This window comes from Cervus canadensis, chromosome 18 (assembly GCF_019320065.1).
Source record: "Cervus canadensis isolate Bull #8, Minnesota chromosome 18, ASM1932006v1, whole genome shotgun sequence".
Taxonomy (NCBI): domain Eukaryota; kingdom Metazoa; phylum Chordata; class Mammalia; order Artiodactyla; family Cervidae; genus Cervus; species Cervus canadensis.
In genome coordinates, this window is record NC_057403.1 from 37884366 (window position 1) to 38006261 (window position 121896).

At 42.0% G+C, this 121896-nt stretch overlaps 4 protein-coding genes, 1 non-coding gene and 1 pseudogene across 12 annotated transcripts; 4 read left to right on the forward strand and 2 right to left on the reverse strand.

The window, feature by feature from the left end:
- Positions 1-594: 594 nt before the first annotated feature.
- LOC122421862 lies at positions 595-770 on the reverse strand (annotated as a pseudogene).
- Positions 771-17861: 17091 nt separating this feature from the next.
- Positions 17862-17968, forward strand: LOC122421875. Its single transcript, XR_006263676.1, has one exon. It is a non-coding gene; the product is annotated as a U6 spliceosomal RNA (small nuclear RNA).
- A 3448-nt stretch (positions 17969-21416) lies between these two features.
- CA7 (carbonic anhydrase 7) lies at positions 21417-30582 on the reverse strand. Its single transcript, XM_043436350.1, has 7 exons — positions 30430-30582; positions 27699-27896; positions 24597-24715; positions 23537-23632; positions 23371-23433; positions 22690-22845; positions 21417-22187 (listed from the first exon to the last, which is right to left on the reverse strand). Exons 1-7 carry the CDS (start codon positions 30467-30469, stop codon positions 22065-22067), a joined length of 795 nt encoding a protein of 264 aa, XP_043292285.1. The 5' UTR covers positions 30470-30582; the 3' UTR covers positions 21417-22064.
- Positions 30583-38895: 8313 nt separating this feature from the next.
- Positions 38896-60911, forward strand: NAE1 (NEDD8 activating enzyme E1 subunit 1). Its single transcript, XM_043436790.1, has 20 exons — positions 38896-39040; positions 42605-42708; positions 42797-42857; positions 44100-44130; positions 44923-44994; positions 45223-45302; positions 45871-45980; positions 47600-47709; positions 48902-48964; positions 49608-49671; positions 49982-50073; positions 51877-51936; positions 52027-52160; positions 53689-53764; positions 54005-54044; positions 55295-55381; positions 56085-56177; positions 58496-58610; positions 58699-58748; positions 60675-60911. The coding sequence occupies exons 1-20, from the start codon at positions 38988-38990 to the stop codon at positions 60782-60784; spliced, it is 1605 nt and encodes a 534-aa protein (XP_043292725.1). The 5' UTR covers positions 38896-38987; the 3' UTR covers positions 60785-60911.
- Positions 60912-61569: 658 nt separating this feature from the next.
- TERB1 (telomere repeat binding bouquet formation protein 1) lies at positions 61570-93342 on the forward strand. 8 transcript variants are annotated; one of them, XM_043437753.1, is made up of 20 exons: positions 61586-61662; positions 62152-62232; positions 63486-63558; positions 65635-65697; positions 70209-70319; positions 70525-70653; positions 72482-72613; positions 73706-73766; positions 73861-73976; positions 74079-74201; positions 78594-78746; positions 80130-80261; positions 81362-81487; positions 82588-82745; positions 83573-83922; positions 85176-85240; positions 85542-85637; positions 88675-88824; positions 89130-89195; positions 92864-93342. In XM_043437753.1, exons 4-20 carry the CDS (start codon positions 65655-65657, stop codon positions 93049-93051), a joined length of 2199 nt encoding a protein of 732 aa, XP_043293688.1. In that variant the 5' UTR covers positions 61586-61662; positions 62152-62232; positions 63486-63558; positions 65635-65654; the 3' UTR covers positions 93052-93342. The 8 variants fall into 8 exon arrangements, with proteins under 8 accessions (XP_043293687.1, XP_043293691.1, XP_043293692.1 ...); XM_043437755.1 differs by lacking the exon at positions 62152-62232 and having other exon boundaries at positions 61582-61749; XM_043437752.1 differs by lacking the exons at positions 62152-62232; positions 63486-63558 and having other exon boundaries at positions 61570-61662.
- A 4384-nt stretch (positions 93343-97726) lies between these two features.
- Positions 97727-120970, forward strand: DYNC1LI2 (dynein cytoplasmic 1 light intermediate chain 2). Its single transcript, XM_043436163.1, has 13 exons — positions 97727-97885; positions 98034-98107; positions 100063-100179; positions 103912-104142; positions 109301-109470; positions 110424-110517; positions 111491-111626; positions 113723-113834; positions 114318-114377; positions 115229-115270; positions 115674-115791; positions 116551-116667; positions 118016-120970. The coding sequence occupies exons 1-13, from the start codon at positions 97779-97781 to the stop codon at positions 118114-118116; spliced, it is 1479 nt and encodes a 492-aa protein (XP_043292098.1). The 5' UTR covers positions 97727-97778; the 3' UTR covers positions 118117-120970.
- Positions 120971-121896: the final 926 nt, after the last annotated feature.

The following is a 121896-nucleotide window of genomic DNA, read 5'->3' on the forward strand; positions in this document are numbered from 1 at the left end:
GGCTTAGGCAGGAGCGTTGTTTGTTTTACCTGAGGTTCTCACTCCGGTCCTCGGACCTTCCTTTGTTCTATTTTCGCGGGCTTTCCCTTCCAGGTCTTTTAGCCACCGCCCTTTTGGACTCCTTTTCCCTGTTCTAACTACCTAACACAAAGAATATTCAAAGTTGATTTCCTTTAGTATTGGCTGGTTTGATCTTCTTGCTATCCAAGGGACTCTCAAGAGTCTTCTCCAGCACCACAATTCTAAAGCATCAATTCTTCGGCTCTCAGTATTCTTTATAGTCCACCTCTCACATCCATACATGACTACTGGAAAAAGAAACAAAAAAACAGCCTTGACTCTGATAGCTTAGGGTGGATGGTGTCCGATTCATGATCTCCAAAGAAGATTTAGCTTTGGGACCAGGGACCAGGCTTCATCACTCAAGAGCTTTTGAGTAGCAGAGTTTTATTAAAGTATGAAAAGGCACAAAGAAAGTTTCTGATACAGACATCAGAAGGGGAATGGAGAGTGCCGCCCTAGTTTTAGCAAGGGAGCTATATACTTTTTCAGTTGGGTATTACAGTAAATCAAAAGAATGTCTCAAGGTTGTAAAGGTCTTACCAGACCCATTCCCACAATATACATTTTAAGATAACAGGATTAGTCAGAAGGTTCTCAAGAAGGAGAAACATGTCCTCAAGCAGGTTACATTTTTTTTTCTTTTCAATTAGCAATAATCGCGCCTCCGATAAACCTCATTGGCTACGATACTGCCACTGCGCAAAGCTAAGCAGGTTACATTTTTGTTATATAATCCTTAGTACAGAGTTTAAACTGAGTTGTTTTGTTGTGTAATCATCAGCTCTGGGCTTAAAGGGAAAAAACATTTTATGTGACTAAGACTAAATATGTAGAAAACAATCTTTGTTCTTTTCTCCTCCTTGAGAACTCCAGACCCCTATCTCCTCCTTGAGAGCCCTAGACCCCACTCTCCTTCTTGGGTGTCCCAGACTTCTTATCAATTCTTATCAACCTATGTAGAAATTTACTCTCAACTCTACAGACAGTTGTCGGCAAAACGATGTTTCTGTGTTGTAATACACCATTTAGGTTTGTCATAGCTTTCTTTCCAAGGAGCAAGAGTCTTTTAATTTTGTGGTTGCAGTCACCATCTGCAGTGATTTTGGAGCCCAAGAAAATAAATTCTGTCACTGTTTCCCCATCTATTTGCCATGAAGTGATGGGACCAGATGCCCTGATCTTAGTTTTTTGAATGTTGAGTTTTCAGCCAGTCTTTTTGTTAGGGGAAGCACACTGATTGAAACCGCCCACCTTGGCCAGGCACCATAGTAACCATTTGCATGAGTTGTTTTATGACAGGAGATCCTGATAAGGAATACGGAACTAATAAGCCACCACCAACCGGAAGAGTTCGGGAAAGGTCAAAAGGAAACACCGCGTGTCTATCCACTTCCCAGAATCCCTCTTGCTAGCATCCATCTTGGCTGAGCGATGCGTGCGCCACCAGGAAAGACTCTGAATTAGAATGATTGGCCAAAGACTACCCGGAAATGAATCCCATAACCATAAAACCCAAGACTGCGAGCCACGCGGCAGAGCAGTTCTCCTGGGTTCCCTTACCTACTGCTCTCCACCCGGGTGCCCTTTCCCAATAAAATCTCTTGCTTTGTCAGCATGTGTCTCCTCGGACAATTCATTTCCGAGTGTTAGACAAGAGCCCAGTTTCGGGTCCTGGAAGGGGTCCCCCTTCCTGAAACATTTTCACTCTCCTCTTTCATCCTCATCAAGGGGCTCTTTAGTTCCTCTTCACTTTCTGCCTTAGAGTGGTATCATTTGCATATCTAAGGGTATTGATATTTCTCCCATGAATCTTGATTTCAGCTTGTGATTCATCCAGCCCAGCATTTCTCATTATGTATAACTTCACATAGAAGTTAAATAATCAGGGTGACAATATATAGCCTTGTTATATTTCTTTCCCAATTTTGAACCAGTCTGTTTTTCCATGCCCTGTTCTAAACTGTTGCTTCTTATTCCGCATACAGGTTTCTCAGGAGGCAAGTAAGGTGGTCTGGTATTCCTATCTCTTTAAGAATTTTCCACAGTTTGTTGTGATCCACACAATAAAAGGCTTTACTGTAGTCAATGAAACAGAAGTAGATTTTTAAAAAGTGCCTTTGCTTTTTCTATGATCCAACAGATTTTAGCAATTTGATCTCTGGTTCCTCTGCCTTTTCTAAATCCAGCTTGTACATCTATAAGTTCTCGGTTCATATACTGCTGAAGCCTAGCTTGAAGGATTTTGAGCATTATCTTGCTAGCATGTGAAATAAGTGCAATTGTGCAGTAGTCTGAACATTCTTTGGCATTGCCCTTATTTAGGATTGGAATGAAAACTGACCTTTTCCAGTCCTGTAGCCACTGCTGAGCTTTCCAAATTTGCTGGCATATTGAGTGCAGCACTTTCATAGCATCATCTTTTAGGATTTGAAATAGGATCTGGAATTCCATCACCTCCGCTAGCTTTGTTCATAGTAATGCTTCCGAAGGCCCACTTGACTTCACACTTCAGGAGGTCTGGCTGTAGGTGAGTAACCACACCAAAATGGTTATCTGGGTCATTAAGACATTTTTTGTATAGTTCTGTGTATTCTTGCCATCTCTTCTTAATCTCTTCTGCTTCTGTTAAGTCCTTGTTTCTGTCCTTTATTGTGCCCATCTTTGTGTGAAATGTTCCCTTGGTATCTCTGATTTTCTTGAAGAGATCTCTAGTCTTTCCCATTCTGTTGTTTTCCTCTGTTTCTTTGCATTGTTCAGTTCAGTTCAGTTCAGTCGCTCAGTCATGTCAGACTCTTTGCCACCCCATGGACTGCACATGAGGCCTCCCTGTCCATCACCAACTCCCGGAGTTTACTCAAACTCATATCCATTGAGTCAATGATGCCATCCAACCGTCTCATCCTCTGTCGTTCCCTTCTCCTCCTGCCCTCAATCTTTCCCAGCATCAGGGTCTTTTCAAATGAGTCAGCTCTTCGCATCAGGTGGCCAAAGTATTGGAGTTTCAGCTTCAGCATCAGTCCTTCCAATGAATATTCAGGACTGATTTCCTTTAGGATGGACTGGTTGGATCTCCTTGCTGTCCAAGGGACTCTCAAGAGTCTTCTCCAACACCACAGTTGAAAAGCTTCAATTCTTCGATGCTCAGCTTTCTTTATAGTCCAACTCTCACATCCATACATGACTACTGGGAAGACAATAGCCTTGACTAGATGGACCTTCGTTGGCAAAGTAACGTCTCTGCTTTTTAATATGCTGCTTAGGTCGGTCATAACTTTTCTTCCAAGGAGTAAACACCTTTTTGTTTCATGGCTGCAATCACCATCTGCAGTGATTTTGGAGCCGAAAAAAATAAAGTCTGACACTGTTTCCACTGTTTCCCCATCTATTTGCCATGAAGTGATGGGACCAGATACCATGATCTTAGTTTTCTGAATGTTGAGCTTTAAGCCAACTTTTTCACTGTCCTCTTTCACTTTCATCAAGAGGCTCTTTAGTTCTTCTTCACTTTCTGCCATAAGGGTGGTGTCATCTGCATATCTGAGGTTATTGATATTTCTCCCGGCAATCTTGATTCCATCTTGAGCTTCATCCAGCCCAGTGTTTCTCATGATGTACTCTGCATGTAAGTTAAATAAGCTTATTGTTCACTTAAGAAGGCTTATTTTTTTAATCTCTCCCTACTATTCTTTGGTACTCTGCGTTCAGTTGGGTATATCTTTCTGTTTCTCCTTTGCCTTTTGCTTTTCTTCTTTTCTCAGCTATTTGTATGACCTCCTCAGACAGCCATTTTGCCCATTTGCATTTCTTTTTCTTGGGGGTGGTTTTAGTCACTGCTTCCTGTACAATGTTATGAACCTCCATCCATAGTTCTCTGTCTATCAGATCTAATCCCTTGAATCTATTAGTCACCTTCACTGTATAATCATAAGGGATTTGATTTAGGTTATACCTGAATGGTCTAGTGGTTTTTCCTACTTTCTTCAATTTAAGCCTGAATTTTGCAATAAGGAGCTGATGATCTGAGCCACAGTCAGCTCCAGGTCTTGTTTTTGCTGACTGTATAGAGCTTCTCCATCTTCAATTGCAAAGAATATAATCAATCTGATTTCACTATTGACCATTTGGTGATGTCCATGTGTAGAATTGTCTGTTGGGTTGTTGGAAGAGGGTGCTTGCTATGCCCAGTGAGTTCTCTTGGCAAAACTCTGTTAGCCTTTGCCCTGCTTCACATTATACTCCAAGGCCAAACTTGCCTGTTACTCCAGGTATTTCTTGACTTCCTAACTTTTGCATTACAATCCTCTATGATGAAAAGGACATCTTTTTTGGTGTTAGTTCTAAAAGGTCTTGTAGGTCTTAAAACCATTCAACTTCAGCTTCTTTGGCGTTAGTGTTTGGGGCATAGATTTGGATTATTGTGATATTGAGTGGTTTGCCTTGGAAATGAACTGAGATCACCCCGGCAGGTGATCCCTGACTGGGAAGGACCAGAGATGAAGCTGCACGTGGCCACCAGGGGGCGTAAACACACTACAGGAAGCACCTGAGCCTCCCACTTTGCCTAGTTGGTGGAGAGAGAATGTGTGTGTATATGCATGCATCCTTCCATAGCGCTTAGCACCAGAAACTGACAGTCAGTGGTGGAGAGGTTAAATGCCTTTTAAGGAACTTAGAGAGTGGTGCTTAGCTCTGGATGTTGGCCAATCCTAGTCCCAGCAATTCTTGCTGTGTGCCCTAGAGCAAGCGTCTTAATCAGTCTTATCCTCAGTATCTTATCTCCCAAATGAGAATAAGAATGGCCCCCACCTTGGACTTCCCTGGTGGTACAGATGCTAACACTCCAATGCTCCTAATGCAGGGGACCCAGATTCAATCCCTGGTCAGGGAACAGGTTCCTACATGCCACCCCCATGCCACAATTAAGACCTGGGGCAGCCAAATAAATATGAATATTTTTTAAAAAAGAAAGAATGGTGCCCATCTCAAAAGGTCTTGAGTTTAATTAAATGAGCCAGTTCATGGGTTGTGTTCACTGGTTGGGTCACACCACAGACACATGGAGCATGTTCTCAGGGGCAGCAAAGGAAGGTACTTTAAAACAACTCGTTACTTAGTGTTTTATTAAAATAAAAGCATAATAGGAAAAATCAGAACTTTAACTTCTTTGTTTTAGTATCAATTTAGTATCATATTGGTTTTATGTCTAATTACACAGGTGCACGTGCGCTTAGTCGCTCAGTAGTGTCCGACTCTTTGCAACCCATGGACCCATGCCCACCAGGCTCCTTTGTCCATGGGATTCTCCAAGCAAGAATACTGGAGTGGGTTGCCATTTCCTTCTCCAGGGGATCTTCCTGACCTGGGGACCAAACCTGGGTCTTCGGCATTGCAGGCAGATTCTTTACTGTCTGAGCTACCAGAGAAGCCCCAGTTACACAGGTGAGGGTCCTGTAATCCTTTTGATGTATAACTTATGTGGGTTTTTCAGCCCAGGAAGATCCCCAGAGGAGCTACTGATGATGGGGCCACCTATGTCTATTAGGGGGTTTCACTTTCTGTGAGGCCCAGAGCAACTGAGCAGACATGCATGCAGGGCTCAGGAAAGTAGGTAGTGGTAGCATCCTCTGAGGAAGGAGTGGAAATGGGTAGCAAGGTCCACATAGGTCCCCATCCCTCCATCCCCAGAGACCAGCCTCCTACCCCGGAGCTGGCCTTGGGGAGGCCCCACCTTAGGGACCCCATTGGTCCTCTCATCCATGCCCCCACCTCCTTCAGGTCATGCCCAACATTCTACCTTGTACTTCCCTTGCCCCCCCACCCCTCCCCCATGGTTCTCTGACCCCCAGATGACCTCCCCATTTGTCCCCTAGACTTGTGGTGCCACCTCAGAAAGCATTTGGAGAACCTGGGGGTAGTTGTCACATGGTTGAGGAGACCCTGGCTTCTGGGACAGTCAGGGTCCTAGGAGTCCTAGAGGACAATTCACGCCACAGAGGACGTCTGAGTCCTGCCCCACCTTCAAACATCTCACCTGGATATTCAATCAAGTGAAGAAACTTTATCTACATCAGAGCCTACAACCTTGTACCATTTTATTTGGAAGTGCAAAGTAAGGCTTGCACAGGTTTGATATGCAGCAAATTATCATACTTTTGTGCCATTTGTAATTTCACCAGGAGTTGTTCACCAAATAGGAAAATCTCCCCACGATGGCAACAATATCATGTTCCTCTGCTTGGAATGTGTGTGTGGCCGCCATGTTACAGGGCTTCTGAATATGGGCACAGACACATAGGAAGACTTCTTCACATCCTTGTCCCCCTGCATTTACATACTGACACACATAATATTTTTATTGAAAATTACATATTAGTATATATAAATATATCTTATTATGTATTATAAATGACTGTCCTTTATATCAGTGGTCCCTAAACTTTTTGACTCCAGGCACCGGTTTTGTGGAAGACAATTTTTCCATGGACTGGGCCGGGGGATGTTTTAAGATGATTCAAGTGAGCTTACATTTATTTCTATTAATATGACATCAGGTCCACCTCAGATCATCAGGCATTAGATCCCAGAGGTTGGGGACCCCTGATTTATCTACAACTAAAGTGTTATGCCAGAGAAGGCAATGGCACCCCCTCCAGTACTCTTGCCTGGAAAATCCCACGGACGGAGGAGCCTGGTAGGCTGCAGTCCATGGGGTCGCTAAGAGTCGGACACGACTGAACGACTTCACTTTCATTTTTCACTTTCATGCGTTGGAGAAGGAAATGGCAACCCACTCCAGTGTTCTTGCCTGGAGAATCCCAGGGATGGGGGAGCCTGGTGGGCTGCTGTCTATGGGGTCACACAGAGTCGGACATGACTGAAGTGACTTAGCAAAGTGTTATGCTGATTTTTTTAAAAATTACATGTAGATGTTACATTTTCTTCCATTTTCATTGAAGGCTCATAATGGTAAGTATGGCATTTATTATTTTAGAAAGTAGGTTCTGAGAATCTCACAAACATACTATAAGCAAAACATCCAGAAACCACAGATGTTTCTGAAATAAATGACTTTATTTATTTGGAGTCCAAAACCAGACAAATGCAGTTTATGCTATTAGAAGTCAGAATGGTGGTTACTTTGGGGAGATAGGAACTTGATGAGGACTTGTGTCAGGAGCTGCCGGGATGTGCCCAGTATGTGACAAGGTCACGGGACAAGAGAGGAACCTGCAAAGCAGCTCTTCCTCACACGGGGCTGCCCTGGGGGCCCAATATGTCCCCTCGGGAATCACCGGGACGTACCCAGGCCGTGACAAGGTCATGGGACAAGAGAAGAACCTGCAAGGGAGTTCTTCCTCTCGAGGTTGTCCCAGGGACAAGGTCACGGGACGAGAAAGGAATCTGCAAGGCAGCTCTTCCCCTCGAGGTTGTCCTGGGGGCCCGGTATGTCCCTTTCTTCTTTCTGTCTTACTGTTGTTGGGCTTTCTATTAATTTTTGGAAATATAATATATAGTAATAAGGCCTGCCTGGAAAAGTCCAAGCCTTTTTGGAAATGCTCATGATTGCTTTGGCTCAGGACACGACCATAAACATCAAGTCAAAAAAAAGAAAAAGGCCACAGATATAGTTTGGCTGCTTGCTTAAAAGATTATAATGTTCCAGAATAGAAAAGAGTAGAGGCATTTAGATTTAGAAGTAGATATACTGCTTCAGTTTACTTGCTCCTTGGTTGAGAGGGTTTTCATTATTGCTATTTCTTTGCTGCTATTTGTTCATTGTTTCCTTTTCTTTAAACAACATGGGATATTATGGGTATTTTTGTAGATTTAGAAAATGGAGTACATAGGATTTCAATAGATTTATATTAACCAGCTTCACTGCCATTATCTCACTATTAATAGAGGTGTTTTGCTGCTTTAGAGGTGTTTTGCCGCTTCATAGTTAATCATTGTAGACTTGGTAATTTCAGGTAAAGAAAAATATCAGGGTTTTCACATGGTATTATTGTCAGAAATGTCAAACATGTTTTTCATAACCCTTCCCATGTATTGTTTTATTACCCAAAGAATTCATACTATATCTGGAATCTATGGAACATTGTTTTTGTTAGAGTGACAATGTTAGACCATTGAGGCAAGAAGACTACGTACGGGACATTTAAGAAAAAGCCCTGTAATCGGAAACATTCTGGATGAATGCATAGGGGAAAAACATGGGGAAGAAAAATATTGACAGAAGCACGAAACCAACATCTGATGTAATATGTGGTGACTTAAGGGGGAGGTAACGTTCATTCTTTGAAAACTAAGCTGTCCTAAAAATAAAAGAAAGCTACCTCTTCTATGCAACCTTCTGTGTGTGTCTGTCTTCTTCTTCGCCGATGCCACTCATCCCTTGGGTATTCCTGGACCCGCTGGGGCTGGACCCCGGCAGACTTGGGGGTTTGCAGTGTTGGAAATGTATTTTTGTTGATCTGGGTGCTGTTTGCACACGTGTCTTCAGACTGTGAAAGTTCATTGGGTGTATGTACTTTTCTGTATATACCCTGCATGTATGTGTGTGTTGTTAGTCGCTCAGTCTTGTTAAACTCTTTGGGACTCCATGGGATGTAGCTCTCCAGGCTCCTCTGTCCATGGGATTCTCCAGGCAAGAATACCTGGAGTGGGTTGCCATGCCCTCCTCCAAGGGATCCTCTCAACCCAGGCCTCCGAAACCAGGTCTCCTGCGCTGCAGGCAGATGCTTTACTGTCTGAGCCAACAGGGAAGCCATATATACATTATGCTTCCATGAAAAAACAATAACAGAAAACAAAGTTAACATCACCAATAATGGGACAAGCTAGCAAAATCACCCTAGCAAAGCGATGCTCAAAATTCTCCAAGCCAGGCTTCAACAGTATGTGAACCGTGAACTTCCAGATATTCAAGCTGGATTTAGAAAAGGCAGAGGAACCAGAGATCAAATTGCCAACATCCGCTGGATCATCGAAAAAGCAAGTTCAGTTCAGTTCAGTCGCTCAGTCATGTCCGACTCCTTGAGACCCCATGAACTGCAGCACTCCAGGCCTCCCTGTCCATCACCAACTCCCAGAGTCCACCCAAACCCATGTCCGTTGAGTCGGTGATGCCATCCAACCATCTCATCCTCTGTCGTCCCCTTCTCCTCCTGCCCTCAATCTTTCCCAGCATCAGGGTCTTTTCCAATGAGTCAGCTCTTTGCATCAGGTGGCCAAAGTATTGGAGCTTCAGCTTCAACATCAGTCTTCCCAATGAAGGATGAAAAAGCAAGAGAGTTCTAGAAAAACATCTATTTCTGCTTTATTGACTACACCAAAGCCTTTGACTGTGTGGATCACAGCAAACTGTGGAAAATTCTTCAAAAGATGGGAATACCAGACCACTTGATCTGCCTCCTGAGAAATCTGAATGCAGGTCAAGAGGCAACAGTTAGAACTGGACATGGAACAACAGACTGGTTCCAAATCAGGAAAGGAGTAAGTCAAGTTGTATATTGTCATCCTGCTTATTTAACTTATATGCAGAGTACATCATGAGAAATGCTGGACTGGATGAAGCACAAGCTGGAATCAAGACTATTTTTGGGGGCTCCAAAATCACTGCAGATGGTGACTGCAGCCATGAAATTAAAAGACACTTGCTCCTTGAAAGAAATGTTATGACCAACATAGATAACATATTAAAAAGCAGAGACATTACTTTGTCAACAAAAGTCCATCTAGTCAAAGGTATGGTTTTTCCAGTAGTCATGTATGGATGTGAGAGTTGGACTATAAAGAAAGCTGAGCACTGAGGAACTGACACTTTCAACTATGGTGTTGGAGAAGACTCTTGAGAGTCCCTTGGACAGCAAGGAGATTCAACCAGTCCATCCTAAAGGAGATCAGTCCTGAATATTCATTGGAAGGACTAATGCTGAAGCTGAAACTCCAATACTTTGGCCACCTGATGCGAAGAGCTGACTCATTTGAAAAGACCCTGACACTGGGAAAGATTGAAGGCAGGAGGAGAAGGGGACGACAGAGGATGAGATGGTTGGATGACATCACTGACTCAATGGACTTGAGTTTTAGTAAACTCCAGGAGTTGGTGATGGACAGGGAGGCCTGGTGTGCTGCAGTCTATGGGGTTGCAAAGGATCAGACATGACTGAGTGACTGAACTGAACTGAACTGGATGGGACAAGTCAATATCATGTGCTGAAGACAATATGGGATTGATTTGTGATATTCTCATGAAAGGTATATAAGTCTCCATGAAGAAACACTTGACGAAACCTAACTGAAGGATACATCAGTATCCCTAGTAGATGTATTCCTACTACATCACTGGCCTGTGCTCTCCAACCATGGCAAGGTTGTGAAAGAAAAACATATGGGGGAACTGTCCAGAGAAAAGGAGACTTAAGGGACGGGACAACTGAATACAATGCATGGTCTGGGAATTTGGGGGGTTCACAAAGACATTATGGGGACAATGAGCAAAATTTGATTGAGGTACACTGATTAGATAACAGCAACATATCAATGTGAATTTCCTGATTTTGATTCTTATATAGTGGTTATGTAAGAGAATGTCCTTGTTTTTAGGAAAAACTGCTAAAGTACTGAGGAGTGAAAGAGTATCATCACCAAAACTTATTCTCAAAGAGTTTTTTAAAAATGTGCATATGAAGAAAGAGTGGGAGAGAGCAAATGTGACAAAACCGAGTCTGAGTGGCTAGTCTATGGGTATTCAATGTATTTTTTTCAACTTTTCCATAAATCTTAAGTTATGCTGAAGTAAAATGTTGGGGTTAAGGGGCTCCAGGTCTGATAGTAGAACCCTAAGCATTGACTCTTCCTTTCTCTATTCCTATGACCACCTTCTCTATTTCCTTGCATTCTCTATTCCCAGTTCTCATGGGTGTCAGTGTGAAGATGTTATAGCCACGCTTTCCGGGAAACAAACTCAGGACAATGCAGATAGTGGAATGCAGTTTATTACACCGGCGGGCCCAAGGCAGAGTCTCCTCTTAGCCAAGGACCCCGACCAGCATTTGTGAAAATCTTTTATACCCCATGTGTCCAAACCCACTACCCCAATTCCCTTGAGACTTACATAAACAAAGGAAGGGTAAATACAACTACAATAACCCCATCATTCACGTGTTATGTGTTCAAACAGTCAATAATCAATAAGCCCGCAGTTACATTCCAAATAGTTAATAACTGATAAGCCTGTGCTTACATTCTGATAGATAGTGTCCGAAGGCAGGGGTGATTAGTGTCTGTTTTCTCTTCTTCAAGATTCCCCTGCCCAGAGGGGGGTCTTATCCTTCCATTGTCATTCCCACAGGCGCTAAGCACAGAGTTCAGAGTCCACTGGAGAGGTGGCCGTGCACGATCAGCACAGACAGGCCTGAGATGGAGTCCAGGCCCTATGAATTCCTTCTTCAAAGAGAGGCAGAAAAAGAAAGAAAGTGAAGCCTGGCATTTCCTGACACGGAGGCCAGAGCTGTGTGCCATAGGTGCTGAAGGCCCATCTCTAAATGTCCTAACCTACAGCAAAGCTTAGTGAAGTTGGCTGGGATTGGCAGTTCTTGCCAGCTGCCTGCCACCTGACTTCCCTTCCTCAGCGTGACTTCTGACCTCAGGGGACACTAGGATCAAGGCAGGTGCCCCGAAGACTGTAGAGCTGGCTGCTGCGCCCTGACCCGTGCCCCCAGAGTTGCCAGAGTCGCCCCTGGCTCCAGCTAAAGCAGCCAGGTTGGCGCTCAGCACTCTGGACCCAGCCCAAGGTCAAAGGACGCATGTGAGCAACTCTGTACCTGGCAGACCTGAGCTGCAGGGGCTGAGGAGGCCCCCAGTCTCCTTTGCTGCCCCTAGAAACCACAGGCTGAGTGTGGGGGCCAAGGCTTCTAAGGCTTAGCTGCCCCCAGATATTTTTTCAGCTCACCTGCCCCTGCCTGAAATTATACCATTAGAGCTCTGTTCTCCTAGGAGAGACCATTTCCAAACACTGACTTCTCCTGAAGTACAGACCTCGTGTTATAGGAGGTAATAGTTCATGGACTTGGATAAACACATCAGATGCCTTTATTTTCCATAAATCAATTGAATCTACCTCTAAGCTCCCATTACATTGGGCTGGGGGGGATTTCAGCACAGGTATTCTCCTGGGTTGATGAGCGCTGATGAGAAAAGCCCTGGGGGTTTGGGGAGGCTCTTTTGATCATCTGTCCCTGCAGGTTTTGACCCAGCACTACGTCCACGTTCAGTGTAGGGAGTGCCTAGGGCGACCCACATCCTGAAATCCAGAGCTATCTGCCCCCCAGCTCAGACACAGACTAACTCTCCCCCTGGGGACTCTGTTTTCCCTCTTCTCTCAAGCTCTACCTTAGGCCTCTTGGGCCTTTCATTGACACATTTTACAGATGCAGAGACTGAGGCCAAGTGAAGGGGTTGCAGAGCAGGCTGAGAGGAGGTGGTAGTCATTAACCCATAAAGTGCTGCTGTGTGCCCCTTCCAGGGACACTTGCCTTTCCTTAGAGGACCTTTCTCAGCTATGAGCACTGTAGCTCAAACGGCAGGATTTCAGGCTCCACGACAGGTGTGCGTGTATCCTCAGTCAATTCAGTCATGACTGACTCTCTGCAACTCCATGGACTGCAGCCCGCCAGGCTCCTCTGTCCTTGGGGGTTCTCCAAGTAAGAATACTGAAGTGTGTTACCATGCCCTTCTCCAGGGGATCTTCCCGACCCAGGGATCGAACCCACGTCTCTTATTTCTCCTGCACTGGCAGGTGAATTCTTTACCACTGTGCCACCTGGTAAGCCCCCATGACAGGCAAGAAGGAATTATTTGGTATGGGGGAGATTTTTCTGCTAGTTTAGGCTCTCATGATGGGTGAAGAGCATAGCACTGGGTGTCATAAATTTTAGATCTCCCACCAACTCATTTGAACAGACGCTGTTCCCTCTCTGAGCCTCAGTTGTTCTATCTGTAGAGTGGGGTCAGACCAGGAATCCTCTTGACCTGGATGCCCTGAGATTCCCTGAGCAATTTGTTGATTACTGCCACGGCTTCCTCTGGCTTAAAAAGGCGTTCCCCTAAAACTCTACTCCTGAACACTCAGGAGAAGAAGCAACCACAGCAAAAATTCACACGCCCACTCCTGGTTCCCCTGGAGGCTGGATAGCTGGAGAGACAGGGCAGTGAGCCCTCTGGGGACACCTGTGTCCAGAGCAACAACTTGTCACTCAGAGCAGGTGCTGAGAGAAGGAGCTGGGGAGAGAGTCCCTTTCTGAAGATCCAAGGGATCTATGGGGGCCCAGCTGAGAGCAGGGCTCCTGTGTACCCATGCTGTCCCTGCAGGGCTTTTCCCTGGAGGGCAGCTTAGTGGGAAAGAGCCATCTGCTCACCCTCACATGCCACTAAAGACAGGTATTTGGGTTGCAGCTGGAGAGATTTAGATTAAACTCACAGACTGCCAAGCCAGGAACTGCCAGGGCATGGGCATGAGTCCATTTCCAGGAGCCAAGGAGAGGCAGCAGGAGGAGCTGATGAATCACACCTGCCAACATTTGCACTTGAGCCTGTGTTGGAAGGTGAATTCAGGCCAAGATGCCCAGTGCTTTCTGAACCTCAGAGAGTCCTCTTCCTCCAATCTGGGAGCCCTTTAGCCCCTGCTGTAGATCTCCCAGTAGCTCCTCTTGGCCCCTGGATGTAAGGGTAGACTCCTGCCTGGCATTTGTGCCCTCCAGAGCCTGGGGACCTCTGTGTCTGCAGCCACACATCTCCCCTATGTTGATCCATGCTGGGCAAGGGCCAGACCTCCCTTCTTTCTGTCTCGTAGGGCTCGCTGCTGCTGAGGCTTTTGAGCCTCCACTCGGATTCCGGATTCCGACAACTTTGCCCTGGCCCCCTCTTCCAGGAAGCCCTCCCGAATGAATCAAGTGTCCTCAACCAAGCCATGACCCTTCTCAGGGGCACTCCCACCTCCCCCCAGTCTCTTGCCATTTGTTCCTTCTTGAGGGTCTTGATCTTTTTCCCAGTGGAACAGCAAGGGTCTTGCATGGGGTGTCCTGGGACAGGGCCAGCCAGGCCAGACTGAGGAAGGGACTTAGGCAGTTTCCTAGAGGAGGGACGTCCTGACAGAGAGAGCCAAGTTGGCATTAAGTGTTCTGAGACTGCCCTTGTCGAGGATAGAGGCTTGGAGCAGGTCTGACTCATGCCTGACATTGCCTTGTCTGGCTCTGGGCCTGGCCAGAGGGCCTGCTTGGACACCTTGCTAGCAGATGGCCCTGTAAAGAGTGGCATCTGTGTCGGGCTGTGCTATCCAGTATGGTGGCCGCTGGCCACATGTGGTCTTGGGCACTTGAAATGTGGCCAGTCTGAGCCGAGATATGTAGAAAGATATGTAGAAAGTGTGAAATAAACACAGGTGTTCAAGAATTTAGCACCAAAAATAATGTGAACTATCTCATTAATTTTTTATATTGATGATACATTAAAATGATAAAGTATTTTGGATATAATTGAAATATATATATTTTATTATTTTATATATATGTAAATATACATATTTATATATACATAAAATTTATATATTTTATGTATATAATATATATTGAACTACATATCTTGAAATATATAGAAATATATATTTTATTATTTTATATATGTATATTTATATAAAAATTTATTTTTAAAATTTATATTAAAATTTCTATAATATAATATTAATATATTATAATTAATATAACATATAAATTTTATAAATATATTTATATATAATATAGTATATAATATATATTATATAAGCATACATACATATAAAATATATTATATATAACATATTTATAATATATAAATATATAAAATATAATATATAAATATAAATTATATATAAAGTTATAATATATAATATATATGACATATTGTATATAATATTATTTATAATATAAATATAATATTTATACATCAAATTTATATATTTTATATACTATATTATATATAATTTATATTTTATATGTATAATATATTGAAATATATACTGTTTTTTATATATATTTATATAAAATAGGTATATTACATTATATATATAACTAAAATATAGTATTCAAGTTAAATACATTTTTCTTTTATATAAAAATTTTATTCTTAAATTTTATTCATCTTCCAGCTTTATTGAGATATAGTTGACACACAGCACGACATCAATTTAAGGGATACAACATAATGATTTGACTTTATACATGAATTGATGGTCACAATAAGTTCAGGGAACATCCTTCATCTTGTGTAGATAAAAATGTAAAGAAATGGAAAAAACTTTTTTTCATTGTGACAAGAGCTCTATGGATTTACTTTCTTAACAACTTTCATATATGACCTACAGTAGTGTAATTATACTTATTGCATTGTACATTACATCCCTAATGATTATTTCATTATAACTGGAACTTTGTGCCTTTTGACTGTCTTCATCCGATTCCCTCTACCCCCACACCCTGCCTCTGGTAGCCACAAGCTTGATCTCTTTTTTTGTTTATTTGTTCTTGAAGTACAACTGACCTACAGCACTATGTTAGTTTCTGGTACCCAACATAGTGATTCCATATTTCTATACATTTCAAAATATTCACTACTATAAGTCTGGTTACAATCTGTCATCACACAAAGATATTACATAATCGTTGGCTGTTTCTCATATTGTACATCTCATACCTGTGACTTATTTATTTTGCAACTAGAAGTTTGTACCTCTTGATCTCCCTCACCGACTACTTTCTTCCCCCCACCCCCTTCCCCTCTGTCAACCATCTGTTCTCTGTATTTTATAATTCTGTTTTTGTTTCTTCATATTTGTTCACTTGCTTTGCTTTCTAGATTCTACATATATGTGAAATCATACAGTATTTGTCTTTCTTGGATTTATTTCACTTATTTCATTTATTTCACTTAATACCTCTCAGCCCATATCCACATCATCGCAAATCAAGACTTCATTCTTTTTTATGGCTGAGTAATATTCAATTAAATATAAATGAAATGGTTTCTTCCATATATTGGCAATTATAAATAATAACTAATGAACATAGGGGTACATAAATGTTTTCTCAGTAGTAATTTTATTTTCTTCAGATAAATACCCAGAAGTGGGATTGTTGCATCAAATGGCAATTCTAGTTTTGATATTTTGAAGAATCTCCATATGGTTTTCTGTAGTGGCTGCACCAACTGACATTTCTACCAACAGTGTAGTGAAGGTTCCCTTTTCTCCACACCCTCACCAACACTTTTTATTTGTTGTCTTTTGGTAATAGCCATTCTGACAAGTGGGAGGTAATACCTCATTGTGGTTCTGATTTGCATTTCCCTGGTGATGAGTGATGTTGAGCATCTTTTCAAATGTCTCTTGACCATCTGCCTGTCTTCTTTGGAAAAATGTCTGTTCAGATCCTCTGCCTATTTTTTATTTGGGTTATTTGGTTTTATTTTTTGTCTGTGCTGGGTCTTCTTCACTGTGCATGGGCTTTCTCTAGTTGCAGTGAGTGGGGGCCCTTCTCTAGTTGTGACCTGTGGGCTTAATTGCCCTATAACACATGGAATCTTCCCAAACCAGGGATTGAACCCATGTTCCCTGCATTGACAGGTAGATTCTTAACCACTGGGCCATCAGGGAGGTTCTATTTGTTGTTGTTGTTGTTTTTTTTTGATGTTGAGTTGTATGAGTTCTTTTTACATTTTGTATCTTAACCCCTTATTGGATATTTGTTTGTAAATATCTTCTCCCATTCAGTAGGTGGCCTTCTCATTTTGTTGATATTTTCCTTCACTGTACAAAAGCTTTTTAGTTTGATGTAATGCCATTTGTTTATTGTTGCTTTTGTTTCCCTTGACAGAGGAGACATATCCAAAAAATATACTAAGACCAATGTTAAAGCAAGTACTGCCTCTGTTTCCTTCTAGAAATTTTATGATTTCAGAACTTATTTTTTAAGTCTTTAACCCATTTTGAATTTATTTTTGTGCATGGTGTGAGGGTGTCATCCATTTCAGTTCTTTTTCATGTAACGATCCAGTTTTTTTAACACTATTTATTGAAGAGATTGTCTTTTCCCCACTGTATGTTCTTGCCTCTTTTGTCATAGATTAATTGCCATCTAAGTGTGGGTTCATTTCTGGGTTCTCTATTCTGTTCCATTGCTGTATAATCTGTTCCTGTGGCAGTATCATACTGTTCTGTATGGAGTATACTGTAGCTTTGTAGCGTAGGTTGAAGTCAGGGAGTGTGATGCTCCTAGCTTCTTTTTCTTTCTCAAGATTGTTTTGGCTATTTGGAAGTCTTTTGTGTTACCATACAAATCTTAGAATTATTCATTCTAGTTCTGTGAAAAATGCCACTGGTATTTTGATAAGAGTTGCATTAAATCTGTAGATTGCTTTGGGCAGTATGGTCACCTTAACAGTATTAATTCTTCCAACCCATGAGCATGGTTTATCTTTCCATCTGTTTGTGCCATCTTCAGTTTATTTCATCTGTGCCTTATAGTTTTCTGAGTACAGATCTTTTACTGCCTTAGGTTTATTCCTAGGGATTTTATTCTTTTTGATGTGATTATAAATAAGAGTGCTTTCTTAATTTCTTTTTCTGACAGTTCATTGTTAGTGTATAAAATGCAACTGATTTCTGTATATTAATTTTGTATCCTGCAGCCTTACTGAATTTACTGATGAGTTCTAGTAGTTTTTTGGTGATGTCTTTAGGATTTTCTAAGTCAAGTATCATGTCAGTGCTCGCTTCGGCAGCACATATACTAAAATTGGAACGATACAGAGAAGATTAGCATGGCCCCTGCGCAAGGATGACACGCAAATTTGTGAAGCGTTCCATATTTTTAAAGAAAAAAAAAAAAAGTATCATGTCATCTGCTATAGTGATAGGCTTATTTCTTCCTTTCCAGATTTGGATTCCTTTTATTTCTCGTTCTTTTCTGATTGCTGTACCTTGGACTTTTTTTACTTTTAAAAATAGAGCTACTAGAAAATTTTTACTTACATATGAAACTCACATTATATCATTTCCATTTTACAGAGGCGGACACAAGCATCAGAGGGCTTGAGTGACGTGTGATGCAAAGCCCAAGCGCGGAAGTCAGTGAATCTGCTTTAGAATTTGTGAGCAGAGAGGACTCCAAAAGGATGCATTCCCCAGGTCCTTTGGCTGTGGGACAAATACTAGAACCCTCCATGCTCAAACAGTCACGTTCCCCTCCTCCTGGGAATCTTAACCAACGAGTAGTATATTTTGCCTTTGAGGGTGGGCTTGGAGTTGAAGCTGTGACCCATGAACATGGGAGGCTCCCCAAGATGCCCAGCCTGAGCAGATACCATTAACTGACCTCCCTCCCCAGTTCCAACTGCAGCGGGCCGGCCTCTGCCCTGCCCCAGGCCCCATCAACTTGAACCTCAGTGTGGCCCCCTCCCAGACATCAACCCTATCAGCTACTCTATCAGGTTATCTTGCACCCTCTACCTCAGACCCCCCTCTGTCCCTGTTCCCAAACATTGCTCAGGCCGCAGACCACTTTCCTCACAGTTAAGCATCCTGGCTAGTTGTTGTTCCTGGCCAGTCCATAGCAGGACCCCTTCCCTGGCCCCTGAGGCAACAGATGTAGAGAATGACTTTGGGTTTGGGAGCAAATTCTTGGCAGTCTGGGTCTTCACAGCCACCCCCCCCCCCCGCCACCTCCTGAGATGGGGTGAGGCCAAGAGAAGGGAGATGCTCTGGAGCCCAGGAGGTGCTTCGGGGGGAAGATTGTGCCCCCTAGCCTGGGCACAGGTTTGGCATGCTGTGGCCACTTGCCTGGGCCCTGCAGTCCAAATCTCTTAGAGGGTCAACCTGGCTACCCTGGGAAGGGGTCTCTGGGGTCTTGGGAGTAAGCAGAGCCCATCTTGTCTTGGGTACCCTAAATGTGCCCAGCAGTGCCTCCAGGAGGCAATCTTGCCATGGATGAGGATTCAGGATCCAGTCCTGTGTCTCTTGAGGTCAGGTCTGCTGGAGGCATTTGGGATCCAGCTGGGGCATCCCATTTGGATGTTAATAGGGTCAAAGCTTGCACTGTAATTATAGCAGAAGGAGGCCACTTTTGGTTTTAAAATAGTTTTAAATTTAAAAAATGAATTAAGTGGAAGGATGAAAGGCGTGAGGAATCTTGGCAGCCTTGGGATAATTATTTTAAAACCAGCTCCCATTTCTCAAGTCCTCCGCAGCGCCAGGCCTGTGGTGCTGCCATCCCTGGGAGGGTGGCCAAGATCTCTGGCAGGGCCAGTGATTTCAGGCCTATTGTACCGCCTCCAGGTGGCCACCGCTCTGCTCACCCCTCCTTCCGTCGGGCCCAGCTGCACTGGCAAAGAGCAAGCTGGACAAATCCAGCTTCAAATTCTGCTCGGCCACATGCCTATTTAACCTCCCCCAGCCTCATCTTTCTTATCTGTAACATGGAGGTAATGATAGCTCTTGGGTCATAGGGAGAGAGTCAGACACCTGCCCCAGGCCCCTTACCTGCCTTCAGAGGCCCATCACTAGCGTCACTTCCCTCAAGCTGAGCAAACGCTGTCCTCCAGACACCATCCCTTACAGTTCAGTTCAGTTCAGTCCCTTCAACATCACCAATGTGGAGGGAGAAAACGGTCCTTAGATGAGGCCAGGAGCGCCTGCAGGAGTAAAACTGTCTGACCCTGCGCTGGAGCAGCCCTTGGCGAGGGACCCTGTGCCTCCCTATGCCCCAACCCACTGGGGAGAGGTATGCCCCAAGCATACCTCTCGGGTGGGTATGCTCAACATACCCACACGAAAGGGGGATTGTCAACAGAGCAAACCTCTCCCTCCCCTGCCTCCCTGGGCTTGCAGCTAGAGGTCTGAGGCCCAATTCCACCCTCTCCTCATGGCCTCAGCCAAAGCTCAGAAGTGTCCCATGACCTTGGAGTGCCCTCCTGGTATAGTGACCGTGACAAGCTGTGGCCAAAGTGAGTAGACACAGATGCACCCCCGGCCCCAGCAGTACCTGCAGGTTGGCCTCCTTTCCAAGGATGCTCAGGCACATCCTGAACAAGCCTCCTTCCCAGGCATGCCCTGGTCCATCTCTCCACAGCCCTTGACCCTGTGTCCCCTCAGCTCTCCCTTCACAACCTCATGCATACATTTGCTGCTCCAGCTTTACTGCCCCCCACTCCTCAGTGCCCCCACTGTCCACCATCCTCCCTGCTCTGGCTCATCTGGGGCGCAGTAATAGCTGGGTCTCCAACCCTTCTGGACCTGGGCTGGGACTACCGTGAGTCCAGCAAGGCACTTCAGGTGCACATTTAAGGAAACGGGCACCGTCAAAGTCATTCAGATGCAGAGTTGGTACCTGAGGGTGCATGCCTCTTTAAATTTTGCACCCTGAGAGATCACTTCTCTCACCCTAGCCCCGCCCTGCCTCGGACCCTGCAACCACCCCCCACACCTTTCCAAACACTCTCATTAGGTGTCTCAGACCTCACTCTGTGGCTTTCCCCCTCAGCAGCATCTCTCCAGGGTTGTGCACTGGTTCTGGGCTGGATCTCTTACTGAGTCCCCTCCCCCTCCTGCCCCTCGGCCTCTCCTACCACCTTGAATGAAGATGCTCCAAACCTCCCTCCACCCTCTACCTCTCTTCTTGGCTCAGACCCCAACACCCCACTCCTTCCTAGCACTCCTTTCCAGGGCCCCACAAATGCCGTGTGTCCCTCCTGGTCTCCTCTTGTCCAGGCTTTCCTGTCACCTTTCTCTACCCAGGGACATACTCTGCACTCCCCCCACCCCCTTCCCTCATAGATCGCTAAATGCTATCTAAATCTCTCTCATTCAGCCCCCTGCTCCGAGCCTCCACCACACTGTATTCTTTCTCCTGGCCACTGGCCAACATCTCCCCCTGCTGCCATTCCTGCCTGCCCCCCAACGCTCCCCAGGGATCCCCCCTTTGCACATCCGGCCTCCCCTTCCTTTACTCCAGATCCTTCCTGACTCCCACTAGCCTTGGAGAGAGTCCCAGGCCCTCCCCCAGGGCCCCAGCCCCACTGGTGCTTCTCCACTCTACAGACATCCTGGGCTCTCACCTGGGAGCTGGCACCCCTGCTCTTTCTGCTCAAACACACTGTTCCCATCTCTCTGCCTGGGAACACTGGTTGGAATGTAATTCCTTCACCAGATGAAGATATCACAGTCTGAGCTCAGTGCCCATGGCCCTGAGCTTGACTCATCACCATGGCCTCTCCGATGTCCAGAACGGTACTTGACAGAACACAGGCACTCAATGGGTATTTGCTGCATGAATGATTGAATTTATTAATCAGTGCATGGATGGATTGTCATGTAGGTGGCTTTGGTGGCTGGGTGGGGATGAAGGGAGATACTACATACGCTGTAGCCAGTGCCTGCCTACGGCAGCAGGTGGCTGGAAGGAGAAGGCCACGTCACCCGCAGCAGGCTGAGTCCGTTTTAATGGCCTGGCAGTGAGGTGCGTGCATGGCGGAGGCCCGCAGAAGAGGTAATGCTGAGAGGGCAGCTCTGCCCACTCTTCTAATTATTGCTTGAGTCTTTCCGGGAGTGCCAGCTGCCTGCCCCAGAGAGTTTGGTCTCATCTGTCACAGTGTGAGCTCGGGGTAGGGCTGCTACCACTGCCAGTGGGGAAGACAAGAGGAGGTTCCCAGGGGCCTTTGGGTCTTGGGGAGCAAAGGCAGCCTCAGGCTTGGGCCACACTCGGCTCAGGTCCCTTCCTGTCCCCAGGGTGGCTGAAAGGTGTCCCCTGACTTGAGGGTCCCATCAAGAAGCCTCCAGCGTGGCCAAGGAGCAAGCCAGCTGAAGGAGGGTCCACAGCAACCCCAGGCAGGGAGCCTCGGATGGTTTGGTGTCTGCTGACATGGAAGCCCTTGGGAAGATGGTGCCCCGGTGACTGGCTGGGCAGGTAGGCAGCTCAGGCCCGGAAGGAGGCCTTGACCACACGGCCCTTCAGTGGCTGTGGCGGCCGGAAGTTGTTCACCATGTGGATCCTCTCATCCTCCTCTGAGGTGAAAAGCAGGCTCCGGAATTTCTCCATCTTAAGGCAGGAGAGATACTCAGGGCAGAATGGGGGAGCTGTGGTCCCCTCTGACCCCAGACACATCATCTGACATACCCTGCCTAGCCAGCTCTGCCCTTCTCTCCTCCTGCCCTGAGGGCTTGTCCCTACTTCTCCCCACTCATTTCCTGTTGGGACCCCCGACCTCAGTGACTTATTCACTAAAGAGCCTCTGAACCCAGGTCCTGTTCTGTGTAGCTCCAGTTCCAATCTTCACTCTAGCTAAGAACCGTCCACAAATGCAGCATTCAGATTCTAGCACGCTAGGGGTGGTCCCAGTATCCAGGGATCCCTCCTTCTAGCCTGTGTCCAGGTCCTAATGACTAACAACCAAGCTCACCCCCACCCAAGAATCTGAACATTTATTAGCAAAAAATGGGAACCTTGACGGTGGGACCGCAGGCTGTGGGCTGCTATGGTCACGCTGCCCAGGTGTACCTGAGTGTCTCCTCCCTCCATCTGCTGCTCTGGGAGGACTCACCTGTCTCTCAGAGATACGGATGGGCTCCCGGAGCACAATCCAGGTGACGCTCTCGCTCAGCGGTGGTGTCGTCAGGGACCCGGGGTAGGTCCAGTAGTGCCGGCTGGCAGGCAGGAGGCACTTAGGGTTGAAGCAGCTGAACTGGGCCTTGGTGCCCTGGGGCAGGGTGGAAGACCCAGGAATCAGCACAGACCTCCCACCAGGATGAGAGCAGCATCCTCCCTGCCCATTTCTGTCAATAGGATTTAGGCTTATACGACCCACTGAGGCAAACTGTGGGCAAACGTCTGTGATCCCAGAGGCCATCTCCCAGCCTGGCCGGCCCTCTTTACCCATCCTTTTGCATTAGAAAGCTGTGGTTCCTAAGCCCTTGGGGCATCATGTTCTCTCCTTTGCCCTCGACAAACCTCAGTAATGCTGCCTGTTGGAGGACCATTAAAGTGATAAGCATCTTATGAATCCTATACCAAACCAGACTGCATGCTGGGCACACAGTGGAGCCATGGGCCCTGATGACAAGGAGTCAGTCGCAGCGCCCCACAGCTGCGGACCTGCACCCTTCACCTCTGCAAGGGTCTGCTGCCAGGATGGAGGAGTGGGAGGGCCCACTCCACGATCTAGCCTGGCCCTCCCTCCCCTTCCAGGCTGCTCTGGATCAAGGGCACCGACCCCTGGTCTCACCTTAAACCGAACCATGTAGAGCGCATCTGTCAGACGGTTCATGCTGGGGTGCTCGTCCCCCGTCTGTCAGAGAGAAGGCAGCGTGAGCCCAGAATTCACTGTGTTCTGTGACTCGGGGTGGCACCAGGCCTCCCATGGCCCTCTGGGTCCCCGGTAACCCTCTCACCTCCAGGAAGACACCGACCACAGCCAGGCCATCGGGCGCTGAGGCTGCCTCCCCAAAGGTGCTGTACTTCTTGGCGTTCCAGTGAACCAGGTGCAGCTACAGGGCAACAACAGGCCAGGCCAGTGCTTTAGTGCCTCCCAGGGTCCGCGAGAGTTCAGGGCTAGGCTTCCCTCACTCCCACAGGACTCCTGGCCCCCCTGCAGGAGGGGCTCCTCTGGGAGCCATGGGTCAAAGAGCATTTACCCTGTTCTAGGTCTGACCCTTTCCTGAGCCCCAAGGGACCAAAGAGCTCAGGCCCTGCCCTCCATGAACTATGAAATAGATAACGACCATCTAGTGTGACACCTCCCTGAGGAAGTGGATCCTGCAGCTGAGGCCAAAGAATCAGAAGAGGGTTGCCTGATGGAACTCTCGGGGCAAGGCATTTTAGGCAGAAAGAACAGCATAGGTAAATGCCTAGAGGTATGAAAGAGCCAAGCTTCGCAGGTGGCTCAGTGGTAAAGAATCCGCCTGCCAATGCAGGAGACACAGGAGATGGGGGTTTGATCCCTGGGTCTAGGAGATCGCCTGGAGAAGGAAATGGCAACCCACTCCAGTATTCTTGCCTGGAGAATCCCATAGACAGAGGAGCCTGGCGAATTATAGTCGATGCAGTTGCAAAAGAGTAGGACAAGACTCAGCCACTAAACAATAACAACGGCAACATGAAAGAGCCAGGTGCGGGCAGGGATTCATTACATGCAGGTCAGTATGAGAAGAGGTCAAGGTGAGATGAGGCCAGGCAAAGCCAGGTCACATAGGCCCTTGAAGGCCAGGCTTAATCCTTGAAGGGTTGTTGCAAGGCTGTGATGGGACTGGATTTGCCCTTCAGAAAATTCCTTCTGGACACACAGATCAGCACAACAGTGGGCCAACTTCAGGTGGAAGACCCTGTGCTGAGGGTGGGTGGAGGTCCCCTAGGGGACTTCACTCTCTCCAGTGCCCCACACTGGGCACCTAGCAAGCCCCTGATTCCCCAGTACTCCCACTCCTTCCCCCTTTAGGCAGAGGAGGGTCTTACCTCGCTGGGGAATGACTTGCCATCCACCGTGTGCTCCGAGCCCACACCATGCTTCTTGCCCCAGTGGAAATGGAACTGCTTAAGCCGGTAGGGCCCATCCAGGGGGCCCCCAGACACCACTGCGGGGAGAAGGGGGACCTGTAGCAATAGCCGCGAGAGACCCCACACTGCCTGAAGGTGGCAGTACTAGCATTGGGGCAGTGCCCAGGAGGGGGGTAAACTTTTCATTTGGAACATTCCTGGAGCTAAGTGGACTTGGATCAGTCCCCACGCAGTTCCCTTATGCCTTTGACTGGGCCAGGGCAGAAATCCTGGAGGCCTGTAGGTGGCAGAGGAGTCTGGTACTGACAGGGTACATCCTTCCATCAGGCTGTCCTCCCCACTCCTGCCCACTTTCCAGTGGAAGCTGGGACTTTGCCTCTCAGACCCTCTTCGCCACTAATGGTAGACGTCCCATGCCTGCAGCCCTGACTCAGAGCTGGGTCAGAAAGATTCTCTTCTTTAGTCTTCATGGTAACTCAGAAGGACAGAACCTATTATTATTCCTATTGTATAAAGGAGGAACCGAGAGACAGAGAGGGCAAGGTCTTTGTCCAAGGTCACACACAGCAAGGCACTGAGCTAAGATATAAGCCCACATCTACTTCATGTGAGTCCAGAGCCCAAGGCCCTAATCACCAGGCTGTGTTGCCTGCCCAGAACCTGGTGGCTCCCCAGGGCCTGATGTCCAGAGGCCAGCTCCTGAGGGTCCCCACTCCAAGGGTCAGGCCCCTGTCTTGATCAGAGTCCCGCCCTCATGGCCTCTTTGGCAGGGCCAGTTTATGCTGGTTTTGTGACTTTCCTACTCTGATATCCAGCGAGCAGAGGCCACACACAAGGCCTCCTGGGACTGATTGAATTTCTAGCTGAAATAGATCTAGCAGTGGAGGGAGCCCCCGCTAGGTCTGAATGTGAGCTCCTGGATCAGGTGACGGCCCTGGGCTCAGAGTTCCACTAGGCCCCTCCAGGATGGGTGACCGGGGCAGGGCCCTGACCCCCGTGGGCCCCTCAAGGAGGAGGATAATGGGACACCCCAGAGGCCCCGTCTCACTGTCCTGCCTCACCTGGGCAGCAGGTCTGGCCATGGCAATGCTGGGTGGTTAACTGAACCTGAAGGTTGTGGCTCTGGGTTGAGGCCCAATCAGGATGCCTCCATCCTGGGGAAGGCCTGTAGACTGAGCTTCTGATATGGATTGTGGAGGCTCACTCTTCCAAGCATGCCCCACCTGGGACTCCATAGTGTAACCTCTTAGAGAGTGACCTCCCTCCCTAACCCTTGAGCTTGGCTTCCTCAGCCTGCTCTCTGCATCCTGACCACAGAACACACTGCCATTCACGGTGTACTTACTATGTGTTCAGGCACTCTGCAGACATCAACCCCCACAGTGGCCTAGAGGGGGACACACTGTTACCCGCCCTGGCCAGATGTGGGACAGAGGCTCAGAGAGGTAGGTCTCTTGCCCAAGGTCTCACAGCTGGGAAGTGGCAGGGCCCCAACTCTCTCACTCCTCAGCCTACTTTCTTTCCACTGGGTCCCTAACCCCTCAGGCCTGGGCATTCTATTAAGGGAGGGAACCCCAGCCAGGCTAGAAAGTGAGCCCCTGGATCCATGGTCCAGAGGAATGCTCCCTTGGGCCTCCCCTACCAAGAGTGGCCTTCACTGAGCTCCTTATGTCTGAATTGACCCCTCAGTGTCCTCTGAAGGTTATTCAGAAGGTCCAGTCACTTGAAAACTACTCCTTCATAAACTGTGATCTTAGGTGCTTCCCTGGTGGCTTAGTGGTAAAGAATCTGCCAATGCAGGAGATGCAGATTTGATCCCTGGGTTGGGAAGACTCCCTGGAGAAAGAAATGGCAACCCACGGCAGTATTCTTGCCTGGGAAATCCCAAAGGACAGAGGAGCCTGGCGGGCTACATTCCACAGGGTCGCCAAGAGTTGGACACGACTTAGTGACTAAACAACAACAACAATGTCATCAAGAGCCCCATGTCCCTCCCCAAAGCTCTGGGTGAGAGCCTTTTACTTAGAATTCAGTACCAGGAATGCTGTGTCTCTCTTCAGAGGATCTGTTGGATTTCCTCCCTTCTGCAGCAAGAATTATAACTGATCCACTTTCCCTTTTTTCCTAACCTAACAGAGAACTCGGGACTAAGCAAATAAGATCATTCCTATCTGGCTTTCCTCCTCTTGTCTGCCTTTTGATTCTCTACTTGAAATCTGAGTTCCCCTGAGTACTTTCATTGCATGTATGGCGGGCAGGGGTAGGAGACAGAGGGGCAGAGTACCAGTCACTTCCTTATGTAAGAAACTTTAGCAGGTTCCCACCTTGTCCCACTCGACCCCCTCACAGGCCTGGTCATAAGGACAAAAATCCCTATGCTAAGGAACACTCCCAAGCCTTCTGTCTAGGAATTTATCATGGAAGAATCCTCTAATCCCAGGCCAAAGAGACCCTGGAAGGAGCTGCCACAAGTTCCCACTGGGTTCTCTTTGGTCCAAGATGGTTGGGATTTGAGGCTGTAGGTGGGCTGGAGACTTCGGAGTAGGACCAGGCAGGTTCTGGCCTTCCCCAGTTCACTAAGTTTCTGCTAGCCCATCTTACAGGCAGGTTCTTGAGAGGAATAAGCCAACTGCTTATGACCTTAACAAGGGGCCTGGCACGCAGAACATTTTAGCTCCGTTCTCTTTCTGCTGGGCTTAACCAGATCACACAGAGAGGAGCGTTTGGCCTTAGGCCACACAGCAGATCAGTGATGAGGCAGGGAGTGGAAACAAACCTGACCTCAAGCACTAAATGAAAGAGAATTAGTGTTTCTTGTGCATCTACTACATGCCAGCACTACAGACATCACTCCAGGTTTTTTCATTTTTCCTCTCTGTGACCCCAGGGAGGGAAACAGGGTCTTAATGCCCCCATTTTATGCATCAGGAGACAGGCTTCACAGCTGGTCAAAAGTGGAGCCTTCCTTTCCCAGCATGGTGTTCTGCCCTTCTTGAGCCTACCCCAGTCAGGTTAGGATTCCAGGGAGAAGAGTGCCAGGGGCCGGCAGGGGCCACTTACCAGTTCGGTCATCACTGTCATTGAAGTCCACTTGGACAGAGTGGCCATTGTTGGCGATGCTGAGGGATGTGCAGGACTCATAGGAGATCTCCAGTGGCTTCAGGCTGGGTGAATACACAGCCTGGCTAGATACGATATTGATTGGTGACTGGCGGTCTCCCTGGGCAATGGGATACAGCTTGTGCCAGTGTGATGGGCCTGCAGATGGCGGGAAGAGGGTAAGGACTCAGGCCAACCCGGATCTCAGGGCTGCAGACGAGGGCATCTGTGGGGGATGATCTCCATGCTATATACTTTCAGAGGTCAGCCCCTGCTCTGGAGTCACATGGTCTGGAGCGTCACTCCCAGCTCTGCCACTTCCCCGCTTAGCCTCCACTTTTTTGTCTGTGAAATGGCCCCCCCAAAGCTCTCTACCCATAGCTGATAGGATATGCAGAGAGCTAATGCGCGGAAGGGAGCACACAAAAGCTACAGGCTCAGGGGCAGTTTGGGGTAGCAGGTCCTCCCTGACACCCAGCATATGTGTAGAGAGGTCCCCAAAGCCCCGAGGTCACTGACCCGACCCTACCAGATGTCTGGCCTCTTCTTGCATCTGACCAAGTTCCAGTCAGTGTTCATAATAATGATAACAAAAGCTCACATCAACTTCACTTTGGCTCCATGACATGCATTTGCTTCTCACAATAGCCTTGTCAAGTAGAGACAAGTGTGATTCCCATTTCACAGATGAGGGCACTGAGAGTCACTTGTGCACGTGCGCATGCACACTTGGGTACAGGGGTAAACACACAGTGTGTGCATGCCTTGCCCCCCAGCTGCCCTCCTTGGGCATGTGCAGGTCCAGGGAGATTTTCATGAGCGCAGACATATGTGCACAGTGACCTGAGCTCACCGCATCCAGAGTGGGCAGGCCCAGTAACACATGTGTACAAATGTGCAGCTCTTCTAAGTATCTCTGACACACATATATGCACCCTCACATGTAGATACCCCCTGTTGCAAACCCAGGTCTGCACTAAGAGACTACAGCAAAACACATGCTCGTGCACATACATGCACACCTGTGTGCACACCCACGAGCACCCACCACCTGCCTCCCAGAGATTCCATCTGCAGCCGAGAGGCTCGGCATCTCCCTGGGGAACATCCTGAGATGCAGCCTATTTTTAGAGCCACTGCCGGCTGGTGCTTCTCCCCGTTTTTGGCTTCTTAAGTTTTCCTGAGAAAACAGCAGCAGGTGCCGACAGAACTGTGTCCCCAGCGGATGACTCAGAAGCGTGGCCCAGACCCACTGTGGGTTATTTTTGAAGTCCTGTGAGCATGCCGCATGCCGGCACCTCCATCCTCTGTCCTTCCCACCCTCACTGTCCCCCGGCTGGGTGACCCAGGACTGGGTGAGGCACAGCAGCTTCAGGGAGGCCAGCTACAGGGCAGACCTAATGCAATACTGGACATTCAGTGCTGGTGGTCAGGACTAGCAAGAAGGCTAAAGTCAGGGGACTTGGACTCTGGGGGAGGCACCCAGAAGCTGGCTGGAAGCAGGAGCTGGGGATGGGAGGAGAGAATCTATCAGGAGGGTCCTGTCAACCTGCCCCTTCTCTGCCTCGCTCTGCATCTCTGTGGATCTCTGTTGCCTTTTTCTGAAAATCTCTTTCTAGCTTTTGCATGTCCAAACAGGGTTTTCCCCTTCAAAATATGCTCCTCTGTGCTTGGGACCTCAGAGCGGGGGCAAAGACCCCACAGCACCTCCCTAACTCTCTCTGACCCAATTGTAAGCCTCAGACCCCCAGACTTGGTACCCAGGACCCCATCCACCCCTCACAGAGTGCCTGCCTCTCTGCAGATAAGTAGGGATGGGGGTGTTCCTCACACCAGCACTCCCCTTCTCCCACCCCCACCTGCCTTGCCTTGGTTTCCTCTGGATCTTGGTTCCTCGGGGAAAGCTAAGAACTCTTATCCCACATCCCCATCCCAGCTTGGTAAGAAACAGCCCCAAAGGAACTGCCCTGCCGCAGACCCACACTCAAGTGGTCTGGCTCTCACCTTCTGCCTCTTCTCCCTTCCTCTGCATTTTAAGGAAAGTGAGGCAGGATGGAGGAGCTATTCTCCGGGTCAGACCAGGAGGCTGATGTGGGCCACCGGCTCCCTTGTCTCACACCGGGACGTGCTCAGACATCCTGCCAGAGGCAGACACGCAGACACATCCGTGCGCCCTTAGATGCTCCCTTCCTTCACATACCTGCCAACTCGAAAGCTTGGACACTTCGACGGGCAAACTCTGCCAGGGACACCGCGCCCTTGCCCACGCGGAGTCCAGCTCCCGGGAGGTCACCGCACACCAGCCGTGCGCGCTCCCCGCACAGACACCGCGCAGCGCGCTGCGTTCGGACCGCCCCCAGCTGCCCTGGGCTACCTCCACCCGCTGCGCACTCCGGCGGGCATGAGTGAGTGAGTGTCCGGCCAGGGTCCCAGCGAGCTGGGTCGTCAGGGGCTGCGCGGAGGAGGAGGCAGGACGCGCTTGGCTCGCTGGCGGCGGGGCCGGACGGAGAGCAGCGCGCACTTTGCGCCAGGTGAGCGAGGGCTCTGACCCAGCGGGTGGGCCGGGCTCTGGGGGCTGGATGGGAGAAGGGTCCCCATCTCGCCTGGAGGATAGGGGGCTTCCAGGTCCCGCTGGGTGGGAGGGTCAGGGACGAGTCCCAGTGGATGGGGGCCGGCTGGGGTCTGTGCCTACCGTCGTTCTGGCCGTAGCCCCAGCCGTGGTGGCCGGTCATGCCGCTGCCGTCACCTGCCGGCTCGGCTCAGTTCTCCTCGCTCGGGCTGCGGCTCCGGCCCCGCTCGCTGCTGCGGAGCAGCCTCTTAAAGCGGCGGCAGGCGGGAGGAGCGGTTCCCAGGGGACCCGCCCCCCCACCCCCCTAGTAGGGCGAGAGAGGCTGGCCCTGCCCCGCCCTGCCCTCTCCCACCCACCCCGCAAGCCAGTTGAGCCCTGAGTTGAGATGCGGGCTGTGTGGGGGGTGTCAAGGGGACCTAAACCCCACCCCCACCCTGACCCTGGCCGAGCCCTATTCCTCCTTCCCTCCAGTACGTGTACAGCCTGTGGGGCAGGAGAAGCCACCCATCGAGGGCCGCCTCCGTTTCTCCACACCCGGTCCGTCTCCCAGGTTGTCCCTGGCGGTCAATTCCACCACCGGAGATCTGGGCTCTGGGCTCCGAGTCCTCTTGGACTGGGGTCCCTTGAAACTGCAAATTGCACTGACCATCAAGTGTCCAGGAATGGAGTTTCCCGTGTTTGGGGAAGGATCCAGGTGCTGGGCCAAGCTTTGGATCCTTCCTGCTTCCTAACCCGCTCGGCTTTCCTACTGCAATGGGTGGTATACTTCACTAGCCTGATTGCATACAGCAGGAGACGGAGGCCCAGAGAGGTGAAGTGACTTCTCGCCACAGATCTTCTAGCTAGAGACTGAGGGCTTTATTCTCCATTTGTCTCACTCCTGGATTCTTGTGCTCTTTTCTACTTTCCTTTGGTGTCGGGGTTGGGCGGGAGGGGGTGGGGAGGGGGGGGCAAAGGAGTCCTGTGGTTGTGGGGGTCTGGGAGCCCTGGGGTAGGAGGAGGGCTTAGGCAGAACCACAGTCTCATAATGGGAGTGGGGAGTTTGGACTTTAACCACTGGGCATGAAGGCAGACAGACCCCAGGGAACTTCCCTGGTGGTCCAGAAGCTGAGACTCTGCGCTCCCAATGCAGGGGGCCAGGGTTCAATGGATCCCTGGTCAGGGAACTAGATTCCACATGCCACAACTCAGGATCCCACATGCCGCAATGAAAACTCGGCGCAGCCAAATAAATACTTAAAAAGACAGGCCCACAGAACACCAGCTGGCTCACCCCATGGAACTAAGTATGAAGCCCTACCTCCACCCTCTCCTTCTCTCCCTTGCTTCCTCCACTGTCCTGGTCTCTTTGCCTATTTCTTTACAGCCCACTGTTTGTCCCTCCTTTCCTTGCCTGCCCGTGACCTTCGGCATACCTGCTGGGAGCTCAGGCCCTCCACCCTGCACTCAATCTCAGTATCTGCCTTGGCCCAACATTTTCCCATCCACAAGCCCTGGTCCTTGCTGTGCCCTCCGCCTGGGATGTCCTCTGTCTTCCACCCACTGGCTCCAGCCGGCCCAATCTGATTCATCTGAGGATGTGGCCTTATGCCAAGGATAGGGCTTGTCTCTGGCTAGGCCTCAGCAGGCACTTTTGGGAAGACAAACAGATGGGTGGATGGAAGGAGAGACAAATGATCCCACCCAGGGATTTGTACCCAACCAGAGTTGAAGGACCATTTGTGAAATCTCTGCTGGTCTGACCTCTACCACAGGGAGACTATTTCAGACCCTTTTGTTGGCTGACCTTGTGAGGGAATCTGCCATCTTGTCTGCCAGGCTCCCCTATATCTGTGTGGCTGTCTTGGTTTCCCTCTCTTAGGCCCTGAACCCTTCAGGTCCCCGAGTGGAGCTTTGGAGATTAAGTGACAACTGGTTGGCTGGGCCAAGGTCAGTCAGTGACCTCCCAGCACTGCCTAGACGCCTCTCCTTGACCCAGGAGCTGGAAGGGGCCCTTAATAAAAATCTGACTCTAAGACAGGGGGCAGGGGATCATAACAGACATGCAGAGGGTAGCCCCCAAGACTGCCTCTGTTCATCTCCCAGAAGAGCCAGCCACCTTTCTCCTGGGGGAGCTGCAACACTCTCAGGGCCTGGGGTTGGGCCCAAATGTGTCTACTTCATTGACCTACTTCCCCCTCGCTGTGACCCAGACATTTCCATATTTATAGTACCAAAAAAAAAATGGAATTACTTATATAGCGTTGAATCGAGCTTCATTCTCACAGTAGCCCCACTTTGTAGATGAGGAAAGCAGGGCTCAGAGGAGTTGAGTTAGGGTGCACTATGAGTGACAGAGCTAGGATAAAAACCCAGGGCTCTGAGTCCCTTCTTCGACATGTCTAAAATCACCAGGAGGGGGGAGGAAGTGGATTAGAAATTTGATTGTCATTTGTGTAGACAGGTAAGACTTCCTCCACAGTGACTGAAGAGAAGCTAGGGAGAGTGTTTGCCTCCTGGGTGGAGACTGGGAGCCCGGAAGGGCAGGAGAGGGTGCAGAATGGGAGTGGGAGGGACACCCTTTACTGCTCACTCCTTCAGAAAGAATTAAAATATTGCCTCTTTAACAACCAAATAAAAGTTGCTCCAATTCTTTCCTTCCTGCATCCTGTCTTTAGCAGTTTTCTCTAGGTGCTGGAGAGCTGGGAACTCAGGTAGGTGAGAGGAGCTGATGGAGTCTGCCTGTCTGAGGTGAAGCCTCAGTTGCCCCTGTAGCCCACTCAGGTCAACTTGGGAACGACTGGGCCATTCAGGCACATCCTGTCTCAATTACATGCTGTCTTTAAAAGGGAACTGGGGACTTCCCTGGCAGTCTAGTGGTTAAGACTGTGCTCCCAATGCAGGGGGCGTGGGTTCGATCCCTGGTCAGGGAACTAAGATCCCACATGCCATACAACTCAGCCAAAAAAAATTAAAGAAAAAGTGGAATAAAAAAAAAAAGAATTGATTTCACTTCTCTGGAGCTTATTCTTTGGTCTCATTGGTGTCAGTGGCCTCCTGGATTTCGCTCTTTCTAGGGGAGAGGAAGTATAGGGATGTGAGAGCTATGATGAAGGGCTGGGGGAGGGTTGTATAGCCACACCTCATTCATCCTGACCTTGACCAGATCTCACTTCCCCTCTCAAAGATACAAGTGTCTTTGCTCTACAGTAATGAGGTGATTAGGGCATCATCCCTGCCCTACCCAAACTCATGGGATCCCTGTGAGTTTCAGTTGAGACAAGAGTTGTCCAGTGCTGCACCAACAGGCAGAATCATGCCTGCTCGTCACTGTGTGTTGTGCCCAGGGCCAACCGGCCAGACTGGAAGCCCTGTGACCTTGAGACTCTAAGATCAAAATTACAGCTTCTTAGGTTTTTTCAAAAAATGTCCACTCCAAGTATATAGAAACAATGGAAACAGTGAGATGTTAGTTTCTTGGGCTCCAAAATCACTGTGGATGGTGACTGCAGCCATGAAATTAAAAGACGCTTAATCCTTGGAAGAAAAGCAATTACAAACTTAGTGTATTAAAAAGCAGAGACATTACTTTGCCTCCAATGATCCATATAGTCAAAGCTATGGTTTTTCCAGTAGTCATGTACAGATGTGAGAGCAGGACAATAAAAAAGGCTGAGCCCTGAAGACCTGATGCCTCCGAACTGTGGTGCTGGAGAAGACTCTTGAGAGTCCCTTGGACAGCAAGGAGATCCAACCAGTCAATCCAAAAGGAAATCAACCCTGAATATTCATTGGAAGGACTGATGCTGAAGCTGAAGCTCCAATACTTTGGCCACCTGATGCGAAGAGCCAACTCATTGGAAAAGGCCCTGATGTTGGGAAAGACTGAAGGCAAGAGAAGGGGGTGACAAAGGGTGAGATGGTTGGAGTGGCATCACTGACTCAGTGGACATGAGTTTGAGCAAATTCCTGGAGATGGTGAAGGACAGGGAAGCCTGGTGTGCTGCAGTCCATGGGCTCGCAAAGAGTCAGACTCGACTGAGTGACTGAATAACAGCAACAAGTATGTATGTGTGTGCACTCACATGTGGAATGAATCTGGGCTGTGAACTCAGCCAGATATGGTCCTGGCTCCCAGCATCACTAGCTGTGTGATCTGGAGCAAGTTGCTTCACCTCTCAGTCTGTTTTCTGATCTGTCAGATGTGAACAGAGAGTCAAGAGGGCCAATAGGATGATTGGGTGAGCATATCTGTGAGACTTCTAGAACAAAGTATGTACTCCTCAGACCTCTGTTCTTTCCCCTTTTCCTTAGCTTTTCAGGGAAATTTAAAACCCCAAATAGTCATTTTCCAGTTACAGTGGTAGTACCTATTTACTATAGAAAATTCAGGAGAATCAGAAAAGCATAGTAAAGAAAATTCACTGGTCATATTACCACCCAAGAATCACTACTGTAAACACTGTAGTGACCATCCTGCCAGGCTTTTTCAGTATGTATTGTGGTCAGTCATGCAGTCATATCTGACTCTTTGAGACCCTATGGACTGTAGCCCACCAGGCTCCTCTGTCCATGGGATTCTCCAGGCAAGAATACTGGAGTGGGTTGCCATTTCCTCCTCCAGGGGATCTTCCTGACCCAGTGGGTCGAACCCATGTCTCCTGTGCCTCCTGCATTGGCAGGCAAGTTCTTTACCACTAGCACTACCTGGGAAGACAATATATATTAGTAGTACTTAAAAAACAATCAGAACCATATGTGGAGTTTTGTGACCAGGTATTTGTCACTTAATGCCCTATGGTAAGCATTTCCCTGCTTCATCAGTCTTGGAGAACTTAACACTTAATAACTGCACAGTACTCTAGTATGTGGATTTTTCCATTTTTCACTATTGTAAGTGTACTGCAGTGGACAGCCTTATTTATACATCTTTGTGTGGGTGGCTGATGATTTCCCTGAGAAAGTGGATTAACCAAATCAGATGATAAACACATTGCAGGTAAGACATTTTAAAATGTAGAAGGCATACTTCCCTGGTGATCCAGTGGTTAAGAATCCACCTTGCAATGGAGGGGACGTGGGTTTGATCCCTGGCTGGGGAACTAAGATCCTGCAAACCATGGAGCAGCTAAGCCCGAGCACTGCGACTAGTGAGCCTGCACATCACAAATAGAGATTCGGTGCACCGAAATGAAAGATCTTGCATGAGTCAACTAAGACCCAACACAGCACCCTGGGAGCGTGTCCAACATTGTGATTCATTCTTCCTGGCTGGTTTCCCACAGATTATAAGCTCTTCTAGGGCAGACCCTGATGCTGGGAAACACTGAGGGCAAGAGGAGAAGGGGGCGACAGCGGATGAGATGGTTGGATAGCATCACTGACTCGACAGACATGAGTTTGTGCAAACTCAGCGAGATGTTGAAGGACAGGGAAGCCTGGTGTGCTGCAGTCCATGGGGTCGCAAAGAGCTGGACATGAATGAGTGACCAAACAACATGAAGGGCAGAGCTAGCCCCACACTTCCTGGCAGCTCAAGGATCTGGCCTCCTCCAGCTGAGACCAACCAGGATGGGTAACACAATAGACTTGAACTGGGGTCTGGCCAGATCTGTAGTGTATTTGTTTCTAATCCCTGTGCCACCTTTTAATAGCTGTGAGAGTTTGGAATTTTACTCACCTCTCCAAGCCTCTCCTCTCTTAGGTATAAAATGGGGTGAATAGTAGTATCTATTGCATTGGGTGAATACAGTGAGCACAAAATGGTGATGTGTGTCAAGGGTCTACCTGGCTCATGAGTCTCAGTAAATGGGGTGGTGTATGGGGTTTAGGGCTCAGTTTTCCCACCCTTCAGTGGGAGATTGGCATAGGTCGGTGGTTCTCAAACTTGAGCATGAATCAGAGCCACCAGGAGACTTGTTAAAAGTTTCCCAGGCCTCACCCCAGAATTTCTGTTTCAGCAGGTCTGGAATGGGACCTGAGAATTTGCCTTTCTAACAGACTCCCAGGTGATGTTGATACTGCTGGTTCAGGATCACCCTTAAAAAAAACCAATGGTCTAAGTCAATGAAGCCATGCTTTCCTGGTCTGATACCTTTGACTGCCTGTCTTCTGCAAAAGGAAAAACTTATGAGGAGCCCTGAGTTCCCAGGTGGTAGGGCTTGTATTGGGTCATCCCTGCATATGGCTCCAGCACAGCACTTTTACACGCTGTTATGGCTTGAACTAGATGCCCTGCCGAGAAAGTTGTTAAAGTCCTAATGTCCAGGACCTTTGAGTGTAATCTTATTTGGAAACATGGTTTTTGAAGCTTTAATCAAGTTAAGATGAGGTCATGGGTTTCCCTGCTGGTTCAGTGGTGAAGAATTTGTCTGCCAATGCAGGGAACACGGGTTCAATCCCTGGTCCGGGAAGATGCCACTTTCCAAGGGAAAACTAAGCCCGTGCACTTAGAGCCTGTTCTCCACAACAAGAGAAACCATTGCAATGAGAAGCTTGTGCATCTTATCTACAGAGTAGATGCAACTAGAGAAATCTTGCAAGCAGCAACAAAGACCCAGTGCAGTCATAAATAAATCTTTCAAAAAAAGATGCAGTCTTTAGGGTGGGCCCTAATCCAATGTGACTTAGAAGAGAAGAAATACAGAGACATGAGGAGAGAATACCATATGATGATACAGGTGGAAACTGAAGTGCTACATATGGCTGTGAGCCAAGGATTACTAGCCAACCACCAGAAGCTAGGAAGGCCAGGCCAGGTTCTTCCCTTAAAGGGAACTTAAAGTTCAGAGGGAGCACAGTGCACACACTTTAATTTTGAACTTCCAGCTTTCACAACTGTGAGGCAATGAATTTCTGTAGTTTGGAGCAGTTTGTGGAACTTTGTTATAGCAACTCCAGGAAATTAATACACTGAAGTATCTTCTTTTACAGATTGCCACCAACACAAACCTTTTTCAAAATCATGTGTATCTTCATAGTCAGTATGACTCCCCTCCGCCAAACTTGGGGATGTTTCTATTCATGCAGTCCATGATTGCACTGAACTCTCACCTATCATTTTTTGACCTTCCCACATTCCCTGGGTGTATTTTATTATCTGTTATATTTCACCTGTCCAATTGGAGGGCATGTGACAGAAAAAGCACATGACAAGCTGGGAGAGTCTCCTGCCTCTGTTTCCCATCGGTTGTGTTCCATGGTGCTATGCAGGGGTCAGGGAAGTCACGAGAGGGTGTGCCCCAACCTGATCCTGGAGACAGCACCCAGGGGGAATTTTATCATTGCAGCATCATTGCTGCATCGTTACTGTCAACCGTGCCCCTTACCCAGTTCCCATCCCAGGGTGGGTTGGGGTGGAGATCTGTGCTCACTTTCACCTTATTTGAGGTAATCATTAACCTGAAGATGCCTGTAGTGTCTGTGAAATAGGAAGGAATCCTTATGTCCCTCCAGTCCCCTCTCTCCCCACCTTCCTTATGGAGTAGCCCCGTTCCTTGGCAGCCATCCCCACAGGGATGGCTCTTTTCAGGAAGTGCAAAGCTTTAAATTCCTCCTTGATTTTATGTTCTCAGTCTTCACAACCTGGCTCCTACCACCTCTGAAACTTCCTCTGACCACTCCTTGTTGTTTGGTTGCTAAGTCGTGTCCAACTCTTTTGCAACCCCGTGGTCTGTAGCCCCACCAGGCTCCTCTGTCCATGGGATTTCCCAGGGGATCCAGGGGATCTTCTCCACCAAGGGGTCGAACCCGGACCTCCTGCATTGGCTGGCAGATTCTTCACCACTGAACCACCTGGGTGACCACTCCCTACCCTTCACCTAACTCCTACACCACACCAAACTTCCTTTAGTGCCTCAGCCTGTCATGCCTTACCTCCCAGGGATGACATCTGCTGTTCTTTCTGCTTAATACATTCTATCTTGCCCACATCATGTGAACACATTCCTGGAAGATGGGGAGTAAGTAGAGTTCCTCTGCTCACCTCTCAGGTCCCCAACTTCCCTCTACCTATGGGAGGCTCAAATTGTCTAGGGAGTACTCGTTTACTGTCTCTCTCTTCTTGGGACAGTGAACTCCCCAAGAACCGAGTCCTGGACTTACTCCTCTTCGCATGTGAAGCCAGGAGCAGCTAGCTTTGTGGTTGGAAATAGGCGCTCACTGTGGGCTTCTTGTCTGAGAAGATGGAAGAAATGGGTGAATAATAATGAACATAATAATGAAAGTTCTTCTTCCGACAGGATTTTTTTGTGAGTCCTGTGTGTTCAAAATCTCACTTAAGGTTAACAGAACTCTGTGACAGAGGTTCATTTATCCCCATGACATAGAAAAAACTGAGGATTTGAGAGGTAAAGAGCATATTTCACAACCAATGAGTGGTGAAAATATAAATCTGCCTGGTTCCAAAGCCCAAGTTCCCCACAACTACCGAGCGTGCAAAGTCACGGATTGGTCGACCAGAAGGACTGCTGCACGGGTAAGGCGCGACCACCGCCCCCGTGGTCACTAGACCCATTCCTGAGCTTTGGCCGCAGACGCCCGGGTGTACCGGCGACGCGTGCGCAGTGCGGTGGAGGCGCCCCCTGCCGGCCGCGCGCAGGAGACGGCAGCGGCAAAGGGGCGCTCAGTGCGCTTGCGCGCTCGCGGAGGTGGTGGCAGTTTTCGGTAGTGGCCCGGCGGTTCTCCGTGGGGCGGGCGCGGCCATGGCGCAGCCGGGGAAGCTGCTTAAGGAGCAGAAGTACGACCGGCAGCTGAGGTGAGCCAGGGCTCACCGGTTCGGGCGGGCCAGCGGGTTCCTCTGCATCCGGGCCGGGCCTAAGCGAGCGGGCGGCGCGGTTGGGCCTCTCTCGGGCCTCCCGCCGGGCTGGGCCGGGCCGTGCGTCCCGTGCTCAGGGTTCCGGCCTGGGGCCCCGGTGCTTCTCGGGGGCCGGCACTCGCCTTCCCCGAGGGGCGCGCCCGCCCGCTCGCCACGCGGTGTGCAGGTCGAGGTGCACCGCCCCCAGCGTCCGCCGAGTCATCGCGGCGGCTGCCGGTTCCGCCTCGCTGTGCTGCTGGTTTTGCGGAATGAGGGGCTCGGGACTACCCCATCTCGGCCGCCGAGGGCAGCACGGAATGTTAGGTATTGTTCTAAGCCGGCGCTGTCCAGTAGAAATATAATGCCAGTCTCATGTGAACCACATACGTAGTTATACATGTGTGTATATGTATATAATATATAATATTTATATTTGTAGTCACATTAAAAAAGGAAAAAGAAACAGGTAAAAATAATTTTAATAATTCAGTTTATTTTGCTTAACCCAGTATGTGCAAAATATTACTATTTCAACGCATAATCAGATAAAAAGTTATTAGAGATATTTTACCATTTTTTCATTCTGTCATCAGAATCCAACATTTTACACTTCTGGTGCATCTCAAATTGGACTAGCCTTATTTCTAGTGCCCAGTAGCCACATGTGGCTAATGGACTAATGGATATCTACTTAATGGACTGCAGGTCTAAGCCATCGGGCTAGTCCTTGACTACTTCCCCTCCCATGCCTTTTCTCCTAACACTCCCCATTCCTTATTTCTTGAGTATTTTCTATGTGGTTAAAGGGCTTCCATGGTGGCTCAGTGGTAAAACATTCACCTGCAATGCAGGAGACCATCTACAAGGCAGGAGATGTGGGTTTCATCCCGGCATTGAGAAGATCCCCTGGAGAAGGAAATGACAACCAATTCCAATATTCTTGCCTGGGAAATCCCATGGACAGAGAAGCCTGGCGGACTGTCATCTCTGGGATCACAAAAGAGTCAGACGTGACTTAGAGACTAAACCACCACCAAAGGCAGCAGAAATAGAACAACTATGTGGCCCCTCTCCTTTCTGAAGACCCACAAGCCAGAAGCTCCAGTATGTCCCTAAGGACTGGAACTCGTTTACACCTCTGGCTTAGTGCTGTTAGGGGCTTTATGCACTCAATTGTGAGAGCAGTCTTGAAGGCAGATATTCTGTCTGCTTTATAGATGGGAAAGCTGAATTTTAAAAGTTTGATAACCTGCTCTGAGTCTCCCATGTGTTTGAACCAAGATGTAAACTGGAGACCTTCTGGCTTTTCCAGAGCTGGTACTGTCTGCTCCCTGGGGAAGGGGAAAGGAAAGTTTCTGGGGAAAGAAGCAAGGTGGTAGAGACAGTAACCAGCTTGTGTTCTCTTGTAAATGCTTGGAGATCCTTGTGTTTTGAAGCAGAGGTAACCATACATGACAGAGCTGATAAAATATTTTAGATTACTAAGTAACTGTGACAAAAGAGTTTTTGCTGAATCCAGTCCATTTAAGGAACAAACAGTGAGAACTATTTATTGGTTTTGAAGTGTCAGAGGGAAGCAGTTACAAGCAAGATTGTGCCGCCAGCTAGCAGTCAGCCCGCCCTGCCTTCCTTAGCCAGCAAGAGAACGGAGAGGATTGATTTTCGTTTGGGCCATTTCTTGAAACGTATTACCTAGAGATACACCAATATTCTCTTAGGCTCTTTCTCTAGCTACCCAAGTATCCACCAACCAAATATGCCAAGTGTCTTCTGTGTGCCATACTTTCATAGGAAAAAAACAGGTTTCCAGTCTATCTGGTTCTTCTAGACTCATCCTCCATGCATTTGACAGCTATTCAATGATTATTTATCCCGGGCAAGGCACTGTGTCAAGCTCTGGGGCTTCAGTGGTGAACATAGGGAGTGGTTTGTGCCCTTACAGAACTTAGAGTGGAATGGAGAGATGGATGTTCAGCAGATAAAACACCAGATGAGGCAGTTATCGTTGTGATTTGCTCTGGAGGACGTACAGGCTACATAATAGAAAAGGATCTGCTTTAGACAACGGACAGGAAGCAGCTTAAAGTCTCTCAGTCCTCCAAGCTATGACATTTTTCTAATGATTTGGGCTTCCCCTGTATTTCCTATACTTGCAAGAAAAGATACATTAGACTTTCTGGGCAAAGGCAGCTATGTTAGCCTGGCTGTCATGATGCCTGTTTGGTCACATATCTTGCCCTGTTAATGATATGCTGGTGTGACAAGATGTAACATATATTTCAGGTTATAACACATTTCTAATCCTTATTAGATCTTTTTGTTTGTTAATACATGCATTTACGCGTCATACTGTTAGAATTGGGAATAACATTTTAAAGGACTCCTGTAGAAGTCAGTGTGAAGGCTTTTCAAGATGGTACTTCAGTTTTCTTGGTAAAGCTTTTCTCACTCTTGAAAATGTCATGGTGGATCAGTCTTATGTCAAGATCTTAAATTATACTGGATCCCTGTAACTTACGGAGAAATAAACTAGAGGGTGCATGTGTGCTCAGTCGCTTCAGTCATGTCCGACTCTTTGCAACCCTGTGGACTGTAACCCTCCAGGCTCCTCTGTCCATGGGATTCTCCAGGCAAGAATACTGGAGTGGGTTGCCATGTACTCTTCCAGGGAATCTTTGCGACCCAGGGATCGAACCTGTGTCTCCCGAGTCTCGTGCCTTGCAGGCATATTCTTTACCCATTGAGCCACCTGGGAAACCCAAAATAGAGAATGTTGTCAGTCACTCAGTTGTGTCTGACTCTTTGCGACCCCATGGACTGCAGCACACTAGGCTTCTCTGTCGTTCACCATCTCCCGGAGCTTGCTCAAACTCCAGTCCATTGAGTCAGTGATGCCATCCAACCATCTCATTCTCTGTCGTCCCCTTCTCCTCCTACCTTCAGTCTTTGCCAGCATCAGGGTCTTTTCCAATGAGTTGGCTCTTTACAGGTGGCCAAAGTATTGGAGCTTCAGCATCAGCCCTTCCAGTGAATATTCAGGATTGATTTCCTTTAGGATTGACTGGTTTGATCTCCTTGCAGTCCAAGGGACACTCAAGAGTCTTCTCCAACACCACAGTTCAAAAGCACCAATTCTTCGGCACTCAGCCTTCTGAGAATAATAGGTTTTAATAACAACAGAGAATAATAGGTTTTAAATCTAAGGTACTTCTGTAATGTTAATGAATATAAAGACTTTCTGTTCTGTAAGTTACCTGACTTGAAAAGAGTAATGGACTAAGAGCTGAAAGACCCAAGTGTCTAGTTCTAATTTGACCCCGCCTTTAACCATGACAGGCTCAAGCTAAGTCTCAGGTTACTCAGCTGTGTGGTTCCCCTAACACCTCCTGCTGTTCCTGTCTCACATGTGTGCCGTGCTGGTCACATCAGTTATTCGATGCAAGAACACTTTAACGATCACCCTTCAAATAAAGTTGTATTTTCATGGAAGTTTTTAAAATGTTAAATTTGTGTCTTCTTTTGTAGATTGTGGGGTGATCACGGCCAGGAGGCTCTAGAATCTGCTCATGTTTGCCTAATAAACGCAACAGCCACAGGAACTGAAATCCTTAAAAATTTGGTGCTACCAGGTATGATAATTTTGTGGTTGTAAATTTACTTCTTTAAGGTTTTTAACTGGAAACATATGTTCTTGACGGACTCTGTTTTGTTTCCCAGGTATCGGTTCATTTACAATTATTGATGGAAATCAGGTCAGCGGAGAAGATGCTGGAAATAAGTATGTTCTGTTCTTTTCAAATACATGCATTAGGGAAGGTAGTGCATTGTCATGGAGAGCAAGGCCTAAATCCCAGCTTCACCTCCTTAGTCAGGGTGACTTGACTTTCAGGTGGAAAGTCAAGTCAACGCTGCGTTTAGGATTACGGCAAGGATTGAGTGAGTTAATATAGGTAAAGTGCTAGCAAGGTGTCTGGCAAATAGGCTGTTAGTAAAAGGTAGTCATCATTACTGTCTTTATTGATGTTATTAATGCAAAGAGTAGTCGTTATTCCTTAATTTGTGAAATCTGTGTCCTTCCTAAGTCCTTGCCTTGATTCCTAGGTATTTGTATGTAATTAACAGTAATTATATTTTGGGATTATAAGAATAATAAAAACTGCCTTTTATTTGTGGTGTCTTCTAAGCTTGGTCCAGGTATATCTCCTTCTACACTATATTGTCTCTATAAAAATGCCATTTTAAAGTTGGCTTGTATATCATTCTTTAAGGATGATCATATATAGACTGTCAGGGCATTCCCAAATTTGTATTTCAGGGTTCCCTTTTCAGGAACTTGGAGTCTGGGTTCTCTTATATTTGTCAAAAATCAACAATGAGTAAATACAAGGGAAATCAGATTTTGGTTCATATTGAGCTTGGTTATCCTTTCATTGGGTAGAGTACCCTGACTCTGAGAGTACCCTGACTCTCAGATCTGGGCCTTAGGACATGATAAGGGTATGTGTGGGAGGAAGCCTGAATAAATCTGTTATAGTTACCTGCAAGAGTAGACTGTTCAGTCTGGCATTTCCCAAGGGTGGGTCTGTGGAACTTTGATTCTAGGAAATGTTTATAGCTGTTAAACGGGCATATGGATTCCATGGTCAAATTATAAAATATTTCCTTAGTATAAGATTTTAAATATTGTGTATTATGTATACTGTTAATTTCCAAGAGAGGATATAACACATGGTATTTCCCAAACTTTTTAAAGCCAGGGAACCCTGTTTTCTCAGAGCATTTCAACATTTGAAATGCTATGAAATCCATATTCTATGGCACACACTTTGGGAAACATTGATTTATTAGCCTGTCTTTGATTATAAGTTTTCACTCAGCTTTCTTCCTCTAGGAAGTCTATTACAGTCTAAAATTAAAATATAGTTTGTTTTAAACTATGAATGAAGTGCACAGGGTATTACACATAACCTTCCCTTTATAGTCAAAGAAGCCATTAAAATTTTTTTTTATTCTATTTTAGTTTTTTCCTTCAGAGAAGCAGTATTGGCAAGGTAAAAAATCAGTTTGTAATAGAATATAGTTGTATTTGAACATCTAGTGATGTCACTATGTTTTGATTGCTTGAAAAGCTTTACTTTGAAAGAGGTTAACTGTTAAATTGTATTAAAATCATTATAACCTGTTTTTAAAAAAGATCTTATTATTTCTCTGAGAAAAAAGTTAATTATCTCATTTCTTTCTGCTCTTATAAAGGTTTATGTGCTTGGAAGTTTAAGAACTTAGAAGTTTTAGATTGTATCCTGTATTAAAGATAAATACTGAGTAATGTTAATGGTCAGAAGTTGGGGTATTTGGTTAAGATTTTTGCAAGAGTTAGAATGTGTCTTATTTTTGTATTTTATATTAAAAATCTTACAAAACCATATTGGTCAACTTATGTATATTATGTACTACATAATGTATTATATAGTATTATGTATGTAGTTTCCTTAATGACTGACCTCTCTTATACAGGATTGTAAATGTGGAAGATTAGCATACGTCTAAACATGACTTAGAATATCCCTGCCTGCTACCCAGAGTTTTCTGGTCATTTGTCTAATCAGAAAAGTAGAGTGCAAATCATGTAGTCATGTAAGAATTCTGAATAATGATGGTTTAGCTCTGTTTTAAATAATATTATGGTTTAATCTCAGTTTTTAAACACTATGAAAAGCAGACGTTTCATATCTATACATGGAATTTGGGTTGTTTTACAGTCTGTTTGCCTGATCTGTAAATTAGGGAGTAACATTTTAACCAAATTTTTTTCTAATTGAAGTCAAATGCTTTGTTTTTTAAAGAACCGAGCTCAAGCTGCCATGGAATTCTTACAAGAATTAAATAATGATGTCTCTGGGAGTTTTGTGGAAGAGGTATATATGTATATATGTTATTATTTCTGTACAGAAATATAATTTTTTAGTAATTCGGAGCCCTAGGAATTTAGAATTTTTAATCTTTGTATTTTTATGTTGAAAGTTGAATTATTTTAACATTGGAGTCTAGCATTTGCCTCACTTGTTCTAAAAAAGCTTAACCATTTCTGTCATGTTTAATATGATTGTGAAATTGTTGGATTTTCTTTCCCCTGTCCTATTTAGAGTCCAGAAAACCTTCTAGACAACGATCCTTCATTTTTCTGTAGGTTTACCGTTGTGGTTACAACTCAGCTTTCTGAAAGGTAAATGTTTAAGTTAATTTGTTTTTATTTTAACCTCTTATTAGATTTGCATAGTTTGTTTTCTCTGCAGAGTCTATAGTCTTTAAATTCTTCAATTCCATGGAAACCTTTAATTAGAAGTGGTCTAATAAAATCTCCAGCATTAAAAAGATAAAGAAGAGAAAAACACTGAGATGTGAAACTTAGAACAGTTAAATTGAACACTGGTTATTTTTTTAGTGGAAAAAAAAACCAATTAATTATAGGGAGTGCTTGAGGATAGATAAATAGGTTTTATAAATATTTTCTTCTTTATTATAGAAATGTTTTTCAGCAACATTCTCCCTAATACAAAAGACAAGGCTTTCATATCTCTCTAGTCCAAAAGATATACTTACTTTGAAACTGCTGCCTTGTGGAATTGCTTGGTTTTCAGCCTATCTTTATGTAAATATGCTGTTTATGTAAATGCAATAGATATATCTTTGCATTTATTATTTAGTAAGGAAGTTGCTTCATTTTAAGGCATTTTCATGTTGGGCATATATCCATTTGTTTATGTTCGTGTCTATTATGCCTTCTTTTACAGTACATTACTACGTTTAGCAGATGTCCTCTGGAATTCCCAAATCCCTCTTCTGATCTGTAGGACATATGGACTAGTTGGTTATATGAGGATCATTATAAAAGAACATCCAGGTAAAATTGTTGCACATATGGGGCTTCCTGTTGGTTGTTTTAGCTGTAATTTTAGGAACTTGATAATTTAGAAAGTCAGTTTGAAATCACAAAGTTAATTTATAGCAGCACAACTCTGGTTACAGGTTTAAAGTGCTAATCAGAATCAGTAGGCTTTAATCTTCCTATTTCCTTTACTAAGCATTATAGAAGAATACAAAGCAGGAGATAAAATAGGTACAGCTTCTTCATTTTATTAGAAGGCCTGGCAGCTATGCATGTACCTAGCTTTTTTTGCCTCTTAACCTACATAGGGCATATATGACTGGCACAGGCAAGAGCCACGGTATGTGGGTCACACTGATACAGAGAGGTTACACTACCTTTTCCCCACCAGTTTTCTATTCTATTCTTACATAGGCCTCAGGCTCCCCCAGTTCAGGTGTAATTCCACACAACAATCAAGGCATTTGATTAACTACTGTTCCAAGGAAGCTGTTAGTAGGAGACTAAAGTCATTCAAAGGCAGGCTTGCATCAACTCAAGTTCCTTACTTACACAATTTTGATCTTAAATCATTGTAAGATTTTCACTCAGGACTCATGCATTGCTGTAAGCCAGGTCGTCTGTTAGTGCAGTGATAGTCATCACTGAAGAGTGATGTCTGCTTGGGAAGCTGGGGAGTGGCTTTTGGGGATAAGCTTTTGGCAGTGGGGCTGGGTCATTTAAGAGTTGCGGGAAGAGTGATAAGGTAAACATTTTGTTTTAAATGGGTCACTCTGAAGCCCGGTGGAGAATGAATGGGTTTGGAGGGACAAAGGCTGGAGGCAAGGATTGCTTTTAGGAGATTTTCAGTGGTCTAGGTCTGAGAAAGAGAGAGACAGAGACAGAGAGAGCGTCCTTGATTGAGGGCAGATGTTCTGAGGCTAGGGAAGAGGGGAGAGACGATAGAGAAGGTTAAGCTTGCTAGCTGTGTGCTGGCCTTCATGTGGGTTATTTCATTTACTCTTTCCCAAATCCTTATAAAGTAGATACTATTGTATCTGCTTTTTACAGATAAGGATGCTGAGGCATAGAGAAATTAAGTTATTTGCCTAAGGTCACACAACTAGCAAGTGACAGCACTGAGCCTCGCTCTAAACACTTACTGAAATGACACACTTCCCCGTACTCTCCTATATGGAGGGCTATGTACGAAGTGACATCAGGATGTGGGGAATGACAGATAACTGGGCCATGGACGCTCGACATCAGGGAAGACCATCACATTCCTAAGGAAGAGGTATAGGTACATGGTGATGCTGTCTGTTGAAAACCACAGGAGGAAGAAGGGTAGGTTTTTGGGTGCCATCTGAACACATTTTCATCTTTTCCAATTACAATAACAAGAAAATTCTGCACTAAAGGACTCTTGGTTTTATTTTTATTAATACTGTAGTCCACTTATCATTTGTGCGTTTAGTAAAATATGTTTATATGTATATGTAAATTAAACTCAGTAATGAACAAAACAATGAGAAAAACCTGTAGGCCCTATGTCCATTTAAAAATTCCAGATTTCCTAAGTTCCTGTAGTATAGATGTTGCCAGCAATACTGCTAAGGAAATAAGTTTATCTTTCGGGATTATTTGGTTCACAGTAATAGAATCTCATCCAGATAATGCGTTAGAGGATCTACGACTGGATAAGCCATTTCCTGAACTGAGAGAACATTTTCAGTCTTATGATTTGGATCATATGGAAAAAAAGGTTGGTAGTGTGTGTGACTTTTCATTTATAAGTATACTGAAAACCTTTTTTTTAAACCTAAGGTTTTTGAATTACAAAGTGAGAAAATATAAACCTCACACAGTAACAACATTGTACCTGATTTATTTTAAATAAATCTATCTTTCCCCCAAATTTAAAAACTTTTTTATTGAAGAAAAGGACATTAACTGAACACATCTGTGTAATCAACACTCAGGTTGAGAAATTGGACTCTGTGTGTGCGGGTGTGTGTGTGTTTGCCTGCCCTGCCGCACGTAGGATCTTAGTTCTCTGGCCAAGGGCTGAACCTGTGCCCCGGCAGTGGAAGCATGGAGTCCTAACCACGGGATTGGACACTGACATGTCCCAGAAGCCCTCTTCTTGGTTCTTTTCTCCTAAACAAAGAGATGTACTTTTTAAAATAGTTTGAATGTGAGGTGGGTGTTTGTTGAAATTGACTCCTGTTGAAACTTATTTTTGGAGTTTGAGAATTACCAAGGCAACTGCATATTTCATTATAGAAATAATGATATTTATAACAGGCCATGTAATTTAAGGCATATATATGTATTTTCCTACCTACACATTAATTAAAATGCAGGTATTTGCCTCATCAGCAAACACAGAAAAGATCCCTTGTCCTTAGTCTAGGCTTGTTGTCTGAAATCAAGATGTGAAAGTGAAAGTCGCTCGGTCATGTCTGACTCTTTGCAGTCCCATGGACGATACAGGCCATGGAATTCTCAAGGCAGGAATACTGGAGTGGGTAGCCTACCCCTTGTCTAGGGGATCTTCCCAACCTAGGAATTGAACCAGGGTCTCCTGTATTGCAGGCGGATTCTTTACCAACTGAGCTATCAGGGAAGCTCTACCTGAGCTTTATTTCTGAGTGGCAGTCTCTGAGGCTGTTTTCTGAATGCTAAAAGGGGACAGTTGTAGTATATACCTGCCTTACTAGGATTAAATTGGACACTGCCTCGAAAAGCTTTGTTAAGCAATTTTTTTTTTTTTTTTGTTAAGCAATTTTTATTAACCCAGCTCATTTTTCCTCCATTCATTATTCCACATATACTGAGAGATGCAAACATGGTGGAATAATTGTGTAAAATATTGTTGAATTGAAAATGATATGGTGTAGTGAAAAATAAATGTTAACTAATACTGACATTTTCTTTGATTGTTTTATTTTTAGGACCATAGCCACACTCCATGGATTGTGATCGTAGCTAAATACTTAGCACAGTGGTATAGTGAAGTATGTCCTTCTTTTTTTTTTCTAAGATTTATTTATTTGACCGTGTTGGGTATTAGTTGTGGCATGTGGGATCTTTGTTGGCACACAGGACTTCTTGTTGCTTATACACAGGCTTCTCTAGCTGTGGCGTGGGCTTAGTTGTCCCACGGCATGTGAGATCTTAGTTCCCTGACCAGGGATTGAACCCACATCCCCTGCATTGGAAGGCGGATTCTTAACCACTGGACCAGCAGGGAAGTCCCAGTATTTCCTTTTTTGAGAAAGGACATTCCATATGTGACTGTATTTTTTCAGTTTATTAAAAAGAATTTCATTGGAGGGGATGGGAGACTGATATTTTTTCCTTGTGGGGTTATAGGAAAGGTGGGTGTTTTTCAGTTTGAATCTAGCATTTTCTCTTTTGATACTGACATTTTTATTAACAAAATGAAATTTGAACAAATGTCTTTCTGAAACTGGCAGTGAGGAATGAATGTAGAGAAATGGCCCACACTTTTCGTTTTTTATCAAGTCAGCTGGTTTCACTGAGGTATCAATTTGCTGATGCAGTCTCATGTGGATGGGAAAATGGGGGGAACTGGACTTTTAATTTCCATATCTTGAGTTTTTACAACTATATTTAAATTTATTTAACCCAATTTAGACCAATGGACGAATACCTAAAACGTATAAAGAAAAAGAAGACTTCAGAGATTTGATTAGACAAGGTAATTTGGGATTTGATTAAACCTCATATAAAGTTTAAAAAAGATTGCTTGAAGCTAATTTTACTGGATTTCTGTCAGCACTTTTGTTGAATGATGCCATCCTGAGCTTTTATTTTCCTCAGGGGAGGTTAAGGAGCCACTCCTTGTGTAATTTTAAGAATGACTAATAATAAGCTGTATTCCTTCTTAAGGTTCAGTATCCAATCCTCCCTTTGGAATCTGACAAGGTTATTTCCTTAATGTTGGGGAAAGAGAAGGAATGAAAAGAAAAGGGCTGTCCTTTGCTAATAATCAGTTTCTATTTTAATAGGAATTTTAAAGAATGAAAATGGGGCTCCAGAAGATGAAGAGAATTTTGAAGAAGCTATTAAAAATGTGAATACAGCACTAAATACAACTCAGGTATTAAGAGCTACTGAATTATTCACCAATGAAAGCTGTTTTCTGAAGTCCTCATAGGTGAAATAGTTGATTTTAGGTTTAATTTAATATTTCTTACATTGTATAGTTGGTTAGAAATTAATATTATAATATAGCTTTAATCTTCTTTTATTGGATTCTGTATTGTCCTTGTTAAAATGGACGTCAGTGCTTCAGCATATAATATCTACGTAGTGATTTACATAATATATTGTTTGAAGTACAGGATTTGTGAGTAGTAAGGGTTTAGGGGTAGGAATTATATAATGAAAGTGTTGTTTTGCTGGTCCAAATAGTGTTGCCTGAAAAATTAAATCTTACTCTGCATTTGCTTTTATTTTTTTGCATTTGCTTCTAACAGTAATTATTTGAATACATTGGAAGATGTTCTTAATGACATCATATACCTTAAAAATTACTTTGAGGACTTTATTGTTGAAGTCTGACCAGTGAAGTTTTGGGGAACTTTGGAATAACACAATTGATAGTTTAAGTTAGAATTTTCTTATAGTTTAAAACAGCAAAACACGCTGCCTTTCAAGTTAGGAAAGCACTTAAGGTGTTATTGCATACTTTCTGGAGACAGTGAGGTAGTGTTGCTGAGTGATTAAAAGTATGTGCTCTGTGAATCACACAGTTTTCTGGGGTGATGGAAATTTTCTAATGTCTCAATTGGAGTGATGGTTAAAAGTATATGTATAGTTACAAGAAAGCATCAGATTGTCATTTAAGATTTATACATTTCACTGAATGTATAATTTACCCCAATTGAAAAAAAACAAACAAGGTTCTGTGGTTGGGGGACAGTGAGCTAAGCAAACAGACATATGTACTAGGGTGCTATGAACAAAATTAGAGCAGAACAAAGGGGTAGAGCATGAGGGGAAGGACCAGGGAGACTTGAAGGAGATGTGTTTAAGCAGAAGCCTAAGTGAGGTGTGACATGCAGAGGTCTGGAAGGAGAGCTTTTCAGGCTGAGGAAGCACAAGTACAAAGGCCCAGAAGTGGGATGACGCCTGGCGTTTGTTCAAGGATGGGTATGAAAGCCGCTGTGATTGGAACGAAGTGAACAAGGGGGAAGGTGGTGGGAGGAATTTAAGTTTGGAGAGGCAGAAAGGGCCCCATCATAAAGGCAGTGCAGGCCACTGAAGTGTTTTGAGCAGAGGAATGAAGTGACCTGATTTATATTTCTAAAAATGTTATTCTGGCTCTTTTGAGGACAAAAGACTACTGGGAGTGGAAGCAGGGAGACCAGTTAGGAGTTTCCAGTAAGAAATTTCTTTTTTCCACATAACAGTAGAACCAAAGCCTACAATTTCTATAGTTTTTATAACATGATATTCTTGCTTGCATTAAAAGTTCTTAATTTAACTGTCTTGCTTTTTTCAGAGTGCTTGTCTCCTTCCACCATCACTAGTTAGGGTATACAGGTTTCAGATTTTTTACAAGCTGAAACAACATGAAGGATTACAAATCTAGCTTGGGATTAATGTCTGTTTTCTTCATTCTGTCCTCAAATATAACTGTAAAAAGATTTACTTAGGCTCCATCTTCACTCCATATATGATGTAAGAATATAGGTCAGTCTTTAAATGCTAACCTGAGTGGGCAGGAGGGGACTTTCTTCCGTTCTCTCTTTCCCCAACAAATCTCCATCTGGTGATAATTCTGAATAAAAGTCCAAACAAATCAGAAGTTTGTATTTGAACTTGTTTGGAAGATTACAGTTAAAATAAAGGTGGGCAAATTCTTAGTATAGGTAAATGTTTTGTGTTCCTTTATTAGATCCCAAGCAGTATTGAAGATATATTTAATGATGATCGCTGCACAAATATCACCAAACAGGTAACAACAAAAAAGTAAAATTAGTGCCCCTTAACCTTCAGGTCATATTAAAATGTCAGTTAATAGAAAATTTTTTCTTCTTTTTTTTAGACTCCGACATTTTGGATTTTAGCTCGTGCCTTAAAGGAATTTGTGGCCAAAGAGGGTCAAGGAAATCTACCTGTTCGAGGCACAATTCCTGATATGATTGCAGATTCAGGCAAATATATAAAACTTCAAAATGTGTAAGTCACCTGTCTTTAAGCTATGTAAGAGAAAAATCAATCTGTTTATTTTAGAGAAGAACATGTTTTATCAGTCTACCAGAAATCAGAAATCAAATGAAAGTTTGTTATAATCTCATTGCTTTAAAAATAAGCTAAAAAACTTAGAGGGCAGATGTTTTTAAAAATTTATTTTATTTTTAAGAATAATTTTAGGTTCACAGCAAAATTGGGGAGAAAGTATAGAGAGTTCCCACTTGCTTTCTGGGCATCAGACTTTTTCTTGCATATTTCAAGATAAAGCCTAACATTTGAACACTTAACTCTGTGCTATGAACTGTTCTATGTATTAACTAATTTAATATTCACAAAAATCCTATGAGAGAGATACTGTTATTGTCCCAATTTTACAGGTGAGGAAACTAAGGCATAGAAGAGAGAATTTATTCAGGGCAGGACAACTGGTAAATGGTAAAACCAGGATTTGAATTCATGAAACCCAGATCTGTACTCATAACCATGGCCCTATACTCTTTTATCTGTAATTTAAAGCTTTCAAGATTTTAGTTTTTGATAAATTTTTTGTCATTAATGTTTCATAATTTAAAGAGTTCATGACTATAGACAGACATGTGCTATCCACTGTCATAAGGATGGGTCTCAATAGATATTACCCTTGTGTATCTTTGGGCATGCTGCGGATAAATGCAGGGCCACTGGCCTGGCTTCTTCAAGGGCCAGATAATGTCACACAGAGAAGGTCTCTATTCCATAAACAGATTGCACTCTTCATCTCAGTCATTCTCTTAACAAATCTTTGTTGCCCTAGCCTAAAAGTTCAACTACTTAAAACTTGGGAAAAGTCAGATGAGAGAAAGAAGTATGACCTCATATCAGAGGTGATCAGCTTAATGCTGATCATCTCTAAGGGTGACCATCTCAAGTTTTACATGCATTTGCTAGATGGCTGGTTTTGAAGGGTTTAACTTTCCTTGGACTCGACTTCAAGGAGATTGGAAAAGTGAAAGTGAAGTCTCTCAGTCGTGTCCGACTCTTTGCAACCTCATGGACTGAAGCCTGCCAGGCTCCTGCATCTATGGAATTCTCCAGGCAAGAATACTGGAGTGGATTGCCATTTCCTTCTCCAGGGTATCTTCCCAAGCCAGGGATTGAACCCCGGTCTCCCGCATTGCAGGCAGACTCTTTATCATCTGAGCCACGAGGGAGCTTAAGCATGTTCTTTTGCAGAACATTTTGTTAGGTCCTCTATCAGAGGAGCATGGGTCATGGACTTCTCCAGGAGGGCAGGTTTTAAGTTAGGTGCCGTTAATTACTCAGAGAGCCTAGGTATTAGTGAAGTCCCAGAGTCCATCACCACCCACTAACAGGTGCTACCGGTAGCATTTCCATGGCATTGTCACATTTCATAATGTTGCCAGATCAGTATTTTTTTTATGAAAGGGAAAGACATTTTTTTGTTTGCTTCATGGTGATATTTAAATCTGGCAATTTAAATATTTGTTAATAGTTTTTTGTTGTTCTTTTCCAGTTACCGTGAAAAAGCAAAGAAAGATGCTGCTGCTGTGGGTAATCATGTTGCCAAATTGCTTCAGTCTGTAGGCCAGGTAAGCTGCTGGGCGCAGTGCCTTTAGCAGACAGTGCAGCTCCACATGGGCCAGATTGCATTGCATAAACCCAGCCAGGAAGGGCTCAGAGAGAGGGTGTGGCACTGGCTCAGACCGTCTGCAGAGGGTCTTTCACTCGCCTGCCTAATGAGAAGGCCTGTCATAGTGACTGGCTTTGTGCTGCACCCTCTGTTGATCTTCTTTTACACTGGAGCAAAATCTGCATTTATCTCTTTACAGGCACCAGAGTCCATTTCAGAGAAAGAATTAAAATTACTCTGTAAGTCACCTTGACTTAAATTTCCTTATTTTGTTTGATAAAAAATGTGACATGGAAAATGTTCCCAGCAATTTTAAATCGTTGAAATTAAAATTTTTCCATGGTCTCAGTGGTATCGATATAGGTAATTATTGGGTAAGGTTTTTTTCTCTCTCTCATAATGAAAGGAGAGGGTATTCTAAGACTGGTCAGAGACAGATCATATCTATATCGATACATTGAAAATTATCAGTAGTGCAGAATTGTTTTCTGCTTATTAATTTTAACTAACTTGGAACAGTCTTATCTGAAGAGTTTGGGTATCAAGTCTTGAGTCACATGTACATTGACAGGATTGGCTTAAATACTAATTTTGATCAGTATTTGATCAGACTGTGATAGAATTAGGAATTTTGCCATTTAGTTTCAGAGTGGCTAGGCTCCTGGGGTCTTTTTGATAACTCTTGAGTAGGCCCAGAGTATTTAAGAGTTAGTTTAAGAATAATAAAGTCTGTTTCATATGCCATCTGAGAATTTTTCCCTGTAGCTATGACCTCTCGTTTCTGGAAAAGCATGTTTTGTGTGTTACCCATTCTTAAAATATATGTATCCAAATTATCCATTTTAAGATTCTTCAGCAATGTTTGTTTAGGCTTAGATTTAATGTTTTGTTCCACTACTAATCTTGCACCTTGTTTATGCATTAGTGTTTGTTCTACTACATTATATGATACCAGATTAAAAGCTGGATACTGGGTATTTGAGAGTATTTGAAGGTATTTGGTATTATTTTGGTCTCTCTACTGGAATATGTTTGAAAATTCCCATAATACAAAGTTTTTTGTTTTTAAAGCCTTAACATATACTTAGAGCACACTATATATACCACTCTCCTTCAGGACTGCTTATCGAGAATAATAATAAAAATTACTGTTCATTGAGCCCTGTCAGGCTTTCTGCTCGGTATATACTTTATATAGTTGCCATTCTCATCCACAGAACAACTCAAAGTTTAAAAATATATTTCTATTTTACAAATGAAAACTGAGGCTCAGACAAGTACCGTCACCCACGTACTCAGTGCTGAACTGATTGTAACGCCAAGAACATGAATTTAAGATGGCTTGTGTTGTAGTGCCATTTCTGCTAACATTAGAGCCACTTCTTCATATTTCTCTGTCTGTAAAGAGGATACACAAAATTTTCTGTTCTTAATCAGGATATTAGTGTATCTTAACCATTTATTTCCATCATACCTTTCCTGTGTTCAGGCAGCAATTCAGCATTTCTTCGAGTGGTGAGATGTCGATCCTTAGCTGAAGAATACAGCTTGGATACAGTTAACAGGGATGAAATTAGTGAGTAATAACCTTTTGATGCTAGGTTATTAATTTTAAGGATATGATAAGAGTGTATGATGATAATATAAAGGATAATATAAATATTTATACTCTAAATTTTATTCTATAAGCCTGTCCAAGTGGTTGTAATTTCAAAATATAAAACTCAATGTGCTGTGTGGTGCTTAGTCGCTCAGTTGTGTCAGACTCTTGTGTCTGACTCTCTGCGACCCCATGGACTGTAGACCACCAGACTCCTCTGCCATGGGGATTCTCCAGGCCAGAATACTTGAGTGGATTGCCATACCCTCCTCCTGGGGGTCTTCCCAACCCAGGGATTGAACCCAGGTCTCCCACATTGCAGTTGGATTCTTTACCATCTGAGCCATCAGTGAAGCCTATAAAACTTAATGTATCTATATATAATCATATTTATGTCACTGAGTAAGTGGTGTTATATGTAGAAGAGCTAAATTTAGCATTTTACTACTATATTAAGAGATTATGTGACCATAACTATCTGTAATACCACTGGGTTTTATTTTAATGTTTCCCTTTATTTTACTATTATGTATCATTTTCTATTTTATTATCACAAAATATTTAAATTTCGTGATAGAATTACCTTGTATTCTGGAACTTGAGTATATAGTAAATTCAGTTTTTCCTTGTTTTTAAATCATGAATTACCCAAATTATACTGAAATGTTTTTCCTTTCAGTTTCCAGCATGGACAATCCAGATAATGAGATAGTATTATACTTAATGTTACGGGCTGTTGATAGATTTCATAAACAGCATGGTAGATATCCAGGTAAGGATAGCAATTAAATTGTCAAAAACAGTGAAAATATTTTTTTTGGCTTCACAGCATGGTTTGCGGGATCTTAATTCTACCAGGGATTGAACCCAGGCCAGAGCAGTGAAAGCTCCAAATCCTAACCATTGGACTGCCAGGGAGTTCCCAATAAAATCTTAAATAAATACTTAAATGGAATGAAATCTTAAAGGGATCTTGGGGTATTTACAGTAGTACAATGCTTGAATTCACACTGTAAACAGTTTACACATGGGTCATCTCAGTGAGGCCAAACGTAACCAACTGCAAACAGCATTTGATTCTGAACTATTACAGGGGACTGTTGGTTGGTTGCGTATGGGATAAAACTTTTTTCTGCTAGTTTCTGTAGTTGACTTATTAGATTCACACTGAGTTTGATTTGGTAGAATGGGAAAATCACAAGTATGCCAGTGACTTCTGAACTCAGAACTCTAAAGATATTTCTTTGCTCAGTAGCTATTTTTTGTTATCTATAAATGTAGTAATTGGGGTATTGGCATATGCTCAAAGGTCTTCAGTTGTCCAGGACATCTTTATTAAGATGATAGTTTTAATTGTGCAGGATTATTGCATAGCAGCACATTCTGGGTGTGTCATAAAGTCTGTTGCCCCAGCTGATGTAGTATACCCAATGAGTTATAATCTTAATGAGCAAGCTTACCAGAAAAGGAAAAAGAATAAAACACCAAATAAATGTACTGCTTTATTTGTATTGTTTGCTTAGAATGTATTTTTTGTTATCTTCTGCATAACAGACCATCCCCAAATTTAGTAGTTTAAAACAATCCATTATTGTGTCTGTGACTTTGAGGATTGGCTGGGCTCAGTTAGATAGTTCTCACTGGGGAAAGGGGATCCCATGGAGATGCATGATGCCTAGGGCTAGAGTCATCCAAGAATGGAGGTGCAGGACACTTGGGGCTGGAGTCGTCCAAGAAGACGTACTCACTCACATGTGTGGCACTTCAGGCAGGATATCTGGGACTGCTGGGGGCTGCTCAGGCACCTCTCACCCCGTGGCTCATTGGGGCTTCCATTCAGCATGGCAGTTTGAGATTTCTGACATAGTGGCTGCCTTCCCCAGAGTTAACAGTTCAAAAGACCCAGCTCGATGGTACAGAGCTTTTTATGACGTGGCTTTTAAGCATCACTTATGTCCTGTTGGCTTCGCAGCTTAGATTGAGTGGAAGGGGGACCACATGAGGGCATGAAGAGGTGTTCACTGGGGAGCCATCTTGGGAAATTAGCTATTACATAGAGCTGACTTTGGAATTAAACCTAGGTTCAAATCACTTCTTGTCTTCTTGATCTTGGGTGAGTCACTATTTCCTTCCAAGTCTCAGTTCTCTCAGTATGGAATGGTGACAATAATAACTACTCTGTTGTTAGATTGTTAGGGTTAGGTACATGATGTATGAAAATCACTTAACACACTGCCTAGCTGTTTATAAGTACTTAATAAAGGGTAGATGCTACTATTTTGAGGACAAGGAATAATGATAGTTTTTAAACTAGAGGGGTTAAAAGCTAAACTAGAGGGATTTAACAGTACCTGGATATTATGGTAATTACATTTTTCCTTCCAGTAGTAATAACAACAGCTTCCCTTTGGCGACATCATAGTTTGATCATTAAGAACTGCCTGGGCTCATATTGCACTTTTGCTACTTATGAGCTGAGTAACTCAGGCAAATAACCTGATCTCTCTGTGCCTCAGTTTTCCCATCTGTAAAATGAAGATAATAATAGTGTCTATTTCACAGGGTTGTTGTGAGGAATAAATGAAGTAATATATAGATGGTATTTAAAACAATGTCCAGCGTCTATTAATGCTCCATAAGTGTTACTTATTATTATAGCTTTATGTCCTTAGTGTCATTTAATCTCCTGGAAAGGGTAATAAACAGAATTTTTATAAAGGGGGTGTGTGTGTGTGTGTATGTGTATATATATATATGACATTACTTTCTCATTCATTCAATTCTATCAAACAATTACTGAGCACCAACTATGTGTCAGATAGTCTTCTAGATACTGGGTATAGAGCACTGAACAAAGCAGATTTGTGAAACTCAAATGTTTAATAGGTTTTTAGATGGTTTCTTTGATTGTTACAGGTTTGTGATAGTTGCAGTTATTGGTCTCATACTTTACATTATTTTTGTTCTTATTTCAGATTTATAGTTTTGACTAAACAGCTAAAACTGGATTAAATAGAAGAGGCAGTCAACAATTTTGAATCATGTATTTATTTCAATGAAAATTAATTTTTATATATATATATATTTTAGGGGTATCTAACTATCAAGTTGAAGAAGATATAGGAAAGTTGAAGTCTTGTCTCACTGGCTTCCTTCAGGAATATGGATTATCTGTAATGGTGAAAGACGATTATGTCCATGAATTGTGAGTACTTTTTTTTTAGGGAATTTAAGAGACAATACTGTTGTGTCATATGGTTAATCTGTGTTCCTGTCTCCATTCTTTCCTGTAGCTGCCGATACGGAGCTGCTGAACCACACACCACTGCTGCATTCTTAGGGGGTAAGTTCCAGAGATGAGAAGACTGTCACCTGTTGTTATATGGTACAGTTGTGAAGTTTTGTTTTCCTAGGAGGTCAGTGTAGCACAGTTGGTTTCCCTGCTTTCCATCTCTCCCACTGCTGTCCTGAAGCGCAATTAATCTTTCTGAGGCATAGCTCTGATTGTTTCTCTCACTTAACGAACCTTCTGACCTGCCAGTACACACATATACACTATAGTAGTCCTTGGAAAACAAATCCAGAGTCCTTCATTCTGTGTTCTGGTTTTACCCAGCCTTTCTTTCCTTGTTTTTTTCAAGTTACTTGCTTTCCCCCTAGACATGCCCTTTGATTCCTGCTTCTTGAATCTTTACCCCTCTCTGGACCCATTTGCCCTAAATCTCCCTATTTCTTCCATGTCTAAAATCTACCTGCTTTTCATGACCCAACTCAACAATACCTTCTCTTTCATAAGACTCCTTGGAGTCTGGAAGTTTGAGATCAGGGCCGGTATAATTGGTTTCTGGTGAGGCCTCTGTTTGTCTCTTCATGGCTTGTAGGCAGTCACCATCTTGCTGGGTGCCATAACCTCTTTTCTGTGCAGGAAGGTGAGGGTGGGTGGAACACAAGCTCTCTAGTGTCTCTTCTTAGAAGGCCCCTCCCCATGACCTTAGTTACCTAATTACCTCCCAAAGACTATCTCCAAATATGGTCACATTGAGGGTTAAGGCTTTAACATACAAATTTGGGGTACATGCCTTTGGTCTACAACACGTGCATCCTATTATTATTCTGCACAAGTCACTTCTTTGGGGTCTTTGTTTAAATATTATCTTCTCTGTGAGGCCATTCCTGATTCCCTGATTTAAAATAGTCCCTCCTCTTGCACTCATATCCATCCCCCTCCTTGCTTTTTCTCCTTAGCTCCTAGTCACTTGACATTTTCCTTGTTTGTAAATTCTCTCTCCCTCACTACTGAAAAATAAGATCCATGAGGACAAGAATTTTTGTCTTTTGTTCCCTGCTGTATCCCTAGTGCCTAAGACAGTATCTGGTACAGAGCAGAGTCTGATTTTATTGAATGAATGAATATGAAAGCAGAAGCTTCAGATTATAAAAGATGAAAAATTGTTTTCTTAGTTGTTTTTTGTTGTTGCTTCTTTGTTTTCTATTTTTTTTTTTTTTTTGAATGTGCATGCGTACCAGTTGTGTTTGACTCTTTGTGACCCCATGGACTATAGCCTGCCAGGCTCCTCTGTCCATAGAATTTTCCAGGCAATAATACTGGAGCGGGTTGCCATTTGCTTGTCCAGATCTTCCTGACCCAGGGATAGAACCCAAGTCTCCTGTGTCTCCTGCCTTGCAGGTACCTGGGAAGCCAGGTTGTTTGAACAGTAACTTTAAAACTTGTTACTATCTCTATATCCTCAGACTGTTACTGAGTAAAGCAGTCTAGCAGTATTTAATATAGATCTTTTCCAAATTATAAATATTCCTTTAACCCCTTTTTATTTTAAAACATGCACAGGGTAAAATTCAAATGCAACAGAAGGGTATCCTTTGAGAATCTTTTCTGTCTTTAAAAAAGCCTTTTTAAAAAACAGCAGTAATTTATAATACTGTTTGACTTTTTCTTGCAGCATATATTTTGCCAATATTTTTAAACCACCATAATTTTAAAAACTTCTTTCTTTTAAACTATGGCATATTATTTCAAGGTGTGAATGTATAGAACAAAATTTTTATTTCCTTTAATAACATAGTTATAAAAGCTTATAGTCCCTTGTTTTGATATGACTCAGTAAGTTATGTCTGTTTTGGATTACTGTTAAACATCTTTGATTTTGGAAAGGAAAGGTTTTCTTTACAGAATTGAGTATTTTTATATTTATATAATTTTTAAGATTTACCTTTTTCAAAGATTTGCTTTTCTCCTTTTTCCTTGCAGGAGCTGCTGCTCAAGAGGTTATCAAAATAATCACCAAACAATTTGTAATTTTTAATAATACTTACATTTATAGTGGCATGTCACAAACTTCAGCAACTTTTCAGTTGTAGAATAAGTACCCTGTAGTGTGTTAATGACTGAAACTGTAATTGTTTTCAGGTTGTGCCCTAGTCTGTCAAGTTCTGCTGGGGAGAATTGTTAAATTGTTTCCTTAATAAACATTTTTCTCATTTGTAATAATGTAATCTTGTTCTTTGGGGGCATGGGGAGCTGAGGTGGAGAGGAAGGAAACAATTTTCTCAGAATAAAAGTTATCCATTCCTAATTGAGTTCATTATTTCTGGCTTGCTATTTCAAAGTTACTTACAGAAATGTGTTAACATTAGAAACAGCGTAAAATACTTTTTCCTTAGGCTTAAATAATGAATTTAAGGCATGTTGCAGATTTAAGCTGTGGAGATCTTAGTACCCATCACTATTTGCTAAAACTAATACAATTTAAAGAAAACAAGTATTTCAAATGTATAGTTTTATCAGAAAACAAAAACAGGGTACAAAAGGGAGGGAGAGGGAAGACTGGAAGAGAGGAATGAAGGCAGGGCTTGGGGCTCCTAGGGCCTAGTCTTAGTCCCCACGTCTGCATACACCTGCCCCAAGGCCTCAGGGACTCTACAGCCAGTTCTGAGTCCTTGAGGCAGACGCCCCTTTAAGGAAAGAAAGCCCCTTACATGGAGAGCGGCGAGGTTAGAGGAGTTCCCGTTTCACGTTGTGACTTTCCACCACTTAAACAGGAGCACAGTTACTAAACCCCGGCCCTTTGGAATGCTGGTGACCGGCGGCGCGCCTTTGGCTCCGAGTAGGGGCGGGGCGGCCGGAAGTCCCGCCCTGCGGAAGTGCGCCCGCCCTCTCGGCGGGAAACCGGGTGCGGCGTCGAACTAGGCGCCCGTCGAGGAAGAATGGGCGAAACCCAACGCGCTGCGACTTAAGGGTAAAGGTCACGGCCTCCACTCTCTGCGCCTTGGGGCCCTTAGCTCCTTCTGGGAACCCGGCCGTCGCTTCCTGTGGAATGTCTGGGGTGCGGCACACCTCTCCTTAACCTTCTTAACAGACCCACAAGGTGGGATGGAATGAGTTGGCGGGAAGGGGCCTTCCTGAGGAGGCGGCCTTCCCCGGCTGCGGCCCCCACAGGGAAAAAGAACTGTCACGTACCACTTAGGAGGCTAGACCCTGGTAGTTTTCCGCCCGATAGTACTTCAGAATCCCCGGGCGTCTCCCCAGGTTATTCTGATATATGAAGGAGGTGTGCGCTGCTGCGGAGGTCGTTTCTCAGGTCGGGTGTGGGTCCCTGTGTCCTACATCACCTGAGGGGGAAGGCATGTTAAAGGGGCTGATTTTCGGACCCACCCACTATCCTTTGGGTGAATCGCAAGTGGTGGGGCCGGCCTCAGGTCGCTAACCAGCGCCCCGCTCACTGCAGGAATTGGAGAATCCTGTTCTAAGAGGGAAAGGCCCGAGGGACCACCTATGCTCTTCAAAAGGAGTTCCTCCGGTTATTTAGGTGAGCCAGGCCAGCGGGGGTTAAGGAGCGCCAATTGACGGAACAGGGTGGAGTTTGCCCTCCCTCCTGGGAGAGACGTCTATCAGTTACCCGTGGAAACTGGGATGAGGTGATGCGGATGGATGTCGACCGGTGTGCTCCTGAGGCTGGGAGTGCTGATGTTGTAGTGAAATGGCTTCTGGTACTGGCGACCTGTTTCTGGACCGGATCGATTGTTATTTCTCAACCTAAACTATTGTAAGGGAAGGTTTAACATTAGTTGCATATCGGCCCTTTCTCCCCAGCCTCGCCTGCTTTAGAGGAATGTTTCTACGCAGGATGAGTCCAAGCTGGGGATCCACTGTAGCTACTTAGTGGTGGCATTTATTGTGGGATTTTCACCCCTGCCAGCCTTATCCACAGAATGATGTCATTTATCTTTCTAATATTTTGGGGGTGCTATTTAGATTTCAAAAAGCTTTTCATGTTAACATATTCTGGACTACATAAATAAGTAATGTTCAGCTCCTTTACTTGCTTAAATTTTAATTTGAGTTTGGGGAATTGAGTGAAACCTGTAAGTAGGATAGTTTCTTGTTGGTACCTGGGGAGTGAGGGGGCTGATCGGGGGAGGAATCCCTTTTTTCCTCTTGTGAGAATACAGTAAATAATGTTGAAATCTTGTTCATGACAGTTTGCATCTATTCACTAAGTTCTGAAAATACTTAACCATATGCTTTATTGGGGCAGGTGCTTTTGTTCTTGGGAATATACTGTATTTTATACTTTAAAATTAATTTATAATTATTAATCACTTGGAAGTTATAATTTATCCTTTGCCGTGGATGTCTTTAAGTATGTAGCAAGTAAATATAATGACTTGTTTTTAATGTTACTAGATATTTGGCAAACTTTATCTTATTTTACTGTGTAACTTTATTAAAAATGGTATAAAAAAGACAGGGGAATAGAAGGTAGTTTGTGTTGTTAGTTTCAATTTAAAAGTTATATCCCTCTTTAATAATGAAAATCTTACTAAAAAGCAGATTGACTAATTAAAATGAAGGAACGAGTCCTTAAACTCTCACAAAGCAAAAACCTCCATGTATGATACAATGGACTATTTTTTTAGCAGAAGTATTTTTAATTGGAAGATAATTACTTTACAATGCTGTGTTGGTTTCTGTCATAGGATGGCATGAATCAGCCATAAATATACATATGTCCTCCCTTTTGAACCTCCCTCTCACCCCCACTCCATCCCACCCTTCTAGGTTGTCACAGAGCACCTGGTTGAGCTCCTTGTGCTTTTCAGCATCTTTCCACTAGCTTTCTGTTTTACACATGGTAATGTATATGTTTCAGTGTTACTCTCCCAATTCATCCCACCTTCTCCTTCCCCACTGAATAGACTAATTTTTCAACAGATTGTTTTTTAATCTAGTGTTTTTCCAAATCTTAACCCATTTGCTCATAGGCAATTCAACATTTAGAAAAGAATGAAAATTTTCCTGTATACTTTTATGTATATATGGTATGTCTGTTTATAACATGTCTCCAAATTATATGTAGGAAACAGAGTAACGGAGGATAAGAGTGTAGCCCTTACCTTAGTTTTCTTGATTCTCATTTCAGCTCTGTCACTTACTAGCTCTTTGAATTTGGACAAATTGTTTACTTTCTCCTCATCTATCTTTATCCTTGTAGCTCCCTTGCAGGGTTCCTGTAAAGACTAAAAATAATAATATTTATAAGATTTATAGGGGTTTACAGGGCCTGACCTACCATTGGGCTTGCTGAACATTAGAAGCTTCTCTTACAAAACCTGTGAAAAATGAAAAATAGTGAAATAAAACACTACCAGCTAAAGACAAGAAGTGTATGTTGCTGTTTTCCATCAAATTTTATGTTTGCCTCCAGATAATTGGGGTCATACTGTAGATAAAATTTTGAGTCTTGCTCTTTTTGATTATATTGTAACATAAGCATTTTTCCATGTTATCAAACATTTCAAGTAAATGTCAATATTCTTGTAACAATATCATATCCTGTAGATATACTATGGTGTACCTACCCATTCCTTTTTTAATGGAATATTTAGGTTAAGAAACTGGCAAAACTAGTAAATGTCTGTGTGCTTGTGTACTAAGTCACTTTAGTCACGTCCAACTCTGTGTGACCTTGTGGACTGTAGCATGCCAGGCTCCCCTGTCCATGGAATTCTCCAGGCAAAAATACTGGAGTGGATCACCATGCCCTCTTCCAGGTGGTCTTCCTGACCCAGGGATTGAATCCATGTCTCTTACATCTCCTGCATTGACAGGCGTGGGGTCCATGGGGTCACAAAGAGCTGGACATGACTGAGCAACTGAACTGATTGGCAGGCAGGTTCTTTACTGCTAGCACCACCTGGGAAGCCCCCAGTAAATATGTGTATATTACTTTATAAAAGATTTGCATATTTATCATTAAATTTGTTGTGAATTTTAATTTTGAGAGTAAGAATGAACAATAGAATAATTGTCTCCTTTTAACTACATAGTATTGGGGTAAATAAGAATTTTTGAGTTCTGTGAGTCCTGATTTATTGTTCTAAGAAGTTGACTTGACTCTGATATATTTTTCTAAAAAAATCAGCTTAGCATTAAAAAAAAAAATCAGCTTAGCATTTTAAAGTAAAGAATGTGAGAGGCCATATTAGGGTTTCCAGTTATTTTTAAAATTCTTCTAATGAATGATGTATAAACAAAGATTTAAGCTTGAAAGAAAGCAAAAGTTGTTAGAAAAAAATTTTAGTATTAAGCTAAGCTTGTGAAGAGAAACGCACATCTAAAGAGTGTGTGTGTATTTGTGTTTTAAACCTCTGATTCATGGAGGGTGCCCAATCTGAAATGATGGGATGAAAATTTACAGAAAAGAAAATAAGGAAGGAGGAGCAGAGCAGTTAGATTCAATCAATAATTCATGTGTTTGTTTAATAAAACCTATTGAATGCCTGTAGTATTTAAGAATGTGAGGTGCATTCGTGTATGTTTTCAATTTTAATTCTTGTAACAACTCTATGAAGTTGGAAATTTCTATTTTATAGATGAGGAAACTGAGCCACGGAGAACTTAAGTCTAATATCTAGTAAGTTTCAGGGGCTTCCCTAGTGGCTCAGTGGTAAAGAATCTGCCCTGCCAATTCAGGACATGTGGGTTTGATCCCTGGGTCAGGAAGATCTGCTGGAGAAGGAAATGGCAACCCAATCCAGTATTCTTGCCTGGGAAATCCCATGGACAGAGAAGCCTGGCAGGCTACAGTTCATGGGGTTGCAAAGACAGACACTACTGAGCACACGTGTTCTTTTCCTACTCCTTTGCATACTATACTTCTGGAATTCTCAAAATAGATTTAAATTGAGAGAATACCTTTATCTTATAGATGAAATATAAGGAAAAAGAATGCAGACAAGCATGGAAAGTGAGGACACAAAGAAAACACAAGGTGAGAAATTTATGGATCATATATCTGGGATTTGTTTTTTAGTCTATTTGTGGAATACACCACAGATTATCTGACAGGCTCCAGGAATTGAAAGAATTATTCACTAATTTATGTAAGTATTTATTAAACATCTAGTCTGTACCAGTCACACTGACTTTAGGAAACTGACATTCTAATGGGAGATGGCATGCTGATAATTAGAATACCATATGATAGCTGATTCAATGGAGGTGTATGTAAGAACAGTGGAAACCTGAGAGGACCACCAGCAAATTTCAGACTGTCTTCAGAAAAATGGAAATTTAATTCATGGACATGGAGGAGGTTAACCAGAGAGGAAATACTAAAATATAATAGGATGGGAAATAGTACTCCCTGATGGACCCCATCACATCAGGGTTTGGCTGAGGAAGAAGACCCCCCGCCCCCAAAAAAAGACTAAGAAAAACATTTCAGAAAGGTAAAGAGACAGGAATGTGGTATTTTGGAAATTAGCCTTATGAGAATGCTTTGAGAAAGGCATTCTCATTACCCTCATTACCCAAGAGGCTCAGTCTTAAATGTCACAGATGATGACTGAAGTATCCACTGGCCTTTTCATTTGTTTTGTTAATAGTAAACTTAATAGATTTCAGCCAGATTGCAGTATATTGAGGTCTGGGTGGGAAATAATCTGGAGACAGTATGAATAGCTTGGTGGTGGTTGTTTAGTTGTTAAGTCATGTCCAACTCTTTGCAACCCCATGAACTGTAGCCTGCCAGACTCCTCTGTCTGTGGGATTTCCCAGGCAAGAATACTGGAGTGGGTTGCCATTTGCTCCTCTAGAGGATCTTCCTGACCCAGGGATCAAACTCACATCTCCTACATTGCAGGCGGATTCTTTACCGTTGAGGCACCAGAGATTCCCATGAATAGCTTGCTCTTCTTCAGAGCTTATCTGAAAATATATGGCAGTAACTAGAGGGAGGTTGTAATGTTAAGGATCTTATAAGAGGTACAGAGATAAGAGAATTTGTGAAGGGACTTTCCTGGAGGTCTAGTGGTTAAGACTTCACACTTCCACTCTAGGGGGCCTGGGTTCTCTCCCTGGTCAGGGAACTAGATTCTACATGCTGCACTAAGAGTTTGCATGCCACAACTAACAAGATCCTGCAGGCTGCACCTGAAAAGACCCCTCATACTCCAGCTAAAAGATTCCACATTCCAAATGAAGGTAGCAGATCCTTCATGCCACAACTGAGATGTGGCACAGCTGAATATATATATACATGTATATTTTAAGTTTTATAGTTTCAGATTTTACATTTAGAACTACAATCTATTGTAAATTAGTTTTTGTATACAGTGTGAATAATGGATTCAAGTTTTGTTTTATTGTCTTTTTGAATATGATTATCCAGTTGTTCCAACACCATTTGTTGAAAAGGCTATGCTTTCTTCTCTACATTGCCTTTGTAAAAAAAATAGCCACTCATATGTATGGGTTTATTTTTGTACTATATTCTGTTTCATTTATCTGTTGATGCCATACTATACTCTTGATTACTATAGGTTTGTATTAAGTCTTGAAATTAAAGAGAGTTGAGTCTTCCATCTTTACTCTTCTCTTTCAGAATTGTTTGGCTATTCTAGGTCCTTTGCCTTTCCGTATGAATTTAAATCAGCTTGTCAATTTGTACCAAAATAGCCTGTTGGGATTGCATTGAATCTCTAGATCAATTTGGGGGAGAATTGACATCTTAACAGTATTTAATCTTCTGACCCATGAACAAGGTGTATCACTTCCTTTATTTCTGTCTTCTTTAATACCTCACAGTATTTTTTAGTTTTTAGTGTGTATATAATTCACATCTTTTGCTAGTAAAATTTCTTTTTCTTTTTCTTTGGCCACACCTTGTGCAGGATCCTAGTTCCCTAACCAGAGATTGAACCTGTGCCACCTGCAGTGCAAGCACAGAGCCTTAACCCCCGTACCACCAGGGAGCTTCCAGTATTTCATATTTTTTATGCCATTTTAATTGGCATTGGTGTTTAATTTCAATTTCTAATTACATATTGCTGGTATATAGAAATGTTACTGATTTTTTTCATGTTAGATGGATATTCTGAAACCTTACTATACTCATTTATTAGTTCAGTACCTATTTTGTAGATTCCATCAGATTATCTACATAGAAGGCCATGTCGTATGTGAATACTGATAGTTTTATTACTTCCTTCCCAATTTGGATGCCTTTTCTTTTTTCTTACCTGATGGCACTGGCTAGGCTCTCTAGTGCAATGATAAATGGAATGTTAAATAGAATGACACTGGCTAGCTTCTCCAGTACAATGCTAAACATCTCTGTCTTGTTCCTTAGGGAGAAAGAATTCATTCTTTGCTAAGTATGGTATTTACTGTAGGGTTTTTGGTAGATATACTTCATCAGGTTGAGGAGGTTCCTTTCTATTTCAAGTTTGCTGAATTTTTTTTTAGATCAGAAATGAAATTTTATCAAATGCTTTTTTTGCATATACTGAGATGACGTATTCTGTTTTAGTTTGTTGTATTACATTGACTGATTTTTAAAATCATAAACTAATCCTGCATTCCTGGGATAAAGTCACTTGGTCATGATGCATTATAATTTTAATTTATTTTTGAATTCAATTTGTTAAAATTGTTTAGACATTTTTTGCATGTATGTTTGTGAGAGATATTGGTCTGTAGTTTTCTTTTTTCCTTTCTAATGACTTAGTTTTAATATTAGAATGAAGAACTAATACTTTCCAAAAATAGATGGGGAAACAGTGGAAACAGTGCTGACTTTATTTTTCTGGGCTCCAAAATCACTGCAGATGGTGATTGCAGCCATGAAATTAAAAGATGCTTACTCCTTGGAAGGAAAGTTATGACCAACCTAGATAGCATATTAAAAAGCAGAGACATTACTTTGCCAACAAAGGTCCGTCTAGTCAAAGATATGGTTTTTCCAGTGGTCATGTATAGATGTGAGAGTTGGACTATAAGGAAAGCTGAGCACTGAAGAATTGATGCTTTTGAACTGTGGTGTTGGAGAAGACTCTTGAGAGTCCCTTGGACTGCAGGGAGATCCAACCAGTCCATCCTAAAGGAGATCAGTCCTGGGTGTTCATTGGAAGGGCTGATGCTGAAGCTGAAACTCCAATACTTTGGCCACCTGATGCGAAGAGCTGACTCATTTGAAAAGACCCTGATGCTGGGAAAGATTGAGGGCAGGAACAGAAGGGGACGACAAAGGATGAGATGGTTGGATGGCATCACCAACTCAATGGACATGGGTTTGGGTGGACTCTGGGAGTTGGTGATGGACAGGGAGGACTGGCGTGCATGGGGTCACGGGGTCACAAAGAGTCGGACACGACTGAGCGACTGAACTGAACTGAACTGAAAATAAGTTGTAAAGTATTATTTCTCTTGAAACTTTTTGGAAGACTTTGTGTAGAATTGAAATTATTTCTTCCTTAAATGTTGGGAAGAATTTACAGATGAAGCCATCTGAACCTGGGGTTTTCTTTTTTTTGGGGGGGGGGTTTTCTTTATAGAAAGGTTTTAAACTATGATTTCAATCTATTTCATACACACACACACACACATATATATATATATAATATTTATTTCTTCTTGGGCGAGTTTTGGTTAATTTGTTTTTTTGAAGCAACTTGTCCATTCACCTAAATCATTGAATCTGTAGGTATGAAGTTGTACATGACCATTATTATCTTTTGAATATCTTTAGAATCTATGTTGATGCATCTGTCTTAGTCTGATATTGGTGATTTTTGTCTTTGCTCTTTTTTTTCCCTGATCAGTTTGTCTAGGGGTTTGTTGGTTTTACTGATCTCAAAGACCCGGCTCTGTAGTTCAGCTTGGATCTTTATGATTTCGTTCCTTCTGCTTATGCTGGTTTAATTTACTCTTTCACTAGTTTCTTTAAGGTGGAAGCTGAGATCATTAATTTGTGACTTTCTTCTTTTATAATGTAGACATTTAGCATTACACATTTCTCCTAAACACTGATTTAGTAGCATCACACAAATTCTTTTTTTTGGAGGGGTGTATGCTGCATGGCTTGTGGGATCTTAGTTCCCCAACCAGGGATCAAACCCAGGCCCCAGCACTGAAAGTGCTAAGTCTTAACTACTGAACCACCAGGCAATTAGTACATCCCACCAATTCTAATATACTGTATTTCATTTTCATTCAGTTCATTCTAAATAAATATTTAAACCAAAGTAGCTTTAATTCAAGAGAATAATGCTTGTATTTTCTTTTCCTATATTTTGTGTGTGGAGAAAATCAAATTATAAGAAGCTCATTTCAAGTTGTTTTATTTAAGGAGCATCTTTCTTTACATATTTTCATTCCTTGTTAGATTTTTTTAAAGTAATACATGTTATTTAGAAAACAAAAACATGTATTTTGAGGGTGAAACTTAAGTGATTAGTTTTTTAAGGAAATGTTTAAAATAATGAAATTTTTGTTCTTTAGAAGTAAAGACTGACCTGAACTTATTATTGGAGTGTCTGAAGTATCAAATGGACAATGCTTTTTCACAAAAGGAAGCTTTGGTCACTATTCATTCAATTTGCCAACAAAACAGTAAGACATGATAGTGAAATTTTGTTTGTGATTCTTTTTAGTATTGTGATGTATGCGTTGTTCTTTCAATGCATATTATGAAGTATGCATTGTTCTTTCTCTTCTATTCAGTTACTTTATATGTTGTTATGTTCATGTGATTTCTTGTCCTTAAAAGAATAATTATAATAAATATCCTTCTTTGTTTTGTCTGCACATTTTACAGGTAATGCAGGTCTTTATTTTCGGGAAATCGGTGGTTTGATGTTTGTAAAAAATCTTGCAAAGTCAAGTGAACATAGTATGGTAAAAGAAGCAGCCTTATATACATTAGGAGCTGTTGCAGAACAAAATGGTAAAATATGAAAACTTTATTTCACTGTCCTAAGCATTGTGTTTTACTTTAACAAACTATTGAAATACAATTTTAGAATTAAATTTTTTACATGTCTGGATAGTTTTATCCAAGTGTTTTATTTAAATTAATGCATGCCAAAGATTTTATTTAACTTTTTAACTAACGAGGGAAGCAGTAAAATGTTATAGCTGCTTCAAAAGTAATGGCAAAAAACAGTGCTGTAGGCATTTGAGAAAGCTGAATTTTATGAACAGGTACATAACTAGTCAGTGTCTGCAGGTCAAAGATGAGTTGCGTTCTACTGGTCAAAATGTTTTGCATTTCTGTGGACAAGAATAACTTGTGTCACTATCAGTTTTCTAGAGTTATGAATTAGCCCAAAGACTGTAAAAGGCACAAATAATCTAGAAAGAAGGCTAGACAGGATGTTCAGTACTTGTTATCATCCATTTCGAAATTTTTCACAGCTTTTTTCTTGCCATTAGTTGGAAACATTTTTTTAACTTTGTCTTTTACTATGCTTATCCTTTTTTTTTTTTTTTTGGCCATACAAAGTTTTTTTATTTTTATAAAAATAAATTCATCATTCTTTTCCTTTCTTGTTTCTGAATTTTGAATCAGAGGAAGTTTTCCCATATTCCCAGGTTATAGAGGAATCCACCCACATTTTCTTTTGGTACTTGTATGACTTTATTTTTTACTTTTGCATGTTTTATTCTTTTTGAATTTTCCTGGGGTATGAGATGATGAATGGTTCCAGTTTTATGTGGCAATCCAGCTATTGCAGCACTTCTTATTGTAAAGGAGATCTTTTTCACATTGATTTGAGATGCAGCCACTATCACTTAATGAGTCTATCTCTAGTTTTTCTATTCTGTTCATTGTCTGTATATCCGGGTACTTGAATCAGAATATGAAGGTAACCCACAACCATCTTGTATGTGGATAAAGATGTTTTGGGTGCTTGGCCACTCAGTTGTGTCCAACTCTTTGCAACCCATGGATTGTTTCCTGCCAACTCCTCTGTCCATGGGATTCTCCAGGCAAGAACACTGGAATGGGTTGCCATTTTCTTCTCCATGTTTTGGGTGTGGCTGACAAAAATATTTTTTCTGTAGTGTACCTGAAATGAAGTTAAATCTAAATCATGTTTATCAAATAACTTTATATTCTTATATTTTCATCCATTAACTTCATCACTTGTTTTGAGACTAAGTTATGCTCTAGGCACTGGGGATAAATAAGACATTGTCTTTGCCTTTGAGATTGTCTAAAAACTGTTCTAGACCCTGGATATATGTGTTCAAATTATTTTTTACAATTCTGCTTATTGCATGATTATCACCAAAGAACCCCTCCTTATCAGGTAGGTATCACTTTTGCTTTTTGAAAAGATATTTTTATATCTAGAAGAGTCTTTAAAAATAGCACAACTATCATTTACCCCTCTCTTCTAAAGCAGGTTTCTGAATTTTCTTAAATTTTTCTTTGGCTACATTTTGTTACTTATCCTCAAATTCTTCGGTCATGTTTTATCCCAAATTTTTGTTAGGCTTAATTTTGAAGTTTAGTTACTGAAAATTCTGAGATTGTAATACGTGCTTTAGAACTAGGTCAAGTACTTCTGATTAAGATACTGCTTCTTTGGTCTGTTAATTGAGTAAGCACTTAAATTTGTCAGAATTTGCTATATGACTGATGAATGTCAGTGAAATGAGACTCGGTTGAGAACCATCCATAATGGCAATTTTATATTTTGTTCAGCATATTTTAAAACTTGTTTGTGCTAATACATAGAAATTAAAATTATATTTTCATGTTTCAGTTTACTGTCAGCAGACTTTGTGTACTTCAGAATTGTTTGAAGACTTAACTTGGTTCTTATCTAACAGTGATTCAAACACAAATCTGAAAAGAATGTCTGTCTATGTTATTTTGGTTCTGGTTTCAAATAACAGTAAGTACATTCTCTTATGTTATAGAAATATTTTTAAAAATAATAAATTGGAACAGACATTATTAATCATTTTATTCTAGTCAGTGCCTTTTAAAACTTTACTAACTTCTTAGAACTACTGGCTCTAAAGACAATATAGCATGATTTTAATTATTTAATATTTATTAATTTAAAAAATGGTAAAGTGATTTGTATTATTTAACTAGCATTGCAAAGGAATGGCATTAAAAGCAAAAGAGAAGCATTTAATGAATTATTGTTGTTTTGACACTAAGTCATGTCCAACTCTTTTGTGACCCCATGGACTGTAGCCTACCAGGCTCCTCTGTCCAGGGGATTTCCCAGGCAAGAATACTGTAGTGGGTTGCCATTTCCTTCTCCAGATCTTCCTGACCGAGGGATCGAACCCACGTCTCCTGCATTGGCAGGCAGATTCTTTACTGCTGAGCCACCAGGGAAGCCCCATTTAATGAATTAGTTTGGTTGATTTTCCATTGAATTGGCCACTCAGTTATCATCATATTTAAGGTCATTTTATCAGTCAGCAATGACCTTAAATTTCATGTAGCTCTTGGCTAAAGTTTTACTTTGCTTTTGTTGTTTTAGTTTTTATTTTGGAATAATCTTAGCTTCACAAAAAAGTTGCAAAGATAGTATATAGAGTGTTCCTGTATACCTCTTGCTCAGGCTAAAGGCTCTTTTTTTGTTGCTTTATTTAGATCTTCAAATTGTTAGAAATTTTATATGCATTTAAATGCTTCTAGATTTTATTTTTTCATTTTTTAATATTTAAATTTTTTTTTCTATTTTGGAGCATATTTTGGTACTATAACACAGAACTATGCAAAATAAATGTTTTGTGATTTTTAGAGGAAATTTGAATACTGTCATTCTCTAAGCATAAGTAATATATTTTCCATAATAATCTTGATTATAAATTTTTACCTACTGTAATTCTGTATTGTACTTTATAATACTTTAAAGTGACTGAAAGTTATTTATTAAAAGTACTGCTTAAATGTTGTTTTCCATTTGTGCAAAATTATTTTCTAAACAGAAATCTTTCATGTAATACATGGCAATTTTTTTAAGGGACTGGACAGACACTTGTGAGAGAAACAGGTTGTATTTCAGTTCTATCACAGTTGTTCAAGTAAGTAAAAAGATGTTTCTTATTATTAATTATTCATAACTTAATACCTTAACACATATGTATTAATTACTTTCTTTACTCTTTAACCTGATAGGACTGTTCTTTCAAAATATGAGTTGAATTTGTCAGATGAAAGTGCTTTGCAGAGTTATCAGTTGTGGTCTTCAGTGTGTAGTACTCTGTGTGTCTGTGTCAACAATCCTCAAAATGGTAATTATCTCAAATATTTAAATACTAAAAAAAGACTAAAGACAAATAAAAAGCTGATATTTTCCGAGTATACTAAAATATGATTGCCTTTATCCCTTTCAGATGAAAATCAAATGCTTTGCTGCTCACTTTTTACGCATGCTAATGACTGGCTGATAAATTGCATGAAAGCTGAGATAATTCGCCCTATTTGCTCATTTATTGGACTCACTCTTGCAAATAACAGTAAGTATTTATTATTCTCCAGGCTTTATTTGAGATAACCTATTGAATTTCAAAGCATAACCTATTGAATTAATTAATGAATTCCAGTAAATTGGGTCATTTTGGATACATTTTACTATTGTATAAGTTACAATCTTATACATAGAAAAACATAGCAAAACTATAAAAACCCACATAGAGTGTTATCTGAAAAAATTAGAAATTAATAAAAGTAAAACATCTAGAAAAGTCCCTAATATCTAGAAATTAAGCAACAAAATACTAAAAACCCACATCAAAACAAAAACACAAACCTATGAGTCAAAAAAAAATTACAAAGGAAATTAGAAATGTTTTTAACTTAATGACGATGAAAACATAATATTTTTAGATGGAAATTTATAGCAGTAAGGCTTGCATAGAAAAGAAGAAAGGTCCCAAATCAATTATATTAGTTTCCACCTAAGAAACGAAATAATAAAACAAGTTAAAGTAAATGTAAGCATAACAAAGTGAATAATAAAGAGAAGATTAGCAATCAATGAAATATAAAAAGAACAGAATAGATAAATCAATTAAACCAAAAACTAGATCTTTGAAAAGATCAGTAAAATGGATCCTTTACCCAGACTAATCACGAAATAGAGAGAAGGCCCAAATTATGAGGAATATAGCTTTATGCCACTAAATTAGATAATGTAAATGAACTGGACAAATTCTTTGAAAGACAAGCTACAAAAGCTCACTCAAGAAGAAATATATAACCTGAGTATTCAGTATCTAACAGAAAAATTGAATTTGTAGTTTAAAACCTTAACACAGAGGAAATTCTAGGTCATAAAGGCATCACTGGTAAATTCTACCAAACATTTAAGGAAAAAAGTTCTACATAAATTATTCCAAGAAGTAGAAGTAGAAGAAGCACTTCTCAACAAACTTTTAAGGCCAGCGTTATTTCCATACTAAAGCTTGAAAAAAGCATTATAAGAAAACTATATGCCAATATCCTACATATATGCAGATGTAAACATCCTTAACAAGATATTAACAAATCAATCCAGCAAAATATAGAAAGGATGATGTATTCTGATTAGGTGACATTCATTTTAGGAATGCAAGGTTGGTTTAACATTAGGAAATTCACAATATTCATAGACTAGAAAAGAAAAACTATATGATCTTCAGAGATGTAGGAAAAGCTTTTCACGTAATTTAACATACATTCATGACAAAAGATTTTGGTGAGCTAGGAACAGAAGGGAACTTTCTCAATGTGATGAAGGGCCTCTACAAAATATTATAGCTAATACTTAAATGGTGAAGGACTTAATGCTTTTCCCCTAAGATTGGAAAGAAGACAAGGATGGCCACTCTCTTTATTTAACTGGACATCCAAGTCAGTGCAATAAGGCAAGAAAATGAAATAAAAGACATAGAGATTGAAAAGGAAGAAGAAAATATAGTACTTATTCATAGATGACCTGATTGTGTAAAGAATCTACAAAAAGCTACAAAACTAATAAGTGATTTTAGCAAAGTTGCAGGATACAAGGTCATATGGAGACAATTAGGAACTTAAAGTGACTATCATGTAGGATAATATAAAAAACTCAAAATACTTAGGGATATATTTATTGATATATGTGGAATGTCTGTATGCTGAAAACTATAAAACATTGCTGAGATTAAAAAAAATTAAAACTTAATGGGAGAGATATCATACTCATGGATTGTAAGATTCAATATTGTCATAATGTCACTTCTCAAATTTGTCTCTAAATTCATAGCATTCCCTATCAAAATCTCAGCAGGCTTTTCTATAGAAATTGACAAGTTGACTCTAAAATTTACATGGAGATGCAAAGGGGCTAGGACAGTAAAATTTATTTGAAAAAGGACAAAATTGTAGAATTTATGTTACCTGATTTCAGTATGTACTATACAGTAATCAACAGTGTAGTACTGGTGTAAGTGTAGGTATAGATCAATGGGATAAAATAGAGAGCCTAAAAATAGACACACACACACACACACACACACATATGGTTGATTTTCTACAAAGGTGCCATGGTAACTCTGTGTTGGAAAATGTAGTATTTAAAAAAAATGATGCTGGTAAAAGTATTTACCTATCTGTGAAATATGAATATCAACCCTTACCTTAAACAGTGTGAAGTGTTAGTTGCTCAATCGTTTCCAATTCTTTGTGACTCCATTGACTGTAGCCCGCCAGGCTCCTCTGTCCATAGAATTCTCCAGGCAAGGATGCTGGAGTGGGTTGCCATGCCCTTCTCCTGGGAATCTTCCCAATTTGGGGATTGAACCTGGGTCTCCTGCACTGCAGGCAGATTCTTTACCATCTGAGCCACTAGGGAAGCTGGTATACAAAATTAACATAATATACAAAAATTAAATGATCCATATACCTCAATATAAGAAATAAACTATAAAACTTCTAGACAAAAACAGGAGCAAATCTTTATAATTTGGGAGTAGACACACATTTCTTAGGACAGAAAAAACATGAGCCACCAAAGAAAAAATGATCATTTGGAGTTCACTGAAATAAAAATGTTTTATTCTTCAGAAGTTCCTGTTAAGGCAAAAAGGCAAGCCATTGACTGGGAGAAAATATTTGTGAAATGTACATCTGATAAAGAACTTGTGCCCAGGAAAACCCCAAGGAAATATCACTATACACCCATTAGCATGACTAAAAGTAAAAAGGCTAGTGACATTAAATATTGAGGTTGTAGAACAACTGAACTTTCTCACACATTGCTGGTGGTATATCTATATTCAGATATTTAAAGCAAATAGTTGTCTTTCACATGCTTATGTGCAAAGGAACATATCTCTATATAATTTCAAAAATTGAAACCTATTTCCGTGATGCTTTGACATTTCCTCTTTCTTTAAATACCAACTTAAATGAATAATACATATAGGACCTTATTACTCTCAACAGACTGGTATGAAATAGATTAGAGGCATCATCAACTTAATAGACATGAATCTGAGCAAACTCTGGGAGATAGTGAAGGACAGGTAAGCATGGCGTGCTGCAGTCCATGGGGTCGCAAAGAGTTGGACACGACTTAGTGACCGAACAACAATTTTAAATACTCTGTACAAAGTATAGACTAGGATGTTCTGTTTATAAGTCTGATTTTTCATTACACAGAATATAATTGAAAATACTTTTTAGTAAAGAAACCTATTTTGGCATCCCTGTAATACTGAAAATGTTTGAATGAATGAATGAAAGCCGGTTAATCGTGTCCAACTCTTTGCCACCAGTCATGTCTGACTCTTTGCAGGATTATAGCCTACCAGCCTTCTCTGTCCATGGAATTTTCCAGGCAAGAATACTGGAGTGGATTGCCATTTCCTTTTCCAGGGAATCTTCCTGACTCAGGGATAGAACCCGGGTCTCCCACACTGCAGGCAGATTCTTTACTATCTAAGCCACAGGGAAACTGAAGAAACTGAAAATGTTTACATATCCTTAAATAACATTTTCTAACAGTCTGTTCCCAGATGTAGAAATTTTTGAACCTGATTTTTTTTAGATTAAGAGCTTTGTGTTTTATTAAACAATTTTAATATAAAAAGTACTTTTATGTTTAAATCATCCTGGCTTAATTTGTGGTTCTAGGGTAGACCAGGAAGAAGGTTTATCACAGAATTATAATCATTAGCCCATATATTCATTTGTTATATGTCCCCTGCTGGGATAGGGGCTATAGAGACTATTGAATGCACAGACCCATGGGGTACTTTCCCATCAGAATCATTTTCAACAGGGGAATAAAAGACTGAAGGCTTTTAAAAAATATATCTGTCATTGAATCTTTGCTTGGAATAGTTGTTATGACTCTCAGTAATATGTTATACTCTAATGCTCTAAGAAGTAAAAGAATTAGGCTTACCTAAATAAGATGGATGAAATATGTGAGTTTTTTTGAAACAGTTAAATTACCTTTTTGTTGATTTAGCCAATCTGAGGAATGAGTTATTTTGGAATTCAGAAAATAGGCAGCTTGCTAGTTGTAATACCAAGCTAAATGAATGAATCTATAGCTCTTGTAGGACTGGAGTTTAATATCATTCTTGCAAAATTTACCAGTCTTGATCAATGAAATGAGATGTCTAACATACAAGAAAGAAGTACTGTACTATACATATGGTTGTACTATGTTGAAATGAGTTTCTTATATAAGTAAATAGAATCAATCTTGTGATTATGTATATGCACAGGTAAGGATTAGATTTTTCATTCTTTAATTTTGGGATTTTTAGTAAGTATTTTTAAAAGTCAAGTTAATGTTATATTTAGTACAAGTTAATTTAATGAAACCATATACTTGTCTTATTTGAAGTATTAATAGTTCTGCTACTTTATTCCTTAAGCTTATGTTCAGAAATACTTTATATCTGTGGGTGGACTGGATGTATTGTCTCAAATTCTTGTGCAACTGGAATCTGATTCACACAAGACTCCTTTCAGTGCTAAGCTTGCAGTGGTGGTGACAAAGACAGTGGATGCATGCATTGCTGATAATCGTGAGTGAAAATGCTTAGTAATTTTTCCACAGTTGCATTTTGTTTGAATTCAGCATGGTGAGTGTTGAAATGGTAGATTGAACACAAGCATGGATTGGACTTCTAGTTTCACATAAGTGGGAGAGAACCTAGAAATTATCTAGTCCAACTCCTTATTTTCTCATGGAGGTTATGACGTCCCTAAGGATTCAAATCTAGGTCTTCTGATTTCAGGTTTGATGACAGAATCAAGAGAAAAGCCTATCAGTCCTAAATCTTTGTTTCACTTAAAAAGCAGCATTAAATGAAAAAGATTAGATGAGGAATCAAGGGACATTTTGGAGACACAGGGAATGGAAAGCCCAATTTATAGATTTTAAAAAATGAGATAAAGAATTAAGGTATGCCTCTATCCAGTAAGTATGAGATGGACTTATCCTACCACGACTAGTGAGTGGCTGAACCAGACTAGAACTCATGGCTATAGATTTTTAAAAATGACATAAAGAATTAAGGTACGCCTCTTATCTGGTAAGTATGAGTTGGACTTATCCTACCATAATGAGCGAGTGGCCGAACCAGACTAGAACTCATGGCTGTTTCTCACATGTACAAATACTGAAGAATGATAGTCCATAAATCTTTGTAATAAGCAGTTCTTGACATTCATGAATAACTGAAAAAACATGGTAGATCATTTTTTAAAAATTCAGTTATGTGCTAGGCTCTATGTAAGCTCTAGAGATAAAAAAATGATTATGACATAGTCCTCTGAGGAATTCACAACCTTTTTGTTGCTACCAGGACTGTTAGACTCTGAACTCTGTTTTTAAAAACTGCAAAAAAAAAAACAAAACAAAAACACAACCCATGAAAAGTGTAGTTTAAAATGGTAGACTTCTTGAATTTTTCACATCTCAGTATAGATTCAAGTATGCTTCACTGCATCATTAACATCAATAGAACCATGACCTGTTAGTAGTGTATTTCAATGACAGGCAGGAATTGATTACATAGGAAGGTCTATACTGTCAGTCTAGATAAGACAAGGTATGTAAGATGAGAGCAAGCAGCTTTTAGGGAAGGTAGTATTACTTCATATTCATAACACTATATAGGACAACTTAGCAGAAAGCATTCTTCAAAAAATTTGCTTTAGTGTAATGTCTTTAGTATGGGAAGAGGAATTAATGAGAGCTTTATAAGCCTCCATCTTATTATAATGCATTTGTTTATAGTCATACATATATATTGCATGTTATATGAGATGTGAATTTTAGATACTACATAATATCATTCTCCCAGGATAAGATCTGAAAAATAGTATATGTAATATCTGGAAAATATGTATAGGTAGGGATAAGTTGTAAGTTTGTACTTGTTCTTTTTTTTCCCCTTTTTAAGCTACTTTTGGTGTTGTATTATCCAAGTACCACATTGTTTCAAAACTTCTGGCATTGCTGCTTCTTGACAGTCTGGATTCAGGAGAAAAATTTAGTGTCATACTTACTCTTGGTCATTGTACAGAGGATTGTGGTAAGTACTGGATTTACTTAGCATGTTTATTAAAACAGTAGAGTGGAAATACACTGTTATTTCCTCCCCAGCTTAAAAGTACTGTTGCCTTTCTCCTAGTCCCTCAGCCAGTCATCGGGCCTCATCCTTCTTCATCCATGGTATTCAGTCAGTCACTAAGACCTGTGGTTCTACTAATACATCTATTTATCCTTCCTTAGCATTTTCTGCTCAGTTCCAGTGCTACTTTCCCAATTTACGCCCTCAGCCCCTCAACATCTTTCATCAGTGTTTTTGCAAGAGTCGTCCTTGTGTCCTCTTCCTTCTGTCTCCGATTTTTCATTCTACTCCTCACATTGCTGCACAGATATGATCCTGTTCTCCCTTGTTGAAAGCCTTCAAAAGTTCTATCTTTCTTTCGCTACTTTTCATTCTCTCCTATTTTTCTCTTCCCCTTTCATTTTTTCCCTCTCTAGTTTCCTGCCATTGTTCCCCTGTTCACTTGCCTCCTTTCTAACCTTCTTTACTTTTCTCTGTCTCCTCCTCCCATGTTTCCACTTCCCTTTCTTCGTGCTTTCTTGCTTCTTCTCTCTCTTCCCTCATTTTCTATTCTCTCCATTCATTTATTTCTCTATACTTTCTCTTCACCTGTATATAATTTAGGGTTTACTATACTTTTAAAATTCTTAATTTTTATTTTTTAATTGCGGTATAATTGGCAACTAAACCTTTTTTTAAACCAAGTGAGGACAGTTCATTTACTCTTATGAGATATGACACTATTCTGTGGCTGTTTTTCACAGATTATAACTTATGAGACTTAGGTATCTTACGTAAGTAGATTATTTTCTAGATTGAAAATACTTTTGAAACTTTGTTTTTCTGTATTTTTAAATTTGAACTGTGTTCATAATTATCACAAGAAAGAATTATGACCTCATGCATATAGCTTAAGATAAAATAACTCTCAGAATTCCATGGTCGTCCAGGGGTTAGGACTTGGCACTTTCACTATCAGTTCAATCTCTGGTTGGGGAACCAAGATCTCGTAAGCCCCATGGTACGGCCAAAAAAAAGATGAAATAACTATTTTCTACTTTAATTTTTGATGTGTTTTCCAGAGGAAAATCAGTATGATTTTTTTAAAAACAATGGCCTTCCACTCATGATACAAGCCTTAACTGAATCTCAAAGTGAGGAACTAAACAAAGCTGCCACTTTCGTGCTTCACAACTGCAAAAAAATTAGTAAGTTTACTATTACTTAAAAAAAAACCTACCAAAGTTTTTGAAAGGCAATTTATATCTGCTTTGATGAACCAAGCCCCTTTAGCTCCCAGCCTCTTCTTACATTTGAAAAGTAGACTATATAATTTTGACATGACAACTAGAGTATTACAGCATATAAAAAACTTCTATGGAAGGGAGCAGCAGTATAGATAATTCACTTATTTAATGCACTGTGGACAGATTTAGTTCTAGAACTTAAATCTGAGGGCTACAGGTGACTTAGGATTAAATCATAATATAAAGTATGTTCATTTATTTATTTAAAAAATATTTGAGTGCCTCTTATTTGCCAGGCACTGTGCTAAGCTTAAGGGAGACAGTGATAAGATATAGCAGTCTATGTGCTCATAGAACTTAGTTTAACTAGAGAAATATGAAGTAAATGAATATATTATTATAAATTAATGCAAAGGTTAAGAGTGGATGGAACACAGATCCTAACCTGTAATAAAAGACGGTGACCTAGGCTTGGAGCAGAACAGGCTTTGGGAGGAAGTGATTCTTCACCTGAGATCTGAATGTAGAGTTAATTAGGTGAAAAGAAGGGAGTTTGTCTTGGTCCAGTGTCTCAAGCATAAGCAACGGTGAGGCACAAAGGTCCTGTGAGAGGAAAGAACCTGGTACATCCAAGAATTGATGGCTGGAGCATTGAGGAAATAGCCATGAAAAGGAGTTTGGTCTTTTGAAAGAAAAATTGCAGCCACAATACGTAAAAAATTTTAAAATTATAGGAAGGAACCTATAATCCACATGTGTTAAAAAAAAAATAAAACCAGTATCCATAAACTTGAGCATGTTTATATGTCTGGTATAACATATTTTCATGCTATTTTTTACCTATAATTCCAAAAAGTAAAGTCTATTTTATGACTCTTCGGGTCCTCAACTTCTGCCAAGCACTTTCCACTTATTTTCAGTACCAATTAGGCAGTTAAGATGGTTTGGATGTGCAAAATTTAGAGAAGGGGTTGTGGGATATGAGTTTGTCCTTATTTAAAGTGTTCGAATAACATTTCTAGTAATGGATAAACTCACTATTTTTTTTCCATATTACAAAGCTGAGAAGTTATCTCTAAGTCTAGGAGAATATTCTTTTGATAAAAATGAAGAGCGTTTAAAGGACATAAATATGAAAGAGAAGAATCTTGAAGATTACTGGAAGAAAGCAAAGGAAATTTTACACAGAATAGAAGAACTTGAAACAGAAGGAAATGAGGTTGGCTTTTTTGTTTCAAATAATACAGAACTGTTTTCAAAATTTTTTTAATAATAGAGGTTGGAGGGTAAAATATTTTGCTTACATATTTGCTTTTTATTTTTATGGTTTTAAATTTAAAATTCAATAGTAATACTTGAGGAATCATCCTTGAACACAGAAAAAAAAAATATTTTTAAAAAGTGAAAATGAAGGACTTCCCTGGTGGTCCATTGGTTAAGAGTCCGCCTTCCAATGCAATGGATGCAGGTTCGATTCCTGGTCAGAGAACTAAGATCCCACATTCCATGGGGGCATTAAGCCTGGCCTTCACTTCTAGAGAGCCTTCCTGCTGCAGATGGCAGAGCCCAGGCACTCCAGAACCTTGCTCTCTACAACTTCAGAGAAGCCTAGGTGCCACAACTGTAAAGCAGCTTAAAATAGATGTTTAAAAAAGTGGAAATAGTGACTGAAAAAATAAGAGACATGGAAGATAGAGTCACGAGATCTACCATTTATATAGTAAGGGTTTGAGAAAGAGAAAGAATGGAGAAGTAATAGTTGTCCCTTGAACAACAGGTGTTTGAACTGCTTGAATCTATTCATACATGGCTTATTTTGACTTTATTTTTGTGTAAATCATGAGATATATGTTCCCATCTGACTACCCAAAAGTCCCCAAATCATTTAATAAATATTCTCCCCTTTCTCCCTAATGTAAACTTCATCTTTTATAATGTATTATTCTACTGACAGTCATAAACTTTTTATGCATTATTTAAAGGGAGTGTAATTTGGATTATAAAACCTGATTATTTTGAAATTATTTACTTATTTCTATATTATAGGAAAATGTACAAGGAGAGAATTATAAGAATAATGTTTCATCTATGAACATAAATATTCAAGATACACTGAAACACCTCCATGCAGATAGCAGCGGTGATGTTCCCAAAGCAGAAGATAAAGATAAAAGCCAGGCTAGAAAGCTACATGGTTCTAAGTCCCATAAAGTCATGTCTAAAGCATGTACAAATGATGATCAAGTGAAGATGGTGTTAAGGAGTGCAAATCCAGTTAATGCTTGTTATAGGGAGAGTGGGCAAAATAAGACTTTATGTACAGCCAATTCAAGCTGCAAACAAAACCTATGTGAAGAAACAACTTCTGAAAAAAAGAACTTTGTTTCTCACTCAAGGTATAATTTAATAATTGTTTCTAACTTTTATTTTACTTATTTATTCAGCATTTGTGTGTGTGTGTGCGTGTAGTACAATGTGCTATACTCCTAAGCACTGGGATATAGAAATGATAAAACATGGTTTTGGGAAGGAACCTAATGTAGGAAGTTTTGGGAAAAGGGTTTGGACGGGACAGTCTTGGCCAGTTCGTCTAGGGTCTGGCATGTCATACTCAAGATTTTCTGTTTTAACTTATAAGGTATAAGGAGCCATTGATAATTTTAAATCAAATGGCATAACCAGATTTGAATTTTAGAAGGGATACTCAGAAAACTTAAACTGAATGTCTATAGCTGAAATAATGATACACATATTGATAATCAATCAGCAATTTGGCAAAAGCCAGTTTGTAAGTTTAATTTGATAAATGGCAGTAAGGTGTGATTAAGATCTGGTTTAGGCTTACCTTTTCATTTGTCCCCTGTATCTCCTCTCCAGTACATGTTCTTTCTCCCTCACGGGTAGCCTACGGGACTGGACCTGGGATCATAGCCTTTCTTCTTAGAACCTTTCTTGTGTTCTGCTCTTCTGATAGTTACTGGACTATGAGGGAGACGGAAGAGGATGCTGCCATGTTTTGGGAGGTTGCAGGGTAAAACAAGTGTTAGAAAGATGGATTATATCATCACATTCCCTTTTTCCTTTTCCAAACCATGTAATTTTAACTTGATTTCTTAGGCATGTAGAATTGGGAATTAGTGAGATATGCTCTTGGGCCAGCCTTCTTGCCCTCTGGCCCACTGAATTTTTTATTTCCTCTTTTTTGCTTTTCTTCTTTCTTATTTTCCTCTTTTTTCCCCCATGTTTCTGCTGACATCAGTATTGTTGCTGTTTGGAGTCTTGTTTAACTCTCGCTTTTTTTTAAATTGAAGTAGAGTTGATGTTACAGTTGCAGTGTTTCAGCTGTACAGCAGTGATCCACTTACTGTTCTTTTTCCGATTCTTTTCCATTACATATTACTACAAGATATTGAATATAGTTCCCCATTCTATACTGTAGGCCCTTATCATCTATTTATATATAATAGTTAACTCCACTTTTAGAAACAAGGTTGTATGTAACTGCTGCATACCATACTTTGGCAGAATTTGGTGGGTTTCAGTAGATCCTGGTTCCAGCTCCTTCTGTCTGCCAAACTCTGCTTATATAGAAACATTTGTTCACACACCAATATTTACTTATAGTAATCTTGTGTCTATTTTCTTTCAGAGACCAAATTTTTAAACACCCAACTCCTATTGCCAAAAATACAAAGCAGCAATTACCAGTAACAGGTATGACTAAAAATGTTTCTTCTTTGATTGTTGAACATATTCAGGTGATTAATATAGCTAAAAATGTACATTGGTATATCTTCTCTCTAACATACAAGCCATGCCTTTACCTCTCTTTCTAAACGAAGTGCTTCAGTCACCTTTTGTTAATATCCAGAACCTTTCTGTTTATCCACTAGGATGACTGGATGTGTAGTCCCGGGCTACAGTTTATGAAAATTTTCAGAATTAATAAATCTTGTAAATGTCACATACTTTTTACTGATCAAAAATACCTTGCATTTTGCAATTTTTTCTCCAGATCCATTTACATTATGTTCAGATATAATAAATAAAGAAGTCATCAGTTTTCTAGAAACAGACAATTGTTCCAAAATGTTGAGGTATAGATGCTCAGGTAAGTATTTTTTTAATTGTAATTCATAATTAAAGTTTATATGACATAAGTTAACCAGAATTTGTAATAGTTCTACCAGTGTGATTTAGACTTCATTCCCTTTGGAGAAATAACAATCTTGGGTGTCATAAAAAACTCAATACGTTTTATCTACAGTAGCCTGTGTTCCCAATATTTGTTCATATGAGTCAACACAGCTAATAGTTTTTAAAAATTACCTTATTCTCTTTTTGTCACCATCTATAAGTTTAGCTTTACTGAGTAAGGTAAACATTTTTTGTATTTTCAGAGAGTCAATAAATAGGTATATATTCTGGATTATGTTCTGAAAATCATAGGCATTAATTGTCTATTTTTATATTTAGAGTAAATTTATAAGTTTTTCTAGTATTCCATGTCCCATTATTTCTTTTTTCTTCAGGGTCCTCAGTGCTTACTCCATCCTCTCTTCTCCTTCATATCCAAGTATTTGCTCTTTGTTTACTCTTATTGTTGCACTCTGCCCTTTGGAGAAAATTGAGGCTCTTCCACAGTAGGCTCAAAATACTACTATTCTTCTGTCTTCCACCAGTCGTGCCCAACTCTTTGCAGGATTATAGCCTGCCAGGCTCCTCAGTCCATGGAATTTCCTACGCAAGAATACTGGAGTGGGATGCCATTTCCTCCAGGGGATCTTCCTGACCAGGGATCGAACCTATGTCTGTGTCTCCTGCATTGGCAGGCAGATTCTTTACTACTGAGCCATCTGTTATTCCTTGACCTTTCTCTTCCTGCCAAATTTCTGCAGATATTTCCCCCACTAAAATAATCTACAGCACTTACTCAACTCTGCTGCAACATATACTTTTGTGGTATCATCTCTCATTTTACCAATGATTTTCAAATCTGTATCTCCACACTTCACTTGTACCTTGGGTTAGAGCCACATTCTGCCATTTCCAGCTGTATCCGGGACATACTCACTTTAATATCTTGTTATTTCAAGTTTAATATATTAAAAACACAACAACTTTCTCCCTCTTAAACTTCCCTCCCTCCAGCGTCTTCATTTTTGTTAATATTGCCACTATTCTTCCGGCCCCCCCAGATATCAAACATTGAGTCATCTATAACTATCTTTTCTCCTTACATCCCCTATTTCCAGTCTATCAGATTTGGTTGTTTCTTTCTTTCCCACACAGGCCTCTTTTCCTTCATGCCTCAATTACTCCAGCAACTCTCTAGCAGTCTTTCAGTCTCAAGTCTCACCAACCCCCAAGTCATGCATATTGCTATTAACTTCTCGTCCTCATGTGCTTTTTATCATGTTACCAGGGTAAAGAACCCTCAGTGCTTCTCTGTAACTCACCAAATCAAACTCTCTGCCTGGCTTTCAAAATTGTGTGGAATTTTGTTCTGCTTCCACTTGTAAAATTTTACTGCACATTTGTTCTACCAGAAATGTGCTGTGTTTATTCCAGACCCTACCATTCGATCCATCACAATTGAGCATTGTCCTAAACGTCTGTCTTACCCTAATAGCTCATTATTCATCAATTTTACCTCAGAAATCTCTGCCTTCTCCCAGCAAATGTTGTATTTCAGAATCCCCTCATTTGTTTTCTGGACTATTTAAGTTACCCCTCAACTGATTCTCTTACTTTCAGCTGAGCTTTCTCTTAGACAAATTACATCATATCCCTGCTTGATAAATATCCCTCAGTTCTCCCATTGACTTGAAGATGGCTAAAAATCCTTAGGATGGTTCTCAAGACTCTTGTTGATCGACCCCTGGCAACCCTTATCAGCCTCAACTTTTCTCCCACACTTCTCTCATACCTTATACTCCAGACACACTACACTTTCTCACTCTTCTGTGCTTTTGCACGTGTTCTTTGTACTTAAAATGTCCTCATCCCTGCCAACTTTCTGTCTGGCTAACTTTTCCTTTAGGCAACAGGCAGATAGAGTACCTTATAATGTATGGATGTGGCTAACATTACCTGAAGCTACTGATCAATGTTAACGTTTTAAAAAAGATAGTCAGACTTTATGTGTCTGTTAATATGATACAGTTAGAAGTCCACACTACTACCTGTGAGGAATTCTACTAAAAACAACTTAATCTGAATCTGATCAGTCATCTAGATCTAATTAACAGTTTCTTGGGCACATAGGAGCATTTTAAAGGATACAACTAGGATGTAATCAGCAAAACCCCAATTTTGGGAAATTGCACATTACAAATGATCTGGTGTCTCCAACAGGCAAATGACAAAGAGGAAGAGAGGAGAAGTGATAGATTAAAAGAAACTCAAGAGACATATCAGCTGAATGTAATGGTCGACCTTGTTTGAATCATGATTCAAATAAACCGACCATAAAGAGAAAGTTTTAAAATGATGGGGAAATTTGAGCACTGACTGGATATTAGATTATATTAAGCATAATTTTCTTAGGTGTGATAGTGGTTTTGCCATTTAAAGAAATAAGACAAAATAAGTACTTTTTAAAAAGAGTTCTTATCTGTTAAGAATGAATATGAAATAATACTCAAATGCAACTTCCAGGCTTCATAATCCAGTGTGTACAGGAAGGCAGAGCTGAGTAGGTAGAGGGAGATAAAATATGATTGGCCTTGAGTTAAGAATAGTTGAAGCTAGATGCTAGTTACATGGTGGTTCATTATTCTTTTCCATTGATTCTCATGTATTTGAAGTGTTCCATAATATTAAAAAAAAAAAAAAAGATGACTGAGCTTAAGGGTCACTTCTTTTGGATATCTTCCCTGACAGTGACTCCTGCTCAGAATTAGACCAAGCTAGACGCCCTTTCCTGTATCACCATAAGTGTTTACACCTCTGTGGCAACACTCGTTTCCCTGTATTGTATTTGTTGTCTTTACTCTTTCATATGATGTGGCTTTGAGTTTCGTAATGTATTTATAATTAACTTTCTGATTTCACTTCAGTTACCATCATAAAGATATTTGCTTTCATAAATTTGTTATTAAATATTTTATAACATCTATGCATCATTTTAATTTGTTTTCTTTTAGGTTGCATAGCAGTAGGAAAATCCCTGAATAGTCGAAATTTTAGCAAGCTCTTGCACTGTTGCCCATACCAATGTGATCGTCACAAAGTCATTGTGGAAGCTGAAGACAGATATAAAAGTGAACTAAGGAAATCACTTATCTGTAACAAAAGTAATTAATTCAGCAGTTTTAAAACTGTGATTATGACTGTACCTTCTGAACTATGATCTAGAACGTTAAGTATATTAACAGCTAAAGGGTACAAAAAGTGTTGAAAAGAAAATCTGTCTCTGAGCAACTATGATTTAAAATGTTCCCAGGGAGTAGATTTAGTCTCTGGTGGTTTAAAAATTCTTCCTAATCCACCTAAGGATTCCCATTAGAAGGGGAAAAAACGAAATATCATACTAATGGAATTGATGTGATACTACTCAGATTAATACTCTAAGTAGGCTAAATGTTTTCGTATTTTTCAGAAATTCTGCTGACCCCGCGTAGAAGACATCAACTCAGTAATGAATCTACTACCCCTGGAAGAATAAGTGAATATACTTAATTTTTAAATAAATTTAAATTTAATATACTCTTGAAACAGAACAGCTCAATGATTGTTCTCAGTCACATCATTAATGGCTTCTAAATAATAACCCTTGGCTCTGATAAGAGTCATATTTCCTGAGAAAAGAGGTTTCCCTCCTCCCTTCCTCATGCCACTCGCTCATCTCTTGCTTTCTAGTTGGGGAAGGAGCAAGAGAAAACAACATTTATTAAGAACCCATTATGTATTAGGTGTTTTATGGATATTATTTCCTTTATTTCATAAAATAAAATTGTAAGATAAGGTATTATTTTATTTCTACTTTACTTTCTTTTGGGTTGCATAACAATAGGAAAATCCCTGAATAGCCAAAATTTGCCAGTGAACAAATGGCAGAACTTAGATTCAAATGCAAGTTTGTCTTTCTCCAGAACCCCCGGTTCATTCCTCTAGATCACATTTCTGTTTTAAGAATAAAGTTTATTCTCCTATGCACAAGTGCTTCAGAAAGGTTTTGCAGAAGATTTTGGTTTACATCTATAGCACTTCAAATAATCAAAATTGAAAGACAAATAGTATAAAGCTTAGATCCCTGCTTAAAAGTTAATATACTTCTCTGACTATGAGTTAACTTATAGGGGGTTTTATTAAACTACAGGGTTAACAGTTCAGGTTTATCACCATTTCAAATTTATCATGAGACTTAAAGAATGTTACCATTTTCTTCTGTTTGTATGGAATTAGTACCTGCAGAATAAGAGTAAGCAATTGAGTACATTACTTGTCAAAGTAACCTAGAAATTAATAGCCATTAGTAACTATAGAGCCATTCTGTTATTTATTGTGAAGAGGTCTGGACTTGATCCATCCAGGAAACATTTTGCCACTCACTTTTGTTTGGCCATTTTCACTGCCAAAACCTTGAAAGAAATTTCAAATTTACTTTTTATAACTGGGTCTTTTTCAAGATTAAAATTCTGCATATAAATTAAGTGCAGTACCAGTATAGGGTAGCCCACTTCTTGAAGTAATATTTTCTGTAGAAACTGTTAGAAAATAGTTATTTTTCCATAGAAATGTTACAGTTGGAAGTCTTGTCTTTGACAAGGAGTTAGCATCAAATTAACAATAGAATTTCTTCACCAGCATGTCTTAAAAGCAAATATAAAACAACTAAAAATATTTGATAATCATTTTTCATAGTAAAGTCATTTGCATAACCTCATGAAATATACATAATTATTCCTATATATTGATTATACAGAGGGATCCTAAATACTGTTAGGATCATTTTCAACTCATAAACACCTACATCTTTTTTGTAGGTTAGAATTGCTTAGTTAAAATCAAATAATAAGTTGGCCTGCTGTTTTTCAAATTTAGGCATCTTGAGGAGGTGGTGATTAGATTGGTCTTATATCTCTTATGGGGCTTCCCAGGTGGCACTAGTGGTAAAGAACCTGCCTGCCAAGGCAGGAGATGTGGGTCAGGAAGATCCTCTGGAGGAGGGCATGGCAACCCTCTCCAGTAATCTTGCTTGGAGAATCCCATGGACAAAGGAACCTGGCAGACTACAGTCCATGGGATCACAAAGAGTGGGACACGACTGAAGCGACTTAGTATGCATCCATATCTCTTTTACAGGCAGGCCAGGAATATTTGATGTACTGTTTTCCCCCGTTAATAAATTTCCCTTTTTTACTAGAGACATTCATTACCTTTCATTTGGTTATAGGTTACACTCAAATTTGAGACTATTCTTTTGAGAAGGGACCATTGCAGCATCTAAGTATTTAAAAGAGTCTTGGGGACAAGGCTTTTTTAGGATGGATTGAAAAATAAGTCTAAAACTGAGTCTTCTTGCCTACTTTTCCCTACTATTTTCTTCCCCCTGCTTTCTTCTAATGCCCAATCAGTATAAAAAAGAGCACTAAAGAAGCCACAGAAGGGAGCCTTGTGGTGTAGAGAGCTGTTTCCCCTTCTAGGCTGCCCACTGCTCTGCTGTGGAGACCTTTGAGGAGTTGGGCACAGATGTTAATTTAAGTTAGAAGTCAGTGAAATGGCAACTGCAGTGGAAAAGTGGGGATGGGCTCTACATGAACAACCCCAAGACCCAATATCCTGAATGATATAATAACCCATCTGGTTCTGATTATAATGAGTTTTGAGATCATTTAGCAAGTGAAATTGAAATCATCTATTTCTCAGAGAACTACAGTTTCCCAGTAGACCTAAAAGTAAGAAGTAACTTCATTGATGAGTTTTTTAAAAACTTATATGTATATATATAAATTTTATATTTAAAATATATTTAATATATTAAATATATATTATTTTATTTTTGGTTGCTCTTCATCTTTGTTGCTGTGTGCAGGCACTCTAGTTGTGCGGAGAGCGGGATCTACTCCATTGCAATACATGGGCTTCTCATTGAGGTGGCTTCTCTTGGGGAACACAGAGTCTAGGCACACAGGCTTCAGTGGTTGTAGCACGCTAGCTCAGCAGCTGTGGCACACTGGCTTAGTTGCCCTGAGGCATGTGGAATCTACCCGGACCACAGATCGAACCTGTGTCCCCTGCCCTAGCAGGTGGATTCCTATCCACTGTACCACCAGGGAAGTCCCAGTGATAAATTAAAAAAAAATTTTTTTACCAGTAGTAACTTTTTTTTCTTTCAACAAATATTTATTGATTACCTCCCGTGTGTCTGACACAATTTTAGGCACGGGGGACATAATGGTGAGTGAAACAGACAAAAATCCCAGTCTTCATGGATCTCGCATTCTAAGCAATACCATTCGGTAATAATTAGACATTATTTCATTGATTTCTTGGCCTTCTGCTGCTAAGATTTTTCTCTTCTGATTTAAGAGATCTGAACTGTGGCTCCTATTTTAGGAGAGATGGACTAACAGTCCTGACCTGCAAAGGCAAGATTTTCTAAGGTTGTCCCAGCAATTATTCCAGGTCCTACTAGAGTGAATAGCAGCCTTAATTGGAAATACAAAAACTCCTCCTCATCAGCATTCACAATAAAATAAAAACCTTAAAGGAGGACTATTTCCAGGTAGTCATGACTAGAAAATATTTGTTTACGGATATCAACTGTGTATTCTTTCTGTTGTAGAAATTACCCCTAAAAACCAGATAAAACTTCCTCCTTGTGCAGCCTGTTTTTTTTTTTTTTTTAGTTTTAATCAAGCTAGCCCTCATATAGGTGATGAACATGTTCTTTAAGTCAAATTTCAAAAAAGACCCTTAATCCTTTAAAAATATTAATCAAGCATGATAATTAAAGTAACAAGTATTGATATTCTTTTCTATGAAGTTATGGAGCCCTTTGGGAAGACTGTAGCTGTAAGACAGGTAAGTGGTTAACTGTCCTCACAGGAATGTCGAAAGAGTTAACAACCAAATGTTTATAAAATTTTGTGTTTCTTATCATAAGATTAAGTTACAGTTATTACAGAGATCACAGTGATAGCATCTAGGTTGATAGTAGGCACTCAGAGATTGTTTGTTTTCATTTGAAGTGTATTTTCATATGATGAGTAGCCCAGGCATGAAGTTTTCTCACTGTATAATCCATATCCTTAGAATAAGTTTTTATTTCTCAAGAAGATCTCTTTTTTAGCAAGTACTAATATATTCTACAATTCTCATTAATTACAGAGAAAAGAAGAGTTCGTAAAAACTTTACCAAAGAAGAAATAAATTACCTTTTCAATGGAGTTAAGAAAATGGGAAATCACTGGAATTTAATTTTGTGGTCTTTCCCCTTTCAGCAAGGACGGAAGGCTGTGGACCTTGCTCACAAATACCATAAGCTGACCAAATGCCCCAAGTGTGTGGCTCCTTGATTGGAAGAAGACTTGTCAATTGTTAGTTTGACACCTTGAAAAACAGTGTGTTAAAAATACAAAATTTTAAATATTCTTAGACACTCTCATGAGACAGGAAATGCAGCAATGGGGATACTGTTTTAATTATTTTTTGTGATGCTGTAGCTCATCAGACTATTAAAATAACTTATAAGGACTTCCCTGGTGGTCCAGTGTCTAAGACCCTGTGGTCCCAATGCAGGGATCCTGGATTCAGTTCTTGGTCAGGGAATTAGATCCCATAAGTTGCAACTAAAAATCCCCTGCAACTAAGACCCAGTGCAGCCAAATAAAATTATTATTTTTTAATTATAAAACAAGTACATTTTCTTCTAAAAATTTTATTTTATCATATCTTTGGCTGCGCTAGTTGTGATGTGTGGGCTTCTCTCTAGTTCTGGTATGAGAGCTCTCTAGTTGTATCATGCAGCCTTAGTTGCCCCATAGCATGTGGGATCTTAGTTCCCTGACCAGAGATCGAACCCATGTTCCATGCATTGGAAGGCAGATTCTTAACCACTGGACCATCAGAGAAGTCCCTAAAACAAATACATTTTCAATGTGTAGATTGGTAGGACAAAATTCCACATGAGGTGAAACATATGTATAGGATTACGCTTTTTTTCCCTTAAGCTCAACCCAGGTCAGAGAAAAAAAATTATTGGCCTTTAAACATTATTTGATATTATATACTATATGAGACACTGGATTTAGTATTTTTACCCAGTGAAAGTCCCTCCCTGGAACTTAGTTTCCCAGGTTGTTCAAATTATGTTCCCACACACTAATGTTTCTCCTTCTACAGGCAATTGTGCAGTTGCTCCAAATACTCCAGATTCTATTGTCAGGTTCACTTCTTTTTGGTGCATATTTATTTGCTTCTGCATTTTCAAAGTTTGAAACAATTTTTGATTGTTTGCTTTTAAGTTTTCTTCCAGTTGGAAACCAAACTATTAAATCTCAAACTTCTATTTTTCTTACTCTTTTTATATTCCATCACACCAATGCCTTCTTCATTATACTTAAAATACCGTGGCAGTGATCAAGCATCAAGGCCTGAAAGTTCAGCTGCACGTCTGTACACATTGGCTCACTGTTTGATGTCATTCTTAAAATACTGAAGGGTATTTTCCTATAAGCATGTATTCTTGGATCCTTTCAGATCATGAGTATGTCTACTTAGATAAAGTATGTCTACTTATTAATTTCTGTTGTACAAAATACCGGAGGGTCAATAAGCAGAAAAGTCTCTGTTTAAAATCCAAAAGTTCCTTTAGGCCTAAGAATAATTTACAGTTAGGAAAATTCTTTGCATCATTTAAAGTGTGAGTGAATTTAGTCCATTATCAGTCTTTCCTAAGCTCTATGGAGGTGATTTAAATGGTCTGCTGGGCTACTGTGCTGTGTAATTCTCAAGATGTGTGAATGTTGTTTTAGGTCAACGGGGAAGACATTTTGTTGCCTCAACCTTGCTGGCAATAGTTTTTTGTTTGTTTTCTGTTTTAATTGGAAGTTATCTGTAACAGAAAATCAAATACTACTTACATCCCCAAGAGCATGACACACTGTAACTTGGAAGATGTTTTGTATCCGTCACTGACACTTTATTTAAAATAACTTACATTGCCTTCTGAAACCTTGAAATTTTATCCTAACCTTTGGCTAACTTGGTTAACGTGAACTGCTTTTTTTCCCCTCAAATGGAATTTGATAGTAAATAAATACACATCAAAAGGAAAGCCAAAGAATGATCACATATTAGAGGACTGTTTGGTTTTAGGAACCCAAACCCGACCAGTTCCACAGGGAACAAGAAGTCAGACCCTTGGAGTTGGAGCTTACCTCAGTTATAGTTCATGCCAGAGAACTAACTGCTGTACAACAATCCGGACATTGGTGACTGTCTTTAGTTTTGCCTATATGCTCAGAAACATGGAATTTACTGTTTCACAGGGTGAAAACTGATGGTCAGTTCTTCCTTATGCCAAAATGAAATATGCTTTTCTGGAGTACCTCCTGCAGAACCACAAAAGTTGAATCTCTTTTCCACATACCAGCCCTTTAGAGAGTTAAAGATAGATGTTCATCAGTTTCCCCTCTACATCCTTTATCTTCCATGCTGCTGAATCTTAGCTACTTCCTGCTTCAGCAGAACAGTGTCATGTCCCCTTATGAACTTAGTCACTGACCACGGGGCACCTTTTTGTTTATAGACTGTCCACCCAAAAATGTGGACTGACTGGCAGAGTATAAGGACCAGTTTCTTTGCTCTCCCAAAGGTTTTATAAGAGCAAGTGAGCATGGACTCAATTCAGTGAGTCTTGTGTGCTAAGTCATGTTCAACTCTTTGCAGACCCATAGACTATAGCCCACCAGGCTCCTCTGTCCATAGAATTATCCTGGCAAGGATACTGGAGTGGGTTGCCATTTCCATCTCCAGGAGATCTTCCCAACCCAGGAATATTCCCGACCCAGGGATCGAACCTGTGTCTCTTGTGTCTCCTGCATTGACAGGTGGATTCTTTACTACTAGTGCCACCTGGGAAGCGCCAAAGGTTTTATGGACCTTACCTAACATGCTTCTTGGCATTCTACATGACCAACTCTCCAATTATAATTGATATAGTTAAGACATGATTTTTTTTTTTTTTTTTACTAATTCTTACCTTGTTCTTATTTTAACTCCACTACAAGACTTCAGTGTTTGTATGTGTTAATCAGTTGTGTCCAACTCTTTGTAATCCCATGGATTATAGCCCACCAGGCTCCTCTGTCCATGGAATTCTCCAGGCAAGAATATTGGAATAGGTAGCTATTTCCTTCTCCAGGGGATCTTTGCAATCCAGGGATCAAACCTGGGTCTTCTGCATTGCAGGCAGATTATTTACCATCTGAGTCACCAGGGAAGCCCCACAAGACTTCAGTGGTCCCTGTTAAATTGAATTTTAGATTTATTCTGTAATCATTTGTCATCCAGTGTGTTAGGCCTCCCTTCCTGCTTCAGGTCATCCACAACTTCTAGGAGTGTGTGGCTGCATTCTCATCCAAGTCACGAATGGTATACCCTGAATTGACTGGGCCAAGGCAGGAGATTGGAGCAGGCTCCTAGCAGCCTCCTCGGGGTGGAAGGGAGCAGGGTGCTTGCTTATCAGCCCACTCTGGGCCTGGTCTTTAACAAGCCTGGATACCATCATCCAGCCTACATTTCACTTTCTCGTTTACAATGTGCATTGGCAAATGTCCTGTTGAAATCTGAATTTGCTAACTCTGCAGCATCCTCCTACTTGGTATTCCTGCAAAAAAAAAAAAAAAAAGAAACTAAATCTGGTGCTATCTTTTCCTTTTCCAACTGGTCACATTAGAGAATTTCACCTAGGGGTGATGAATTTCACTGGCCTGTAGTTTTCAACTCCATCTTTTGTCCTGTGAAAATTCTGATACTACTTATGATGTACAACACTTTCTCTGCTTTTCCTAGACTTCGAGGTATAATTATAAATAAGTTTTCACTCCCATTGTCTTGTTTGAACCTTACATTCAGGTTGGCATATATGCTGATTTGTTAGATCCTTTAATTCATGCTGCCATCATGTTGGCAGAGCCAGGATCAGAGTCCTACTCATCTGAAACCCACATACTTGATTGCTTTTCTGCTATATCCTACTTCCTTGTGATATTAAGAAATGCCTTGTAAAATGCCTCTGCGTCCACAGAGCCCTCAGGTAGCAGTCACACCTAAAGTGAAACTGGACAGGTGAAGTGTATTTTTTCTTTCCTTTTCTTCCCATTACCCTCTTCCTCCCCTTTCCTCCCCTGCCCCTTCTCCTTTCACATCTATTCCTTTTTCTTTCTTTTCCTGAAGAAAGGAAATTAAAGCCTAGTATTTTTGGTGTCAAACGGTGGCTCCCAGAAAAAAAAAAAAAAGTGTATTCTTCATTGCGGCAAAAATCACTGCCTCGTGGTCTTAATAGGGTCAAGGAAGAACGACGTGAAAAGCAGGATATTTGTATTTGGGGAGTCTCGTTTAAGGCCGATCTTTCAATTCGTGGCTCGATTAGGGTTAGGCAGAGTTCATGGTATATATAATAGGTTAAAACTGGTGAGTAAGACTGGAAGTACCAGGATGCTATCAAAAGATAGCTGGAAAGCATTGAGTCCTCGGTCAGGTTTCTTAAGATTTCTGAGCTTCAGGTTCCTCACCGTTAAAGAGTTTGACGAGATTTAGTGAGATAACGTGGGACTCTGGCACACGATAAGCGCCCGACAAACGGCGTTATTCTGTATTGTTCTCATTCCAAAGCCTGAGCTTTTCGCTTCAGCGCCTCCGTCCGGTGCCTCAGTCCTCGGACAGCGCAGCCGGAGCGGCCACTGGACGGAAGACCGGGAACCGGGGATGCTGTTGCCCTCTTCGGCCGGCAGAGGCCGCCAGCGCGACCTCCGCCCGGGCGGCTCCCGCTCGCACCGCCGCCTCCCTGAGCAGGGCTGCCCAGGCAGCTGCCTGACCACCGCCCACCTCCCACCACCGCGGTGGCCTCACGACCCTGTAGGAGCCCGCGGACTTCGCAAGCCCGGCGGAGCGCGGCGAGCGGCGCGGACCGTGCGGGGCGGGTGGCGCGGGGTGCGGCGGGCGCGGGCGGCCCGGCGGGGTCCTCGCGGGTCCTCGGCGGGCCCGGGGGAGGGCCCTCTTTGTGGCTGCAGTTGGCAAGATGGCGCCGGTGGGGGTGGAGAAGAAGCTGCTGCTGGGCCCCAACGGGCCCGCGGTGGCGGCCGCCGGCGACCTGACCAGTGAAGAGGAGGAGGGCCAGAGTCTATGGTGAGACTGCGAGGCGGCCGGGCTACGGCAGCCGGTCCGGGGAGGGTGCGCCCGGGCGGGGCGGACCGTCGGACGGACTGACGGGCAGTCGCGGACCGGTCAGTTTCAGGCTGGCCCCGGGGCCGACCGCTCTGCCGTTTCCCCACAGGTCCTCGATCCTGAGCGAGGTGTCCACCCGCGCCAGATCCAAGCTACCGTCCGGCAAGAACATTCTGGTCTTCGGTGAGCGCCGCCGGCGGGGCGTTGTCCGGGGAGCTGGGGTGGGCGAGGCGGGGCGCCCTCTCCCTCGTCCCTGCCTTCTCTCTCCTCTGACGCCTGCCTGCTCGGGAGGGCCTGGAGACCCTGGCTGGACAGTCCTAGTGTGGCCGAGTCACCACGGCCGAGGTCGGGACGCTGCCCCTTTTCGAGAGCCCAGGGATGCTGGCAAGTGCTTCTCGGCACATTCCTTAGTCGCTTGGCCGCAATATTAGCTTTGCTTTAAATGTCCCTGACTTCCTCCGCTCATAGCCTCGAAGTTCACCAAACTGGGCATAAAGGGGGGAGGGACTGGATGAGGAGGTTAGCGGAGGAGGCTGGGGGAACGAGGTGAACTGGGGGTCGTCGGACTGGGAGGAGATGCCACAGGAGCCATTTCTCGATCTTGATAAAGCAGTGTAAGGTGAGAGGGACGCCGCAAAGGGCAGCAGGCTTTGGAGTCCCCACCAGGGACTTTTCCTGCATTGTTTAAGGCTTTACTGCTGGGTTACCTGGCTTAGGTCCCTCAACATCTCTGTCGAGTGAGAGGCTTTGGCTGGGTTCATTCATACAGCCAATACCTATTTGTTGAGTGAGTCATGTACTGCCCAGGTTGGGCCTTGGGACTGTGCAGACATCCCGCAGACACTACACAAGAATCTCAGTCTAGTGAGAGGGGGATAGATGTCCTGGGCATAGGTAGATGATTCTGGAGCATCAGCCATGGCTTGCTGCTGTTTGGAGGTAGGTATTTTGAAAGATAAGTGTCAACATGCAGGGCCGCAGAGGGTTAGCGTTCTCAGGAACACAGAGGTGAGGAGGATGGAGGAGGGTGGAAGCTAGCACAGCCTCCTTGTGGAAGGTGACTGATGAGGTAAGGTGGAGGTACACTGTGGAAGGCTGAAGAGTCGCTGCTTTTTCCTGAAGCCACTTGATTCTTGGGGGCATTTTATTTCACCTCTTCGGTCTGATTCTCATGGGAATCACTTGGAGGGTGGTTTTCCCACTGTTTTTGAGGAGAATGGATGGCCCTCTTTAGTTGATGACCACTGCACCAGGTAATGAAAGACCCTTAGAGGTCTTCACAAATTGGGGGATCCCGGGCACCAGATCTATGTTTAGAAAGGGGACTCTGGCAGAGAGCGGCAGGTGGCCTGAAGTCAGGCTGAGTGCTCACCGTGTCCAGATGGGATGCGGAGGGCCTGAGTGAGAGGCATTGGGGGTGGAGAGGAGAACTTGGATCTGTGGATTGCCTTTCAGTATTCTTGGTCCATAATTCTGTAGTATTAAATCCCAGGAGTGCCAGCAGTGTTTCTTGGTGGTGGCTCCTTCTGATGTTTAAGGTTTCTTTTGAGGCTGGGGGAGGGGAGTTGTTCACTGGGTAGAGGGGGACGAGGAGAGGCTTGGTAATTACTAAGGTTGCGCTTTAAGAGTTTTGCTTAAGTCTGTGATTATTTTCATTGGTTTCCTGGCCTTCAGGGTGCTTGTGAAGGAAATGTATGAAAACTGAAAGTGAAAAGCATCCCCATCATTCATGGTTATGAGGCAGGGTTAGAGTTTTTTTCATTAAGGTTGATTATATTTTGAAGATTTGCTTTTCTTGGGGTAGAAGTTTATTTTGTGAGACACTGGCCCCACCTTTTACTTTCACTTCTCCATTTGCGTGTCTTATAAATTGTAGATAGGGTCTGTGGACCTGCCTTCTTCCTTTCCTTGGGAGGTAAGGATGGCTGCAGTAGATTGTCGTTTGAGATCTTGGAAATTGCCACCTTTCTCACCTCTCCCCACCCTGACTACTCTTGCAGCAGGTCCTGCTTTGTTTATGAATGCAGATGAGACCTCTGTAGCAAGCTCCGTATGAAAGTTCCTTGTGTGACTGCAGACTCCCCATCCTTGCCTAGAATAAACAGTACACTTTGTCTTCTTACGTGCATCACTTGCAGGTGAAGATGGTTCTGGTAAAACAACCCTCATGACTAAACTTCAAGGAGCTGAGCATGGCAAAAAAGGAAGAGGCCTAGAGTATCTCTACCTCAGCGTCCATGATGAGGACCGAGATGGTGAGTGAAGCATTGATACCCATGCAGGTGTCTGAGTCCTTGGTTACCACTCCTGCAACATGGACAGGCATTCTCAATTTTCTGTTTAGTTCTAAGAGAATTAGTCACAGGAGAAGAGATGAAGTGTGTGTTTTTGTAGGACTTTACCTACTTCTCTTTATATAGAGTATGGTAGCAAAATTGGGAATGGGCCTGTTAGCTGGCTGGCCCCATTTAAAAGGAGATACTGAGGGTAAAGTTTCAGATGCACATGAATGTAAGAAACTAAGAAATTTTTAAGTGCCTTAGACTTTTGTTTGAGAGAAATGCTTGGCTCGCTGATCTGGGCACTATTGTTACTCTGTCTGGTTCTAGTGGAAAATCTGAAAATAGTGTAATTCAAAATGTACCTGCTTAACAGATATTCACAAGAGAATTTGGAGGTTTTTGTGTGTGTGTGTGATAGTGTAGAAATGCTGATTTCCTGGGGGATATTTGTTAAGTATTTTTTGTTTTCCCCAAGTGGAGAGAATAGAGACTCAGAGGCAATAATGTTCTCTTTTAATTCACATTTGTAGAATGTGGATAGTAATCGTTTTCTACCTTCTGGGTATTTGGGATGATTAAAAGTGCATGATAAACTCTCTTATAAGGATTAGATATCATTTACAAGTTTTTTCTTATGAGTCCAGTAGGAATAATGGTTTTTGGTTACCACTAGTCAGTATTGCCTCCTTTCTAAACTTTCAGATTTTATGTTAGATCTTGAATGACTCTAGAATAAATAATTATTAGCGCCTAGGTCTTTTAATTTGTAGGAAAGTTATCTATGTAGCCTAAGGATGAAATATCTTCATTAAATTACTTTCTTTAAAATTGCCTTTACCCATTTAAACAGTAAGAATCACCATGTAACAGTGATTTTACAAGGGGACAAATTCCACCATCTCTAGTCCCTCATTTCTTTATTGCTGGAATGAAGAAGCTGATCTCAGATGGTTCCTTCTACCTTAATTCTTCAAGTTCCAAGAATCATATAAATAAAGGGGAAAAAACCCTTTAATCTTAACTTTATGGTCATCTTAGAACCCCAAGGACTTTTTTCCTGCTCCTCCTTCCTTGGCTTCCTTTGCCTTACTGAACATTCCCTGTGTTCATTGTGAAAGAGAGGTGGAAGGTGCTGAGACTCCTTGTCTAAGGAGAGCAGAGGCTTTCCAGTGCCTGCCTAGGCCCACTGGAGTTTGTGTAGGTAGTAGGGTTGGGACTCAGGGGTCACTGAGCTAGACTAGGGGGCCTTACATGTCTGAGTCTTTTGATTCCTGTCTTTGATGATTATTGTGGAAATAACTTGGGCATTGTAGCCAGGCAGAACTGGTTTAGATCCCACTCCTGTAGTCACTAGTTGTAACTGACTTAACCACTCTGTTGCTCAGTTTCCTCATTAGTAATATTGGGCAATGAAACTAGTTTGTAAGTTGACAGAATGAGAGGTGGCGTGTGTTAAGTGTTGCTGAGTGCTTGAAACACAGTGGTAGGTCTAGTACCCATTTTTTCCCCCAAAAAAACTTTATAAACTTTTTATTTTGTATTGGCATATAGCTGATTAACAATGTTGTAGTTTCAGGGGAACAGCAAAGTGATCTAGTAACTTTTTGAAAGTATATGAAACATCATGTATATACTCTTTACATGTCTACAGATGCTTGTTTCAAAGGGCATAAACATATCTCATCCCAGCCTCAAAGTAACCATGTTCACTTGCTTTTGAGTTGAAGTACATGTTAATTTTTATTTCAGATTCCTTAAACTTGCCTTGAAAACTTCTTGACCTCTGCATTTACAGGATTTTTTTAGGCCGCCTACTTGCAAGTTCCTCTTTGATGAAAGAGTTGTCCTTACCTGTGGTTAATTATACATCTTTCAGCCTCCCTTTTTTTAATTGTGTGTTATGACTGGGTTATAAATATACATTTTGCAGGCAATCACCTAGGTAGAGAATATAGGATCTGGTTTGTCCTTCATTTGTGGTAGGACTTGACATGTCAAAGGACCTCTGCCTTCAGGGTTTGGGGTATCCATTTGATACCACTTGTGGTGTGTGTAACCTCCATGCACACGGGTGAGTTATATGTAATGGGCAGTGGGAAGAAAGGAGCTATGTTTTGTGAGCAGCAGGCATTAAAATCTGCAGACTTCAGGTATAGTGCAGTATTTATTTTTGAAGGCATTCGTAGAATCCAAATCAAAACTGCTATCTGAAATGTGTTAAGAGTTTTGAAAGCATAGTTGGATGTAGATACCTTTATTGTACTATTGAAATAAAGTCATGAATATAAGATTTTTTACAGCCTGTAAATGAATTGATTATATCAGAAAAAGGTGGCTAACTGAAGATAGGTTTGTTTGTTTTTTTTTTTTAAAGCAAGAGACTTCATTGGGGAGGGGCCCCCAGGTGGAGCACAGGATGGTAAGGGAACCCAGGAGAAATGCTTTGCCATTTCTCAGATTTCATGGCTCGAATTCTCGGATTTTATGGTGATAGGATTAGTTTCCTGTTTGTCTCTGGCCAGTCACTTTGACTCAGGGTCCTTCCTGGTAGCACACACATTGCTCAGTCAAAATGTTTCCAACGAGGAGGGTTCCGGGAGGTCAGTAGGACATCTAGAATCTCCTTTTGGCCTTTCCTGAATTTGAAGACAGGTTTTTTAAAGTATAAGTTGGAATTTATTGGGGAAGAAATTAATAAAATTATATTTTGATAGTAGGATGGCTCCCTTGAGGTGCTTATATTTAAAAAAATTTTTTCTTGAAAAAGATATTTTAAAAACTTTATGTATGTTATTAATTTGGAGAATTTTACAGTTTGATTATTTAGGTATAATTTTAGAATCGTGCTTCATTAAAAGTCAGCACTTGCACATTTGTGCAAATGCGTTTTTAACTTTACGGGGGAAAACCAAACTACCTAAAACACAGACTAGTTTGATGAGCCCCAGTGTATCTATCCGCTGCCTTCAGGTTACCAGTTCTTGGTGTGTTACGTCAGCTATACTTTACACCCTCTTTTTACTCCACATTGGATTATTTTCAAGCAGACTTCACAGACATTATGTCTTTTTATCTGTGACTACTTCCAAATGTATCTCTAAAAGATTAGGGCTTTTGAAAATGTAATTATATTATACCCAAAATAAGTGTAATTCCTTAATATCATCAGGCATCCCATAATCCATATCTGAGTTATGTAAGTAATGAGTTTATCTCAGCGTTTAATTACAAAGGTCCTGTTTCTTTGCACCCTTTGTGGTATGTGAGCTCACTATTTAGTGTGACTGACAGAAGAAGAGCTTGTTTAACCACAGGCTCTTGGCCCCAGCTTGCTGCTTCACAGATTGCTGATATCTTAGAATGGATTATTTAGACTATGGCACAGTTGTCCAGGGAACTTTTGTAGCTTTTATTCATATTTCCTGATCCTTACTGAAAGCTAAAATGTCCTTTATTCTTTGGTCTTCAGATGTTGCAGCAATTCTGTTAGATGTGGGCACAGTATATTATGGTTGTTAAAGAAATTTTATAGTTTGGACAGTTCACAGGACATCTTGATGAAGCGTTGTGTTTCCTGGTTAGGATTTTTTTGTGTTCTGTGTGGAATTCTGTGGCTCTCATCTTCAAATTTATTCCTATTGTGACTCTCCTTTTCAGCTGTGCTGATGGTCATCGTCAGTAACTTCACTTCGCTTCTTTTCTTAGATCACACACGCTGCAATGTGTGGATTCTGGATGGAGATCTATACCACAAAGGCCTGCTGAAATTTGCAGTTTCTGCTGAATCCTTGCCGGAGACCTTGGTCATCTTTGTTGCAGATATGTCTAGGCCTTGGACTGTGATGGAATCACTACAGAAATGGGCTAGTGTTTTACGTGAGCACATTGATAAAATGAAAATTCCACCAGAAGAAATGAGGGAGCTGGAACGGAAGTGTAAGTAATGTAGGGTTTTCTTAATTGGAAAGTTCCCTGCTCACTTTGGATGATTCCAACCACCTTCGTTTTCAACAGGATCAAGAGGCTGCAAAGCTCCCCTTTTAGAGTGTTTGTTTGCACCATTTATTTCAGAGTTGCTTTTGTTGATTCAGTGGTCAGAAAGTCTTCAAAGCAGGGAATTTCCTGGCTGTCCAGTGGCTGGGACTCCATGCTTCCCCTGCAGGGATACAGGTTCCATCCCTGGTCGGGGAAGTAAGATCCTGCAGGCTGTGTGGCATGGCCAAAAAAAAGTCTTCAAGGCAGTCTTTGTCTCAGCTGTCACAGTTGAAGAAAATACATGAATCAGTGTTCCTTATTGTCATTGGTTTTCTTTTATAATAAGTGTTCTTGCCTCATCCCCTAAAATGTGATCGGTTCTATAAGTCTTTTTCCTCTTCTGTTTACCCCTTGTCTGCTGAGTTCACATCTGTGGGTTTGGAGATTTATTGTGATTTCTGTAGCGAGTTCATTGCCCTGGATGTCATTGAGGTTCTATGGACCCTTTCGTTTGCAGGTTTAAAGGAAGCCTCACAAGAGATAAATCTTTCGGCTCTTACCTTAGTTCATTTTGCCATCCGGCAAATACGATTTTAGTAAAAAATAGGAAGTTCTTTTTTTTTTTTTTTGGTCATTAAAATGAAAGGATATTTTAAGACTCAGGATATCCAAGGCCTTTTGAGAGCAAACTTTAAAGGAAGTTTGTTTTTGTTTTTCCTTTTTGTGATTCAGAAGCTTGTTTTTCGTTGTCTTTGCTTCTGTGCAGTTACATCAGCTTCTGTCCACTTGCCAGGGAAATGGGAGGGGCAGGGGCTGGAGCGGCAGCAGCGCTCTCTTGGCCAGGGCAGTCTTGGCTCCGCCTGGCTTATTTCCACAGGATGACATCATTCCCTTTAGTGAATTAGTGAGGGCTGCTGGGGCATGGCACACGGGACCTTCATACTTACTGGCAGAGACACATCGGGAATCTCGATGTGCTTTTCAAATCAGATTTCTTGACGGGAGTGTCTTCCCGTCATAACTTCAGCTTGTCCCTGTCTCAGATTAGCTAAAACGAGTTTAATGGGTGATTGTTTAGTTTGCTATGTGCATATGTTTCCTGGGACACCCGCCTGTGTGCTGCAGTGATTGTTATGCAGCTCAGCTCATCAGTCCTCAAACACTGATCTTTCTAGATAAAGCCGCTCTTGCCCCTGAAATAGAGACCCTGAAGACAACTTCTGAGAAGACTTCTGAGGCTGAAGAGCCATTTTCCTTTTCATTGCACATTTACCATCATACCCAGATTAATGGCACAAGAGATTTCAGTCTCTGAACCTGTTTTCTTAAGAGTTATAAACCTTGTAAAGGCTTGTTAAAACAGAAAAAAAAAGGAAGAGATTGGGCCAAGGATATTTTTACTTCCCAGAGAGGGAAAGTGTCTGCCTTGGGCCAGGTCTGTTCTAGGTGTTGGGATACATACAGCAGACAGGGTGCCCAATCCTGGGGAGCTTGTGTTCCCATGACACACAGAATTCATTTTGTGGTCTTAGTCATTGATGTCTGTATCTTTTAGGATTAGATTGAGCTGCATGTGACACAAGCCCCAAAATAACAGTGGCCTAAACAAGACTGGGTTTTATTACTCGCTCCTGCAAGTGAAATCCAGAAGTGGTTGGTAAGTTCAGGCCTGGAAAGTGGCTCAAGGAAGACAGGTCAAGGACCCAGGCTCCTTTTTGCTTACTACTTGGTCATCTCTAGGGTGTGGTTCACTTCTTGGCACCTAGAGCTCCAGCCTTCACATCTGTGTTGCAGGCAGCCAGATGGAGGAAAAGCAAAGGACTGAAGGGCGTGTGCCCATGGTCTTCCTAAGAAGACATTTCCCTAGGAAATGTAGTCGGTGTGGCCGTGTGTTCTGTTTGGTTGTAAGGAAGGAGAGGAGGACACTAGAGGGCAGCTAGAGATTGCTGGCACCGCATCCATGCCTCGTGACTCTGGTTAACCTTCTGAGGGCCTCTCTTGTTCTCACTGCCCTTCGTCTGAGATGTTTGGAATGGTATTCACGCCTTTGTGTTACCCGTTGAAGGAGTGCCTTTGTTAGTGCTTGGTTTTAGGTTACATTTTAATAAAGTGGTTGGCCATCTTTTCGCTTGAAGGACTCCCACTTTCCAGATTAATTGCGCTCTAGGTATTGTATTGAATAAGCAAAAGGCTGTCGCCCATCCTGCTTTCAGTCTCCAGTCGGCTGAGTTTGGAAGGCTGCTCCCTGGCCAGTTGTTCTTTCTGGATTAGGGTCCCCAGTGGTCCTGAATCCATTGCAGCTGTTTGGCAGCAGGATTGATGGGGGAGGATAGAGCAGTCCCTGAAGCTGCCAGAAGGTGGTGCTTGTGTGTAGGTTGGTCTTCTCTTTCCAGCTTTGTGTCTGGGGCTTCCCTTGCTTATCAGGTAGAGGAAAACAGTTAGGTACTGTCTCTTGAGTCTTCTCAGAACTATGGAACCAACAGGTGATCAGTGAGATAGGAGGGAAGAGAACAGAAGGAGGTGGCAGCAGTAGGGTAGAGTGCTGCTCCTTCCTGTACCAATTCCCATCTGACGCCCCAGGTGGGCAGATGGCTTCTGTGAAATCCTGGCCATCCCACCTGCCGGAGAGAAACTGTTAATCCTATAGTATGTGTGCACTTGGGCTTCCCTGGGTTCAGTGGTAGAGAATCTGCATGCCAATGCAGGAGATGCAGGTTCGATCCCTGGGTCAGGAAGATCCCCTGGAGGAGGAAATGGCAACCCACTGCAGTATTCTTGCCTGGAGAATCCCATGGACAGAGGAGCCTGGCGGGCTACAGTCTATGGTGTCGCAAGGAGTCAGCCACCACCTAGTGACTAAACAACAACAAATTTGTGTGCCTTAAGTGAAATGTACATTTTATTATTCAGATTACACAGTCCTCACTTTATTTTTATCATTCCTTTTCGTTACCTCTGTTAGGAATATCTGCTCTGTCTTCCAACTTATTTTTTAAATGCTGGATTATTAAAAACATGTGTGCGTTTCCTACTGTTTTTGGATAGCAGTAGTTAAGCCAGTCCTTCAGAGAATAAGGAGCCCAGCCCAGGGTTTCCCACCCACGTTCATATCATGGCATGTGTAGAACACAACAGAGTTGATACAGCGTGCTGGGAGTGGAGGTTCATGGAGCAGACTGCTGGAGCTGCCCGCCCCTGCCTGCCCTCCCGCAGTCCCCTAGCTCACCCGTAACCTGTTCCAGGCTCTGCCGTGCTCACTGTCTTGCGGCCTGTTTGAGTGCTGCCTGTGACCTTGGGGAGTTACAGATACTACCAAGTTAAGCCATTGTATTTTTCCTTGACCTGGAGATCTGTTAAAATGCTTTTAAAGAGAAAATGTGGGAAGACTAAAAAGAGAACATATTCTCAGTTACATTTATATATAATTCTAGAAAATGCAAACTAATCTGTATTGAAAGAAAGTGGATCCGTGATTGCATGGAGTTAGGGATGGTGTTGAGGAGAGGTGGGGAGAACAGATTACCAAAAGGTATAAGGAAACTTCTGGGAGTGATAGATACATGTACCATCTTGATGGTGTTACTGACTCAGGGGTGTATTCATAATGTCAGAAATACCAAATTTAGGGAGTTCCGTGGTGGCCTGGTAGTTAGGATCCCAGGCTCTTTGCTGTGGCCTGGATTCAATTCCTGGTCAGGAAACTGAGTTCCCGCAAAACACCAGTCAGGTTCCCATCCCTCCCCCCAAATCAAATTTACATTTTATTTTTTTTCAAATTTACATTTTAAACATGTGCAGTTTGTTGTGTGTCAGTCTTGGCTCCATAAAGCTAAAATAAAGCAGATTTTAAAAAAATAAGTGGGAACCTTTGATTGCTTCAAGATCCTTCAGCAGTTATCAAAAAACCCTTCTCTGTTTTTGTCCAAAATGCAATGCAGTGAAGATCTCTTCAGTCAGTTGTTTATATTGGCAATGAAATTATATGAATGAGCTTAATTATATATATATGAGAGAAGTTGTAGAGATGAAATATTACATCTACACTTTTGGGCTTAATCAGTGATTTTCAGTTTATGTGAAAGACAGTGTGTCCCCAGATAATTCCAGAAGCTTGGATAATGATACCCTAAACTCTGTAAATTGCCCGTTTGTTCCTCTGGCTCGAAGTAGCTTTAATCACCATGTCCTTATTCTCTGGCTTGGCATGTGACTTTGAAGCACCAAGAAAAAGGTGCAGGTCTGTGGGCTTTGCCTGAACCAAGGCCATAGACCTCTCTCAGCTTGAAGGCCCTCCTGTGGGGTTGCATCCCTGGCCGGAGTAGTGGCTGTGTGTGCCAGGGGGTGAATGTGGTACCACTGACCCCTCCTTGTGTTAGGCAGGGACAGGCCCATGACACACACACCTCAGGATCTCTTAAAGGTGAACGTCCGCAAGAGTGAGGATGACGAGGAGATGCAGGTGGTGCTGGGCAGATGCAGCCTCACTTTTTACCAGGGACACACCTCCTCTGCGTGGAAACAGCATGTTTTTGTGTAGATCAAGTGGTTTTAACTATTTCTAATGAGAAAGCTGGGGAGTTTTATAAGTTATAACCTATTTCTAGTGGTTGCCTCTGTTGAATTAACACAGTTCAACTATCCTAATGTTTTGAAAGTGTAAAACATATAAGAAAATCGTTGGGAATTCCCTGGTGGTCCCATGGTTGGGACTCAGCGCTTTCACTGCCATGACCTGGGTTCAATCCCTGATTGGGAAACTAAGATCCTGCAAGCCTCCCTGTGTGGACCAAAAAAAAAAAGTGTTTGCTTTTTGTTTTCATAGTAGGAACTACTGAAGCCTTAGATTTTTAAAAACCTGTTTAATTGTTAAGAGCTGGATACAGTTGAAGATGACCAGGTCAGTATCTTTGCTGCTCAGACTGAATATGTCAGAATTGAGATTTTTGCATCAGTACCCCTAAATCCTTAATACAGCAGTTAAGTTGGATGCAGTTAGGAAGTTTGTCACAACTCTTAAGGTTTTGTGCTTATTACTCCCTCTTTCGTCTTCTAAAGCTGGCTTGTGCATTTTTTATTGTGTGAATGCGTGTGTAATTTTCTTTTCCTTCTTCACCTGTAGTTGTGAAAGATTTTCAAGACTATGTCGAGCCTGAGGAAGGTTGTCAAGGTTCCCCACAAAGAAGAGGGCCTCTGACCTCAGGTCCTGATGAAGAAAATGTTGCCCTGCCTCTCGGTGACAACATGCTGACTCATAACCTCGGGATCCCAGTGCTGGTGGTGTGCACAAAGGTGGGAGTCGTAAGCTTGGCTGGGTTTGGTCAGTGAACACTCACCATCTGTAAGAAACTTTGAGAGGCTCTAATTAGGTGTCTTCCCAAGGGGATGTTGGGCTAATTCAGGATTCATTAAGGTACACTGAATATATTAGTATAGAAAATATTGTCATTTTACCTTGTTGCTAGAAATGTGACATTTACTTATAGCTTGAGTTAATCTCCTCATGGAGCACTGTCAACTCTATTGAGGGACTCAGATTCAGAACTGAAAGTAGTTTTCTTAAGGCTGTGTAAACCAGTTTGTTTAGATCAAACTAATGGTGCAAAAGGAACACAGAAGAGCAGAATTCTTTTGGCCTTTAGTCTCTAAAGTCTATCGGGCTTGTTTTCAGAAAGGAACATAGCAACCCTCGAAAAAGAAGAAAGGGGATTCAGGGTTTGTAAGATAATGAGGTGGGAATAGAAATAAAGGGTAGTCATAGAGACATAAAGTTGTGTCTCTTAGAAATGAAAAGGAAATAGCTGTAAAAACACTCTGGGTTTCAGACGTTCTGTGATCTTAGTCGGAGCTGGTAGGTTGCCCAAGTACAGCATGAGCTGTTCACACCATACTCTGAGACTGGAGCCCTCGGAGTGTGCGGCGCACGGTCACCTGCCTGTTCCCTGATGTGACCTTGTTTGAGTCCTGGAACAACTGTGAGATGATCAGGGCTGGTTTTTTTTTTTTTTTTGATCAGGGCTGTTTTATCCCACTTTACAGATGCGGAAGCTAAGGCCCAGGATGAAGGGGGAAATCTCCAGTTGCTTTTCATTCTTGTCTGTTTAGTTAATTAATGCTTGGACTCTGGGCTGTGGCTTCCTTCTTTGAAGCTGTGATAATTTTATTTCTGAAGCAGCCAGTGGTCCTCATCTCAGCAGGCAGAGAGGCAGAAAGGTAACTGCCTTCTCTTTCTATCTTCCCTGCAGTGTGATGCAGTGAGTGTCCTGGAGAAGGAGCATGATTACAGGGACGAGCACTTTGACTTCATCCAGTCACACCTACGGAGGTTCTGCCTTCAGTGTATCCTTGGGGCGCTGAGCTGGGGCCCAGGGGCACAGGCTTCCCTCTGTGTGTTGATCCAGTCTTGCTCCAGATGGGGCATCTTCAAAGAGACGAAATACTTCCTGAACCCAGAATAGTCTCATGCTGGGATGAAACTGTATACATGTTTTTACTTTTTAAAATTTAACAGTGTTGGTATTTGAGACTTAATTTCTGCCTATTTTTGATTGCTTTCTATTTTTAATGGTGTACATGTGATAGGCTTTCATATTAAGAAGAAAGCTGATATGTGATAATTTTATTACAAATTATCTTTATTGTATCTTGGAAATCTTTCTAAACTTCACTTTTTTTTTGTTTTTAGAAAAGGTTAATTACCCAAATGACAGTGTTTTAGATGCTTCAGGGTTTCCTGTATGTTTATGTTTTGTCCTGTCAATGAGAGAGATGCTTTGTCAACAGTCTTTTGAGTCTTTATTTCTGTGACAATCCAGTAGCCCCACATCCTGGGCTGGGGAGGGTAAGGATGGGTTCCACTGCTTCCTTCGGGCTCTTCAACTTGTCCCGCTCAGTGGTGAGGGCAGTGACATGGTGGTACCCATCTCTCTTATGCTTAATGGCACACTTGATCACATGTGGGCATCTGTCTGGGAAAGAGCCTGTGTGCCTGGGCGGTGCTCAAGGTTTTCCCAGGCTAGCCTTAGAACCAGTAACTTGACTGCTTGGGACACAGCCTAATGGGTCAGAAGATGGCAGTTTACATGTTTTTAAAAAAAGACCTACGTGGCCCACTATCATCAACATGCTCTATGCTTTCAACTTACTTCCTCTGCTACTATTCCCTTTTTTGTTAAAATTTTAACACTTTCTGTTAATCATATATTGATCAAAACTGAGCAACCTGTGATTAATACTTTGAGGATTGTTCTTGTATGTGTTTGTTTTTGTCTCCTTCTGCAGTGAATTTGTTTTCCTTAAGCAGATTGATCAGATGGAGCGGCTTTGATATACACATCAGTGAAGGAAGAGAAGAACCTCGACTTGTTGTATAAGTACATTGTTCATAAAACATACGGTTTCCACTTTACCACGCCTGCCTTAGTTGTGGAAAAGGAAGCAGTTTTTATGTGAGTTCTTTGTAGGTGATGCGTGTGTGTGTGTTTGTGTGTGTGTGTGTAGCAGAGTTTTATTATAGTGAAAAAGGGACAGAAGAAGCTTTTGACAGAGACATCTAAAGAGGGCAGAGAGTGGTGCTTTTGAATGCTTCTCTTTATGGTACATTTGCTCTTTACATTTTATCCTTCCAAGTGAGGTGCCTCAGTTTCTCTCTCATATAGCCAGCTTGCTTGGCAAAGTTCTTGGAGTTGGACCTCCTAGGGCATAGATACACCCAACTTTACCTCTCCGCTCCTTTCCAGATTACTTGTCGTTGCCTCCTGTCTGAAGGAAGTGGATGGAGTGAGGTCAGGTGTGCTGCCTCTCTTCATTGAAAGCAAGTTGACAAAACATTTTTGCCACTTACTGTCAACTCTGGTAAAATACTGGCTGAGCAAAGGAGTGCCAGCATAGGGAATTGGCACTTTGGGGATCCTGGACATTTTCTGTTGCAACGTCTGGTTTACTGGCATCTGTTGGCAGGATGACTGCCTGCCCCCTCCCTCGCACCTCATCAGCTTGGGCTTTGGCTATACTGAATGCCTGTTGTGTTTCTGGCTTTTCACACTTGGGAGCCACTGGGGCCGACTGTCCTGGGCAGAGACTTGGAACCTGTGTCATTTTCTCACTGGAGAATGAGAAGTATGGTGGATGCATAAATAAATGCTGGAGGTGTGGTCTCTGAGAGGACTTGTGCGTTTTTAGGCTTAGATGTCCTCTTGACTTAAAAAAGAATGGCAGTTCATCCAGCAAACACTGAGTACCTCCTAGGTGACCACGTTTTTTTGCTGAGGACACAGAAATGAATGAGATGTGGTCCCTGTATGTGGCCTGTAAGAGACACAGCGGAGGGGGGGATAGGTCACTGGTGGGGTAGGAGAGGCGGTGCCACAGGGAGAGCAGAGAGACGCCGGGAGGGTGAGTGGTGTGTGCAAGCCAGAGGAATGGAAGGGCAGGAGGGACAGTGGGGAAGACGCCTGAAGGTGTGGAAGCCCAGAGTGCTCAGGGTACCGAACAGGCTGGCTGCCTGCTGTCAGGAGATTCCCAGACAGCAAACTTAGAGACATGGACTGATATCAGAGAACCGTTGTCCAGAGCAGTCAGGCCAGCACCAAAGCCACAAGCACGCAGTGAGTGGTATGCTTTTGGAGTCAGTCAATACCCAAGTCACTTAAGATCTCAGGAGGAAGAGATACAGGGAGACTGGTCGTGTTCAGGGCAATCTGGAGTGGAGAAGAAGCTCAGAGCTTCTGAGGGTGACATAGGTCACGGCAGTGTCTTTGGCACCTGGGGTACTGTTGGTCGTTGCCCATTGAGGAGCTGGTGAAGTCAGCAAAGCCATTTGTGGGGAGCGCCCTGACTAAGCACCTCTATAGAGCTGTAGAGCTAGAGTTGGATGGAGAATGAGAAGCCTAGAGAAAAGTTTGTCATGTAGGGCATTTTACAGTTGCTCCTTACCTTAGGCTGCAGCTTAACTTAATGGAACCTGGGTGCCATCCTGTCCTGCGATATTGAGCTGGGCAGCACCCATTTAGGGCCCTCAAAAACTCCTCTGTTCCTCTGTTTTGAGGCCCAGGGAAGTGCAGATCCTACCACTCCCCTTTGCTCCAGGGTACATATTCACACATTGTAAAAAAACCATTGTCAGAAAGAAGAGGTTTCAGACGACTCACGAGGGTCTCTGTGCCAGAGTCCAAGAGAAACAGTCTCACCCTGAGCTCTCTGTTGCTCTGTATTCTCCCCTCTGTCAGAACAGGGCCCCGCGGTGTCCTAGTTCTTCTGGGCGGAGTTGTGGGAAAGCTCTGAACACTTGCTATGGATCAGTCAGCATGTACAGTCAGATCTTTTGCTGGTTCCTTAGGCCTTGGCCCTGTGACCTCAGTATGGAACTGGACCTGCAGTGAATATTGGCTTCTCTGCCAGAGGCTACCAGCCAGCCCAGCAACTGTGTATCAGAGCTTGGGGGAAAAGGGTATCAGCTGGGGGTCCTCTCTAACCCAGAGTGTGTGGAGTGTTCTCTAATTCAGTCTAAGGAGAAGCAAGTCAGTCTCTGTCTCTTTGCCTTTAGACCCGCAGGCTGGGACAATGAAAAGAAAATAGCTATTTTACATGAAAATTTCACAACTGTTAAGCCAGAAGATGCATATGAAGACTTTATTGTGAAACCTCCTGTGAGAAAGGTATCCAAATCAATCATTTTAAGAGTTGTAGGTGTTTTTTTTTAACATATAAAGATACAAGTCTTACACATTGAACCACTTAGGGAGTAAAAAATAGATAATAATCCAGGGGCCTTTAAAAAGGCTTTAGATGAAATCTGGTGTTATGTAAATGGCTCTGGGTGGTGCGGCATGAGGGACGGAGTGCCTCCACTGCCTCTGGGTTACTGTTCGTAGATGCCCTTTGCTCCTGAGATCACCTGCAGACCCTGAGCTGGGAGGTATTGTTTAGAACCTGCCAGACTTAAAATATCATTTGCCCACATGCCAAGGCTGGCCTTGAAACAGGGTCTTTGCTAGGCTAGAAAAACCTACCTCTGCAGAGACTCCCAAAACCCTTGTTGAGACATGAACCCGAGATTCTCCTTTCGGTGTGAATTTTGACAAGTAGTTGGGGTGTTCTTGGCCTGTGACTGCAAATGAGCGTGTTGCTTCACTTCACAGCTGGTCCACGACAAAGAGTTGGCAGCGGAGGATGAGCAGGTGTTTCTAATGAAGCAACAGGTAAGACCAGTGAGGCTGGAGCAGAGGCTTTCTCGTGAGTGGAAGGCCAGCTCCCTGGGGCAAGGTTAGGGGATACCACAAAGAGCCTGCAGCAACAAAGGGGTTGTTACCAGTTCTCGTCATTCTCTCTTGTTTGTCAGATCAGTACAAGGTACCTGCCTTGCAGATTATCTTACAGCAGTAGGCTTACTGCCTTATTAAGTGCCTTCTCTTTGGAGGGTTTTTTTGGCCGTGCTGAGTGGCATGCGGGATCTTAGCTCTCTCACCAGGATTTGAACCTGTGCACTCTGCATTGGGAGCTCAGAGTCTTAACCACTGACCACCGGGGAAGTCCCTTAAGTACCTGTTCTGTCTGTAAATGTACATTTCCTGACATAACATTTTCCATGTTAACAGTTTACCAAATGCCCTGACCTTACCTCCAGTTTGTCACATAGCCCCCACACAGCCCTGTGCGTGAAGGAGGTGAGCCAATACACACTTTGTAGGTGAGGGGAGTAAAGCCAAGCTGATCGGTTCAGATTGCAGACCCAGTCCCACCTGTCTGTTTCAATGAGACTGTTGTTAGACCCCGTGGTGCAGGCAGGTCAGCAGAGGGAGTCGATAGTTCCTCTGCCAGCTTTTCCTCCCTTCTGTGCTCTCTTTACTTTTTTAGCTTAAAAACTGGTTCCTGGAAGTATTTTTTTTCCCACCATCTATCAAGTTGCTCGATTAAACTGTTTGCATTTATAGTGTAGACCCTATGACTTGCGTGTTGTTAATGGTGCCCTCTAGTGGAATACTCAGGTGTTTCTCCAGACCCGCTCACTCTGCAGGCGTGTGTTAATGGCCGGTGTGTCCCTCTCTTGCAGTCACTCCTTGCCAAGCAGCCAGCCACGCCCACTAGAGCCTCCGTAAGTACCTTAAATTAAGCTGAGGGTCCAGGGCCAGTGTCATGGGTGTCCAAGCTTTGTACCATTATTTTGAGAACTTATATTTGTGTGGGCTTTTATATTTTCAGAGGGAATGTTGTCCCCCTAAAAGCCCAGGGCCAGAAACATGGTAGAAAATCAGAAAATGTCTGATGAAGGAATACAGAGCTCTGGGCATTAGAGTGAACAGGCTTTGTTACCTTGATATTTCTCTCAGGAGAAACTAGGATCTAAAAAGAAACTGAGCTGAGCACAAGCTCCCATTCCTGCCACCTGTCTCCCTAGACTGTGAAAAATACCCCGCAGAGGCATGTCCTTGTTTTTGGAATATGTATTTTCTGTTATTTTGATGCCTGTGTGTGACTCGACCTGGTTTTGGACTTAGGAATCCCCTGCAAGAGGACCCTCCGGCTCTCCGAGAACCCAGGGCCGGGGAGGGCCAGCCAGCGTGCCCAGCGCCTCCCCAGGCACGTCAGTAAAGAAGCCGGACCCGAACATCAAAAGTATGTGTCCTGTCTCCTTGGAGGGTCCTTGGCCCTTTCTTGCTTTAGGGGCTGAGTTGGTGGGTTTAGTAGGTGGAATCTTAAGGCAGCTGAGCTATTTTCTTCCCCACAAGGGCTGTTTTCCACTTCCTGTCTTAGAGAGAGGGAGCTCATGGGTTGGCAGAGACCAAGGCCTGTTCCTTCACTGGAATTGGTGGCCCCTCACACCTGGCTTTGTAAAGGCCTTGCTTAGGCCTCTCTGTATTCAGAGAAGAATACAGCATAAGAAGTCATTTAAAATGTATATTTTGAATCCTTGGTTTTGTTTCTTAATAGGTATATATTTTTACCAATTATGAATTGTCACTTCTTTTGTCAAGCTCAATCGCTTACTAGTTTGGCCCTCATCCCAGTGACTTAATAAATATCCCAAGATACTGGCTTTAGTAAAACGCTCAAATTGTATTTAGTTCTTGCATGTTTGGTGCCTATATTCTGAATGAGAGTTTTTCACAGCACCTTTGGAATGTCATGGAATGTCATAAAACTTCTGCCTCATGGAGTACAGGTTCCCCGGTGAGAAATATAAACAAGTTTCACTTAATTATGCTAACATATAATCAGCCTTAGCAGTAGCCATATATAAGGCATAATAGTGAAGGAATGTGCTCAGTATCAAAGATCATAACCACAAGTGGATAATTCTAAGCTGGAAAATAGTTTGGTGTTTAATTGAGTCATCCAGTTTGTATGATGCTTTTTTCTTTAATGTTTCCTTAGATAATGCAGCAAGTGAAGGGGTGTTGGCCAGCTTCTTCAATAGTCTATTGAGTAAAAAAACAGGCTCTCCTGGAAGTCCTGGTGCTGGTGGGGTGCAGAGCACATCCAAGAAGTCAGGTACTGAAGGGCCCCAAAGATTTATGACCCTTGTGATGGAAGGGTGCTGGAAGATGAGGTGGTAGACAGGAGTGTCTGCTTCCACTGACCTGCAGACCCTCGATGTTCTGAACAGGTGTTTGGTTTATACTGAGCAGTATACTTTACAACAGAATTACCGTATTAACATGCATGTTTCTTGGCACATTTGAGGTGGGTTTTTTTGTTTGTTTGTTTTTTTAATGTGGGTTTTATGTATATTTGGTTCTCAGGAACTGAGTACTGGGTGAATTGAGGTAGATCCTAAACATATGGCCCTGGTGTAGAAGCTCTGTCCGTTGGAAGTGTGGTCTAGAGTGTACTGTTGACATTCTATTTACCTTTTAATTTTCTATGTTGCTTTATAAGGGTTTTGTTCACTCTGTTGCCCCCCCAGTCTCGGCATCAGCTGCCTGTGAAGTCTGCAGGCATTCTCCTCCGTAACTCTCCCTGTCTCGTCACACATGGCCAGCTCTGTGACTGCCCACTCATCTGTTCTTCCAGATGGGCAGGTGGGGCAAGTCTATGACTTGGAGGTCTCTGAAACAAAAGAACCAGCTTCCTCAAAGATTACGCGTTTTCTCAGGAAGCTTGAGGCCATTTCAGAAGGGTTTTAAGTTTTCCATTAGCTATAAGAAATATCAATTAATACAGTGTTTTCCTTAATTGGTGTTTTCTGATCAAAGCCCTCAGGAAATCACTGTATCCTCAAGTCAGCCTGGGCCTTCAGGGGCTCTTGTGTCCTTGGAGACTCAGGAGTCTGGTCTGGTGGCCCAGGCTATAAGCTGGTATTCCCTGGGAGGAAATAGGGGTCATTTCTAGGCCCCAGTTAGTATTCAGTAATGTGTGCACCAACTTTGTGCAAGGTTGAAATTGTCAGCCTTAGTCTAATATTCTTATTGAAATATGGTGATTCCAGGATTCCATATGAGTCCACTGTATTAGAAACAAAACATAAACATCTGTCTGAGGCACAGAGAGTAGTTTGCTGCATGCCAGAAACTCAAATATCACCTCTCGGAAGATGGTGATGAGAGTGCATAGGGCTCAGAGGGTTTTCAGAAAGGCCTTTGTTTTTGGCACAAAGGCATCCCCAGGCAGGGGGCAGTAATGTAGTCCGGGAGCCCAGACCTGTGGCATTTGGAATAAAGAAGGGCTGAATTACAGAGTCTGTCTCCTTATAATCAGTACAATGAAAAAAGACTTTTCTCATTCTTACTGGAATTATCACCAGAAATGATTATAGAAATCTGTATTATTTTAAATGTTCCTTTAAAAAAAATTTCTTTTTTCTGGTCTCATCATTGCTGCTTTTTTTTTTTTTTTTAAGGACAAAAGACTGTGTTGACAAATGTTCAGGAAGAACTGGATAGAATGACTCGAAAGCCAGACTCCATGGTAACAAACTCTTCAACAGAAAATGAAGCCTGATCCTCCTTAAAAAGTGCATATGTAAAATGACCAAATAACTATGTATATTGATCTTCTCTAAGACCAGGATTTTTCTGATATGGCACATGCTATCAGTTTTTGGGGGCAGGGGAGATGAACTTGAAAAAAAAAAAACTTGAGTGGCTGTCCGAGTGTGAAATGCACCTTTAGGAAGGCTGTGTGTCAGACCCCTTTGTGATGGATAACCCTTGGACTCTCAGGCGTGTGGCTCTCTTGTGGGCAGCAAGTGCAGCTGGGCCTCTTGTGGAAGGGAAGACAGATGGAGAGAAAGAGGGCCCACTTTCTTTTAGGGTGGAGCCAATGAGACCAGGAAGTCATTGATCAGATGGTGGCTAGTCCAACCAATTGCATGTTAACAGATTCACTTCTTCATGGGAAGCAGATTAAGTAGCAGAAAGTCCAGGGAAGAGAAAGACTGGAAGGAAGAATGAGAAAAGTGTTGGGGAAGCTGAACGTTGCAGGAGGCGGAGGAGGAGATGAGCAATGTTAGTAAATACCGTGTGTTCAGTAGAAGTCAAATCATTTTTAAAACTTAAAAATCAGAAGCATTTCCAAACTAAACACTAAGCAGAGTAGGAATTGGACTTGTTCTGAATGCATCTTTACCTTACGGAAGATGTGTTGGTGTGGGGATGCCTGAGTCAGGTAGAGCTGATGTGGGGGTGGGGAAGATGCAGCTGCCCAGGGCTCATGTGTGTGGCTCAGGCCATGTCCTCGTGGGAGGTGTTGGGCTCCACACATGTGCATCGTGGGGCAGTCAGTCACTGTGGGGCGTGTTTAAAGTCAGCAGTTACAACATTAGTTTACCTTGAATTGTGTGTTCTGAATAGCTTCTGCTTTGTCATTTTTTATTTTATTTTTTTTACTATCACAGGCTGGCCTATTAGTAGAGAATGGGTGACCAACCTCTCATTTTACCATAATGCAGTGTGCTACAGAAAGTATGAGGGAGGTTTTAATGTAATTGCACTCTTGATTAATTAGCTCACACTGTCCCTGCCTTAAGGTCATTGGAAACTTTCATGGAGTTCCAGTGATGCAAAAGGGTTTTGTCCTAGCTCCCTGGTCTGATCAGTGCTATTAGATAAACAAATGAGTATGAATGTTTTGTACTGAGGATGGAAATGATGCATTTCTCTTGTTTTATGTCTTTCATAAACTAGCATTTTTTTTTCTTATGGAAATAAGTGTTTCAGGTGTTTCCATTTAGGGCAGATTCATGCACATTGTCGTCTCACATCACCCTGGAAGTGACTTCTGTGGATTTAAAACAGCACTTTTAATTTTATACATGACACAGAACGTTGAAATGCAAACACTACCATTAATTTAATGTATAAAACCTTTGTTGTCAAACCAAGGGAAAACCACAGTTCACTTCTGTGGAGTTTACTTTTTTTATATGAATGTTTGTTGTACTGTTTCTGAGCATAACTTCCCTAATATCATTACTTTTACATACCAGATTTGACTGACCACTAACTGTACTGGGTATAACTTAATATCCTGTGTTATATAATAAGACTCTAAGACTGTCTTGAATTGCTTTTTTGTAAAGGTCTGAACACTGTTAAGGAGAAAGCTGAGTATTTACTTACCTTTCTGACAAACATAAAAATATGTTTCTCGTGCCAGTTTTATTGTTGAAAATACACTTTTACCCCCCTTTTTTAATTGTTTTTTTTTTTTTTTTTAAATGTATTGTGGCTTCCAGTTACCAGATTGTCCAGGTGATGACAGTAAACTGACTTGGAATGATAGTTGTGGTATAATGACCAATAGATGCCAAACAGCTTGCAGCCACACGAATGATGGGGTCACTTTATCCCTCTCTAGCATCTGGCAGGGGCGGGCTGGGGCCACAAAATAAGTGACCTCAGAAAAATTATTTGAAAGGCCACATATCCAGGAGGGATACAGTGTGATTTAAAATTTTAATGCAAGACTTTACTTTTATCACTTAAACTGATAAGCACTTTTTGTGTCAGTATAAAATGTACTAAAACCGAAGAAATGCCAAGACACCTGTCTTGTGAAGGAGGATTTCTTGGCAATCACTTTTAGTTTCCTGGGACAAGTGGCTACTCCTAGGATCAGAAGAAGCTGATGTATAGTGTCATGTGCTCAGTGGTTGCCAAAGTCTACCAACTTTGGGGAGCTGCAGGGTTCTTCTTAGGGAGGGTGGGAGGAGGGGGCATATTTTTTGTTATTTTGGGGGTCTTCAAGCATTGGAACCAAAGGCCAAACAATAAACAGCCTTTACTTTTTAAAGTAAAATTCATTTTATTTGCAGAATACACTTGTATGGTAGACTGTTAAAGATAATTTTATGACTATTTATATACATTGTAGTGGCTACATCTGCTGCAGTTTGTCTTCAAAATGGAAAAATCAAAGAAACAAGCCCAACCTTAAAGATATGGCCATGATAAAGGCCATGAATTGGTCTTTCCTAAAAATGCAACGGGTATGCTGCTAGAATTATTTAATTTCATTTGCACTTTTTTTTTTTTTTTTTGGATTGGCATTTTTAAACCAGTATTTAAACTGAAGATGTGTTTTATTAGTTAATTGAAAGTGACTGCTCTGTACATCATGACCTTAACAATGTTGATGCTGTAAGTGAAAGTTCACTGTTGTCTCTATACTAAGTTTATTGGTGTTTTTAACTTAAAAATTAGGACTGCAGATATATTCCCCAACCAGCCTTAGTCCAGGGGTGTGACTCTATCTGGATGCAGTATGCAGTCATGTGGAACCTTGCTTTCTAGTGCTGAAAAGAAGATGTCTCTAATTACTGGCTTCAATAAACACGAATCCAGACTGCTTACAATTTTTGGTGACTTTATTTATGATAAATCATCCCTCTGGAGATACATTGAGTTGTCCACTAGTCATATGTGGGGTGTCTGCCATGTAGCTAAAAATGTATACATCTCTCACTTGAAAATATCAAAAATTCTATTAAGGAACATTTTAAAGCCATATTCTGAGGTATGTGGAATTCCAGGCTGTGGGTAAAGTGCAAGGGTTGTGAGTTGTCCAGCATAGTTTCTTGCCTCTTAGGTAAATTTTTGATTGTCAGAATTGGGCTAAGAAATTTTCGCTTAACTTTTTTAGGAACCTTGAGGATTCATAGAGGAATTTCAGAGCAATTATACCATAATGTTTCTCACTTACTGAAATGGGCAACAGTAAAGTATGTTTGAGAAAATCAGATACTTTATATTGGAGAGGAATTGTGTTTCTGATTATTACACTTTTAAGCATGTTGAATTTTCTGTTCTTTTAAAGCTGATTACAGAAAATTTCTCCCCAACTTTTTATTTTGAAAAAAATTTTCAACAGAGAAGTTGAAAGAGGAATATATTGAATACCTGTGTTCTTTTACATAGATTCACCAGTAATTGACTTTTTGCCATATTTTTTTTCTCTTTGCCTCTCTTCCTCTCTCCCTCCTTCCTTATATCTATCTCACTTTTTTCCCCCCCAAGCCATTTAAAATCAGTTTTAAACACCAGGATATTTCACCCCTAAATATATTAGCTGGATCCAGGCCAGTTGTCTTGTGAGAATATCTCACAGTCTGGATTTGTCTTAGTGTTTCCTCATGATTTCATTTAGGTTAAACAGTTTTTGTAAGAACGCTACATGAGTGAAGTCGAATGTGCTCCAGTATGGCACATCAGGTTTATTTCTGTGTTGGTGATGCTTTGGTGAAGGTATGTCCTCCATGTCTGTCAAACTGAGGTGATACCC

Coding starts and splice junctions, on each gene's coding strand:
- CA7 (XM_043436350.1), bottom strand. CDS start 30,469: ATGACCGGCCACCACGGCTGGGGCTACGGCCAGAACGACG. Junction 24,716..27,698: donor TGACAGTGATGACCGAACTG/GTAAGTGGCCCC, acceptor TTCTCCCCGCAG/TGGTGTCTGGGGGCCCCCTG. Junction 23,434..23,536: donor TGGTCGGTGTCTTCCTGGAG/GTGAGAGGGTTA, acceptor TCTCTCTGACAG/ACGGGGGACGAGCACCCCAG.
- NAE1 (XM_043436790.1), top strand. CDS start 38,988: ATGGCGCAGCCGGGGAAGCTGCTTAAGGAGCAGAAGTACGACCGGCAG. Junction 44,131..44,922: donor AGAGAAGCAGTATTGGCAAG/GTAAAAAATCAG, acceptor TGTTTTTTAAAG/AACCGAGCTCAAGCTGCCAT. Junction 54,045..55,294: donor GAAAGAATTAAAATTACTCT/GTAAGTCACCTT, acceptor TCCTGTGTTCAG/GCAGCAATTCAGCATTTCTT.
- TERB1 (XM_043437752.1), top strand. CDS start 65,655: ATGCAGACAAGCATGGAAAGTGAGGACACAAAGAAAACACAAG. Junction 73,767..73,860: donor GTTCTATCACAGTTGTTCAA/GTAAGTAAAAAG, acceptor TTAACCTGATAG/GACTGTTCTTTCAAAATATG. Junction 88,825..89,129: donor ATCACTTATCTGTAACAAAA/GTAATTAATTCA, acceptor CGTATTTTTCAG/AAATTCTGCTGACCCCGCGT.
- DYNC1LI2 (XM_043436163.1), top strand. CDS start 97,779: ATGGCGCCGGTGGGGGTGGAGAAGAAGCTGCTGCTGGGCCCCAACGGG. Junction 97,886..98,033: donor GAGGAGGGCCAGAGTCTATG/GTGAGACTGCGA, acceptor GTTTCCCCACAG/GTCCTCGATCCTGAGCGAGG. Junction 113,835..114,317: donor TGAAACCTCCTGTGAGAAAG/GTATCCAAATCA, acceptor TTCACTTCACAG/CTGGTCCACGACAAAGAGTT.